This window comes from Marmota flaviventris, chromosome 12, assembly GCF_047511675.1.
Source record: "Marmota flaviventris isolate mMarFla1 chromosome 12, mMarFla1.hap1, whole genome shotgun sequence".
Taxonomy (NCBI): domain Eukaryota; kingdom Metazoa; phylum Chordata; class Mammalia; order Rodentia; family Sciuridae; genus Marmota; species Marmota flaviventris.
This window is the reverse complement of record NC_092509.1, coordinates 104066975-104203979: the sequence shown is the minus strand read 5'-3', so window position 1 is coordinate 104203979 and position 137005 is coordinate 104066975. Positions and strand designations below refer to the sequence as shown.

The following is a 137005-nucleotide window of genomic DNA, read 5'->3' as shown; positions in this document are numbered from 1 at the left end:
GAAAAATCAACAAGCAAGATAAAATTATCAAAGAAATAATATCTTTTTCTCCAAAAACCTGAAAACCCAGACTAAAAATGGCTCACTGAGCACTCAACACAATGAATCAAAAAGCCTCAAAGATGAGCATGATGGAGTTCTTTTTAGAATATTAAGTTTAGGTGGCCTGTTGCAAATACCAGTCAAAATCTCATGTATATAAATATGAGCCCAGAGCTAATATTATGTGAAGAAGTGAAGGTTAGAAATATAAATTTGTAGTCATTTATATCGAAAAATATCTGAAGTCAAAATACTGAATAAAATAAAGTATGGAGGCAGAAACGGGGAAAGGAATAGAAAAACAGAGGTCAAAAAGTGGAGAGATTGGGGCTCCAAGAAGAGACAGGAAGGAGGAGAAACAGGTTGGGGAGGAGATGGGAGATGACCAGGTAACTAAGATGTCCCAAGAGACCAGAAAGACAGACCCTGGGGAAGGTAGTGAGGCCACTGTGTCACAGGCCACCAGGATGAAGACAAAGGGTCACAGTGGCCCCCATTACCCACAGCTCTACTTTCTAGGCTTCAATAATCCACAGGCAAATACAACCTGAAAATATTAGATGAAAAACTCCAGAAATAAATAATTCATAAATTTTAAAGAAATTTTATTAAAATATTGTTATATTTGTCCTATTTGGGTTTGTATTATTGTTAATTTCTTCTTGTGCCTAATTGATAAATAATTTATCACAGGTGTGCACATATAGGAAAAACAAGTATACAGTTGGCCCTCTGTGTCCACATGTTCACATCCATGGCTCCAAGTAACTGTGGATCAAAAATACCTAGAAAAATATTGCCTCTCTCCTGATGTGTCCAGGTGTTTTTCCTTATCATCCTTCTTTACACAATACAAGAACTATTTCCACAGCATTTGCCCTGCATTGACTAAGATGGTTGAAAGCATACAGGAGGTTGCATGGGTTATATGCAAAACTATTCCATTTTACTCTGAGAGACGAGCATCCACCGATTTCAATACCTGTAAGGGACTGGTGGGGGCATTTTGGAAACAGTCCCAAGGATACGGAGGGACAACTGCATACAAAGTTAGGTATTATCATGGTTTGAAGCACCCAGGGAACAACTTAGACCAAATGCCCCCAGGATAGGGGCAAGGGGTGCGGCACAGGAGAGAACTTGTGGTTGGACCCCGTGAGATGGAAAGCACTGCCTTGGTAAGAACACACACCTTCCAGAAGCATCAGTTTAACTCAAAGATTAGAGTCGGAGTCGGGTGGGGTGGAGATGCAAGATATTCATCATTGCAGTACTGTTTTGGCACTTAAAAAAAAAAAAGATGGATATTCTTCAGAGCAGAATACAGTATTTATATTGATTTTTTATCAGGAGACTTCAAAGAAATTGAGCCTGTCTTGGGCTCTATTTCCATATGCTCCTCCACTCCCAACCCACACGGAAATGCTTCACTCAGTGCCCAGAGCTGCCCAGACTTTGATGATAATTCGTTAACAGTTCTAGAGCCAGGGTATAGCTCAATGGTAAAGTGCGTGCTTTGCAAGCATGAGGCCCTGGGTTCCATCCCCAGCAAAGCACACACACACACACACACACTTAACTGTTCTGTAGGAAAGCACCAGGAGCCCCACTCAAAACATATGAACATTAGCAAACAGCTCCCCCTGCTGACCCAGTGTCTAAAGAAGCTTTGGAAAATGGATTGACGGACAAGCCAGGACACCTCTGTTGAAGCCTCCTGGAACACTCCCTGGTTCAGCTCACAAGGTTCATCCTGCATTCCCTGGGTTCAATCCCCAGTAACGGGGAGAAAAAAAGTTCATCCCAGTAACCTCCTGTCGCTGTACTAAGGCCCTGCTAAGGGTCTGAGAAAATGATCCACTCTATCTTCCTGAGGAGTCCGCTACAACGTGAGGGAGATAAGTACCTGCCAACTCAAAAGAGGCAGAATCAGTAAATGAACTCACGACGGAATCACTTAAGGCACGATGACTTCAGAGAGGGCCATGTAGTCTGGCTTTTCCTACAGAAAACAAACCATAAAGCTTCTTTTGGGCTGGGTGCAGTAGAGCGCACCTGTAATTCCAGCAGCTCAGGATCACAAGTTCAAAGCCAGCCTCAGCAACTTAGCAAAGCCCGATTCAACTTAGTGAGACCCTGTCTCAAAATAAAATAAAATAAAAAGGGCTGGGGATGTGCTCCATGGTTAAACATCCCTGGGTTCAATCCCTGGTACAAAAAAAAAAAAGACTCTTTTGGGAGTCTTGTCCTTCACATACCAAGACTGGAAAACAGCCCTGACCACCTGCTAACCAGAGACTGAGCATTGCCATGAGCCTGGATGAACGACCCACTGGAATAACCCTCATCTCCACTGGCTTCCGCGCCCCACCCACACCTCTCCAGTAACATCCCGGAACTTCCTACCCTAGTTCAGAGGTCCCTCTGTCCAACAATTTCTTCACAGATTTATTCTTCATCTAAAAAGTATAAAATCTGTGGCTCAGTGGTGGAGCCCTTACCTAGCATGTGAGAGGCACTGGGTTAGATTCTCAGCACCACTTATAAGTTCTATGAACAACTAAAAAAGTGTATTAAAAAAATTTTAAAATACAGAAGCATGGTTTGGTAATTTCTTCAGCCTTGACTCTCTTGTAAAGATTCCTATGTTTGTGTAAATTAATAAAACTTCTGTGCTTCTTTCTTGTTAATCAGCTCTTATATTAATTTGGCTCCTGAAGTCACCCAGAGATCCCATATAAGAAACAAGGGGGCCCAGGCATGGGCAGCACCTGTAATCCCAGTGAGTTGGAGACCGAGGCAGGAGCATACCATGTTCCAGGCCAGCCTTGGAAACTTAGGGAGACCGTGTTTCAAAACAAAAAATAAAAAGGGCCGGGGATGTAGCTCAGTGGTAAAAGTGCTGCTAGCATGTATGAGGCCCTGAGTTCCATCCCCAAGTACCACACAAAAAGAAAGGAAGGGAGAACGGAGAGTAGAGGAGAAAGGGGAGTGAAGGGAATCTCTCCACCCCCTACAAATTCTGCATGTCATTAAATGGGTGTGCTTCCGTTTCTCAACAGAGGACACGGCAGTGCCAGACAAAGATCAGTGGTTATTTCAGATACTACCTCAAAGGACCAAGGACACCTGACTGGGCGGAAAAATGACAGTAGGGCTTCTCCCCAACCTGACCCACACTCCTGCTTTTTATGTTTTATATGTTGATACACCTACTTATATTTTATAGGAGAAAATAATACTCTGCTGAAGGTCTGTAAGCTGCTCAGTTCTACCAACCCTAATAGAAAGGGATTCTACACACAAATCTGAACTCAGTCATCCAGGAGATGCCCAGCAGATGGCTGGATATTCAAGTCTGCAGCTCTTGAGAGACAGGGGTTCTCATGAAGAGAGCACCAGGTGGTGTGGAACACGGTGTTGCTACAATCAGCTCACAACAGCAGTGTGTCCTATGATGTTGTTCTGTGCATTAACTGAAGGCACAAGTCTCTAAAAGCAATTCCAGGAAGGACCAAAATAGCCCAGGGCAAGCAAGATGCCCCTGATGTTCTGAAAGGACTGTACATCCTTTAGAAATCTCCCCTGAACATTATTCTTCTAGAGTGAGCTTTTGGTAAGAGTTCAGCTCCCCACAGGTATGTGGTCAATCAAGGGAACATCTCTCGGCACTCTGACACTCAGTCCTGCCCTCATGGACAGAAACATTTGGACAATTATGAGAACCCAAACTTCTGTCCCATATAGCTGGCTTGCAGTAACTTTAGCCTGGAAGATTCTCTGAACTTACGTTATAGTTGCTTCAACTGGTGAAAAGAAAATGGAAAAAAAAAACCCAAAAATATACAAATGAGGTGTTTTAATTTTGAATGTAGCAGTGTACTTTGCGGGGGAACCCTTTTATATCTTCGAATTGTAGCATGTAGTAATCCTAGGTGATCAAATGAATCAACCTGCTCTTTACTTTGTATAAACCAACACAATGTCCGAAGATACCTACTGAAAATGGACCCGTGAAGCAGGCATATCCCTTCTCTCACAGAGTTTGTACTCAAGTGGAAAGAGGGAAATCACACAAATCTAAACACGTAAACTAAATATGTAGGTACAGATGTGCGGAATGCCTTGAAGGAGGGAGACAGGGACAGAGTGGCCTAATTTAAGCCAGGAGGAGTGTGGCAAGGAAGAGCTCAATGAGAAGGAGAAGTTCAACCCAAGACACTAAGGGCTGCTAACAGCCACTGGATAGAGAGTGGAGGACAGGATACTCCAGGCAGGAGGGAAGCAGGTCCTGAAGTGAAGGGAGACATCACCCTGCTGGGGGGCAAGGACACCGGCAGGAGAGGAGTCCAGAGAGAGAGGCCAGAGAAGCAAAACACAGCAAGGTCGCACGACCGTGTCAGACGTCATCCAGAGCAGGCTTTGCACTCAGACAGGTAACATGGTCTGACTCCTGTTTCTAAAGCACTCCAGGGGACTTCTGAACACCCCATTGCAGGACAAATGACCTGCCTTACTATTCACCCACTTCAAGCACAATACAGTTTGATGCATTTCAGTAAACTTACACAGTTATCAGCCACCACCACAGTCACCCAAAAAAGTCCCCTTGGGGCCATTTCCACTCCTGCTCCCATGCCTGGCCCAAGGCAACCGTAATTGATGTCTATCTCTATATACTATGGTTCTCGTGCTAGAGGCTTGGCCCCCAGTACAGGGGTGTTGAGGGGGCGTCTCGTGGAAGGCTGTTGGGTCATGGAGGCACTGCCCTCGCAGATGGATTAATGCTGTCTCTCAGGAGTAGACCAGGTCTGGTAGGAGTGGCTTAGTTCCCAAGAGAAGGATGCTGTAGAATGAGGTGGCCTTCCTGGTCTCTTGGTTCCTATCAGCATAGGATCTCTCCTCTTCACCGTCCTGCCACTGGGGTGCAATCTGCCCTGAGGCCCTCATCAGAGCCAAGCAGAGGTCAGTGTCATGCTCTTAAACCTCTATAACAGCGAGCTAACAAAACAAAACAAACCTCATTCTTCATAAAGTAGCTAGCCTCATGCATTTTGATATAGCAATAGAAAACTAATGAAAGCATTACAGGGGCTGGGGATGTGGCTCAAGCCGTAGCGTGCTCTCCTGGCACGCGTGCGGCCCGGGTTCAATCCTCAGCACCACATACAAACAAAGATGTTGTGTCCGCCGAGAACTAAAAAATAAATATTAAAATTCTCTCTCTTTAAAAAAAAAAAAAGTATTAAAAAAAAAGAAAGAAAGCATTACAGTTTTGCCCTTTAGAAAGGGAGATTTCTTATAGGTGGAGTCATACACTGCGTAGACTTCTGTGTATGGCTTGTCTGATATTCCACAATGTTCTTGAGGATCATCAGTGTTATTGTATGTACCAGTAGTTTATTTTATTTTTATTACTGAGTAGCAGCATCCCACGCTATGTACATAATACATGCTGTTTATCCTTTCCAAATGATGGACATCTGGACTGTTTCCAGAGGCGGGCTATATGGATAAGGCTATTATGAACATTGTTATGGTTGCTACAAACATTGTTAATAATTTGGATCTAGAAATGTCCCCCCAAAATCTCATGTTTTGAAAGCAGATTCCCCAGAACAGAGAGGTTCAGAGATGGGGCTGTTAAGCAGTGACAAAAGCTGTGACCTTATCGGGAGATTGATCCATTTGATGGGTTAATAATTTGAATGGACTACTGGGGTGGTAACCACAGAAGGTGGGGCCTGGCTGGAGGAAGGCAGTCACTGGGAGCAGGCCCTTGAAGACCACACCTTGTCCATGGCCTGCATCTCTTCCCTGCCTCTCCTTGCCCACTTCCTCTTCTCCCTCCATGGAACTGGCGCGAGCTGAGCAGCTCTCCTCTGCCACACCCTCTGCCCTGATGTTCTCTCTCACCTCAGCCCAGAGCCACGGATTCGGCCAACCATTCGGGAAAACAGTACGGAGATTCCTTCAAAGACTAAAAATGTAACTGGCATATGTTCAGAAATGCCACTGCTAGGTTCATTGTGGCACTATGCACATTAGCTAAGAAATGGAAATAACCTAAATGTGCATCAGCTGATGAATGGATAAAGAAAATGGTGAACATGTACAGAATGGAATACCATTTTGGCCATAAAGAAGAATAAAGTGCTATCCTTTGTGGCAATGTGGATGGAACTGGAGGTCACTATGCTAAGTGCAATGAGCCAGACACAGAAAGACTAGTGCTCTATGTTCTCACTCATTTGGGGAAACCAGAATGTCAATATCATAGAAGAACATGATGGAGACTTGGTCCCCAGTGTGGGGTGTCAGAGTGGTGGCACCAGAAACTAGCACAGGAGGGAGAGGGGAGGGAATGCAAACACATAAGGGACACCCAAACAGAATCAGCTGGGAAGAATCAATTCTGGTTTTCCAAGGCACAGTGGGGCAGCTACCATTCACAGCAATCTATGATGGATTTCAAAATAACCAGAGGAGTACAAAGGTTCTCAACACATGGAAATTCTTAATATTTGAGGACATGGAAGTATTTAATACCCTGATCTGACCACTACACATTATATATGCATATCAGATTACTGTTATAACAATGTAAAATTATTATGTCTGATAAAAAAATAAATTAAAATTTTGCAAGTTATAAAGCTACTGTCCTTTATAGGCAAAATAGGTTCAGTGAAGGTGGAGAAATGACAGGTTTCAGACATATTTTGAAGAGCTAATCTATAGGACTTGGTAATGAACTGGACACACGATGTGAAGAAGGTGTCAAAGATATGCCTGGAAAAAAGAAAGCAAGCAAGCTAGCTCTGCCTGGTTTCCTGGTGCAAGAACAGGCTGGACATATGCATCAGCCTAACAGGAGGGAGACAGGGGAGACTCAGACTGGAGGTCGGGAAAATCAAAAGTTGAGTTTAAGGTAGCTGGGCACCGTAGTGCACACCTGTAATCCCAGCAGCTCAGGAGGCCGAGGCAGGAGGATCGAGAGTTCAAAACCAGCCACAGCAACTTGGTGAGGCCCTAAGCAACTTAGTGTGAACTTGTCTCCAAATAAAATATTAAAAAGGGATGGGGGGCTGGGGATGTGGCTCAAGCGGTAGCGCGCTCGCCTGGCATGCGTGCGGCCCGGGTTCGATCCTCAGCACCACATACAAACAAAGATGTTGTGTCCACCGAGAACTAAAAAATAAATATTAAAAAAAAATTCTCTCTCTCTCTTTCTCTCTCACTCACTCTCTCTTTAAAAAAAAAAAAAAAAAAAAAAGGATGGGGATGTGGCTCAGTGGTGAAGTGCCTCTGGGTTCAATCCCTGGTACCAAAAAAAGTTGAGTTTAAGAACAGAAAGGCAGGAACCAAGCATAATGGCACACACCTGTAATCCCAGGAATTGGGGAGGCCAGCCTAAGCAACTTAGGAAATGAAGTCAGAATGTTGAAAAGTCATCTGCAAAATCTCATAAAAAAAAAAGAAAAGTCATCTGCAGTCCCACCCCATGGCTCTACTTCCCAGTTGGACAGTTTGAGATTAGTAATAACGGGAGCTCTTTGTGCTTCATGAACATGAGCCTTCGCCGGTCATATGTGGTGCACCCTTTTTCTCCCAGGACACCACCTCTGGTCTTACTCTGTTTACGGTACTTTTCACCAGGAAAACATGGGAAGCTTTATGACAGCGCACCTATTCACCTGTTTCTTTGTGGCTTCCAAGTTTGGTATTTTGCTTGTTGCTTCCCCTCCCAACAATCACTAAGGTAAGCTTCTGTTTTGGAGTAGCACATTGGAGGATGGATTTTTAGGCTTCAGCCTCCAAACTATTTAAAATTTATATAATGCATATTATGAGATAGGAATGAGCTTTCTTCTTTTTTTAATAACTGATTTTCTCAGTAGAATTTATTGAATACCTCACTGCATATTCAGGTTGATTTTAAATGCCACCTTTAATATATTAACTTTCCAAAAATAGAAACACCAGTGTGATGGATTTTCTAAAGTTGATCTAAGACATTCTTTTTTTTTTTTTTTCAGTAAGGATAAAAAATACAGTAAGACACTACAGTAATTAGTTCCTGGGAATAAAATCATGGTATCAGCATCTGTGTGCTTATCTTTCCAGCAAGGGGTCAGGAGCCCAGCTCAGAGAGATATGATGTCAAACCATTAGGAAACGGCTGCTTTAAAATGAGGGTGGATTACATCGCATCAGACTCTACTTTCAACTAAAGGAAATCTCGATGGACTCAGATTTGCACGATGATATTGGGGCCCAGGTTTACATTAGCCTCAGCAGCTCTGGGGCTGTGTGAGGCCAAACAGGTAGGTCCAGAACAGACCCTGACCACAGAGGTAAATGCCAAGGAAAGATCAATAAAAGCTGCACGTTCATGTTGTTTCTGAGAGATCTCTTCACAGCGACACGGGAGCCAGACCATGGTCAGTGGTGGAGGAGCAGCCAGCCGACCTCTCCTGCTCATCCTGAAGACTGCCTACCCCAGAGACCTCAACTGGAAGTGTCCATCAGGCAACACGCCAGCAGCACTTTAGGTCTAATGCCTCGTGATCAGGGTCTCAGGTCTGTAAGGAATGGAAAATCGACCTTAAAACATGGAAGAAACCCCTGTACGTCCCACCAGCAAGTGGTGCCAATCAGAAACCAAAATTACTCCAAGCCTTGAGTGTCCCAGAGGCAGGGCATTTCCATGAGACCCTTCACTGAAGCCATGCTACATGAGAGAGGGGCCTCAGACTCAGGCAGAAAAAGGCTTGGGGTCGGTTTCCTTATTTGTTTTTTCCTGTTGCAACATATCTAGTAAAAGAAGAGCTAGGAGTGAGATTAGTTAGTTCTTCTAGGGCTCTCATTCAAACCTGAGAAATTTACTAGAAACATTCCATTCAAAATCCATGATATTAAAATAGCTACCAATTATTGAGCCGCTTTTTGTGTATATCCATCAGCATCCTAAACGTTACCTTGTTCTCGCCAACATTTACAACAACCCTATTAAAAAGTACACCTGTCCACCTTTTGCAGATGAGAAAACCCAGGCCTCAAAGTTAGATGACTTAAAACTCATGTACAACATGGCCACGAGTCAGATCTATGTCCAGCTGACTCAGGGCTCCTGCTCTGAGCTGCTGTGCCATCCAGCCCAGAGCAGGGGAAGGGCAGGAGTGCTGAAGGAACAAGGCAGGCTAGCTCAGCTCAGCGGGCAGTGGCAGAGTGCAGCAAGGAACCCACCATAAATAAGAGCTGATGCAGAGTCCTCTAGAGAGAAATGACGAACCCAGGTATATGAATCTTCCTACAGCTGTGGTGCTTGCTTTAACAAGTCAATTCTTAGTAATTGGATGATTTTTTAGCTTGTTTTCCCCCTCTTATACAACAATAGGCCAGCTCGTTAAAACAGTCTAAGTTGACAACAATTTGGTCAAAATTTTCACCCTCCCACCACAAATGCCTCAATTTAGTTTAAACCATAATTGGAAAATAGATCTTTTTCTTCCCATATTAGAGTGAACACAGAATAAACGTTAGTTTATGTTGGTCCAGACTAGGTTGTTTATTTGAAGCATGCGTTCTTATGTAAACGTGTGTGGCTTGGTGTGTGGTCATGTAAGCAGCAGACACAAGCTGTAGGCGGTAACCAGATCAGCTGAAGCAAGCTTGTCAGTTACAAGGGTCGGTGCAGGAACAACACTCAAGAGTGTACCTGAGACATCTGTCTATGTCTGTATACGCTAGCAGCTGCAGTGGGTAGAAAAAGAAATATTTTGTGAAGGAGAATGGTTTTCAAAACACAAAATGAAATCCAGGACTGTCTATTAGATAAAAATGCAAAGAGGGCGGAGGAAATAAAGCAAAATGTCAAGGCAGATCAGCTTCCATAAAGTAGCTGAGCAATTCCAGGACAAGGCCCTGAGCCGTCAGGATGTAAGTAAATCCCCTATGTAAAGGCAAAGCCCACGAGTACCAGGAGAACGTCTCTGTGCCCTGCTGAGTAGCCCAAACTTGACAAAGAGAAGGAGGTTTGGACGCATACCCCCAAACTGAATCTAGTTACAAGTGATTTCATTAATCCATTGCTTTTCTAAACGAGCCAAATATTCAATTCAAACTATCAAGTCATATCCATTAGTGTCCGAACTCAAACTCTGCTTCCCATCTATAAAAAGTTATATTGAATGATATCTTGGACCAGTCTTGCTCAAAAACTGTATGTCCCTGTAAGTATGAGACTGTAGGAAGAATTGGCACAATAGCAATTACTGAGAGGGGAAATGTCCAAGAAGAATTATTTTACCATAGACTCAGAAGCAAGAACAGGTGGACAGATGTAAGAGTAGACCTAAATCAAAGGCAGTAACAGGTTAAGGGCACTTTGCATTTCCCAGTCCACATGCAGAACACCAGATTCTGTTCTAAGAAACATCCTAACAGTGCTACTGACAAAGGAGAGCGTAACCAGGAAGGGTGGCGAGGATGGTGAGGCGTCAGGATGGCACTGCCACCAGGAGGAGCCTGAAAGGCAGAGAAGGTTCACGGGGACCTCCTAGTGGGGTGCTCCTCCCGCATCCACATGGCTAGAAACTGCCGACGGTCCAAACCACCAAAAGAGGATACAAATGAATGGGTTATCCTTGTTCTCTTAGGAAATCAAGGATGACTTTAGCTTAATCTGTCATGCATGCCATGTACACTTAAGAGGAAAGCATAATTTTAAGGAGAAAGTTTTTATAGCATGCCTGGACTGCAAGGATAGCTCGACATTCACAAATCAATATACGTGGCCCATCACAGCAACCGAATGGGAGATAAAAACCAGTCTGAGCATCTCAATAGCTGCAGGAAACCCGTGGCAGAGTTAAGCATCCTTTGATGACATGAACTTTCAACAAATTAAGAAGACGTGCACCTCTACCCAGTAAAGGCCTCAGCTTTGCTGAGGTCCCTCTGGGACCAGCAAAAGAGAGGAGGTGCTGGACTCTTTCCCTTCACCTCTGAAACAGGATGAGAACAGAGCTGGTTACAAGAAAACTTAAGCAGCCTTTCACCAGCCTGCAGAGTGATCATTTTAAAATGTAACTCTTTAAACTCTCCTGCTTAAAATTCTTCAGTGCCTTCCCATTTTACCCAATACCCTCCTCCATCAACATTTTGGGATAAGTGCAGATCGTTTTTTGGTATTTTGGGGGGTTTTCTTCTTTCTGGCACTGGGGTTTGACTCCAGGGGTGCTCTACCATTAAGCAAGAATCCCAGCCATTTTTTATTTGAGACAAGAACTCGCTGAGTTGCCCAAACTGGCCTTAAACTTGAGATCCTCCTGCCTTAGTCTTCTAGGTAGCTGGGATGACAGGCGTGTGCCACCATGCTCAGCTAGGAACTGGAGTCTTCCTAAGACGTCGGCTGACAGGGAGAACACTCACCAAGTTACAACCTGGGTCTCCTCATTCTTTCCCCTCAAAACCTTCCCATTCCCTCCTCCAAGCTTGTTGGCATCACCCGAGGAACTCAATCCTGCAGGACAGGGCCTCCCCAGCCCCTCTCCGTTCCCACCTGAGAAGCCGAAACCTGGGTGCCCTTCACCAACCGCAGCCCACCTGGGGCAAACACAAGGAATCGACAGCCCCAGGTGGGAACACATCCCCAGAGATCCATGGCTTGGGCTGCAATCTTTATTGACCACTTGAAGCTGCTCATACACGGAGCCTCAGCTTCTTGTAAAATGGTACAGAAGCACGACATGAGGGCTCTTTTGATAATTAAATGTGATGCCTAGCACACGATGAAGTGCTAAATAAATGCCAGCAGTTATTAGTATTAAAATCATAATTCTAGAAGCTAGCGTATCGCCTCTCTTCCCTCCCACATGCAGGAAAATGAAGCACAGATATCAAGTAAGTGATAAAATCCAAGTCAGAAACAAACAGAACAATAACCCTAGTTTCTTCTGTTCTCCTAACTGTGATTGTGTAATAGCGATTGTAGACTCAGTCGGAGATTGTTTCCACCACCCCCTCCCACCCCCTGCCTCCCTCCCACACTCTGGAACTTCCCACCTAGTCCAGGCCCCTCCTTCTCTCCTGGAGGAAAGGGGAGTCTTTAGTGGTAGGGGTGTCTCCAGCATCTGAGACCTCAAGCATGTCCTGCAGCTTCCCAGTCACTACAAATGGCCTGCAATGGAGTCTCTAAATGCTACCTCATCACTCACCCAGCCCCAGATGGCTTCTGTTCTTTCCCAACCCCTCCACTGTCACTGGCTGTGTGTATTGCTGCGGGCACCTGGTGGTAAGCTTGCTACCCCCAGCCCTACCCTCTCTCTCTCTCTCTCTCTCTCTCTCTCTCTCTCTCTCTCTCTCTGTGTGTGTGTGTGTGTGTGTTGTGGGGGGTAACTGCAATTCTTAACCACTGAGCCACATCCCCAGCCCTTTTTGCATTTTATTTAGAGACAGGGTCACACTGAGTTGCTTAGGGCCTTGCTAAATTGCTGAAGCTAGCCTCAAATTTGTGATCCTCCTACCTCAGCCTCCCAAGTCACTGGAATTACAAGTGGTTGCACCACACCCAGCAGCCCCACCCCTTTTTAAGGCAGAGACAGAGCTGTTTCCCAGGATCCTTCAGAGGCTCTCCAGCAGTTCCAGGCTGTCCTCTGCAGATCAGTTCCAGGCATGCCCATCCCATCCCCACAGACACTAAAACCTGGGGATGCTTGTCCCTCATATAAAATGGCATAGTACTTGCAGATAACCCATGTACATTCTCATATGTGTCTTAAATACTCTCCACAAGACTTCTACCTCTGCAACGTAAATAAATGCTTCATATGTAGTTGCCACAATATTGTTCAGAGATAATGACAAAAATATCTATACGTGTTGAGTGCAGGCACAATTTAAAAAAAAAAAAAAAACATTTCTGATCCAGTGTCACTTGTGAAGTCCCCTGATGCAGATGGCTGACTGTATATATTTTTTGCTCATATGAAGCTCCTGACACAGAATTACAGAATTCCCAAATCCCTTATAATTTCCTGAGTGATTAGGAAATGGAGTATATTTTATTATAAAATTTGGTTGTTGTACAGGGCTCCTAAAAGCCCTTGGAATTTCCAAAACTGGGAAAAGACACCTAGGAATGTCTCTGTCATTTTTAAGGAGCCCTCTGCACCACATCTGAGTTTATGCTAATGAGGTAACTTAAGGCCCCTTAGCCTCAAGATGGGGCTGTCACCTGAAAACACAAGTGACTGAGGGTAGAGGTCTGAACTTTCCACTCATCTCCAGGAAAGGGGGCCACACTAGAGAGCAAATGCAGGAGCCACCCTGGGGGGCTCTGGGAGGAGGCGAGCCTAGGAGGCAGGTCACCCCACCCTCTCTTCATCTGTATCTTCTACAACAATGTGAGAAACACGCATCTGCCCAAACCCAAAGGCCCGACCGAGAGACTGAGGACAGCAAACAGGAGGCTTTACTGACAAGCTGAGCAGGCACACCTGGGCTGTGTTATCAGCATTTTATCCCCTGGAGTGCAAGGTCCCTCCCCTCCTCACTGGCTGAGTGAGACCCTGGGTGCACAAGGTCACCGAGGTTGCACTGCCTCCTTTGGGTTATTGAAAGAACTTACCTTTAACTGTCCCACCCCCCTGGGTCCTCTGGGGGCCCGGAAGGCCCTTCTGGGTCGAATGCATGTTGGCACCTCTGTTGCTCAGGCCCCTTCCCCTCACCTCCTGTCAAGGGGCTGTTAACACGCAGGTGTTAGCTGCTGGCAACCATTAGTTCTATTTCCTCTTCTGCTGATTTTCTCACATCCTGAGTAATTTTACATTTAGGGATGAATATTGTGCTCTGAAAATGAATCACTGTACTTTCTATTTCTCACAACAACCTTTACAGTAAGTCAGAAAATACAGATTAAGTCCTTCCCTGAGTTCTGTGAACTGCTCTGGCACATCAAGCAAACCAGAGAGGGTTCTGGGAACCCCGACCTTCGGCCGTCCTGTCAGAATCGGGGAGCAGGCACACCTGGGGCTACAACCTGGGACTTGAATTGGCATCTGAAGCCCTTAACCTGTGGGATCTGACACTATCTCAGGTGGAAAGTGTCAAAGGTGAATTGAATTATTGGTGTAAAAACAAAAGAGAAATTACAATGAAAGTCACACTAAAAGAGCTTTCAAAACAGAGCCAAAGGCTGTGAAGGGGACAGGACTCACACGCCACCCTGGCTGCTGCTAGGAACCTGAGCTTTCGTCACCTCCACCTCTGATCCCAGAAACCACTGGACAATATGTAAGGGTCCGGCGAACGTCGGAGGAAGAGACCACCAAGAGACTGGCTCATGCAACAGCAAAAGGGGTTTATTGAGGATCCAATCCAGCGCGCTGGGGCTCCGTGCTCACTCAAGAAGGGAGAGCAGCTCAGAGCCCCGAGCAGGGCTTGAGCAGTGTTTAAGTACACTTTTTGGGGAGGGCGGGGGCTTTGCATACATCAGAGCAAATCATCATGAGGCGCGGGAAAATTGAACAACAACTCCTAAACATGATTAGTTCATTCATTGGCGGGAACAGGTCAGGCTGGAGTGACAGGTCATTTCTAAACGGGGTACACATTCAAACTGATTGGTTTTAGGGCCTAAAGGACTACATGACCAGTTACACAGAGTCCCTAGTTATTGGACAACCAGGGAGTCAGTGGGAATATTTACTGGGCAATATTTACTGGGAAAATCAAACAACAATTCTTAAACACGATTAGTACATTCATTGGCGGGAACAGGTTGGGCGGGAGTGATAGGTCACTCCTAAGGGGGGGATACATTCAAACTGATTGGTTTGGGCCCTGAATGCCTACGTGCCAGGCTGCACAGGGTCCTAGGTTATTTATCTACTGGACAGTCCCGGCAATTGTTTTAACAGCTACAGGAATTTCAGGTTTTGGGGTGTAGCATAGGAACTTAACAATACCTGGTCCTTTACATTTTAACTCAGGCTTTGCAGCTTAGAAACTTTACGATACCCGGTCTTTTACACTTTAACTTCAATTTCTTTTACTCTTACAAATACATTGTGCCCATGCCGAGAGGTTGCTGGACATTTCCATTCTGCATACCTTCCTTTTCCTCACCTTTGCCCATCACATGGCCCCTGTTCCAGCTGAACATCCAACAGCCCAGCTGCGCTTCCGCTCTCCCAGCCGCCTTTGGAGCACTGATTGACAGCTAGCTGAACCTGTGGCTTCCCGGTGCAACTCCTCAGGCCCCAGGGACAGCCCTTTTCCACGTTTGGATTGATGGACACAGGACACCTAGCTGGCCTGTGCTGGGAACCACTTGGTGTGTGTGTGGGGGATACCTACACGGCAGTCACGAAAGTGTGTGTTGAGAGAGACAGAAGTAGTTGTTTTTCTTTCTTTAAATCCAAAGAATCCATCTCTCCCCCTCTTCCTGAGGCCCAGAAAGCCCACGCTGAGTCTCTGTGGCACCCCGTCCCCAGCTGCGTCCCTCCCTCAGCTCATCTCCAGGTTCCTGGGCGATGCGCTCCCACACAGCATCACCAGCTTGGACAGTGTCCACTTTATGTTTTGCCTAAAGCCCTTACTGCCCCCCACTGCTACTTATTTTTAAAATGGACATGTTTATTTCTGTTTCTCTCCCTGCTCCTCCCTAATCTCAGGGAGAACAGGATCACCTTTCTTCCCCCAGCTAGGTGGCTGATCTGTCCTTGAGTACACAACTACCACAGGAAGGAAGTAATCCAGACTTTAGGGAGGGTACCCCCGGATGTCAGAAATGACTTCCTCCCAATTAACAAGTGAATTTCAACTGCCACAGAGAACACCTGGAATGTGGCCTTTGAATCACTCTTTAAAAGCCCCCTGTTCCTGCTGAGGGGCGGAATCCCAGCCTCTGGGGTGGGGGGGGGAGTCCCCTGTGCTTCTCCTTTGTTGGCAAAGCAATAAACCTTCTTTTTCCTTTTTCTCAGAACCATGTTCTCCCTCATTATTGGATCGGCATTGGGGACAAGGACTGAGCTCTCCTTGGGGGCTCAAGCTAAAACTGTAGTCGTCACAGCCTTCACTGGTCCAGCTCCTCAACACGGAGCCCCTTTCCTCCAGGAGTTTAGTCACCGTGGTGATTTTGTAAAAATCAGTCAGTTTACCTAAGACTGGAGGGACCACCTCACCCAGGGTAGTTCTCCTCCATCTGGTGTCTCCACCCTCTTGCCTCCAGCTCCAGGACTCTCTCAATCTGCTCCCCTACCCTGCCCCTGTGCATCCCTAACTCACAGAATACGACCTCAACCCCTAGTCATAACTGGGACCCAGCTCTGGCCAAGACCAGAGGGTTCCCAGGCAGCCTCCCGGAGGTGGTGGCCCACCTCCCCAGGACACCCAAGGTGGGTGGTGAGGTTGAGATTTTCCTCCTCCCTATTCCTTGCACACCATTTCTCTCCTGAGGTATCACCGCTCTTTCGAGAGCTCTCCTGAACCTGGCACCTGCTGGCTTTACACGCTCGCATTAAGGAAATACATCAAGGAAACTGGCATCATCTCTGTCACCTTCCACGTCCCTGTGAAACACCCTCCTAACTGTAATTTCTAGTCTCTTGAAGCCCCCACTTCAATGAAGACTATTTCCACTTCGTTCAGCTGTCCCTTCTCATGACCACACCTAGAACTCGTCATCCTATAGGAATTGTTCCACTGACTGACTTTCAGTATAACTCCTCTTCCGAATGATAACTCTGGTCTTTCAAGCACCCACTGGTCTTTCAAGCGCCCTCTGTCTCCTAGCAGACAGTCCTTCTACTTCTTTGAGTTTTTGTTTGTTTGTTTATTTTTAGTACCAGGATTGAACCCAGGGGAAATTAACCACTGAGCCACACCCCCAGCCCTTTTTTTTTAAGAGAGAGAGAGAGAGAGAGAATTTTTAATATATTTTTTTTCGGCGGACACAATATCTTTGTTTGTATGTGGTGCTGAGGATCGAACCTGGACCACATGCAGGCTAGGCGAGCACGCTACCGTTTGAGCCACATCCCCAGCCCCCCAGCCCTTTTTTAATACACATTTTATTTAGAGACAGGGTCTCACTGAGTTGCTGAGGACCTCCCTAAAGTGCTAAGGCTGGTTTTGAATCCCGATCCTCCTGCCTCAGACTCCTGAGCCACTGGGATTACAGGCATATGCCACCAAGCCCGGTCCTTCTATTTCTTGATTCTTTCATTTCTCCCAACCTTCTCTGGAACTTTTCTCCTTCTAAACCCAGGATACTCTTACGTGTTTAATCTTATGCACAATTTCTTCATGAACAACCTCATTTCCAGGGCACACTGAAAGGATAGAAGAAATCGAAATTGAAATGTAAAGAACCAGGTTTTGTAAAGTTTCCAAGCTGCACTCAGAACCTGAAATTCCTATGGCAGTTAAGACAATTCCCGGAACTGCCCATTAGATGTGTGTTGAAATCTTCCCTGACCACCTAGTTACTTAACAACCCCTTCCCAGAAACCGTGCAGCTCAGCACGTATACATCTCAGGGCTTCAACCAATCAGTTTGAATGTATACCCCTCCTTAGGACTGACCTATCACCCCCGCCCGACCTGTTCCCGCCAATGAATGTGCTAATCATGTTTTAGAGTTGTTATTTGATTTTCCCACGGTATATGATGATTTGCTAAGGGAGGCTGTGATGTATGTAAAGTCCCTGCCCTCTCTAAAGAATGTATATAAACTCTGCTCAAGTTGTTCTCGGGGCTCTTTGTTCTTTGCTCCTCTGAAGTGAGCTCTGAGCCCCAGCATGCTGGACCCCCAATAAACCCTTTGCTGTTGCATGAGACAGTCTCTTGGTGGTTTTTTCCTCCGACGTTCGCCCGACCTTTTCAACACCTATCTTTACATTCTAGATCAGTTCTACAATTATCTTCTCTCTTCTTACACTGGAACTATAATCGAAATGGATAAAATGATACACACGAAAATGGCACCACTAAAAATCAACAACTGAGCCTTCTACAATGTCTCTTATTCCCTCTTAAATATTATTCTAAACCTCAGCCAAATCTGTCAATTCCCTATCCCCCTTACTTCTACAAAACTAGGTGATCATTATCAAATTCCCACCAAACAGCACTCCAACACCTTTACCTAGATTCAATCTGATCCTCTCCAACCGTCCTCCAATTTCAGAGGGCAAGACATCCCTCATCCCTAACTGCATTCACTACTGCCACCCACACAGTGTGGCCTCCAGCCCTCTCTCTTAGACTACCAACCTTTCCACATCGTTGGTTCTGTTACCTAAGCCTTTTTCTGTTACGGACCAGTTAGAAGTTACTTTGGGTTCGGTAACCATGCTATCTCTGTCACAGTTGTTCAGCTCTGCTGTCACAGCACAAAAGCAGCTACAGATGACACATAACGAGTGTGGCTCTGTTCCAACAAGACTTCATTTGTAGACAGCGAGACCTGAATTTTAAATTTCAAAACACTTTCATTTTTAAAAAAATCATTTAAAAATGTAAAAATCATTCTTAACTCACAAGTGACAAAAACAGGCAGCAGGCTGTATTGCTACCCTCTGCCTTCACTCATCGTGATGGTTCCCAGAGGCTGGGTCTGTTATGGGGCAGACTGCTCAGAAAACATATCAAGTCCATTTTGTCCAAATTGGAGAGTTTTTATTTAGCCGCCGATGACTGCTTCCTGCAAGACCCATAACTGTCTCTGCAAGGAATAGTCCCGAGCCTGAGCATTTCAGGGTATTTAAAGGCAAAAACTGCAAAAACGGCATCCAGGTTGGCATGGCAGCAAGCAAAAGGGGTACAGAGGCTGAATTGAGCCGTTAGCAAAACAATGCAATGGGTACATTGTATTTTCCACAGGACTTTCCATAATCATAAGCAGAAGGGAAGCGAGTCAAAATGACCCTAGTTGAGTACAAGTTAAAGAACGATTATTAACATCTAGACAATCAATCTCTCTTTTTTTTTTTTTAGAATTTTTTTTTTTAAGAGAGAGAGAGAATTTTATTATTTATTTTTTAGTTTTCGGCGGACACAACATCTTTATTTGTATGTGGTGCTGAGGATCGAACCCGGGCCTTTGCACACACGCCAGGCCAGCGTGCTACGGCTTGAGCCACATCTCCAGCCCCGACAATCAATCTCTGACAGGATACATTGTCTGAGAAAAAATGGGCACCAAAGAGAGAACAATTTTACACTGTATAAGAACTGCCATTTTGAGTCACCAAACATGCTGTGCTAAGCAACTGTTGATGGGCACAGAGGTGGGGTGCTCCCATGGGAGAAGCATTTTTATAGGACGTGGAGTCTCAGGGTAAAATGGAGTCTGTTTGGTCACTGCACATATAGTCTGGCCCGTAACAGGCCCAGCAGCAGCTGCCTATAGGAATGTATTAAAAAGGAGAATTTTTCTGACCCACTCCAGACCTGCAGAATCAGGGCAACCAGTCCAGAAGCCAGTGTAGAGCAGGACCTCCAGGTTATTCCAATACACATTCAAGTTTGTGAACTAATGTCCTATGAAGAAGTTCAAGTCCCCCCCCAAAATAGATAAAAATTCCTGACTTTGCATCTCAGACTTTTTCTCTCTTCATCCAGTATTTCTGAAATTATCAATCCTTGGGGCTGGGGCTGGGGCTCAGCGGTAGCGTGCTTGCCTAGCACGTGCGAGGCCCCGGGCTCGAACCTCAGCACCGCATAAAAATAAATAAATAAAACAAAGGTATTGTGTCCAACTACAACTAAAAAATAAATATTAAAAAAAAAAAGAAATTATCATGGGCTGGGGATGTGGCTCGAGCGGTAGCGTGCTCGCCTGGCATGCGTGCGGCCCGGGTTCGATCCTCAGCACCACATACAAACAAAGATGTTGTGTCCGCCGAATACTAAAAAATAAATACTAATAAATATTTTAAAGAAAAAAAGAAATTATCAATCCTTGCTATTTCCATTTTCTCACCACGATTTATCACATTTATAAATTTCTGCACCACCAAGGAGTGTGGCGATTCTACTTTCCATAGAGGGGGGAGGAGCCAAGGGTTCCAACTCCACTTCCCAGTGGTAATGGTCCACTGGAGATCAGGAACAGGATCTTGCTCCCCGGTGTTGAAGAACACACACCCGAGGAAGCAAGTTTTAGAAAGTGGTAGAGACAGACTCCTCTGGAGAGGAGGGGCCCATGGGAGGGGGTGTGGTCTGCTTTCTTATAGACCACAGGATCCCCCTCCCTAATCACTCTCTTCTCTTTCCTGAGTAGGAGCAGGAGCAGGGAGGTTAACTGTTAGCAACCCACAGTGTCCAGGAGCAGGATGGTGGAGGTGACCCTTAGCAACCCATGGTTCTCTCTTTGCCAACCAGGCACCACTGTCTGGACCCATTACTCATCACCTACACTGACTGCCTGACCTTTGCCCCTGCCTGTTTGCTAAGCACAGTGACATATCCTGCCCAGGCGGAGCTGCAGGCGAATTGCTTTTTGGTAAAGAAAGTATGTGGGGGTCAGCACAGTGCATCCATTTATAGAAGGATTCTCTTAACCTCGTGTCCCACCATCCTCATCTATCTGTCCCCAACACTGGGAGGACATGCCTGCCTCCCTTCACTTTCTCTTCATCTCTGGAGATGACAGTGATCTGAAGGGCAAGCCTGGAAGGAAATGGAGCCTGTTCTGCTCCCAGGGTAAGCTGGGGCCCACACAGCACCTTGGTGCAAAGTGTGGTGACTGGAGGGCACCCCATGGAATAGAACAACCCAATCCTGCAAGTGGACAGACCGAGGGCACAGTCCACAGGCATCATTCTGAGCCCTGTTGGTTCAGCTCTGAATGGGTTCACTCCTTTGGTCTCCAAGTTATTACAATCCATTAATTCCTAAAGTCATTGAGCCCCTCAGCCTCAATGAAACCAGAAAATCTCTTTGATAGAAAATGTAAATGGTCACAGGTGGGCCCTGTACGTCCCAAGGCTGCCAGGACAACTGCCCCCAATTTTTCCATTTGCTGACCAACACTGCAAATTTTGTGGGGCATGTTGTCTTGAAATATAAGCATTTAAGTAGTTTAAATTGCGCAGTCTGGCTGGGCACAAAATAACCGAGCCGCCACACCGCCTTGTAGGTTCAAACAGCAACCTTTATTCCCGAACTCTCACCGGCAGTCTACACACACTTCCCGGGAACACACTCCCTCCACCCGGCGCACCGAGAACTCAACGGGAACTCCAAAGTAGCAGGCAGCAGGATCCGCCCTAATTCCAGCAGGATCCACCCTAATCCTGGGGCCGCCCTATTCCCAGCAGGATCCACCCTAATCCCAGAGCCGCCCTAATCCCCGGAGCAGGGTCATCTTTCAACCATTCCCTTTGGCAAAAATGCCAGGTGTCATCTGACTAAACTGTGGCTCTCAACATTAAATATCCATTTTTCCTGTCCTTTAAGATCAGAAATGCAAGAGCTAATGCAGATAGTAATCATGCTACTTTGCTTTTGGAAAAAACGACTGAAAATACAAAGTAGCACTAAGAATGTGCCAAGTCTGAGCTACATTTAAAGTACTGGTGAAATGTCAGAGGAAGTCAGAGAACCAGAGATGTCACATATACCTGTGAGGAATACGCAGCATGTGGATAAGGAGGAAAAGGAATTCCAAGTGAGGGAACAGCATGAGAAAATGGCGGAGTTCAGAAATATTGAGAGTCGGCCAGGTGGGGGTAAGGCCAAGTCCTGCTCTGTGTCCTATTAAGCCCCCGCAGGCTGAGGCAGTTTTCTTCATCCCTTTATCTTTGATGCCTCTAGAACATACAGTGCTCTGAACATAGAAGCAGATTTTCAAATATCTGTTCCACGAAAACGCAAACTATGAAATTACCTTTACTCATGCTTAGTTGAATCCCGGGGCCCACATGACTGTGAGGAGTCCAGCAGATGGAAGCCTTGCTAGTCAGCCAGGGGATTTGCATGTGAGTCTTCATGCATTCCTTGAGGAGTTCATTAGACGATTCAGATTCTGTTCTCCCAATGCTCCTGTACAGAGACAGAGCAAACACAAACTTACTTGCCCCCAAGAGTCTACTTTTTCTACAAAGATATCCTTTCACTTGGACCTCCCTCTCTCCTTACTGTCCTGATGATGGAAATGCTTGTTGCAATCTCAAAAGGAATGAGATATATAAATATAATGGTGGAAGCAAAAATAAATAATAAAAACAATTTTTCTGCAAAATGAAATGGCAATACCTGGAAAACACATGTGAACTGACCAAAAATTACTAGAGTGAAAATGAACTTAACAAAGTTGCTTTCCTAAATACAAGTCAGAATGAATTGAGAATGTATAAAAACAAACAAACAAAACTTACTTACTCCCAACAACTTCTGTAAAGAAAAAAGAATCATAAAAATAGAGTATGTTCACTTCAGAAAATTTGGGACATACTCCAAAATTATAATATTTTAATAAAGACTTTAAACCCTTGTAATCTCACTGACTAATGATATAACGGTATAGCAACAATATTTTCTCATGTACCAAAGAATCAATGAAGGCATGATTTTAATGTGACTTTCTATTAATACACACCTCTGTCTACTTTCCACACTTAAACATTCTTCTATTATTGCACATGTAGACAGTTTCCAAATATTCAATTCACATTTGTAAATACAACTTTATGCACATCTCTAATAATTTCCATACTCAAGGATCCTAAATATAGTCTGACCTATTAAAGACCCTATTCAAGACATAAAAGAAAGCCAGAAAAGATGGACATACCATGTTCATGTGAAACTGCTTAACAGTAAAAATCTATAGGTTGCCGATGAAGAAAGGACACATTATCCAGTGAATGTTTAGGAAAACTGGTGCCTGGAGAAAACCCTGCTCCGGCTCATAAACTGCAAACCATGGTGGATCGCCTACTTCAATCTGTAAGGCAGGGACAAGGGAATCTGGGGACAAGGAAGCCTGGAAGCACACTTTGTGGCCATGGAATACAGGAGCAGTGTGGACTGTCTGAAGAGCACACCATGGCGGGGAGGACTGTGGCTTTAGACATCGGGCACAGGACTGGCCAAGGAGGATGCCGCGGATGGCAGACAGGTGACAGCTGAGAGAAGATATTTATCACCTCCAAAGCTCCGGAATTATTCCACAGAAAATACAGACAATTTCTTTATATCAATAAGTGAAAGGCGATAAATTAACAGAAAACTAAAGGAAGGATGAAATGACCAATCATAGAAGAATCTGAATGTCTCTCTAATCTAAGGAAAAATGCTTAAGCTCCCCAGTAATCAAAAAGCGTAAGTTAAAGTGACAGTGAAATACCACTTCACAAACATCTGAAGGTTCAACAATATCAAGAATTGGTAAGGGCCTGGGGTTGTGGCTCAGTAGCCAAGCACTTGCCTAGCCCATGTGAGGCACTGGGTTAAATCCTAAGCACCACATACAAAAAATAAGCAAATAATATAAAGGTATGCTGTCCAACTACAACTACAAAAAAAAAAAATTAAAAAAAAAGAACTGGTAGGGGCCAGGCACAGTGGTGCACACCTGTAATCCCAGCTGCTTGGGAGGCTGAGGCAGGAGGATTGCTAGTTCAAAACCAGCCTCAGCAACTTAGCAAGGCCATAAGCAACTCTGAAAGACCCTGTCTCTAAATAAAATATAAAAAAGGGCTTGGGGTATGGCTCAGCTGCTAAGAACCCCTGGGTTCAATTATCAGTACCAAAAAGAAAAAGATACAAAAAAAGAATTGGTAGGGATCTTGGGGAAAAGGTGCTCTCAAATACTGCTCATCTAAAACTGAGGTGAGGAAGCCCCCAGGACAGCAAACCCCCATGGCCAGCCCCCTTCACGCGGACTCCACATCCATGGCTGGCCCAACGACGACCCAAAAATATTTTAAAAGAATCATCTTACAGGCTTTTTGTTACCGTCATTATCCCCTAAACAACATATACACGTACATGTGTAGGTCTATATATGCACACACTTAACAACATTTATATAGCATTTACATTATATTAGGTGTTGTAAGTAATCCGGAGATCATTTAGAATATATGGGAGGATGTGTAGGTGACATGCAAATACTGTGACATTTATCTCAGGGACATGAGCATCTGTGGACTTTGGTATCCACAGAGGGTCTTGGAACCAGCTTCCCACAGATAACAAGGGACAGCTATATTTACACAACTAAATATGTCCCAGCAATCCCACTCACTCCTAGGAATGAACCCTAGAGAAGCTTGCATGCAAGTCATTACAGGAATACGAATGAGGGTGTGTGCTTAAGCATTGTTTGCAGTAGCAGGGAGTTGGAAGCAGCTTAGGGGGCTCATGATCAAGGATATAACTTTGTCTCATGTGACAGATGAATTTGGTGGAAAATCAGGCAACAGTCAAAATTAATGAACCTACACATCCAGCTATATGGTTAGTTCTTGAAGACTTAATGTCAAAAGAAAATATATATATATATATATATATATATATATATATGAAACAAAATGTATAGCACAGTACCAATGTAAACTAAGTTGGGTGGGGTTGTAGCTCAGGGTAGAGCACTTGCCTGGCACACGTGAAGCACTGGGTTCAATCCCTAGCACCACATAAAAAAACCAAATAAGCAAAATAAAGGTATTGTGTCCATCTATAACCAAATATATATATTTTAAAAATAAAATACCCTAAGCAGCAGTTCTCAAGGATTCAGGTAGATGCCAAAGAGGGAGATAGAAGAAAGGAGAATTGGGATCAGGAATGAAGAGAAAGGGGGAAGAGGACCCTGTACCCATCTGTGATAACAGAATGTGATTGTGTGATTCTTTCAATTGCTTAGGGGGGAAACTGTGAACTATCTTTGATTTCTTTGTGGTCTATCACACCCCACACTGAATCCATTAGCAAATCCCTCTTATACAAGATCTGTATCCAGTCATTTCTACTCTTTCCTCTCGGGACCACTCTGGGCTTTGTCACTGTTACTGCTGGCCTGGTATTCCAGTCTTTGCCTTTTCACCTGCTCACCTTTGGTCCACTGTCAACGCAGCAACCAGGATGATCCTATGAAACCTAGGTCAGATTGCATCCAGTTCTGCTTAAGATCCTCTGACTTCCTGCCTCATCCAATGAAAGCCAAGGCCTGATGGTCCACAAGGTCATGTGAGTGGGACAATCCTCCCTCCATGCCTCTCTAGCCTCCTCTCCCTACGCTCTCCCCTGCCACCTCCTCATGGCACGGTGCCCACCTACTATCCTGGAACACACCGAGCACACCCTTGATCAGGGGTGTTTGCAGGTGTCTTCCCTTCTGTCTGGAATGTTCTTTCCCTAGAGTTCCAAATAGCATGTTCCCTTACTTCTCGCAGATCTTTATTCAAAAGCTTTAATAAGACCTTCCCTGTGTACTGCTTAAAATTATAATCCTCAAGTAGCAAAACATCTGAACAAGATGAGAAAAAGATCTCAATGCACATCATGCCAAAGAAGTACAGATGGTGAATATGTGTGAAGATGTGGAATGTCATCAGGGCATTGCAATTAAAATGAGACCCCACTATATGCCCTCAGAATGGCTAAAATAAAAATCAAATTAATTTCCATTTTCTTGACCACACCAAATGCTGGAAAGGACACCGGACAAGAGGAACTTTCGTTTATTGCTGGGAGAAGTGCAAAATGGCTCTGCCCCTTTGGAAGACAGTTTGGCAGGTAACTCCAAAACTAAACACACAGAGACCATATGACCCAGCAATGGCTGCTGGTCATTCACACAAATGAGTTGAAGATTTATGTCTACACTAAAACCTACATATGAACGTTTACAGCGACTTTATTCATAACTGCCAAAAACTTGGAAGCAACCAAGATGTCTCTCAATAGGTAAGCGGATAAACAAACTGAGGTCCGTTTGTATAATATGGTAGTATTCAGTGATCAAAAGGAACAAACTATCAAGCCATAAAATGCCATGGAGGAAACTTTAATGCATATTTCCAAATTAAGGAAACCAGTCTGACAGGCTACATCTGAATGATCCAGCTGTATGACACTCTAGAAAAGGCAAAAGTAGAGAAATAGAAAAAAAAGAGAGAGAGAGAGATTGATGGTGGTCAATGGTTAAAAGGAAGGGAGAGGTGACTAGGTAGAGAAAGGGGTTTCAAAGCAGTGAGACTATTCATAGGATATTACAATAGTGGATAATTAACATCATGCATACGGCCAAATCCATAGAACTGTACAACAGGAGAGTGAAGCCAAATGCAAATGGAGGCTTTAGTTAATAATTATGTATCATCATTTATTCACCAATTCCAACAAATGATCCCACTAATTCTAGATATTAATAATATGGACATGGTGTTTGGGGGAGAGAACTACTGCCGCAGTCTGGCTGGGCACAAAATCACGAGCCACCACACAGCTTGTAGATTCAAACAGCAACTCTTTATTCCCGAACTCACACCAGCCGTCTACAATCACGTTCTGGGGAAATCCATGTTCTCTGCCCAAATCCACCCCCACTGGGCTTCTGTCTCCCAAAAAATACTGTCTGAATCCCCTGAGAACTCAAGGGGAACTCAGGCAGCAGGATACGCCCTATTCCTAGCAGGAATAACCTTAAACCTGGAACCACCCTAAACCCGGATTATCCTAAACCGGGAACACCCTAAACCCGGATCCGCCCTGGTCCTTGAGCAAGGTCACCTTAGATGCAATGTCACTGCAAAATGTCCTATTTCCACGAGTCCTTCCACTAAGCAACATGGGGTACGCTGGCAAGGAAATTGTCATACCTACTTGGCTAATGGCTCCCAGCAAACTACCAGAACTCTGTACTTCCTATTTAGAAGTTAAACTTCTCTAAAAAACTCGGTTGATTTTATTTTATTTTTTTTAACTTTTTTGATTTTAAAAAAACTGCCCACTCTCTACACAAATTTTCCCTGTGTCCCTGTGCTACTTGACTTATGTAGCATTTACCATCTAACATGTTTTTTACTGGCTTATTTTGTTACTATCTGGTCTGATACACTACCTCACCCCACTCACCCACCCAAACACAGAGTTAAGTTCCCCTAGAGTAGGAAATTTTTTTTAACATTTTATTTTTATATAATTTAAACTTACAGAAAATTTACAAGACTAGATCAAGGAATTGCTACATATTCTTTGTCTATATTCATCAGTTGTTTTTATTATACCTTTGATCCCATTTGATTTAACTTTCTCCCTCTTTCTCTCTTCTTTCTTCCTCCATGTTTCATGTGTATCTGTCTCTCTATCTGTATACATATGTTCTCTCTATATATCGTATATTTATTATATGTATTATATACATTATGTATGTATATAAGTATAACATGTAACTATCCAAATCTGGAAATACAATGCTTATGTATACTAACATCTATTTAATAATCCATATCAAATATCACCTAATGTGTCTTTTATGGCTTTTTTTTTTTTTTTCCTAATCAGGACCCAATCCTGGATCATGTGCTGTGTTTCAGTAGTAGGAATCTTTAACCTCCTTTAATCTGGAATAGGCCCTCAACCTTTTTTGTTTTCTTCCACCTTGAGTTCTGTAGCTGCCCATAGATTTGGGTTTGTCTGATCATCCCTTATAATTGGACTCAGATCACGCATTCTTGGCAGGACACTGCAGAAGTTGTATGTCCTCCATGTGTCACGTGGAGAGGTAGATGATCCTGGTTTGCTCCAGTGTTAGTGAGGTTATCCTGGAGATTTTGACTAAAGGCACTCAGCAGGTTCCTCAAAAAAGAGAATATCATAGGTTTTGTTGACTGTTTTACGTTTTGAAAACCAAGGACTATGTGGCACATAGGCACTCCAGAAGAATGTGTTGAAAGAATGACTAAGTTCCTTCAACTTTCTGGAGTTGAGAAGATGAAGAGGAAGAAGAGGATGGGGGAAGTAGTTAAGATTGTGGAGACAAGCACAGTGTACACATTTCAGGCTCATGGATACTACCAGGTTACTTAATTCACTGATAATCTCTTCAATGCTCTGAGATTTCTAGGCTCACTGTACTCCTGTCTATTTCATTAAGAGAAACATCCTCCAATGTTTCTCTTAATGAAATAGACTTTGCCTCCCAACAGTAACTCTTTTTAAGATGGTCCCTGTTCTTAAAAGTTTTTTCGACTATTTCAGGAGAAGGTATCCTAAATAATACATTAGAGAAGCCTCTAATTCACAGATTTTTCACTTTCATCATAGTAAGCTTTAGTGGCAAATTCTTAGGTAAAGAGAATCTACTGCGTATCTCAATATTAATAGTCTTGGGTAACTATAAAACAAGGTGTAAAAAAGAAAACATGGCCACACAGCACAAGCAATGTGCTAAGAGAACAGAAAGACTTAAAAACTTAAAAACATCACCCTGAAACCACTTCATGTGATCAGAAAGTAAAAGTGAATTTCGATCGGTTCAGTACCCGACAACGCTTAGCAATAAATGAGAAGGAAAAATGTTGTGAACCATCTGATTTTAAATCACATTTTAAAAGCAAGGTCGAAACTGAAAATCTTAAGCTTCATTCTGAACTCTCTGTATGATTAATAGTTAGATTCTGACCTATATAAACAAGGATGTTTTTCCCCTCCTTTCAACTTTTTAAATTTCATTGAGAGATTTAAATACTGTAAGCTGGCAGCAGCTTTCTCCACCATGGGAAAGAAAGACAGCCTTCATGAGCAGGCACACGAGGAGGTGAGTGAGAACGGGCTCTTTTTTAAACACGCACTTTCAGGCTCACTGCTGCAGTCCAGAAGGGACACAGAATCCATGTGCACTTCTTTCCACACACACCTCTTTTTTTTCCCCTTTAGCAGTGAGGGGGGGTTGAACCCGGGGCCTGAAGTATGCAAGGCACTGAGCTGCATCCCCAGCCTCATTGGGATTTTATTATATAAACAGACGACGACGTACCTGACAGCATTCGACGACTGTTACATGTTTTGCTCTTATTTATAATTTATAATAATGAGATTAGGAAGGAGAAGATCAGGGAAAAGAAAATCAGGGAAGAAGAGATCATGGAGGAGAAGGTCAGGAAAAAGAAGGTTGGAAAAAGAAAAAAACATGTGAGTTCCAAAGCGACGAGGGATGTAGTTGAAGCATCAAGTGAACACCTGTTACAGCTGCTAGAACAAATGACCACAAACTGTGGCTTAAAACAACACAGACTGACTCTCTTACGGAGACCAGAAAGCCTGAGTCAGTTTCACTGGTATGAAATCAAGGCCGGGGTACAGCTCCCTCTGAGGCTCCAGGGGACAATCCGTCAATCTGTGGCCCTGTCTCCCTCCTCCCCTGAGTTTCTGGCTTGGGGTCCCCTTCTTTGCCTCCAAAGCCAAAACTGCAGCCTCTTGCTTCACTCCTCACATCGCTGCCTTCTCTACTGTCAAATCTTCCTTTACAATCACATCTGTGATTCCATTTGGGGCCCACCTGACAGACTGGGCTAAGCTGCCGTGCCTAGGAGGATAGAGTTTGTTAAATGCACTTTTTGTATGCATGGCGCTGGGATTGAACCCCTGGAGCCTTGCTCATGCTAGGCTTGCACTCGACCACTGAGCTACATCCTCAGCCCCTAAACTCACTTTTTTGGGGGGTACTGGGGATGGAACTGAGGCACACTCACCCACTGAGCCACATCCCCAGCCCTATTTTGTATTTTATTTAGAGACAGGGTCTCACTGGGTTGCTTAGTGCCTTGCTTTTGCTAAGGCTGGCTTTGAATTCACCATCCTCCTTCTCAGCCTCCCCAGCCACTGGGATTATAGGTGTGCACCACCACGTCTGGCCTAAACTCACTTTTTTTAAAAAATGTGGTGCTGAGGATTGAACTCAGTACCTTACATGTGATAGGCAAGCACTCTACCACTGAGCTGCAACCCCAGCCCCCTAAACTCACTTTTGATTTAAGATGTCTTCAACATAATGGGTTCATTTGGATGTAATGCCAATGTAAATTAAGGAACCTCTGTATCACATTATATGGCAAAGGGGTTTTTGCATGTGTGCTTAGGGGTCTCGACTTGAGGAAATTAGCATGGGTTATTTATGAATTATTTTATAGGGTAATGCAATCCTTTTTGTCTAACATAAAAAACTAGTTAATTTTTTAAATTGTGTAAATTTTGGATCTAAGTTCCCATTTTGTCAATGTTTCTTCATGCCCCTTCAAATAAATTAATGTTTGAATGATAAAAAGTTTTTTTAAAAGGGAGTAAGGGAATTGGGGGTGTGGCTCAGTGGTAAAGCACTTGCCTAGCCTAGCATGTGCAAGGCCCTGGGTTCAATTCCCAGCACTGCCAAAAAAAAAATAATAATAATGTATAAGCTTGCAAGCCACACACACACACACACACACACACACACACACACTTACTTTTAAAATTTTCCATTGATATGGTCAAAAGAAGAATCCATTTAAGTTTATACGTCATTTAGGAGAAATATCATCTGAGAATGGATATAGTTCATACTGGATGATATCTGGCCTGAACGAGTGAGTTCATTTCAACCAACACTCTTTGATTTCTACTATTCAATTTTCTATGCTTCTCCTCTCTAAAGCTGAATCCTTTTTAAAAATTCTAGGCAGCACTGTCTTTTCTGGGGTTGATCCTTCTTTTAGTGAATATTTAGGGAATAAAACCTTCCCATATCTTGTCATCAGAATCACCCAATGAAAGGAACACATCCATGCTCTCTGCCAGCTCAGACAGAGCCAGAGGGAGCCATGTTTCACACCTGGAGGGGGCTGTCGATCCCAGAACAGCCCCGTGGTTTCCACTGAATGGGGCAGATAATGAAGGACCTCTCACTTCCAGGAATCTTCCTTAGTACATTTTCCCGAACAATAAATAAAATCAACTCCTGGCTTCCCTGTCAGATGCAAGCACCGCCCGATGGTTCCAGCACACCATCTTGATGCACCAGCAGCCCACTGGAAGCACACCACACCCTCCTCGTGTTCTCACCTCCCACTCCCTTCTGAGGGATGAAACACTAAAGAAAGTGAACAAGTGGGTAAGCCAATTTAAGAAATTGTGGGTGAAGTCTGAAACCTGTGTGGGGATACAAAATCTCCCAAGCTTCCAGACCACAAGCCCATGGAATAGTTTGCTCTCACATGAACAGGCCTGGCCCGGAGGACTTCTGCTCATCAGTTTACACTTAACTATATCGTCAACTGTACCATCAGTTCTCCTTCCCCATGCGTACTCGCATATCTCAGTTTTTAGGAAAGAGGTGGACATTACTTTGCAAAGTAATTGAATTCCAGGAAGATTTGCTTGTAAATTATATTTTTATAGATAAGAGCATAGCTGAAATAAACCATTAACCCTAACAATCTACAAAAATCTTACATAGAATTTAAACAATCACCAATAAGTACTGTCATCTCTTGCTACCCTTGGGGGATTGGTTCCAGGACACCACCACCCCCGCCCCCCCCACCCCCCCGCAAGGAATACCACAATCTGCAGATGGTCAAGTCCCTTATATAAAATGGTGCCATCTTCCCATATAACCCACGCATATCCTCCCATATACTTTAAATCAACACCAAACTTTTTACGATATTCAGCATTTTGCAAATGCTGTATAAATAGCCATTATAGAGTTTTGTTTAAGGAACAATGAAAATTTTAAAATTCTGTATGTGTGCCATACTAATGCAATTTTTTTCTCCCAATATTTTCAATTCCAAATTGGCTGAACCCATGGTTGCAGAAACTATAGGTATGGAGAGGCAACAGTGTTTAAACAGGTCTAGCTGGTGCTTTGTAATCTGCTCTCTGAAAATACATCTATATTTGTCTACTTCTTTATTATCTATTTCTGACACCAGAATGAAAGCTCACACCTCAGGGACACATCTGTCTTTTCCTCTGCTTTATACACTGTCTAGAACATAATAGCAGCTCAATAAATGTTAGTGAATGAATAAAAATGCACCATCAAGTGTCTGTACATTTTTTTCTCCCTCCATAAAGCCACCTGGGAATATCTCTCATCATAAAATCTTGTGCTGCTTTTCCCTGACTCACTATACTATTGTTTTAAGGCGATTAAGCAGCAGTTCACTAGCAAATTGCCTGAAAGATAATCCCAGGACTCTAGTTTGCTTATGTCATCAAACTTATTCCTTGGAGTTCTCACATTATTCCCTTGATACAAATCTAAAACATTCACCAGAAATGAGTTTGGACTAACTGATGACTCTTGGAAGTTTTTACGTTAGTTACAATGTTACCCAGAACCAATAGCTACTCTGACATGGAATGAGTTTCCCTCACTTGTGCATCAGCAGGTGCACAGAAGCGCTGAGCCAAGCTTGTCATTCTTGACAGCAGAGCCCAAGAGGGATTGTCCTAAGATACGGTTGGCCTGGAAAGGGAATTAGACAATCTTAGCCTATGGCTTTCATCCTCCGTCTGCCTGCACAGTGGTTCACAGGAGCAGGAGCAGCTCTGACAGATGAGGGCTCACAGAACTGGCGTTTATGTACCTAACCTGCTTATAAGCACGACACTTCTTCCTGTCATCAATGATTCTCCTGCCCCCAATCTAGGAAGTGATTTCTAGACTTACTGGATTATGAGAATCATCTAATTATTTTTAAATGCAGCTTCAAAAGAACTTACTGAAATGATCACAGCAGCGTAAAAATACATGCTGAACCTCCTGAAAATCATGCAATGCAATAAGGAATACAACAATGAAACACAAAAACAGCTGGTTTGCACACCAATGCTCACAGCAGCATGATCCACAATACCCCCCAAAATGGGAACAACTCAAGTAGCCAGAAACACACAAACGGATACACAAAATGTGGCTTGTATATATAATGGAAGCTTATTCAGCCTTAAAAAGAAAGGCCATTCTGATACAGGCAACAGCATGGATAAACTTTAAAGGCATTTTACTAAATGACATTATCATTTTTTGTCCATACAAACCTCGCCTCTTGGTTATTCCCTTTTCATCTTTATATTCTCTCCCATTCTATTTAACTCCTACTATACACACTCATGTTTAATGATATTTTTTGTTGGGATGTGTTCTTATGAAAGGTGCATCTATTTTTAATTAAATGGTAGAGTGTCACATATTCCTTTCTTTTTTTACTAGACATTTACGGTCTTAAAATGTATCTATAGGCTGCAAGTATATGTAATCTGCTATTGCAAGTACTAGATAGTAGCAAAGAGTGTGCATCCACCACATCCTGCCACTCACTCAAACAAGCATCCAGTGATGAACACAGTCGATACAGGTCCTCATCACTATGTCAAAAAAAAAGCAAACATTCCTTTCTGTGTCCTTAGATTAAATACATAGTGCCAGGTTGTTCTCCAAAGTGGCTGCAGCAGTCCACACTCTCACCAGCGATACAGTCCTATTCCCAAGGAGCATGACTGAAGAAGCATGGAACTGGAAGAAGACTGTTGAGGTCACTGAGTCCAGTCTGCTCATTTTCAAACAAGGAAACTGAAGACCAGGGGCTGGGGGTGTAGCTCAGTAGGAAGGCACTTGCCTGGCATGCATAAGACCCAGGATTCCATCCTCAGCACTGCAAAATAATAATAATAATAAAAAAATCTTAGGAAAGTGACTTGCTCATAGGAAGCAGATCTTGGGCTCCCTTTGCAGCAGCAGCAACCTCACCACATGCTAAGCACACATTCAACAAAGTGTGCTAAATTTATGTTTGAACAAAGAACAAGGGGGTATTATCACTAGGTACATTCTAGATGTGCATCTGCAACAGGCATTGTGCACCGAGTATTTGCTCCCACCACATTCACATGTGATGGTATTGGGAGGTGGACTGCCAGGAGGTGGTTAGGTTTACATGAGGTCACGGGGGCCTCCCTGATTCTATTAGTGCCTTATAAGAAGAGATGTGACGCGTCTCTCTGTCTCTGTCTCTCTCCAAGCTGGGGAAGAAGCTCTCGCCAGGAACTGAATTGGCCGGCACCCTGATCTTGTGCTTCTGGCCTCCAGAACTGTGAGAAGCAACTGTCTGTGGTTTCAGCCCCACTTCAGTATTGTATTTTAGCAGGCAGAGCCAACCAAGACAGAAGGTTCATCCAAAGAAAGATTTCTAAAAGTGGGTGAAGCAAAAATATGGTGTAGAGTGTGTCATGGAGAAAAACCTTTTAAAAACATTTTGCTGTGAAAATTTTTAAAAATTCATGAAATGAGAAAATTCAATGAATCCCATGTACCCACGGCCAACTCTAAATAATTACCAACATTCTGCCATCTTATTACTGTGTTTCCCCTCATTTTTTTCCTTTTGCTTTGGTTTGATTTGATAGAATATCTTAAAAGTGAAATCAAGACATTATATCATTTTGCCTATAAATATTTCCACAAGTAGCTGTAAGAGATGGAGCCTTTTTAAACATTAACAACAGTAACTTCATTGATGCCCATAAGATTAACCACAAGCCTTTAAGTACCCCAATGACTAGCCAGGAGAAATGACTTCATGAGAATAGACACTAATGGATCAAGTTCTCAAGTGACCATCTTTCAAAAAGGCTAACAATTAAAAAGAAAAGAATTTCAAAACTGAAAAATGCAATCTCATTTTTATTGGTATTTCTCTGCAAATACAAATCTGGGTGCTCGAATTCCAGAAAAGGATAAAAATAGGCTATGAATCAAAACTGTTGATCATAGCCTGTTATTTTTAGTTATCTGTTTCTTCCTGATATTTTAACTCAGCATCGGTTTAATAATTTTTTTCAGAGAAAAATGTTTCATATCAGTCATGAAAAAAAAAATTGACAGGATAAATTTAAAACTAAGGGGGCGGGGGCATCAGAACCTGAATCCATGCCTTTCCATGAGATGCTTAATCACCCATAAAGTCCTGTGTTAACAGCCTATCCTATGACTCAGTCATCTGCCACAGTACAGAGCACCCTCAAAAAACAAACCTCACACCTATAAATGCAAAAGTTGCAAAGCATAATTGACAGTTGAGCAACAGGTCACAGTACCCTCCGTACTAAAAGCAGACACTAACAACAGAAATTTGAGAAAACTTTAGCTTGTAAAACATTTAGTTTTAGAATGTGCTTTGAATCAAAGTAAAGTACCAATGTTTTTATTTCCACTGAATGTTTAGAAAGACTCTTCTATATACAACAGATACTCAATAATATTTGCTGATTGGATTTAATGTTCGAACCAACATTTTCCAACATAGCAACCATTAAATTCCTAATTACACAAAATGCAATGAATACTTATTATCACACATCTCCAAATTGTGTGAGAGGGGACACCCACTGTTCCTATTCCACCACCATTCCCAGTTTCCATGGAAGCCAGAGGACTGCCCACAGGATAGGTGACAACAGAGCCACTCTGCACAGGAAGGTACCTATCAACACTTTCTATTTGCACATCAGTAAAGGAATGATAGTTCTGGATGAACAGTATGCTTGATAAATTATCTACCAGGCAAATTTTTTTTTTTTGAGTACCAGGGATTGAGATCAAGGGCACTTAACCACTGAGCCACATACCCAGCCCTATTTGTATTTTATTTAAAGACAGGGTCTCACTGAGTTGCTTAGAACCTCGCTTTTGCTGAGGCTGGCTTTGAACTCACAATCCTTCTGCCTCAGGCTCAGGAGCCACTGGGATTACAGGCGTGCACCACCACACCCAGCTTCTGCCAAGCAATTATATTTCACCCTTTCCTGGCCTGGAATTCCGCAGGCCCAAGTAGTTTTGTAAGGGTAAAAGAAATTGAAGTTAAAGCGTAAAAGTTAAAGGGTAAAAGACCGGGTGTTGTAAAGTTTCTAAGCTGCAAGGTCTGAGTTAAAATGTAAAGGATTAGGTATTGTTAGGTTTCTATGCTACCTGCAAAACCTGAAATTTCTGTAGCTGTTAAGACAATGCTTGGAACTGCCCAGTAAATATTTCCCCTGACTATTTGGTTGTTTAATAAGGGCTCTGTGTGGTCGCACGTAGGCATTGCAGGGCCTGAACCAATCAGTTTAAATGTAACCCCCTCCTTAGGAATGACCTATCACTCCAGCCTGACCTGTTCCCGCCAATGAATGAACTAATCATGTTTAGGAGTTGTTGTTCAATTTTCCCGCGCCTCATGATGATTTGTTCTGATGTATACAAAGCCCTCCGCCCTCCCCAAAAAGTGTACTTAAGCAGTGCTCAGCCCCTGCTCGGGGCTCTGGGCTGCTTTCCCTTCTTGAGTGGGCATGGAGCCCCAGCATGCTGGTTCAATAAATCCCCCTTCTGCCAATTGCATGAGTGGTCACTTGGTGGTCTCTTTCTCCGACGTTTCGCGGGACCCTTACAGTTTATGCTATCCTGTCTGTGTCTGATCACACACCAGCTTGTATACAAGCACATTCCATCAGCACACTAATTTTTCTACCAGCCCAACTTCATTCCCAAAGCATCAGCATGCATAAAGCATCACTCGGCCCTCTCCACAGAGCCTTACGCTGCATTTTGCAAGCAGATGACATGGGCAAATAAATTCATATTATCCACAGGCAAAAATCAAACAAATAAGAGATTGACTCAGCTTTCCCTATGTCACTTTTGTGAACAGGGACAGTACCTTTGGAATGTTTGCACATCGGAATCTCATGAACAATGGTTTGAAAAGACAAGATCTAAGGACCACCCCACACCCTTATCAGAAATTCTGGAGGGTGGGGTCAATGAACCCATTTTTTCTTTTTTCCCAGAGACACACAAGACAGTTTATTTATCAGAGCTGACAAATAAAGGCACATCCCTCCATAGTGGAGAGAGGCAGAAACCATCATCTTAACAGTTCCTCAGATGCCATTTCTTTCAGCAAGGTAGAGGATCCCTGCCGGGCAGACTAGGAACAGCTCTCTAGGTAGAGAGATTCTACGTGTATGTTTGATCATTCATATAACAAATGAGGCAAAACTGGAAACTACAACTCAATCAACCCAGACCCTGCCCCAGGTCTGTGGATCTATGTAGCTTCTAAGCAGCACGAACCTCATGTCATCTAGGCAGGGTGGATCCTGGCTCCACTCCACCCCTGAGCAGCCAGGAATGACCCCACTCTGCCGAGAAATGGTGATTAAAAGAACTTCGCCTTGTTTATCCCTTGACTTGTAAAGAGACTGAAATCATAGCCCTAGCCCCACAGAAATGTTTCCTGGCACTAATACACTGTTAAAATAATTAATCAGAAGGCCATTAGCTGAGAAAGCTCCAGCACCTTGAGTTCCTGCATAAGCAAGCTGAAGCCCAATTCAACATAAATAGGAAAATGAAATTAAGCTCAGAAAATGAAACTTAAGCTCAGTTGATTGGAAGACACTGACTCTAGCTAGAGACTTTGCCAAGCAACCTCTTCCATGTTAATGGAACATTTTCTTGGTTTTGCTTGCTCGAATGGCTTATGGAAGTTTTCCCCTGGTGCACCTCTGTGGAGCGCGGGGCCGACTGCAGTCTGGTGCCGCCTGACTCACGAATCACTGAATGCTCAAATAAACTTGTTAAAATTTTAATGTGCCTGTTTATCTTTTAACAGTAGTAACTAAAGTAAAAATAGACCTACCAGATGATTCAGCTGTCCTACTTCTAGGTGTATGACCAAAGCAAACGAAAGCAGCACATCAGACTCCTGCACTTCCGTGGTTGCCGAGGCACTGTTCACGTTGGCCAAGATGTGCAATTGACCTAGGCGCCCCCGACACAATGTAATGTCGTTCAGCCATAAGAAAGAAATCCTGCAAAAAAATTAAAAATATATTTTAAAAAAGAATGAAATCCTGTCCTTTGCAGCAAAAAGGATGGACCTAGAAGACACTGTGTTAAGTAAACCGAGCCAGAAACAGAAAGGTAAATACTGCATGTTCTCTCTCATGTGGAAGCAAAAGAAAGTTGAGTGGAACAGAGACTAGTGGCCACCAGAAGCTGGGAAGGGTTCTGGGGCATGAAAGGAGGTCAGATGATGGGTACCAAGACACAGTTAGAAGGAACAAGTAGTGGGGTTCTGAAGGCAAACAGATTGAGGTAGGAACTCAGGGGTACAAGGAGGGCAAGGAGTCTCAAGAGAGAAGTGCCCACAAGCCATGAGAATACAGAACAAAGGTGAGCAACCAGCCATGTCCTTGCATCTTGCCTACAGCTTGTCAGTTGGCTGAAGAAACAAGAGAGCCATAAGATGACCACAAGGCATCTGGAGAAAACACTGCCACAGGGTCTGGTGACGACTTTGGTGACAGGGAAATGCCCTAGCCTCATTACAACAGTAAGACTCAGCCCTGGGTGGAGACTGAAGGCGTCGATGGGCACGCAACCTAGGAAGCAGCCCGATCCACACAGACAGGGCATGGGCAGGTGCAAGGAAAACGGCGCGGAATTGCGTAACGCCGCCCGCCTCACTCCAGCACAGCCCCCTGCTGCTGCTCCCTGTATGGGCGTCCAGCCCCAGACCAAGGTGAGGCGACCCACTTCCTCTCAAGATCACCTGCACTCCATTCTCAAGTGTGTGCTGTTCCTTTATTAAGAAATCTCCTGCTTTGCCCCTAGTGCCTAATGCATCTTAGATTCCTTTCTGTAACATGGACAAGAACCTGGAAGGTCACAGTAGAGGCCTCCTCCGCGGTTGGAGAGCTGCTTGGACCCCCACGCGGTGACAAGATGATTGTAGTTCACAACAACTGATTAGGTATTTTACGAATGACCTAGAAGAAAAGAGCTCAGAGGCTGCAAATAAACAACCAAGAGAGGGAAATGAGCATTCCACTAATTGACCGGTACGTGCTGTATCCACGTGTTGAAATATCACACTGAGCAACCTTCAGATGTGCAATTGATACTTGTTAATAAAAAGTGTTCTAATTAAAACAATAGTCACTACTTATTTGACTACTACATACTTTGTTATAGGCAGAGTAAAGGATTAAAAATGATAACAAGGTTTGATATACTTTACATTCAATGACAGAAAAACAAAAAGATGTACCCTATCCTGTGCTAGGAATTTGGTCCAAATCACTTCATCACTCTTCAAAGCAATTCTGTAAGGAGGAAATGAAGAAAAGGAGGCTCAGAAGTGAAAGCCACTAAAGGTGGCAGAATTTGGATTCGAGCTTTCTTTCTGACTTGGGAATCCCAACTATTGCCACTAACCTACTCTGCAGGTGCAGTGGAGGTTACTGTCCCTCCATTCAGCATCCACTCAAGGAGTATGTGACACACACTGGCCATGCCCCAGGTGCTCGCACAGACAGAGAGCACACACGGTCTCCGTCTTCACACAGCTTCGGCTTTCACTGGGAAGTCAGAAACCCAATAGTGAGAGCAACGAGCACGCTGGAGGAGAGCCGCAGGACGTTACAGATGGAAGCCGGTCACCAGCAACTCACTTGGGCCTGTCAAGGAGGAAATTCCCTGAATACTTGTTAAAGATGGTGAGGCAGGCCATGGGGATAGGTACGGGGACCCTTGCAATGTCAAACAGCATGGGGGAGAGAGACTAGACTCCATTCAGATGCCCAACAGGGAAAAGTGCAGACTCCTAACCAAGGATCAAGGGCGGGCGGGCAGCAGATGGAAACTGACTGAGAGGAAACATCAAGGAAAGGGGGATTTCTGCTGAACCACCTTGATAGGACCCCTGAGCTGCTGAAGGCAGGCCACGGGGACAAGATATGGTGGTCATATATCCAAGGGGGAGGGGCTTTGCTAAACTGAGAGGGATTCTTGCTCAAATTGATTTTACAAGGCAGAGAGGGAAGCCCAAGGTCAAGTCTATTCAAGCAGTGGACGCAGAACTTGACCAAAGTTTTGGTGAAAGAAAACAGTCAGCTAAGTCTAAGGATTCAGGGGGTAGTTGTATTGTAAAGCCAGCATCCTTCAACATAAGGATTGCCATACCAATTATAGATTTTATGGGGGTTAAGAGATATGGCGTATAGAAAGCACAGAACAAAGAAAAAGCAAGCAGTCGATAAACATTAACTATCAATTATTAAAATATTAATATTAAAGAAGTATTAAATGAAAATAGGCCAATCAAATATCAGTCCTGAAGAAAATTCAAGGTGGAAAAGAGCAAGCGAGGCAAAGCCAAGAGCACAGCAAAGGCTCAGAGGCCGCAGACAAGGCCTCACATGATTTGGTTTTAGGGTTCACCCACACCCAGGCTGGCAGACACTCCAGGCCTTTGAGCAAAAATCCCTGTCATTATTTAGAGGTAACTGAAATACATTTAAGGCAAGAAAGAACCTTTCTGGGTTTGAATTTTAAGATTATCCTAAGGGAGGGTAGAGAGAATTTCCGTTTTTACTTCGTGTTTGTGTGTGTGTGTGTGTGTGTGTGTGTGAGAGAGAGAGAGAGAGAGAGAGAGAGAGAGCACAGCTTCTATAATTTGAAAATAATACACTTACTGATGGATATTATCATTTTCATTGTGTTAGTTTCACAGTTGTACACATGTGTCAAAATCTATCAACTCTATCTATCAACTCAAAATCTATCAACTCAAAATCTATCAACAAGTTGTACACTTTAAACATATGCAGCCTATGGAACATCAAATATACCTCAATAAGTCCATTAAACATGATAAAATTATAAGAAGAAAGTCACTTTGATAGAGATAAAGGTAAAGACAGGAAGACAATCAAGCAGCCACCCAAACAGTTAACTTGAATGACAGACCTTGGTGACCTGGAGTAAAACGGTGGCAACTGGAATGGAAACAAGGACTTGAGAAGCTACGGGATCCGGAGGCTGCTCAGGGAGCGCGGAGCCAGGGTTTTCCAGATTGCTGTCTGGAGTCACCTGGGTAGAGGACAGCACTGCAGGCTGAGTTCCCCGTGGGACAGAGGGAACTTCACAGTGCTCTGAGGTCCAAGGGGAGAGAGGGAAGCAGTGTGACACAGAAGCGGGTATGGGATGCTGTCCCAGGAAGGTCTCGGCCCACCCCACGTGGAGCTCTGAAACCCTTCAGAATGCTCCTCAGAGGGGTGAGAGCCCGGCAGCCTCACTCCCACACAGATCAGTCTCTGTTCAGAGCATGCCTCTGGGGGCAGCCGTGACCTTGGGCAGCTGTCTTTGGCTGAGGCTGTCTCCAGAGGTGCCCCAGCTGAGGGCCATTCCTAGTAACATCAGCCACTCCTTCACAGAGGGACAGCTACCTGGGCAGCACAGCAGTGTCCCACCCCTGAGACAGGAACACTGATTCTCAGGTTGCATGGTTCAGGTTCTAAAGGTGCCAGGCAGGCTCTGTGCTAGTGTGCTAGTGTCTGAGACCTACGGAGGTGCTTCAGAAACCTGACGTCGCAAGAATAACTCTTCAATTTCTTAAAATGGTAGAGAGGAGGTTTCTGCAGATATAAAAAAGGACATGAGGAAGACGGCCCTGCTTTCTGCTGTCCACCCTGATGGCAGCAATCCACCTTACCAGTCCTCTCACTACCAGCAGAGCCTGTGACCAGAGCGGTGCTGGTGTCAGCAAACATTCTCCTCACTGCACAGGAATAAGCACCCCACCCAGGAGCCCGATGTCTCCTGCCGCTCACCCAGCGCCAATGCCCCAGGCCAGGCTTGGTTAATACCTGCTGGGAAAAAGCCCACCAAGGAACAGTACAACCCAAGCTGCATTTCCTGTGTGATAGCAACAGAACTCACAAATTCTACCCAGCCTACATGAAGCCCACTTTCAGTCTACCCAAAGGCTCCTCTCACCCTCGGCATTAAATACAGACTCAGTAGCAGACTTTTTGGAGTCTGGTTTCTGATTACTTTGATATTTTGCTTTTTATCCCTTTCTCCCTCTTCTCTCTCACTCTCTAAGTCGCTTTGGCTTTCTGGGGGTCTTACACAGGATGCTTCCTCTGTTGGAAATTCTTCACCCCCCTGTATGTGAAAAGCAACTGTCTTCCTTCCCCCAGTGCTGCCCTCCCACGCCCTGCGGTACCTGCACGTCCACGCCCACATGTGTGTACCTAATGCCTATTAAATTATTACCGTTCCTCTCCCTGACCACCGTCCCCCCATGAAGGTCTGGGTTAGGGGCTTTCCTTTGAGCTTAGTTGATAAGTTTTCAACTTGTGATGGTTAATTTTATATAACCACCTGGATGGGCTATGGCCTCCAGATATTTGATCAAACATCATTCGGGATGGGCGTAGTGGCGCACATCTATGATCCCAAAGGCTCCAGAGGCTGAGGCAGGAGGATCATAAATTCAAGGCCAGCCCCAGCAACTTAGCCCGCCCCTAAGCAACTTAGCAAGACTCTGTCACAAAACAAAAAATAAAAAGGGCTGGGGATGTGGCTTGGCACAATGTTTAAGCACTCCTGAGTTCGATCCCTGGTGCCAAAAACCAAAAATTTATTCTGGAACGTGTTTTTTTTTTTTTTTTTTTTTAAATCAGGGATTGAACCCAGGAGTGCTAAACCACTGAGCTACATCCCAGCCCTTTGTACTTTTTATTTTGAGACCGGGTCTTGCTAATGTGCTTAGGGCACATTAAATTGCTGAGCCTGGCTTTGAACTTTGAATCCTCCTGCCCCAGCCTCCCAAACTGCTGTGGTTATAGGAGTGTGTCACCATGCCCAGTCCAGTCTGATCTTAACAGAAAAAAAAGACTGAATTTTCCTAAAAAGAAATTCTCTGGCCTAGTGTCCTTTAGACTTTAACTATAACATTGGTCCTTCTGTGGATCTTCAGCCTGCTGGCCTACCTGCAAATTTTGGACGTGTCAGCCACCATAAACCACATGAGCCAATTCCTTAAACCCAATCCCTCCCACCCCCCCACCCCCCCCACCCACCCCCACCCCCACCAACACACACCTCCTATTGGTTTGTTTCTCTGGAGAACACTAATGCATCACTTTTATTCATAATTGCTTGTCATTGTGTACCTCACCCGCTCTCATCCCATTGACGACAAACTCCTTAGCAAAACTATTCAGCCTATCCCACTCATTTTTATGTCTTCTTTAGGCTGACACAGTCCTGGTACATCAAAGCTTCTAAATAAATAATTGTTGAAAGAAATAGTAATTTAAGTACATTACGTTAAATTTCCCATAGTAAATATAAAACCAATGCCTCATATTAAAAATAAAACCAATAAAGAATTTATGACATACGACATTTACAAATAGTAAACATGTAGTTCAAAGAATTGATTAAGAATCCAGGGGCAGTGGCACATGCCTATAATCCCAGCAGCTTGGGAGGCTGAGGAAAGAGGATCACAAGTTCAAGGCCAGCCTCAGTCCTAAGCAACTCAGCAAGACGCTGTCTCTATATAAAATATAAAAAAGGGCTGGGAATGTGGTTCAGTGCCCCTGGGTTCAATCCTCAGTTCAAAAAAAAAAAAAAAAAAGAAAGAAAGAAAAAAAAGAATGGATTAAGAATTTCCATTCTGGGCTGGGGTTGTGACTCAGCGGTAGAGTGCTCGCCTAGAACATTCGAGGCCCTGGGTTCAATCCTCAATGCCACATAAAAATAAATAAATAAAATAAAGGTATTGTGTCAACTACAACTAAAAAAATAAAAGAAAAAGAAAAAGAATTTCCATTCTTTCTTGCCCCCGTACCAGCTCCCCTCCCCACCCACCTGTGCATACACGATGATGCTACATCGTGTACAGAGAAATGAAAAGTTGTGCTGCAATTGTGTACAATGAATCAAAATGCATTCTGCTGTCATGAATACCTAATTAAAATAAATACAGTTTTTTTAAAAAAGAATTTCTATTCATTTTCTGTGATCTACTTTTAAAAGGTGATACTTCTGTCATTAGTCACTTCTGCAAATTAATAACATTCTTTGCAAAATCACTTGGAAGATTGAAGCAGTCTTTAAGCCAAACTGTCCCCAAGTGACTTAAGGAAAGGTCTCCTAATATAAGATGACCACAGTTGGCTGTGATTTGTTAGCAAGGCTGTTCATCCTAGTAACCCTCAGTTAGTACCAAGGGCTGGCCCAGAAGCCCACTGCTAGAGACAGGCAAGGGACTGCTGTTCATCAAGGACACTGTTCTCCTCCATTCCCATTCCCGGGGAAAGGCTCACCATTTCACAAGTTTGGATGCTGAGAAAAAATCATTATCATAATCTTTGAGTCCAGATTTTTCTTTAGTCCACTGACCTTAGATAAAGATCAAAATGTCAAACAAGTACTTAGAACTTAGATTTGTAAGGCCCCATGCAAACTTAAAGTCTTTCTCATCCCCTCATTTCACAACACTGATGAAGTTGGATAGATAAATTATTAATACGTTGCTGAACTGTTGGTTCAATTTGAATTTTAAGTGACTGAATTCACTCTTCAAATCAGTAACGTAATCACTTCCGTGTTTTTACTGTATGAAAAGCTAGACCAACTTACTCGTGATTCTTTAATTATTTCAAGCAACAATATTTTTTGAAGTAACTTGTTTTGGTGCTGACCTTTTAACAAAGAATAGTATTTATTCGTGTTTGTTTGTTTATTTATTTTTGAAGTACTGGGGGTTGAACCCAGGGATGTTCTCTACCCTTAGCTGCATCTCAAGCAAGTCCCCTCTTTTGGGGGAGACAGAGTTTCACTAAGTTGCCAAGTGTTTTAGTCAACTTTTTTTGCTGCTGTGACTCAAAAGACCTGACAAGAACAATTTTAGGGGAGAAAAAGTTTATTGGGGGCTCACGGTTTCAGAGGTTTCAGTCCATAGGCAGCCTGGCTCCATTCCGTGGGACTTCAGGTGAGGCTGACCACCATGGGCGCAAGAGCGTGGCAGAGGGGAGTGGCTGACATGATAATCAGGAAGCAGAAAGAGAGGTCTCCCTTTGCCAGATACAAAATATATCCCCCCCAAGGCGCACCCCGAGTGCCCTACCTCCTCCAGCCACACCCACCTGCCTTCAGTCACCACCAGGCTAATCCCACCAGGGGACTGATTAACTCACTGATTGGGTTAAGGCTCTCACAACCCAATCATTTCTCCTCTAAACCTTCTTGAATTGTCTCACACATGAGCTTTTGGGGGACACCTCACATCCGAACCATAACACCAAGGCTGTCCTCGAACTTATGATCCTCCTGAACTTATGATCCTCTTGCCTCAGACTCTAGAGTCACTAGGATTAGAGGTGTGCACCACTATGCCCAGCTGCTCAGGTATATTCTTTTTGTACTTTTTAAAAATACACACACACACACATACATATATATATATATATATATATATATATATAGTTGCAGTTGGACACAATACCTTTATTATTTATTTATTTATTTTTATGTGGTGCTGAGGATTGAACCCAATGCCTCACAGGTGCTAGGTGAGTACTCTCCTGCTGAGCCACACCCCAGCCCTCTTTTTGTACTTTTTAAAAAAATATTTTATTTTACTTTATTTTATGTTTTGGTACCAGGGATTGAACCCACAGGTGCTTAACCACTGAGCCACATCTCCAGCCTTTTTTTAATTTATTTCTTTATTTTTTTCATTTTTTCAAATTTTAATTTGTCATATATGACAGCAAAATGCATTACAATTCATATTGTACATATAGACCATAATTCCAAAAGCACTAAACAGATTTAACGCAATTCCAATCAATATCCCAATGACATTCCTCATACAAATAGACAAAGCAATCATGAAATTCATCTGGAAAAATAAGAGACACCGAATGACAAAAGCAATCCTTAGCAAGAAGAGTGAAGTAGGTGGCATCACAATACCAGACCTTAAACTATACAACAGAGCAATAGTGACAAAAGCATGGTATTGGCAACAAAATAGACTGTAGGCCAATGGTACAGAATAGAGGACCCAGAGACTAACCCACATAATTACAGATATCTTATATTAGACAAAGGTACCAAAAACGTACATTGGAGAAAAGACAGCCTCTTCAACAAATGGTGCTGGGAAAACTGGAAACCCATACGCAACAAAATGAAACTAAACCCCTATCTCTCACCATGCACAAAACTCAACTCAAAGTGGATCAAGGACCTAGGAATTAAACCAGAGACCCTGCATCTATCAGAAGAAAAAGTAGGCCCAAATCTCCATCTTTTTGTACTTCTTAAACAAGCACATCAAAATTGTGTTCGGTCACTGAGACATTGGTTTGTATCAATGTCCCCCAGTGACCTGTATGTTAAAGGCTTAGTCCCCAGCTTGGTTCTATTGAGGATGGAACCTTTAAAATGTGGGGCTTAGTGGGAGACCTTTCAGTCCTGGGAATGTGTCCTGGAAGGGGATGTGAGGACCCCACATTCTTGCTCTTCTTTCTCACTTCTGGTCAGAAGTGAGGTCTTTCTTGGCCCCGAGCTGGTACCACGACAGACTATCTCACCTCAATTCCAAATCAACAGGTCAACTGACTTGTACCTGAAACCTCCCAAACTATGAGCCAATATAAAGCTGTCCTCTTTTTAAATTGATTATCTCAAGTGTTTTGTTATGGTAACAGGATCTGACTCACGGATTTCACCCTCACAGATCATGAGTCATAGGACTCTATGGGTAGAGAAAGAGCATCAGTCACTGAAGCGCCATGTCCTAGGGCAAGCAAGGAAGCTGCCCCCACCCTGAGACAGAGACCCAGACTGTTTTCCAGGACGACTCAGAGACTGGAGAGTGGATGAAGGCCTCAACTTCACGCGAAGCTGGCTTCGATTCAAACCCAGCTCCAGTGCTGATCAGAGCTATGAGCTCCAGGCAAGTCACTTCAGTTCTACTTGGCTTAACTTGATCAATACGGCAATCCCGGGACTGGGGATGTGGCTCAAGCGGTAGCGCGCTCGCCTGGCATGCGGCATGCGTGCGGCCCCGGTTCGATCCTCAGCACCACATACAAACAAAGATGTTGTGTCCTCCGAAAACTAAAAAAAAAAAATTAAAAAAATGTGAATCACCAGCTGCTGTGCAAAATATGTCAAAATGTTCGCAGAGCGCTGACCCCAGCAAGCACCGGATAACTGGCAGCTGGGCTGGTGGCGCTACTGCTGGTGGCTCAGGGCTACAGCATTTGCAGAGCACGTGGGAGGCCCTGGTGTGATCCCAGAACCACAAATTTAAAAAAAAAAGAAAAAAGGCGGGGGGCAGCCATAACAAGGTAGAAGGAGCTAACACAGAACCTACGGCAGAGGGAGCAACAGTGTGTCCCACGGTGGCCCTGGGGCTCCTCAAGCCTAAGTTCTCACCCTGTGCAGCCTGACTTACCCCTGGGATGAACAGGGCCTTCTCAGCTCTCAGAGGGGGTCCCTTCCCTTCACTGGTCTCCGGCAAGAGCATTTTCTCAGGCAGACAGCAGACACAAAAGGAGATTCTAACTTGAGAGAAGCCTGAGCCCGGGATCACGTCTCCACCTCCCTGGGCACCACAGGGTGCCCAACTGTCCTGTTTTGCTCCAGACAGAGAAGTTTCCTGGGTCAGGGCACCTTCAGTGCAAACCAGGACAGACCCACGAAAAACCAGAATGGTTGGTCACTGCGCTGGCATATTCTCAAGGTTGAGCAGGTGGCATGGTCACATGTGACCTAACAGATGGCACTATTTTAAGTGACTGAAACTTTCCAATTAAAAGTTTCACATAGGTAGTACTGAATACTGAAATTAGGAATTTTACTGCAATTAACCTGGGCTGATAAATACTTGAGGGAGGGGGGGTTGTTTGTTTGTTTGTTTGTTTGTTTTGCAGTCCTGGGTTTTGAACCCAGGGGTGCTTTACAACTGAGCCATACCCCCAGCACTTCATTTTATTTGAAGATAGCATCTTGCTAAGTTGCTCACTAACAGACACCCTCTTGACTGGCCTCAAACTTGTGATCCTCCTGCCTCAGCCTCCCAAGTCACTGGCATTACAGGCGTGCACCACCATGCCTGAGAGAATCTTTTCCTTCATTCTTTCAGTTACTGTTCCTTTTCTCTCTTCTTTCTACCCATACACTGTGCTGTATGAAGTTAACAGTATCCTATGCCACAGAGTTCTGTACTAATTCCCATGTGAAGCAATTATCTTACTGAGATCTCAGCAACTCAAAGAAATATCTCTGAAAAACTGTTTAATTAACCCCAGCAGAAAAAAGAATGGAGAATACAAAGAAATAAACAAACCAAAAAAAAAAAAAAAAACATGAAGTAGGCATGGACTGTGGATTACTTTTAACACATAAAAATTTCTCTTCCACTAGACATTATTCAAAATACAGGCAGATTGCAATTTCAGAAGTAGGTAAGGAGCACTGTACTCATATCCATCAGCATCATCTCCCATTTCTATTTTCTGTTCTTAAAAAGAAAGAAAGAAGTTCTCATTCCCTTACCTACAGTTACCAACTGACCACTTTCCTCATAATCTTTTTCTGCTCTACCATTTGCTGGAAGGACACCTCTCCTTTTGGGACCTTTCCCTCCTGATCTCCTACCATTATTCACTTCCTGACTCAGGAACTAGACTCACAGCCTAAGGCAAAGCTGTAAACCAACAAAGTGTTTCTCCATCTCCTCCCTCCCTGCCTCCTTCAGCTCCCGGTGACTAAATATTCCAGGTAATGTTCTAGCTCACTAACAGACACCCTCTTGACTCAGGACCCAGAGGTCCCAAAACTTAGCTTCTCTGAGATAAGAAAATTCCTAGAAAATTTGGGTAACAGTAAATCACAGCTAATTTGGAATATATTAACTTATGACATGAATAAGAGATGAATGATTTTTAGCCCGAATGTATCTTTTATTCAATTACTAAAAGAGTTTGCTGAGGGCTGGGGATGTGGCTCAAGCGGTAGCGCGCTCGCCTGGCATGCATGCGGCCCAGGTTATCCTCAGCACCACATACAAAGATGATGTGTCCGCTGAAAACTAAAAAAAAAAATAAAAATATTAAAAAAAAAAATTCTCTCTTAAAAAAAAAAGAGTTTGCTGAGCCAGTTAATAATAAACTAGTGGGGCTGGGGATGTGGCTCAAGTGGTAGCGCGCTCGCCTGGCATGCGTTCAATCCTCAGCACCACATACAAACAAAGATGTTGTGTCCACCAAATAAATAAATAATTAAATATTTTTAAAAAATAATAATAATAAACTAGTAAATAAAAATATTTATCCTACTTTATATGTAGTGTAAAATTATATATATAGCATATATATTGCAATCTATTTAACTTCTTACAGGTTGGCAAAAGGTAGTGTTTTGAAGCAATGAAAACATTGTTCTTCATTTGCAGGTTCACAACATCTGTTGACATTTATAAAATTAGGTTACATTTTCATGCTGCATTTGGGCATTATGGATTTCATTATCTCAGTCTTATCATGCTTCGGTTTTACTAAATAATATTTGCTGGGCCATTGGTAAAAAGAAACCAAAATTGTCACACATACATAAACATTTAAGAAACATTGTTACTAATAAGGATAATCCTTCTTGATTCTTTTTAACCTACTGTCCCATAAATCTTCAGTGCCTACAGGTTTATGCAATCAATCCCAATGAGAAAGACAGAAAGTTAATAAAACCATTAGCAAATAAAGCCAGACAATTGCAATCTCAATATCTCTCTCTGTCTCTCTGTCTCTCTCTCTCTCTCACACGCACAGGTCATACTGTTTGTAGAATCAATTTGTTTTCAGTAAGAAACTAATTTGCCTGATTTCACACTACCAGTTGATCGTGTTACCCTAAAATTATCATTTAAAAAGCTGTATTGGAAATTAGATGACTTTTTAATTTAATCTGTTATACACTTTCATTGACAAATTTATCTACACTGACTGGGTGTTAGCAGTAGTACAAATAACCCAAAACAAAGTACTTTTTAAAAAAATATTGTTTGGAGCCAGGTGTGGTGGTGCATGTCTATAATCCTAGCAGCTGGGTAGGCTGAGGCAGGAGGACTGCAAGTTCAAAGCCCTAAGCCACTCAGTGAGACCCCATCTCTAAATAAAAAACAAAAAGGGCCAGGAATGTGACTCAGTGATAAAGTACACCTGGGTTCAATCCCTGGTACCAAAAAAAAAAAAAGTATTGTTTGGCTTTTGACATTGTACCAATTCATGGAAATTGCTGTTACATTTTTTGGTCAAGAAGTTGGAAATAAAAGGAACAAGACTGCTTTCTGAGAGTTAAATTTTAAGATTATATATGATGGGTAAGGACAGAAATAAGCAAAACCACCTTTAAAACACAAGCTTGTCTGACTTAACTTCAACTTGATTTTTATTGAAAGAATAGTGCTAAGAGGTAGCTATGGAAACAGAGGAAGGAACATACAGGGCTCTTCAGGGCTGGCAGCCAGTCAGGTGCTGATGAGGAGGGAAGGAGCCTAAGTGAAGAGCACAGCATGACGTCCCTAGTATATTGGAGATCAATGTAGGAAATTGCAACCACTGGAAATTGAGTACACATTTCTACCTTCGGGACAAAAATCATCCTGCTTTAGAAATAGATGAATCAAAAAATAGATGAATCAAGGAAAGTCTATTCATACAACTCCAGTTGTTCTGAATCTACGCTCATCAAGCGCCTTCCGATGTTTCATTTCCTGAGCATGTTTGGCTGTACAGAAAATGCACTGGCTTTGCAATTGTGAGGACTCAGCTATATAAATTATAGCTCTTGAAAATTAAGAAATTAATATTCTGTTTGTATATCTCATTATTTTGGCTAATGTAAGCTCAGTTGATTGTTGGAGGTGTTCTATATTGTTCAAGAAAGACATCTTAAGACCAGGATATTCTAGACCACATCCCAGAAGACTGTGGGAAATTCACATATAATGCTTGTGGATACTGCTGGGGACAGCCAGCAGGCTTTCTCCTGCTGACACCAATCAGCCCAGCTTTTCCATTTCAAATGATCACTAAGGGGGAGGAGGGGGAGGAGTTCAATGCTAACACTTGCTTAACTATTTTCTAGCAAGGCCCTGGGTTTGATCCCCAGCACCAGAAAAAAAAAATCATCAATATCAATTTTTACCTATTATTTTCTTTATTCTAACTATAATTAGATTGCTGTAGTGATATTCCCATGAAAGTACACCAGCCATTGGTGTGGAAGTCGGAAGATGGCTCAAAGCAGAACAGGTGACAAGAAGTCCTTGGACTTAAAATATATCAAAGACAGTTCAGTTTACAAATTGGACAATACTACCCATCCACCATAGATTCACTACATTTTTTTTTTTCTTTGAGGTGGTGGGGGCGGTTTGCTGAGATTGAACCCAGGGCCTCAAGCATGCCAGGGAAGTGCCCTGCCACTAAACAGGCTTTACGTTTTTGAAGGGATGGGAGGTCTGGTGAACTTAAGTGTTACTGTTCCCCTTTCACCATCAGTTACTCTTTTATAATGTACTGAACACAGTAATAAGCCCTTTATATGCATTTTTTAATTCTTAAAAATCACTGAGGGAAGTGCTCTTATCCTCAATTTGCAAGTGAGGAAATGAAATTTGAGGAATTAAAAGGAACTTCACAATTTTTTTTGAGAGAATTTTTTAAATGTTTATTATTTATTTTTTAGTTTTCGGTGGACACAACATCTTTATTTTATTTGTATGTGGTGCTGAGGATCCAACCCAGTGCCCTGCGCATGCCAGGCGAGCGCGTCACCGCTGGAGCCACATCCCCATCCCGGAATTTCACAATTTTATAGCACTGCAAAATTGTAAAGTGAAGTAGCTAAATAAGACAGCACTGTTAGCACTGTAAACTGTGCCCCCCCCCAACTCCAGATGCGGTATTGTCATCATTACAGTCACTTCCAGGTGCCCTCATCTCCCCACCTTGCACTCGCCTGGCAAAACCCAGCACGGTGAGCACTACTGTCCATCTTCTCTGTAGCTCGCTGAACCCAAGAGCTGAACGTCGTCAGAGAAATCGTGTAGATAGACCGAAGGGCTTATTTTACGTCCATAATCACAACGCGCTCCCGGGAGAGAGCTCCTTGTCTTCCTCACACTAAGGTGGCTTTTCCCACTCTCTGAAAACTCCCTGCACACCATGCCCTCTCTGCTTGCTCCCTACCTCACGGGGAACATTCTGCCACAGTGCTGGTTGGACCAATTTACATACCTATCCACAAGACACCACAGGCATCATTTCACTGAGGCATGCCAATTTGTAACTGTAGTCAACTCAAGGTTTCTGGAATCCTCCCAGGTTACAGATACAGCCTGCAAAGATGACTACACTTGCAGGAACTCCCTCCATCCAGAAGGAGGCACCGTTGCACTCCATCAGCGTCGGGCCGCCACGGAGGCGTCACGTGATCTGCGCCGGAGGGCGGTCTTGCGAGTTGCCGTCCGTACGTAGCGTCATGACGTAGCACGTAGGGGCTGGCTAGCCGCCATCTTGCTTCTTTTTCTCGCTCACTCTCTCCCTCTCGGGAAGGAGCGAAAGTGCTTTGGCGGTTTGTCCGTCCGCAGTCTCTGCTTTCGCAGCCCGGCGGCCTTTCCAGCCACCCCCCCCAACCCCAAGTCCCCCTCCCCTTCCCTTGATCAGAGCTCGGCGGCCGCTCGAACTGTGCTAACCTGACACTCACCCTGGCGGGTAAGGAAAGCGAGGGCGGCGGGGCCGCGATCAAAGAGGGCCCGGTCGGGAAGGGCCGGCGTGGGGCGGCCTGGGGCGTGGGAGCGCATCCAGACCGGGCCGCGGGGGGCGGGCGCCCGCTTTCACCTCGGTGGCCATCGCCTCCGCGTCCGGGGAGGTCGGCCTGCTCGCGGAGCGGGAAACCGGAGCCAGACCCGCCCCACGCGGTCCGCTGCGGGAGCGCTGCCGGCCGCGCTTCGCTCCCCTCCCCGGCCCGGGCCCTGCGGGAGTGCGCACGCCGCGATGAGCGCAGGGGGTCTGCGGCCCGCCGAGTGGAGGCCGCGTCCCCTCGCGGCGCGAGGGCTGCCCCAGGCCCGCACCGTGCCTTGGTGTGCGCGGACGGTAGGCTTTGCAGAGGGCGGTGGGGAGAGCCCTGGTTCAGGACCGGATTCGGCGAGAGGCTCTTCGGGGACTCGGCTGCAGCCCGACTTCCGCTAGGGACGGGCCGCCCCGCTCCTTGGGAGGGTTCGGGCTGCTCTTGCTCGAGGTAGGCCGCTCCATCCCCCTAATTTGCGAGGTGGATCCCACTCGGCTGCTTCCTGTCTTGAGATAGCACCGATACTACACTATTGTTGTTGGGGTAAAGGCGCCACTTAGGATCGGAGAAAAGAGCGTGCGGGCTAAGGAGGACTTCGGTGGGTTGGTTTCCTTTGCACAAGAGGAGCCTGTCCAGTTACTTTTAAGGGACGTATATTTATTTTAACTTAAGATCTTTTGAGCGTCTGAAATATCTACTGTTCCCAGGCTTCTGAAGCTACCCGGATTTCCGCATTGGCCGGTCTTCAGCCTGGGTTCTTAGATTCATACCTCTACTGGGTACTTGGGAATTGTACCGGAGGCTGCCCTGCTGTAGGATTTTCATTTGGAATGCACCAGAATAATCGGAGGATTCTTGATTAAGTGCTTGATAGCTTGCTCCTGCAAATAAAAAGGATAAGGTGATATTAAGCGCCTACCAAATCTCAAATCCAACATTTTTTTAAAAAGTAGATTTAACCTCCTATGTTGGTAATTAAGATGCTGCTGTGAGTGGAGCCATTTTTAGGTGTGTGTCATAGATGCACTGCAGCATCTTTTCTGGCTCGCCCCAAATGCACTGATACCCTAAGAAATCAGGAGTAGGTTGAATTTGAGTTGTATTTTTTAAATGTGGTAAAATAGTAACTCCTATTTTTATAACGGAATTTTTGGAGTACAGGCTTTATGTTTTTGAGGGGATGGGAAGTCTGATGAACTTAAGTATTACTGTTCCCCCTTCACCATCAGTTGCCCTTTTACAATCTACTGAACCGGGTAATAAGCCTTTTATATGTATTTTTTAATTCTTAAAAATCATTGAGGGAGGTGCTTTTATCCTCAATTTGCAGGTGAAGAAATGAAAGGAATTTCACAAAGGTCATTTAGCAGTAACTGGTGGTACTGTGTATAATCTCAAGCCCATACTGTAAACCCAAAGGGAATGCTGTAGGCACCAAATGCCTCCTTGTTCCTTGTAAAATTGTAATCTGAAATAGCTAAATAAGACAGCACTGTTAGCTGGTAGTTTTTCTTTAGCTGACTTCAGTATATGAACATTGTTGCATGTGAAGGTTACTGTTGCAAGGTGTTAAAAATGGGTTATATCTACTTTGTGGGTGGTAGAAGCCAACTTTTAGGTGTTCTTTACTTTTTTAAAGGCCTGTCCAGTGTGTAGAGATGATTTTTGCTCTACATTATCACATATAATTTTATGTGATATTTTTTGGTAGAAAAATACCCTCATCAATAAAATGGGAATGATGATAATAGTACTGCTCAAAGACTTTGAATTTTTTAAAAACATTTGTTTTAGTTGTTGATGGACCTTTATTTTATTCATTTATTTATATGTGGTGCTGAGAATTGAATCCAGTGCCTCACACATATGAGGCAAGTTCTCTACCAGTGAGCCACAACACTAGCCCTTTCTGTTGAGTAAAGAGATTTATTACTAAGTAATACTGGAGGGAGAAGGGTAGAATATTGGTAAAATATTCTCTTCCAAGCAGAATGGCATGTATCTTTCTTTGGTACGTAAATGTTTTTTCTTTCTTTCCTTTTCTTTACATTTACATACTGAATTTTATTTCTTCATGCTCTACAGTAAATATCCCTAGGGTACTGGGTATCTTGCTCAAAATGAAATTTTGTGAAATTTTTTTGCTTCATTCCAGTCCCCTATCTCTTTACCCACCTCCTTACTGGTAAAATGCCTTTGAAGATTTTATAATATCCCTGAGTGCCTCCCCCAAGCACAGTTTCAGCTTGTAAGTCAGCTAACTTGTGTTTTTATCCCGTTTAAGTCATACTGTGATAAACAAGGGTTGGTGATTGATAAAATTGGTGAATTAATTACATAAATTTGTAGAGAACTTGTGTTCTTAAAGTAAAGGAGATCCAAAAGTTTTGTCGATTATGACTAACATACTTTCATTTCTGTAATACAAGGCTTGTCATCTTATGAATAGGGTAAGAATGAAAATTTTATCTCAGTCTAAATTGTTACTTAGAAGTCTGAGTTAATGTTAGTTTTCTGAGTCATAGCATTTAAAATTCCTCAGTAATACCAGTCAGAACATCTTTGTGGATCAAATTTTCTATAGAAAATAAATTTTTCTATTGTTTTCTCCCTAGAACAGTTAAATATAAACCTCTTTTCAGTTATAGTTCTAATCCTTATTTTGCTGCAAATTAAAGTAATGCCAGTCATGTTTTGGGGCCACTGTCTCCCTTTAAAGGAGGATGAGATATAACATTTGTGGAGCAAGTCTAGTACAAAAAAAACCAAAAAACTGCTGGATATTATGTAGCATGCTACTAGTAATTTTTCTGTTTACCCTCTGTGTTCCCATATTAGTCTGTTTTCCTTTAGTGAATTATTTCCACGTCCTCATCACCTTGTGTGATGATTGGTGTCTATAGAGCTTGGTATACATTATTGAGTGATTGAGGGTTGGAAACACCAAAGAATAGATCCATAACTAAGGTTAACTGATGAATGTCTTGCTACAGCAAAGGAAATATTCTATCAATTTTCCCCTCTTTATCCATTGGAAGAATAATGTCACATATCCTTCAAAGAGTTTGTTTATATAATATGCTTTGCAAGATTCATTTGCAGCAGATTTCCTTAATTTATAGTTTTGTTCAGCAAAATTAAGGATCCTTTTAGTTTTGTAAGGCCCAGTGAATCAGAGGAAGGACTTTTGTTTCCCACTGCCTTGGTGTCCACAAACTTAAGGAGTAATATGAAAAGATGTCTTGGGGTTAGGGATATAAGTCAGGGGTAGAGTGCTTATCTAGCCTGTGTGAGGGCTTGTATTCAATCCTCAGCACTGCAAAAAAGAAAAGTCGTAATCTTGAGTTAATACCAAAATATGAAAACAAAGGTGAGTCCAGAGATAAAGAAAAATTGGTGCAGAAACTCCATATACAGAAAGCTATCTATAGTAAGGATCAAGTACCTAGTTGATTACAAGAGAAGGCATGATGACTAAGAAGAGCAAGAATAATTCTAATTTTTAATATTTGTTGAGCACTTAACTGTACCAAGCACTGAGCTAAGACTACTTTAGGGGAGTATTTTTTCTAATCCATACTACAAGAAGCCTAGGAGGTAGGTCATTTTATCTCTGGTGTACTACTAGAAAACTGAGATTTAAAGGGGTTTAAGTAATTTCGATTGTTCATGGTTACTTTGCTAGTAAATGGTAAAAGTGGGATTTTGAATCAGTGACCCAGAGCTTAGCTACATGAATTTTGCCAGGTGTGTTGGCACAAATCCTGTAATCACAGCAACTTGGAAGGCTGAGGAAGGAGGATCACAAGTTCAAGGCCAACCTCAGCAATTTAGCAAGGCCCTAAGCAACTTAGAGATCCTGTCTCTAAAATAAAAAATAAAAAGGGATGGAGATGTAGCTCAGTGGTAAAGTTCCCCTGGGTTCAATCCCCAATACCAATAAAATAAACTATTTGTGTTTCCCAGTGGCCACTATTTTTCAAAATTAAGTTATTCACATTGTTTTACGTTCTCTTCAAATCATCTGTTACTTAATATTTTTAATTGTTTTCTATCTTTTAATTAAGTGAATTTAAAACAAAATTTACATAATTGTTTGGTGTTACTTTTTTTTCTAATCCTCTATCGTGTTTTAAAATAAATGTATAATCTTAAATACTCCAATTGGGCCACATAAGATAACCTACTATACCACCAGTCTTTTGCATTGTCCTCTTTGGGACATGACTGCTGTAAGAAATTTTGAATACTATGAAGGATCAGGCAATAGTTTGAGTTAATAAAGGTTAGAAGTGATGAAAGTCTGGAATGGAATGGATTCATCAAACAGAAAATGGTAGCATTTACAGAAATAGGATATAAATTCAAGTCTTAACTACATACTTGGAATAACCATTTTCATGATTAACTGCAAAGGAGTAGGTTTCTTTAGGTAAAGAAATGTAATAGGATGTCTAGGATAATCTATGATGAGAAGAACAAAAATTAATATGTGAAGAAGGAAGTCACTATAGAAATTGATTGTGAAGAGAATGCGCGAAATAAGAATCTTTGAAACCAAATGTAGCAGAGTTCAGGAAAATATATAAGAAGTGGCCTTTGGATTTTGTTGAGATTCTTGATAACCCTAAAAGAATTTTAGGTCAAGTAACGAGGATGAAAGGTTAAGGCGCAGGGCAGAGGTTAAGTCGGGAGGCTTGATCTTGTGTTGAATACTCAAAATTAACTCTGGACCAGAAGTTTTAAAACTTAGGTTTAGTCCTTTTTGTCAGTTTGTAACAGCTGTTGACTTTGGGGCAAGTTTCTTGGTGTCTGAGTTTTAGGTATGTTCATCTGTGAAATAAGGGTAATACCCGTTTGGCCTATCTCAGGAGCATTGAACCACATTAAATATGTTTCTCTATATCTTTTAGATTTAATCTTGTTTGCTATCATGTGATATCAAGATAGTAGTCTTGACTATATTTAAAGAAAAAGAGAACCATGACAAAAGGGGAAAATTGAAGTTGGAAGGTCCCTCCAAACCTTGAGTCTACATAAAGGAGGTGAATGCCTGTGTGATTGAAGTGTGGTTATCTATAGAAGTTAATAATTGATCTTCTTTACTGTGTCTTTACCGGTTGAGGATCTGAAAGTACAGCCTGCCCTATATGGTTGTATAGTTTGTGTACTACACAAAGGTACAGGATGAAGGAGGCAACAAGAACTGAAAACTCAGCACATGTTCCGCTTGAAAAGGCCTGTGCTCTGACTTAGACTTTCCTCTCCTCCAAGATATCAGCTCTTTACCCAAAAGAATAATCATATTTTCCCAAAAAAATATATTTTTCTATTTTCACAGAGGTTCTTTGGAGGCAAGTGGATGCCCTGAAAGGATCGTTAGGGAAACAAATTAAGGACATATTTAGAATAGCATCAGAAACAATTGGAAGATATCTTCCAATTATAGATAAGAATCTTCTGGCAATTTAGAGGCAGGGAAAGCGGTTTTGTGATGAGGAACTATGGAACATGGATGGAAGAAGCCTCAATTCCTTGCATGTGCTGATTGGGTTTCTGACCAAAAAGAAAAAAATATATGTTTTGGGTGTAGTTATATTTATGAAAAACTTGATTATGAAAATGAAAGTTGAAAGTGACAGAAAGAAGATAGGTTTCTAATAATAAAACCAACATTTCATTGATAGAAGAATAGTCAGTGACTTGGGGAAAGGGATTCTAAATTTAAACTTAAAATTCTAGCCCTTAAAGGTAATTCTTTAGTTACGTGAAAGATTTAGAATAATTCATAATTCTTGATGAATACTTATTGTTCCATCATAACATCCAATTTATGCCTTGTTTTTTATTTGTAATATGGTAGTTTTGAAAATATTAATTACCATTTAATAAGTTATTATGTGGTGTACACTATCCTAAGAGGTTTATTACACATGCCTTGTTAATTAAATCTTAAAATTATATTAGAGTGGGAATTATAGCCTGCAGGTGAGGAAATACAAATTTGTTGAGATTAAGTAATTTGCCTGTGGTAACCTAGCTACTTAATGTCAGAGCTGGGTTTAAACACAGTTCTACAAAAAGTAGTTGTATAGTATGAACAATTAAAAATATTTTAGGTTGTCAACAAGGGTGCCCCGGCAGTCACCTCAAGTAAATGGTAGGCATAACAGCTTTACTTTTCTATAACAGTTATTTTTCCATACAGAAGATTGGTAGCAGCATTACTTTTTACCCCCCTCTCTAGCACTGAGAACTCAGGGCTTCATTCATGCTAGGCAGGCACTTGATCACTGAGCTACATCCCCAGCTCAGCCTTCTACCGTTCTGATTAGAATGCTAACAGATTTATTTATATTATGCTTAGTTTTTTAAGAAATGACTTTTTTTTAATGTTTTGTTGTAATGCTATTTGTAGTAGAGGCATTCAACATATGGTGGTATTCTTAGCTTCACTATTATAGCAACAAATGTAATCTTAAAACCATTTGATGTTCCCTATGCAAAAATTGGTAAATGTTTGAGATGACAGATATGCCAATAACTCTGGTCTGATTGTTAACACATTGTATATATTAATTGAAATATTATACTGTACTTCATAAATATATGTAGTTATTATGTGTTAATTAAAAATAAAATGTTTCTTAAAATCCTTTTGATGTCACTACATACTTTAGAATTTGTAATTGTTGTAACAGATGAAAGTGGCCTTAGAAGTTGGCCAATTCAGCTTCTTAAGAATTAGGAGAGAAGCCGGTTATGGTGGCACACGCGTATAATCCCAGTGGCTCTGGAGGCTGAGAAAGGAGGATCGTGAAATCAAAGCCAGCCTCAGCAACAGTAAGGCACTAAACAACTCAGACCCTGTCTCTAAATAAAATACAAAATAGGGAAGGGGATGTGGCTCAGTGGTTTAAGTGCCCCTGACTGTTGGGTACTTCCCCTGTAAACCTCTCCCCCACCCCCAGTTATTTCAAGAGAGAGAAACAAGCAAATAAACTGAAGGTTGAGACCAGTGCTCAGCCACTGAGATAACATCCCCAGCCTGAGTTATCTTTCTAACAGGGGCTACCTTGCTTTTGTTTGGATGCAACTCATGGTCACGTCAGTATAGTCAGTCCTTATCACAAAGCATATATATTCTAAAGCCTTCCAAATTTGTGAATTCATAAATAGTAGCATCCACACTTCTTCATTTTCTCTTATTTTTCATCATTTCTTTTCAGAGCCCACCCCAGTACTGGGGGGTGCTCTACCACTAAGCTACATTTCCAGCCCTTTTGATTTTTCTTGTTTTCAGACAGGGTCTGAGTTGCCAGGCTGGCCTCAAATTTATAGTCCTGCTTCAACCTCCCAAGTGGCTGGGATTATAGGCATGTGCCACCCTGCCTGGCTTCTCTCCTAATTCTTAAGTAGGAAGCTGAGTTTTTGTTTGTTTGTTTGTTTTTTGTTTTAAACAAAGAAACTTCTGTAGTTCTTATCTCTTCACAGTATTTATTGTGTCCCCAAATGAGAAAACAACAACCCTAGGGCAAAGGGGCCTGGCAATACAAGTAGGGAGAAATATCTGTTTCCTAGAAGAACCCTTCTAGAAGCATACCACATGGCATTGGATGCAAATTTTGTTCTTCAGCAAAATTACAAATCATTTCACAGTTCTTTGGGTTGCCTGGCAAATTGTAAAAGTGGAGAACACTATGAGTTTTCTTTTAAGATGATTTGTTTTCATTTATGGGTAACTGAACAGTTAATAAAGTTTTTTCTTTATATTCAGCCTTACTTTGTTGATGCTTATCTTAATGAAGCCTGGAACAGAGTGTGGTACTCTAAAACATAATGTGATAAATACAAAATGCAGAGGAACTGTCCTAATTCTAGATCCATGGTTTTCATTTCTATGAAAGTGGCAGTTTTTATAAAGTAATGCTGTTATACTACTAACTGTAACAGAGCTAGAACCTTTTCATATGAACAGGCTGAGTCTGTATTCTGTATTTATGAAATTCCGTTTTTTGATCTTTCTATTTTTTTGTTGAATTGGTTTGGAGACAGTCTCTTGCTGTGGTGTCAGCTGGTCTTGAACTCCTAAGCTCAAGCAGTCCTCCCACAGCAGCCACCTCCTCAATAGCAGGGACTGCAGGCACCATCCACCACAAGCTTTAAATTCAGTCCAGTGGCTTTTGTGCTGCCCACCACGCTCCTCTCCTAAGATGTGCTGCTGCTGACCATTGGTCAGATTCTTGATGGTACAGTCTTGGGAATATTGTATATCCCTGCTTCTACCAGACTTTGAGTGCGCCTTGTTTTCCTAGTTGGCTGTCTTTCCCATTCTCCCAACCTCATTTTTCTAATCTGTATCTCTGCTCAGTGGATGAGGACAACACATCTCTCATTAATCTTTTCCCAGCAGGGCCTGGAATATGGTAGACCCCACATAAATATTTTGAATGAGTGAATGGAGGAATAAACATTTTGAGTTTGAGATTCTGTCAAGAAAGTTAAGTGATGTTCAATAATCACATGTGTTCTTAAGTTACAGGGCATATAACAATTTAAAAAGGACATTTACCCATCACCTGCTTTTTTCACTTTCTTGTGTAGTCTTTATTAACATTCTTGTATATCTTAGATATTTTTGAAATGCCATCGAGAATAGATTTGTATTTTCCTTGTTTTTTTTTTTTTTTAACTCATTCCCTTTTTTATTTGGTTTTGAAACTAGCCTTTTCATTTCAAGTCATTGTTCCTGAAAATACCTGTTATTTTTCCTTGCTTTCCTTTAACCGAAGCAGTGTCTTCTTGCTGAGATGTAGCTCAACAGTAGAGCAATCTGTCTAACACCCATGAGAGCCCTAGGTCAATCCCCAGCACCCCCCCCCCCTTTCCCAACAAAGAAAGTAAAGTGTGCCTTTTGTTTAGATTTAGATATCTCAGAGTCACAGTCCTTTCTGATCAGCAGTATCTACTACCAATGATTTGTGATATGTTCTAGATCTTTTCATACTTGGCATGTTTTTTTGTTTTCCAACTTAACATACATGTTGTTTTAAAAATCGTATTGTACTATCCTTTTTTATCTTTCTGTACAAATCTCCTGTTGTCTTTATATCTATCTCAGATTAAACATGGCCAAAATGACCCTTGGCCTCCTATAGTCCATTCTTCACATTGTTGCCAGAGTGATTTCTTTTTAAATAAAAAACAAGCCTCTCTCTAGAATTCAGTTGTTTCACATTGCTTCAAAGATAAAATTCATAATTCTTTGGTATTGCCTTCTTTGAACTTTTTCTTACTAACTTCTTCATTAGCTTTTTTGTTTTTGAGCATGCCTAACCAATCCAGGGGTTCAGCACTTGCCCACACCCCCCCACCCCCCCGCCCCATACTCAGGGAACTGGGCTCCATCCCCAGCCCTATTTTGCATTTCATTTAGAGTTAAGATCTCACTGAGATGCTTGGTGCCTTGCTTTTGCTGACAGGAATTTGCAATCCTCCTGCCTCAGCCCCCAAGCTGCCGGGATTACAGACCTGTGCCTCTGCACCTGGTGGGGGCCTTTATAAATTTACTTTTTCTTCATCTTTAAAGCTGTCTTCTTCCCTCTTTGAATCTATATCAGAAACCTTTAGTGATCAACTAATGTAAATCAGTTCTATCATACTTTTTCGCATCTAAAAAAAATCTTACTTATTTAAAGTCACTATGTTAGAAGTTAGTACTAAATCAAGGCACATTCTTGTATTTCCAGTTCATAAAAGTATACATAAGAGTAGGTCCCCTCTTATCCACTGGGATTCACTCCTAAGACCCCAACCGACACAGGAAATCTTGGATAGTACCAAACCTGTAATTTTAATAATGGTTTTTCTGTTTTATGCACTGTGGCTATAATTTGCAGTTCAGGGTACCATAGCAAAATTAGCACGAGTTTCCTTATTCTTTACAATTTCATGGTTCTTAAGAAGAGTAGTTCTGAATATAGAACTTTAGGGATCTCCCCATGTGTTTTTGTTTTCCCACTTAAACAGCTACTAAGTGACTAATGAGTCCGTGTGACATTGTGGATCTGCTGGACAAAGGATGATTTTTAGAAGTCCTGGGCAATACAGAGCAAGATGGCTTGATTTCATCACACTATTCAGAATGGCACACAGTTGAATACTTACAAATTGCTTACTTCTTTACTTTACCATTTAATATTTAAGAACACAGATGACTACAGGTAACAAACCACACAAAGTGAAACCACAGATGGTTTGGGGGCTCATAGTGAGTGTTCAGTAAACATGTTTCAAATGTGAATCATTTAATGGCTGGCTTACGTTATAAATTTTTATCACATACCATATTGCAAAGATTGCACACATCCCAGTTCTGTGTATTTCGCACACATATGCTGGTATTAGATAAATTCTTAAGACTTTTTTCTTTTAAATTATATCATTGGATTCTCTTTCCTATGTTTGGGAGATTTTTGCATTAGTAGAAATTGGTTTCTGTATTTTGTGTGCATGTGTATGTCTGTTGTTTCTGTGTCCATATTAGACTGGCCTGAATTGATGTCAGTTTCCTTTGGTCCAGGTCTTGCAAATTTTTTTCTGCAAAGAATGAGATAGTAGTCTGTTTAAGCTTTCCACATACAGTCTCTGTCATAATTCTTATTAAAAGCAATTTTTTAAAAATATAAAAACTATTCTTAGTTCATAGATCATACAAATCAGACCACAGGTCAGATTTGGCCATAGGCTTTAGTTTGTTACGCTCAGATTATTAGTTCATTGTAAGAAGCATGGGAATTGTCTGTTAATGATATTGGAATTCCTGTTAAACAGCTTGGGCCAAACATTTTTTGTAGGTGGGCATCTTTTTTAACAGCTTTTATTTTCTTCCATTGTTTTTACCTGTTTATTTTGAGTCAAATTTGATTTTATATATATATATATATATATATATATATATATATATATATATATTTTTTTTTTTTTTTTTTTTTGCGTGTTTGTGTGTGCTGGGGATTGAACCCAGGGCCTTGTGCATGTGAGGCAAGCATTCTACCAACTAAGCTATATCCCCAGCCCTATATTTTAGAAAACTTTATTTCTCAAGCCTTTTCTTAACATTGTCTGTTCTATAATCTGTTTAGTTCTTAGTTTTAATTCTTAAAAATAGAGCCTTTTGGCTAGTGTGTGTGCTCGTTTTTTTAATCCCCCCCCCATGATTTTTTTATTGGTGCATTATAGTTGAACATAATAGTGGGATTTATACATATCTGTACTCTTATTTTCTTTCATGCTGGGAACTGACTGAACCCAGGGCCATGTGGTTGGTAAAGCACATGCTGGTAAACCACTGATTTATATGCCCAGCTAGTTTATTTCCTACCCCAAACACACTAAAGAACTAGCTCTTGAGTTTATCGGTTTTGTTGCTTTGTTGTATAATTTATTAATTTTTTCATGTAGGTTTTGTTTGTTTGTTGGGTTTTATTTGGTACCAGGGATTGAACCCAAGGGTGCTTAACTGCTGAGCTACATCTCCAACACTTTTTTATATATTACTTTGAGACAATTTCTCACTAAATTGATTAGAGCCTCACTAAGTTATTGCTAAGGCTGGATTTGAACTCGCAACCCTCCTGCTTCAGTCTCCTGAGCTGCTGGGATTATCGGTGTGTACCACCATGCCGGGCTAATTTATTAATTTCTGACTTTTCCTTCCTGCTTTTGTTGGCAATTTTTTGACTTGTTAAATTATGGTAATGCAAAGCTTTAAGCAGTATTTTCCTCTGAAGAATATGATTGTATACTTTCTGTTTTGATATGAAGCATTTTCTATATTAGATGGTCTTGCAGTTTTGGTTTTGAATTCATCTTTTATTAAAAGGATTTAATTTTAAATGGATTTATCTTCTACATTTATGGTTTTGTATAGTGATTGACTTCATAACCACAAGAATTTTTTTCTTATTATCAATTCATAAAACAAAACATTTATTGATTCCTTACTTACTGTGTTCTAGATTTTTTTTTCCCTTTCTCAATCTTGACTCTATTGTTGTGTTATTTTTCGTTATTCCTTGTCAAGGGGCTGCTGGTTTCTCTCTTTTCATGTCTTGCTAGCCTTTCCCTTCCTGCCATTACCCAGCTTCCCTTGCAATCTCCTAAACCCTTATACTAAATTTGTGTTTCTCTAATATGCTGTTTTTAACCTAAATTTTTAGTCCTTTGATCATCTTTTTCTCTGCCTCAGTTTTTTTCTAACAGATTTGAATAGTGAGGCTTTGTTAGCAAAGAATATAGGACTTCTTGATCTTTTTTTTTAATGGCCACAATATCTTTATCTATTTTATTTATTTTTCTGTGGTGCTGAGGATCGAACCCAGTGCCTCATATGCGCGAGGCAAGCACTCTACCTCTGAGCTATAACCCCAGCCCCTCTTAATCTGTTTTTTAACAAACAATTTTTGTTTCGATATACTTGCACTACAGTACAGTATATATAGGAGAGGGTGTCCGAGCTTCTTTCATGCGACATAATCATTTTGAGATTTACACATATTGTTATGCTGTATCAGTACTGCATTTTTTTGTTTGTTTATGGTCTGCCATAATTTGGTTGTCTAGTCTTTTGAAACTGCCAAAATTGTTCTGCAGAGTGATTGTGCAGTGCCATTATTCATTCGTGTCAGAATGTGTGAGAGTTCCAGTTCTTCTACATCTTCAGCAGTACCTGGTAGAATTATTCTGTAATTTTAACCATTCTGTTGGATGTGTAGAAGTATTATATCTTGGTTTCAGTTTCCCAAACAGAAATCATGTTGAAAGTCATCATCTGCTTATTTGCCATTTATGTGTTTCTGGTGAAGTATCTGTTAAAATCATGTCCATTTTTTAAAATTGGTTTTTGTCCCTCTCTCCCACCCCTCTGAATTCTGACAATTTTGTATATATTCTAAATAAAAGTTCTGGGGATTAGCTCAGCAGTAGAGTTCTTGAATAGGTAGCATGCACAAGATCCTGGTCTGGATCCCCAGCACCACCCAAAAAAAAGTCCTTTATCAGAAGTATATTTGAAGTTTTTGTCCCCAAATGTAGCTTGTCCATTTGTTCTCAGTAGCGTCTTTAAAAAAAAAAAAAGTCTCAGGCTGGCCTAGCATGCATGGGGTAGACATTGTATTTATAGACATTATTCTGTTCCATGTGCTCGCCTAGCATGCATGGGGCACTGGGTTCGATCCTCAGCACCACATAAAAATGAAATAAAGATATTGTGTGTCCAGCTACAACTAAAAAATAAATATTAAAAAAACAGTCCTTTTTGTAAGCTTTTATGGATTGTTTTGAAGCTGTATCTTGGAACCCCGTATACAACCCAGGGTCACAAAATTTTCCTCTTATGTTTTCTCTGTAAGTTTTACAGTTTTAGGTTTTACTTTTTTTTTTTTTTGTACTAGGGATTGAACCCAGGGTGCTTAACCACTGAGCCACATCCCCAGAGGTAGGGTCTCACTGAGTTGCTTAGGGCCTTGCCAAGTTACTAGGCTGGGATTTGAACTTGGGATTCTCCTGCCTCAGCCTCCCTAACTGCTGGGCATGCACCACAGGGCCCAGCTAGGTTTTACATTTTGTCTAGAGTACATTGAGTTTTGTATAGTGTTAGGTATTCACAGTTTTTTATATTATATATGCTGAGTTGCTCTGTTAATGTTTGTTGTGAAATATCCACTAAATTTTATTTGTCAAAAATCAAGTATTTGTATTTATAGACATTATTCTGTTCCATTGATCTATTTGTCTTATTTTTACATTAGTGCCACTGTCTTTCCTGCTTTTGAGTCTTGGAATCTGGAGTCTTCAATTTTTATTCTTCTTTTCATTTGGCTAGTCTAGGTTTTATCCGTTTCTTCATGGCTTTTATAATCAGTTTGACAAACTCTGCCTTCCTAAAAAAAAAGTTTTACTTTGATGTTTGGTATTACTTTGAGTCTTATAGATCTATTTGATAAGAATTAACAGCTTAATTTCATGTCCTGTGACTTATGAACAGAGTGGTATGCATCCGTTTATCTAGGCTTTCTTAAATGTTTTGTGGTTTTAATATCTAGGGTTTTTACCCTTTCTTTGGATAAACCTCTAACTATTTTTATTTCCCTTAAAAATGGTACTTGGGGCTAGGGTTATGGCTCAGCTGTAGAGCGCTCGCCTCGCATGTGCAAGGTCCTGGGTTCGATCCTCAGCGCCACATATAAATAAATATTGTGTTCAACTACAACTACAAAAAAAAAATTTAAAAAAAATGGTACTGTCTAGGTTCAATTTGATTGTTTGTTGCTCCTATGTACAAATAACGGTGATTTTTTTTTTTTTTAATTCATGTTGTGTGCAGTTTTGCTAAACTTCCTCCAGTACCTTTTTTCTGGGTTTTATTATATTTTTTGCATACGTGATTGTATTATCAAAAAATTCACTTTTACTTCATCCTTTCCAATCTGGATTCTTTTTCTAGACTTATTCTACCAGGTAGAAGTTTTTTAGGTATTGAACAGAAGTTATGAGAGTGGATATCCTTCCCTTATTCCTAATCTTTGAGAGGACATAGCAGTTAAGTACTCAGTCCTTAAATGAATGAGTTCCCCTCTATTTCCACTTTACTAAGAGGAATGTCATGAATGGGCATTGGCTTTTGTCAGATGCTTTTTATGCATTTGTTGAGATAATATAGTATTTCTATTTTAGTTTACTATACTGATTTTACGAATTGGTTTTTGAACCAACTTTGCATTTCTGAGATAGAGATGTAAAAAAAATTGTTTTAGATCTTTTATGTTACCTGTTTCGTTCTATTTCTGGTACTAACACCATTCCAGTGCTGTCAGTTCTTTTGTAGACCCAAATTTTAACCCAGTGTTGTTTTTGCTTCTGTATGAGGGACTTCTTCTAACATTTCTATAGTACAGACCTGCTAGTTACATCTAACAAAGTGTTTTGTCTTCATTTTTAAATGATATTTTTGCTACATAGAGGATCCTAGGGGTTTTTGTTTTTCAGTACTTGAAGCATATCGCTCTCTTCTTCCTGTTTATGTCATTTCTAACCTGGCTTCTGCTGTTATTATGTGTGTTTTTCTACGCATAAAGTACCTTTTTCTTTTGTTGGCTTTTTATCATTTATTTTAAATGTTGTGGCTTTTTAATTTGATTTTTATGCTTGGGTTTTGTTGAATCTTTGGAATCTGGGTTTATAGTTTTCATCCGATTTGTAATATTTTTGGCTATTTTTTTCAGTCTGAGCCCAGTATTAATTACACATGCATTAGGCTGGATGGAGTTGCTGAGGCTCATGCATACTGTTTTTTTTATTTGCTGGTTGGGTTTTTTGTTTGTTTTTTAAGGTTCTTCTGTCTTTTATTTTGAATAGTTTTATGATGGCTTTAACTTCAGACTTTCCTTCTATAGTATCTAAAATGCTGCTAAACCTATCTAGTGTATCTTTCATTTCTAAAAGTTTCGGTGTTTTGTATCTTTCGTGTCTCTGTATTCCATCTTTATTGTAGTTTTTGGACATTAGATGCGATTATAAAATAATTAACCTTGTTCACTAATTCTAACATCTACAGTAATACTGTTTTAATTTCAGTTGATTGATTTTTCTCTTTACTGTGTTATTTCAATTTGTTCTCAGACAAATTGAAATAAATTGGTCTTTTTAAGTGTTGCTTTAAGATTGTTAGATAAGATCACAGCACTTTTTTACCTTAGGGTGGTTTTTAGCCACTATTGAAGCACTGAGTATTCTATACAATGCCTAATGAATCATCTGTCTCCCCCCACCCACCCCCTTGTGGGATTTGAACCCAGGGCTTTTGCACATGCTAGGCAACCGCTATATCCACAGCCCTTTTAATTAATTTATTTCTTTATTTTACTTATTTATTTTTTGAGGCAGTCTTGCAAAATTGCTTAGGCTGGTCAAAAACTTGCTCTTAAAGTTTTTGGGATTGTAAGTGTGTGCCACTGTGCCCAGCTTCAAAATGTGTTTTCAGTCTCACTTGTGAGAATAGGCAGTATTTCCGGCTCTTTTTGAGCTCCAGGCACTGTTCTCTGGTCTTACCCTGTGGTTCATTCCTGGCTTTAGGGTAGTTTCCTCACATGGACAGGTGAGGTGATTTTTTTCCTGCAGATCTGTAGCATTTTCCCTTTGTGTAGTTCTCTTCTTTCCTGTAGTATATCCTAGCTACTTGTTCTCCTGAATGCTCAGCTCTGTGCTAGGGTATGGGAATTCTTCATACATAAGTTCAGACAGCTCAGTTCCCAAATATCTGGAATACCTGTCCTCTTTGCCTAATATAATCTGTTGTTATATGCATATGCATTAACTCATTTGTACCACGAGTCCAGTTTTTTAGTTTCAGAAAAGAAGGTAAATCTAGTTCCCATTGCTTAATCTTGGTTTTGAGATAAGACTTCACCAAGTTGCTGAAGCTGGCTTGAACTCAAGATTCTCCTGCCTCAGTCTCCCGAGCTGCTGGGATTACGGGCATTCACTGCTGCGCCCACTGCCTATTTTTCTTGATCGTTGCTTCTTAGGAAATTCTTAGGCAGCCATGTTTCTTTGATTTATTTTGGGTCTCCAAACAAATTAAACTTTTAAAGATCGTAAATTATACAAAATGAAGCTGTCTTGATGAAGGTGCCTTTTCTGAATTAGTTGAATTCTTCGATATTTTGGCTTTTTTAAGCAGTCTGCATTTTTAACATGTCACTGGCATTTATTTCTCTGACACATACGTTGCTTGAAGTTTCAGGGTATCTGCCTGACTTTTCAGAAGCAAGACAACAGAAAGCACGTGGGCTAAGTTAAACGTTAGGTTTAAAATGAAGGCCTCATGATTAACGGGCAAGCCATTTGAGTGCAGTTGCCCTTTCTTACTCATCCAGTCCTATTCTTTATGGCTACAGATTTTCTGCTGTTAGGAATGCATATTCTTTTAGCAGTAGATGCTGTACGTCATAGTTTCTCTTGGATTGAACTATCTTTTTTTTTTTTTTTTAAGAGAGAGAGAGAGAATTTTTTTTAATATATATTTTTTAGTTTTCGGCGGACACAACATCTTTGTTTGTATGTGGTGCTGAGGATTGAACCCGGGCCGCACGCATGCCAGGCAAGCGCGCTACCGCTTGAGCCACATCCCCAGCCCCGGATTGAACTATCTTGATTGCATTTACATTGCAGTCATGTACATATTTGTGATTTACCTATTTTTCTGGCATACTAGGTACTATAAAACATAAAGACTCAAACTTCTGCAAGCATCAATTTTCTCTCTTCTAGTGCTCTGAGTAGCTGAATATTTTTCTACCCTTCTTAGCTCAGACAGGATACCCACTGTGATTTTGTTTACCTTTTATTTGTGAAAGAACATATACTGAAGAGTATATATTGAGACAGTTTATTCACAGTGGAAGGAAGACTTCTTTTAGAATGTTGAACTGTAAAGAGCTATGTACCTCTTCATTTTCAGGAACAATTGTGTGCTGGGGTTTCATATTTGGAAATTACTTATAATTTATAGAGAAGTTTTTTGTTTTGTTTTTTAAGTTGTTTTTACCCTATTATATTTAAGATACACAACATGCTGCCTTGATAAACATAATGAAATGACTATTAAAACTAAGTAAATTAACCTGCTCAGCACCTCCATAGTTACCTTTATTTGTGTTAGGAATACCTAAAAGCTACTCTTAGCAAATTTTCATATATAATGCTCTGCTATTAACTGAAATCCTCAGGTTGTTCACTGGATCTTTAGACTTGTTCGTCCTACATAACTGCAAGGCAATACCTTTTGACCTACTTCTAATTTCCTCTTCCTCACCCCTTGCAATCACCATTCTTCTCTTTCCTTGTATCTGAGCTCTCCCCAAACCCCCAAGTTTCCACACACACACACACACACACACACACACACACACACACACGAACACTGGATTGTGTTTGTAGTATTCACCTGTGTCTGGCTTATTTCATTTAGCATGTCTTTCAGATTCATCCTTGTTGTTACAAATGGCAATGTCTCCTTTATCACCTTTTTTTTGGTCTGGGGATTGAACCTAGTGCCTTGTGCATGCTAGGAAAGCACTCTGCCACTGAGCTACAGTCCTAGCCCAGTGTCTGCTTTCTTAAGGCTGAAAAATATTCTCTGTGTATGTGTTTGTACCTGTCCATATATATCTCATTTCTTTATGCATCATCAACACTTTAGCATTTGATTGTTTCCCCACTTAGCTATTGCAAATATGCTACAGTGAATATGGGAACATTATCTTTACGAGGTGATAATTCATTTTCTTTAGGTGTATATACCCACAAGAGGGATTACAAGGTCATATGTTAGTGTTTATTGTTTATTTTTTGAGGACTCTCATACTGTTATTCATAGTACCCTACTGATTTACATTTCCACCAACAGTGGACAATGGTTGCCTTTTCTTCACATCCTTAAAAATGACCTTGCCATCCTGACACGTGTGGTTTTGATTTGTTTTCTCTGGTGATTTGTAAAGTTGAATACCTCTTCAACTACCTGTTGGCATTATTCTATGTTCGTCAGAAAGATGTTTATTCAGGTTCTTTGACTGTTTTTAAAACTGGTAGTGTGGGATTCCCCATTGTTTTGTTGTGTTCTGTGAGTTCTGTATATTTTGATTATTAACTCCTTAATATTTTCTCCCAAGCTGTGCCAAAAGAATTTTAGTTTGATTCAGTCCCCTTTATTTTTACTTTTGTTGTCTAAGTCTTTGATGTGATATCCAAAACCACGGTCTCTATCAAGGAGCACTTCCCCTATGTTTTCTTCTAAAAGTATGGTTTCACATTGCATCTAGCTCTTAAATCCATTTTGAGTTGGGTTTCGTGTATTGTGTTATTAGAGTCCATTTTCATCCTTTTCTAGCACCATTTATAGACTGTCTTTCCCCAGGGTTTCTTGGCCCTGTCAAATTAGTTGGACATATGTATTTGGATTTTTTTGGGGGCCATTTTGGTTTATGGTTTCATTGTGTATCTGTGCCAGAACCATACTGTTGGATTACCACAGCTTTGTAATGTAATTTGAAATCAAGAGTATGAAGCCTTGATCTTTTTCTTTTCTTTCTCAAGATGGCTTTGAGCCAGATGTGTATACACACACACACACACACAAACTTGTAGTCCCAGCTACTTGGGAGCTTGAGGCAGCCCAACAACTGGGCAACATTGTGAGACCCAGTCTTTAAAAAGAGAGAGAGAGAGAGATTTGTCTATTTGGCATCTTCTGTGGCTCTGTGCTTATTTTAGATTTTTTTTTTCTATTTGTGATAAAAATGCCACTAGAATTTTAATAGGAATTACATTCAATCAATAAATCACTTTGGCTGTTATGGACATTTTAACAGTATTCTTCCAGTGTGTGAGCATGGAGTATCTCTATTTTTGTCTTTGATTTCTTTGATCAGTGTTTCATAATTTTCAGTGTCTAGATCTTTTGTGTCCTTGGTTAAATTTATTCCCGAGTATTTTATTCTTTTTGATCCTATGGTTACTATATTGTCTTGGTGGTTTCTTTTCATAGATCATTTTTGGTATACAGAAATGCACCTGATTTTGTGTCCTGCTCCTCACCAAATTCATTTATTCATTTTTTGTGAAGTCTTTAGGATTTTCTACATATAGGATTATGTCATTTGCAAATGGATAATTTTACTTCTTCCTTTCTGATTTGAATGGCTTATTTCTTTTTCTTTCCTTACTTATATAGCTAGTACTTCAATACTCTCTCAAATAGAAGTGGGGAGAATGGGCATTTCTGTTCTTGCACCCGATCTTAAAAAGAAAGTATTTTTCATTGATTTCGATGTTAGCTCTAGAATTTATATAGATGACCTTTATTGATGAGGAAACTTTCTTCCATTTCGTCCTTTTTTTTTGTTGAGAATTTTTATTATGAAAGTGTCCTAAACTTTATCAAATGCTTCTGCATTTATTGAGATGATCGGGTGTTTTTTTGTTTTTATGTTGATGTGGTATATAACATTAATTGGTTTGCATTTGTTCGATAAACCTTGAATCCCTGAGATAAATTACATTGGATCATGGCATTCAGTATTGATGTGTTGAATTCAGCTTGTTGTTATTTTATTGAGGATATTCATATCTGTGTTCATCAGAGATACTGACATGTAGCTTTCTTATGTGGCTTTGGTATCAACATGGTGCTGTTCTCATGAGTTTGAAAGTATACACTATACTTCTGTTTTGTGGTGTTTCAGAAGGATTTGCATTAATTGTTTTTGTTTTTTATTAGGGAAATTAAAATTCACTTTATGATTCCTTTCAAACACTGACTTTCTGCTGGCTAGAATGAAATCAGATATTTTATAACCCTTTTGGTTAAATTGTGATGCTGCATTCTTTTCCTCAGTTGTGAAATTGAATGTTTTTATACATTTGCCTACTTTTATTTCTCTGGTAAATAGTCTCTTCATAGCCTTACCGTTAGTCTTCTTCAATTTGTTGAGTTTAGACCGTATATAAGGTACTAAAAATATATATGTATATATATATATTTTTTTTCAAACATAAGAGATTTTCTTTGTTGCTTCTCAATTTTTTAACCACCACATCCCTCTTCCCTCTTAAGCAGAATGTTGGTAGGTTTGTTTCTTAAAACCTTGATATGAAATAGTTGCCTGTGTTCTGATATAAGTTGTAACTATACTCAAAACAAAGAAATAAGCAATGGGGTACATTCTTTAGGCCCATAGAGTGTTGCACTGCATGTATTAATTTGAGATGATCAGTTAGTAACTGAAAAGCCATAGTAGTAGAAGACATTTCTTTCAGAGAAGAACTTAGATGAGAAGAAAATTGAAAGATAGAGAATCCAAAGGTAAGGCTTGACTTTAATTGGAAGGGAGGTTGTGGATGGGAAGATGCAATGATTCTAAAACTACTTAGAATCAAAAATAACAATTGATGCTCAGCCTCCTCCTCCCATATTGGTATATTTTAAGTCCCCAGGTGATATTAATGTGTAGTGAGTGTTTAGAATATTTCTATTTACAGTAAGCCTTAAACTTTTTTCTTGGAATTAATTTGGAGAATTTGTTAAGACACGCGGCTGGGACCGTAGAATTTCATTTCTAACAAGTTTCCAGAAGATGTGAGAACCACCGTAATAATAGGTGAAAGAAGGAAAGGATGGATGTAGATGCAAGTAGGCTTGTATATTGGCTTCTGGGAAGTTTAGGGAGTTTCTTTCTTATCATGTCTCTTTCTCATAGAGGTACAGGAAGACTCTTCCAAAGTGCTGCTTGAGTAGGTATTACAAGAGGTGCAGGATTTAAAGGTTCTTAGATGTTAACCATCAGATGGGGGACCAAAGCACAAATTGACTTTTTCTTGGTAAATCAGTTCCTTTCTTTTGCCTGATAAAATATCTCCTTGAATCTTAATTTTGCCATAAAGTGTGAATATTTACTATTCCTCTTTTGTATGTTTTTCTACATGATAATAAATTGTGTATTAGTGTAAATCTTTTGGTAGCTAATGAATCCGTTGCATTCTAGCTCAAGGGAGGTAATTTATTATAAATGTGTATGTGCAAAGCTATGCTATCTTTTACACTTGTGCTTCTATTCTCAATGTTTTTAGCTCTGGTGCAGTTAGCTAACTTTTGCCCTGTTTCTGCCCTAACACCTCCAGAAAAATCTCTCAGATAGATGTGTGTTCCTACCCACTTAAATTGAAGGGGAATAGTATGAAAGAGAACTGTGTCCCTTTCTCCTGTTTATTAATAGACTAGATTCGGGTCAGGATGTGTCTTGCACATTTAGGGGAATGATGATGTCTTTCTAGTGTATTCGAGTCCCCTACATGTAGGATAATGATGCCAGTCATTTCAAAGCTCTTAGGTTGAATAATGTATCAATTAAATAAATAATCTTCATAGATTCATTATATTTGAACTGTTCTTCTCAGCATGAATTATAATAGCCATCATTCTCTGTGATGCTGTTAAGCTATTATAAACCATAAATAATATTATTTGCCAAGTTCATCGTAGTTTATTGTGATTAATTTTGTCACATATTGGCTATTGGAATTTGGTATCAAAGAGGTCTGTGAAATTGTCATTGGTGTGATTTACTGAAAATTAATATCTTCGTTTTATCAGTTTTTTAAAAATTTTTCAATTAACATTTGAATTTGTAAATGCTTTTAGTCAACTAATTCTAAAATTTTCCTCCTTATGTTTCATTCTTATGTCCATTTTAAAGACTGATTTTAAAGGGTGTGGCAGGAGGTTTTGGACTAGATGTGTTTCCACCGAAATGTCGGAGAAGTCAGGCCAGAGCACAAAAGCAAAGGATGGGAAAAAGTATGCAACACTCAGTTTATTTAATACTTACAAGGGAAAATCACTGGAAACTCAGAAAACTACAGGTGAGTAGTTCTTATGGTCTTGCTTTGTTATTGTAGATGACATGTCCAAACTCCTGCTGTTAGAAGCTGGGACTGGCCTGATGGTTCAGTCTCTTTTACACTGGCCTTTTTTGTATGCACACATGTTTAGGAGATATGAATTAAATATCTGACAAAAGAAATTTTGTACCTTTAGTAGCCTTTTAAAATGTTTTTCCTCTTTGTTGTCAGGAAAATATGTAGAGCAATTTGATTTCAAAGGGAATTTATAGTCTGTGAAGTTAATAGGCATAGAGCTGTATATTAGATCATGCATTTATTAAGTATTAAGTAGAGAAAGTCTATTTTTCTTGTTTTATTTTTAATTTTTTTTTATTCCTTGAACCCAGTGTATACAGTGAAAATTGTACCATTTATGGTATATTAGCAGTGTTGTTGGACATATAGTCAACATGTTCTGTAATATTCCAAGTTGTTTAGTTTGGAATAGACTCCCTGAAAAAATTCCAAGTCTAGCATTATCAACAGGTTTACTGTTCTTTGCTTTGCTTTGTTTTGTTTTTTTCATAGCATATTGGGTTGCATTTATTAGAATTGTGTTTTGGTTGTGAATTTGTGTTTTGTTTGAAATCGGAAACTCACTATTGCCAGGCTGGCCTCGAACTCCTGGGCTCAAGTGGTCTTCCTGTTTCAGCCTCCTAAGTAGCTGGTATTTAGGGATGTTTCACTGTATAGAGGTATAGGCTGCATTATTAGAATTTTTAAACTTTCTGTTGAATGACTTGATTGTTTAATGTTTCTACATTTAATTATATGTTGCAAGAATGAATGGAATCATTGAAAGATTGAATTAATTCTTGTTTTCTGTATCGTTTGAATAAAGCAGGTGATAAAATAGATGTTCTAAGAAAATTGATGTTATTGATCTTTTAGTTGCAGCTCGACATGGGTTACAAAGTCTTGGAAAAGTTGGTATTTCACGGCGCATGCCCCCACCTGCTAACCTTCCAAGTCTCAAAGCGGAAAACAAAGGCAATGATCCTAATGTGAATATTGTGCCTAAAGATGGCACAGGATGGGCATCAAAACAAGAACAGCATGAAGAAGAAAAGTGAGTCAATATTTGTTAAAGAAATGAAACAGTTCCCCTTTCTTTGTAGAGAAGTTATATTTGAGTACTTGCTATGTGCCAAGCAGTATGCTTCCCGTTCTGCATATTTCATGCCCTTTTTGATTGATTTTCCTTACCAGTGAGGCTAGTAGTAGTATTTATTTATATTTGTCAGGGTAGAAGAAATGCTAGAATTGCTAATCACAACTTTGATTATGTCATAGCCTATATCAAGCTTCCTTCTCTTCCTCCTCTCCCTCCCTTAAGCAAATCAGTCTCTTTCTAGTGAACAAGAAGTGGTTGTTACCTAAATTCTATTCTAAAGATTTCTGTCTGCTTGGTTGCTCCGGGATTGAAACTTTGCCTGGTATGTCATTGGCTCTCAGTATTGGATGAACAAAGAATTGGCAAGACAGCTGGGATAGAATTAGAAGTGTCTTTATTAATCATCACTCATTCAACGAATAATTAATCTTCTGTCAGACTTTCAGTTAACTGGCCAAGATGAATAGTAGTAATTTTGAAAGTTGGATGAGCGTTTCAGTACTCAGTGAGGTTTTTTGCCTATATCTATTATCAAATTTTTATGCTCCTGTGTAAGGAGTTTTAAATAGTAAATTTGATCATTCAAGTACAAGATTGAGTGGACTTCTGGTCTGTGATTATTAGCTGTAGTAGAATTATTGTATACTAACAGGTCAGTTACAGGTCTAGTTGTACCAGAAATGCATTGTCATTTATTAATCCTTTTATTAAACTCTTCATTTTTAAGCATTACTACCTTATAAGGATTGAATAATAAAACTGTACACCCTTTTAAAAACCTTTTACTCGTGGAAATGGATAGGACAGGTTGCTGTTACCTGTTTGAAATTACAGTAATGAGTGCAGTGATGGACCTGTGGACTGCCAGATGGAGAGCTTTCCTAGTCTTAGCCCCCTGCTTACTGCACCAGTCCAGACTGTATGTATGCAGATACCTACATTTATAAAGGTTCACTCCTGGGCTGGGGCTCGGGCTCAGTGGTAGAGCATTTGCCTCACATGTGTGAGACACTGGGTTTGATTGTCAGCACCACATAGAAATAAGTAAATAAAATAAAGGTCCATCAACAAATAAAAATTATGTTTTAAAAATAAAATAAATGTTCAGTAATTTTAGTGGTGATGGGGTGCTAGGGATTGAATGCAGGGCACTTTGCAACTGAGTACATCCCCAGCCCTTTTAACTTTATCTTGAGACAGGGTCTTGTTAAGTTGCTGAGGCTGCAAGTCCTCTTGCCTCAGCCTCCAAAGTTGCTGGGATTACAGGTGTGTACCACCTTACCCAGCTAATAAGTGGGTTTTGTTGTTGTTGTTTTGTTTTTAAAAAACAAAACAAGCAATGATGTCATACCATTAGGTTATTCAAAGGTAGAAATGAATGGGTACAAAAACAGCTTAATTCACTTAAAGGGGTGTTGTAGAGGGAGACATTTATGGGAGATGCATCTGTAAGTGAATATGTAACCAAATTAATTTCTGTACAGATTTGCCTTACATGTAAGTGATTTTATTTAAATATGCAATATCTGAAATAATGGATTCATATTTTTTTTAAGAGCACCAGAAGTATCACCAGCACAGCCAAAACCTGGGGTCGCAGCTCCCCCAGAAGTAGCACCTGCTCCCAAATCATGGGCCAGTAACAAGCAAGGTGGGCAAGGAGATGGTAAGTGCACATTAGCTGGGAAATCTGGTTAGGTTTAATAGTTACTGAGCAGCCATGCAGGAGATAAGGAGCAGACTGATTTGGTAGGATGGGAAGCTTTGTCAAAGAATATATTTAGATCCCTAGAAAGGATCTCTTAAAATCTCTTGGGCTACTTAAATTTCAATGTCAACAGCCATTTGTGATCTAATGATAGTGTAAAGCCTCCCTTTTTAAGTACTATCCATTGCTTCGTGTTTTTTATCTTTACCCCCATGTGCCCAAAGCTATACCTTCCACTTTTAACACATAAATGTATCCAGATGTTGTGTAGACTGTTAGAAACCATATTCATTTCGATCCCTGCCCACCAACTTCTCTGTTTCAATCATGCTGTTGTGATTTCCTGCATAGACAACAGCTAGAGGGTAGCCATAAAGCACAGTAGCTATGATACTCCGGTGCCCCTAAGGAATCATGAAATCCCTAGCAGAATTTAATTTTTCCATTTGCACTTCATGGAATAGTTGATTCAGACCCTCAGGAACTAATAAAATTAACTCTTTTAATTTATAGAATCATAAAAATAGACAAGTAGATAGATAGATGGTTGAACAGTGAGGTGCAGTTAGTTTATTAGGGGTAAAATTAAATAAAGGCAGTAAAGTAAATGAAGACATTTTAGTCTTACTTTGGTATTTGGCAGTGCATATTCATAAAAGTTTATTTGAGTGATACAGCTTAAACTAGTTCTTAAAAGTTTCTAGGAAAGGATTTTGGCTTGTTTTTGGAAGTAAAAGAACCCACAATAAAAGAGAAACAGAATTGAATTTTTTCCTCACTTGCTTCTCTTCTCAAATGAATCTTTTCGGAAATATCTGGCAGGTTTGTTTCTTAGGTTGTTATCTCCTCATGGCTGTTCATTAACTTTTCGAAGGATTTGAGTTAAATTTTAGAAGACTTATGGATATGAACAGTGACAAAATGTGGAATGATTTATTAGAAAGATGCAAAAAAGAACCCTGTCCTCGGAGGGTTGATTGAATGATCTTTGTAAAAGTTATCTTTCTTCCCCCACCCCTCAAACCCGTAGGAATCCAGGTGAATAGTCAGTTTCAGCAGGAATTTCCCAGCCTGCAGGCAGCTGGGGATCAGGAAAAAAAAGAAAAAGAAGCAAATGATGACAACTACGGACCTGGACCCAGTTTAAGACCACCAAGTAAGAGAATTTTCTGTTTAATAAAATTACAGAATGAGATTATAACTGTGCAGTGGTCTTGAATATTTATGGCTTGCCTAGTTTGAAAAGACAGACCAGTGCTGCATTCACTTGTTACTCAAACATGACTTTTGTAATAACTATATCACTGTAACTTGACAACATGTTAGAAATGTATAATCAAAATTTACACTTTGGCAAGGTGCTTCGGTGACTACTTTGTACACTCATCTTTGGTCTTCTTGACAGTAGTAAAAGTTTTTGAACAGCCTTCCCCAGTATACACTTGTTTATTTGTGAATTATATCTATTTATTACTGTCTTTAATATTCAGTGATTTCTTGCTTTCTGAACTCAAACCAAGGAAACTAAAAACAAAAATATAAGTGTAATTCTTACATTTATATTTCTTTCCGCTTGTTTTTTTGCCAAATCTGAATATTATCTTTTATTTGTTAAATCTTCATAATGTGGCCAGTGAGTTCATAATAGGACTCCACTGTTTTGTTTTTTCAGTTGAATTTTCACCCATTATCTATTTCTGAATAACAAATTTGGCAATGTTTGTTTAGTTTGTTGTCTTAACAACTAAACTGGGTGTATGATTTTCTACAGTATCTGAGGGTCAGGAATCCAAAATAGGATATAGCCAAGGTCGCAGTGAGCTAAGCTGACAGCTGACACAATTTTAACTGGAGAAAGACAAATATGTCCCATAACTGAAAAAAAGCCTACAATCTTTTATAACCTAATCTGGAAAGGCTATGCTATCACTTCTGCCGTCATCTACAGGTTGTATAGGCCAGCCCTGGTGAACTGCATGGTGTGACTTCACAGAGAGCTGAATTCCAGGAGGTAGAGACCGTTTAGGCCATCTTGAGGCAGGCCACTACACCAGGTTTCCTGGCAAAACAATGTAGCAGTTTCATTTGGTTAATTTCTTTAGTTTACCAGATAATCTCACTAAATCTGCTGTCAGGACAGATGTCACTAGCAATGACTGACTGAAAACAAATGAGAGCATCATTGTTAACCTTCCCTCAATAAAATTCACCTATCTTGTCCTGAAACATATCCATCTGTCACAGCCACCAAATGCAAGCAATTATTTTAATGTCTTTGTCAAATGCTGATCAATTCTTAGAGAGAATTCTAATATCCACCCCCCAACCCTCCACACACACACACTCAAAAACTCACTCCCATATTGGCTTGTGAGGGCAACCTCTGAGCAGCATATCTGTTTGGAAGCCACTGCTCTAGAATACCCAAAACACCTTGAGAGCATTGGTGGTGTCCATATTAAACCTTCCCTGTTCCTTTATGGTACTTACTTGCTTATATTTTCTTTGAAATATGTCTGGATTGGTTTTGTTGTTCCATTTTCAGACTTTTTTTTTTCCCTTACCCCTTTGTTTCTGTCTGTTCATACCAGATGTTGCTTGCTGGAGAGATGGTGGAAAGTCTGCTGGCTCACCCTCTTCATCTGATCAGGATGAGAAACTTCTTGGCCAGGATGAAGGCACAGCTGTGACATCAGAACAAAATGACATCCTCAAAGTGGTGGAAAAGAGGATAGCTTGTGGCCCTCCACAGGCTAAGCTGAATGGACAGCAGCCTGCCCTTGCTTCCCAATGTAGAGCTATGATGCCTCCTTATGTGAGTATTGCTAAATAAGCAAGCGCCCAAGAAAGGGTTTTTTTTGATTCGGGATCCAAAGAGAATTGGAATGAGGAAAAGATTTAAATCTTTGTTTTTGAGCATTTTCTTTGATTATAAATATAGGAAAGAAATCATAAGGATATCAGCTCTGTTTATCATTTATAGGTATCATGTATCTATTCTTATTACGTTACAGTCAACATGACTTAAAAATAGTTATTAGACCACTGGCAGATCACAATAAGTATATACATACCATATATTAAATTCTTTTTAAAATATTAAAATAGAATTTTAGTATAATTGTTCTTTGTATTACTATGTATTTTAGGCTACAGATTTGAAATACTTCTCTGAGAAGAGATCCATTGGATATAGCAAATTGCCCAAGGCACAAAAAAGGTTAATACCTACATTAGCTGGGAAGGATGGCACATTCTTGTAATCCTAGGCAGAGGAAGGAGCCAGCCAAGTTCAGAGCCAGCCAGGCAAGACCCTGTGTCAAAAAATAAAAAGGACTAGGAATAACTCATTGGTAGATCACACCTGGATTCAATCCCCAGTAAAGACTTACAGGGGGAATGCACAGTGCCATTATTAACATTTAAAAAGAAAACTAATTCCTTATGATTCTGAAATATGATCATGTCATTATCCCAGTTTCTTTGACTGTAATTGTGATCCTTGCAACATCCTTTTCTTGAGAATGGTTCATGTTTCTCTTGTTATCTGTGGGTACCTCTCGTTTTCAAAGTTTATCTGTTTAAATTGTTATCCTTGGGAGTTTATGAGAGTCTGGATTTTGTTGTTTCTACCTATATGTGCATGTTTCATAAGTACTTCTGACCTTGTTGTTTCCTGTACACTAATAATTAGCTCCGGTGCCCTCGCTCTTTTGTTTGCTTTCAGTCTGCCGTGAAGTTTTACAATAATTTACATCTTTCTAGGTAACTACATTTACATTTTTCAGAAGCTGAATTACTCATAAAAGAGAAATTTAGTACTAAGTTTGTAGTTTTAACTTCTAAGTATTCAAGTTCTAAATATCCATCATATTTTCTATTTCTTTTTTCTATTTTTAACCATTATTTAATTAATTATTATTTAGAATTATAGAGAAATTATTTAATGAAATTACTTATTAAATATTTTATGGGGTCTGGGGATATAGCCCAGTGATAGAGCGCGTGCTTTTTATGTACAAGGTTCTGATTCAGTCCCTAGTTCTAGAACTAAGACGTTTGGGAGTATGATAAGTATTTTTTAATATATATTTTAATTGTTAATGGACCTTTTTTTATTTATTCTATATGGTGCTGAGGATTGAATCCAGTGCCTCACACATGCAAGTGCTCTACCACCAAGCCACAACCCCAGCTCTGATAAGAATCTTATGCTGACCTGTCGTTGAAAAATGATTCATAGCCAACTGTTTGTTTCCTAATAGTGTTCTGAACTATTGTGCTACCAAAGTATTCTGAACTTCCAGGCATGGATAATAAGTTGCAGCAGAGAAGGAAAGGGGCATCTAAGTGGGTTTCATTCCCATTCAATGATTTTATTTGAATAGTGTTCTACTAAGTATCAAAAATGAAACATTTTAAAACCACTACTATCGATTGAGAATGTAAAGAGTACCATATTAATTTTGTGGCAAATTCTTGAATTTTAAGCATTTCGGGTCACATGATCAGAAAGCGTATTTAATGTAACTTTACCTATGAACATTTTGGTTACTAACTTCATTAGAGATGTGTGATGGAACTAAAAATTCTCCAGAGTATTCCCCAAACAGAAGACTTCCACAATTAAGTTTTGGCTGCTATTTAATTAATTTTACTCCTTTCCTATCTAGGAGAAATTACCTCTTTAAGTAGCATGATCAAATAAATGTAGCCTTTCTTCAAGTGCAAGGTAGTTTTCTCCTCTCTCTCTCTCTTTCTTTTTTTTTTTTTTTTTTAAGAAAAACTAATCTTCTGTTTCAGGATACAAATTAACTGTTTAAGGAAATACAATAATATGTACCTAATCTGAGTTGGATATAAGCAAGTAGTAAATGACCAAGCATTCCTTCAAACTGTTCCCTTCCAAATCATGGGCTAAACCCCTTAGTGTTAGTGCCTTCATAATCTATCTTTTATTGTCTAAAGTTTAGCTTCTCAGTCTAGTTCCCAAAGAGTGCATACTCTTGAACTGTTTGAGCCTTGATTTGTAATTATCACCTGTGCAGTACTTGATTTAGTGTCCATTTTCTGCCAGCCACATGGCACACGCCTGTAATCCTGCTGGCCTGGGCAAAAGTGAGGCGCTAAGCAACTCAGTGAGACCCTCTCCCTAAATAAAATACAAAATAGGGCTGGGGATGTGACTCAGTGGTGGAGTGCCCTTGAGTTCAATCCCCAGTACCCAGTACAAACAAAAAAAGAATCCATTTTCTGTCACTTATCCATAGAAAATCTCCAAGTAGCTAGCTCCCTATTACCCTTAATTCTTTGAGATATGGATTACCCCTGACTGTAATATGAATTGAGATTCAGATTCATCAGTGACTGTACCTCTCACCGTATTTCTGTTTTTGAGAGAAAGTTCACATTATTTCCCATTCAAGTATTCTCACTTGGATAAGACTGCAGGTTTCTGGTGTATACATGTGTTTAATGTTGTCTTTTAAATTTTTCATGTCATTGCACAATCATTTTTTTCCTTTAATTTTATTACTAGGATACTGAAGTTACTCAGAATGTGCTCTAGTGACTGTGTTTATAAAGACTTGGTAGACGCAATAATTTACCCAATGGCTTGTTAGGGAGGGCAGGTGATACTGTATATCAGAGATAAATTGAATTAGTAATAATACTGCTTATTTTAACCATTCATTCTGTAAGTTATACTTTCAGGCCTAGTCAGTAATTTTTTTTTTGTTGTTTGTTTGTTTTTTAATTTAACTAAGGTTGCTTAATTCAGTGGTTTTGTTTTCTTCTCAGATGTTTCAGCAGTATCCAAGGATGGCATATCCTCCTCTTCATGGTCCCATGAGGTTCCCACCTTCTTTATCTGAAACAAACAAGTAAGGCTATTAAACAAAGTTTACAAGGAATATGTGTGTGTGGTTTGTGTGTGTTTTTTCCTATAAAGATTTTTTTGAATTTTGAAACAATTGTGATGTTTTTTTTTCTCCTGTTCCCAAAGTACAAATTGCCACTAAAACACAATTGACTTGCTCTTATAAAATACTTTATTCTTTAAAATTTTGATTGAGCTGAGTGTGGCACTGAGTGCATGCCTATAACCCCTGCAACTCAGGGAAGCTAAGACAGGACATTTGCAAGATAAGGTCCTGTCTCAAAACAAAAATGAAAAAGGGCTGGAGATGTGGTTCAGTGGTTAAGAGCCCCTGGGTTCAGTACCTAGTGCAACTCCCCGCTTTAATTGATATAAAATTCTGGTAATAGGAAAGCATGGTCCTAAAATTGATAATACTTTTTTCTCTCCTTTTTCTTTTCATGATGTAAATCACTCTCCATTTCTGTTTCCTTTTCGCTGAATGATACTTGAACATCCTTTTGAGTGATGGTTTTTCTATGTTACATATTTTGAAATTTGTTTTCATCATATTTTAGTATATTTGTTTTATTTTAAATATTTAAGAATGTTTAAGAACCATTTTAGCTATCATGTAAGAATTGTGTGTTTAAATACATTCCTGTGTTGATGGATCACTGTTAATTTCTTCATACTCACATCATTGCCAAATATTTTATATGTCTTTTTAAAAAATAATAATAAATTAATTTTATTTATTTATTTTTATGTGGTGCTGAGGATCGAACCCACTGCCTCACAAGTGCCAGGCAAGCACTCTACCACTGAGCCACAATCCTAACCCCCATTTTGTATGTCTTGATGTTGAAAGCATGTTTAATTGAAATGACCTAAATGCAATCTTTTCACATTCTGCCAATTTAGTATCATTAAAACTTTCATCTTTTCCTTTTGTAACATCCTTTTCTCTAGAGGCCTTCGGGGAAGAGGTCCTCCTCCATCATGGGCCTCTGAGCCTGAGCGCCCATCCATCCTCAGTGCATCTGAACTGAAGGAGCTTGATAAATTTGATAACCTCGATGCTGAAGCTGATGAAGGTTGGGCAGGTAAGAGGCAAAATTGCTTGAACACTTTAACTTTTTATATGCTTTTAAAGCATTCTTTCTGAGTTTTCCTTAATCTGACAGGTGCTCAGATGGAAGTAGATTATACCGAACAGTTGAATTTCAGTGATGATGATGAGCAAGGAAGTAGTAGTCCTAAAGAGAATAGCAGGTAAGTTGTTGGTGTATCTTTTACTACTACTAATATGAGTTTGTTGAAAGAATATTGGCTATTTATGAGTAGAGGTCTCATTCATAGACATTTGTTTTTTGTCTATAGAATTTCTTCATTGTCCTTCAAGGAGTTTTACTGAATTAGGGTGATTAATGAGTCAAAATAACACAGTGCAGCTAATCAAGGAGTTAAGGTTTGATATTTCTCAAGGAATAACATTTAAAATAAAGGGATGTTTAGATGCTTAACATCTAATGGGAATTATTTTGAGAGTATTAGTATGTACCATTTTAAAATGTTGCTTGCTTGACCCACTCTGTGTTTACAAAAATGGAAAACATTCTTTTGGTTACTACAGCAGTTTCAAGTCCTTGATTTTTTTAATCTTGGCAAGCATGAGGGTCTTCGGAGTAGGAGCTTTCATATCTTCTAAAATAAAGGGGCATCAGAGTCAGGAATGTATGAGTAATATAAGTTTTTAACACATAGGAATTTGCATGCAATTTTTGGTATAGTTTCTCAGCCATAGCATTGTGATACACTATAGTTTCATTATCATTTATGAGATGCCTGTGATTTGAAATATTGAAGATATTATAGCTTGGTTCATCTTTTTTCATTTAATTAGAATACAGTTACATAGTATTTCCAGAAATACTTAGTTGAGTTCAGATAAGCATTTTAGGATTGAGGAGATTCAAAATGATGGGTTTATATTCCTTTTTGTCCGGTCCAAGTGTCCATATTTGCAACTACTGTGTTGAACTTTGTGCTTCATGATCATAAATCTGGACAGCCACAGTCCCCAGCCCACAAAGTGTATATTTATCTCCTTTTTTGGTATGTTGCCCATCCTGAAACTGTTCAGAAGTCATTTTTTTAACATACTGAAAATATATTTACTTATGGTAAAATCTATCCACTTTATTATTTCCTCTGCATTCTGACTCTTCAGTGAGGATCAAGGTTCCAAAACCTCTGAAAGCACTGAAAACCGAAAAGAAGCAGATGAAGTTTGCAACACTAAATCATCGTCTCAGACATCTGCTCAGCCACCAGTAGCAAAAGGTCCCTATGGGAAAGGACCTCCATTTAATCAGGTTTGTTGGGCTCCACGGGTCTTTGCCAGTACTGATACTTGGTGGATTAATTTTATAGAGTTGGAAGGGAACTGTATTTTTTAAAGTAGCCCTAAACCCCATCGTAGTTTTTACTGCATATTAACAGGTATTATCAGTATAGTAGCTAAAATTATCATACAAAAACTGACATTTTGCCTTTTTTTTCCCCTTTGCAATTGGTCAGTCATGTCAAAATGGAGAGATAGTGCTGTTTTTCCAAAGTAAAGACAACATTTTGAAGCGATTTATCATTTACTGAAAACTATAAATCTTAGCCCCATGTATGAAATACAGCACCATCTTTTTAGGGAATCACAAATAGTATGGAAAGCTAAGAAACCTGAGTCATTTTGAATATTGTAAAGGAAGAAATGTATATGGGCAACAGATACACTTGCTCTCACTTTTGAGATGGTAAAGGGTAGCTAGAGCTGCATTATATACCCTGGGAGAACAGGGTACGTACCTTCAGAGCATCCACTTAACTCTTAACTAAGGAATCATAATATAGTCAACATATATTTGTTGGACTCATACAAAACACGGAAGAACGTGTTCCTTCTGGGAACTCAAAAGAGATGGCTCATAGCCTCTTTTTGGAAAAAAGAAGCCAAATACTTATGAACCACTCATTAGGGCTAGGGATGTAGCTCAGTGGTAGAGCTCTTAACCTAGCATGAACTAGTTTCATCCCCAGAATCTCAAAAACAACAACAAAGGAACCACTTATGAAGTCTTACATGTAATAAAAGGGAGTTTGGAATTTATTTTAAAGGCATTTTAGTGAGCCATCAATGAATAAATTAATTTCCCTGAAAATAAATGATTTTTCAAATAATTTTTTTCATGTGCTGTTGGATTTAGTTTGCATGACTTTATTGAGGACGTTTGCATATCTGTTTACCAGGGATAGTGTTGTGGTTTTTTTGTTTTTTGTTTTAGTTCTTGTTAGATGTACACGATAATAGTGTATTTTGATTAGTTAGATGTATATGGAATATAACCCATTCCAATTAGGATCCCATTCTTGTAGCTGTACATAATGTGGAGTTGTACAGGTTATGTATTCATATATGACCCAAATGAAAGTTATGTCTAGTTTATTCTGTTGTCTTTCCTTTTCCCAACCCTGCTCCCTTCCCTTCATTCCCCTTTATCTAATCCAGTGATTTTAAATTCTTCCCCTTCCTACTCTGCCTTGTTATGGGTTAGCATCCATATATCACAACATTTGGCGTTTGGTTTTTGGGGACTGGCTTATTTCGCTTAGCATGATAGCCTCCAGTTCCATCTATTTACCGGCAAATGACATAATTTCATTTTTCTTTATGGCTGAGTAATATTCCATTGTGTATATGTACCACATTTGCTTTCTCCATTCATCTGTTGAAGGGCACTTAGGTTGGTTCTATAGCTTGACTGTTGTGAATTTTCAATTTTTTTTTTTTTTTAAGAGAGAGAGAATTTTAGTATTTATTTTTTTTTAGTTTTCGGCGGATACAACATCTTTGTGATGCTGAGGATCGAACCCAGGCCACATACTTACCAGGCAAGCGTGCTACTGCTTGAGCCACATCCCCAGCCCCAATTTTTCAAATTTTTATTCATTCATTCATTAGTATTGGGGATTGAACCCATGGGTGCTTTAACACTGAGATACATCCCGGGCCTTTTATTTTTTTGTTTTAAGAAAACATCTCTTTAGGTTGTTTAGAGTCCTGGTAAGTTGCTGAGCCTGTCCTGGAATTTGTGATCCTTTTGCCTCAGCCACCAAAGTTATTTGGGAATTATTGGCATACACCACTGAGCCCAGCTCAAATAATATTTTAGTAGATATGTTGAATTCATTGGCATGATGGAGAATGATAATTTCTTCACAGAAGACTTAAGGGAAGTTTGCCATTAGGAAAAAAAAAAAAAAACCTATGAAAAGAACTGTGTTTATATAAATAAAATTTAATAGTTAGAGGTATACCTCTCCCTATCCAGGTGAGAATTACTTCACTAAAATTCTGTACTTTCAAAGTGCATTTGAGATCTAGTCTTATTAAACTCTAGAGCAATTCTACAGAAAGTAATATTATGGTGAGTGATGGATGTACTTTTATTAACAAGAGAAAAGGACAAATGGGCTTCTTACCTGATTACTTTTTAGTAATTCTTTCTTTGTAATAGGAACGTGGACCATCTTCACATCTGCCACCACCTCCAAAATTGCTTGCACAACAGGTAAGTTTTAAGTACATTCAAGCGCCCCATATACTCTACCTTTCTTCTTATTGCCCTTGCTAAAAAGTTAAAGACAATCCTTTAACTTTTTCCCTGGATTCCAATCTGTGTCATTTCCTAATGTTCTTGTGACATGACTTCGGTCCTTGCCCTTCCATCCCTCCATAGTGTCTACCCTGCTTCTTTGTTCTTCCTCATAGCAGAATTCTTTTAATGAGTTATGTACACATTTTTGCTACTCATTTATTAACCCTCTCCAGGTAACCTTCGATCTTCCACTATACCTTTGAAATTATTACTGCCAAAGTCAGTGACAACTTTGATCTTGACAAATCCAGTTATCTTGTCTTCATTGTATTGTAACAGCATTGTTGATGTAATTTATTTCTCCAGACTTAAAACATTTCTTTTAAAAACTTGGTCCGTGACTCACAATATTTTGTGTGATTCATCATTTGCTCAGGCTGAAACCTGGAAGTACTCTTAGCTTTTCCTTCTTTATTATTCATCATTCAGCTTTGGCTATCAACAAATTCTATCACCTCTACCTTCAAAATGTATTCATATACTGACTACTTGCTACTACTCATCTGAACCATTGACATAGGGTTTTTTGTTTGCTTGTGGTACTGGGAAGTGAATTAAGGCGCACTTTACCGATGAGCCACGTCCCCAGCCCTTTTCTTTAGAGAAGGGTCTCACTGAATTGTTTTTGCCTGTGCTGGCTTTTGCTGAGGCTGGCTTTGAACTAGCTATCTCCCTGCATCGGCCTCCCAAGCCCCTGGGATTATAGGTGTGCCTCGCCACACTAACCTGAAATAGGTTCTTAACAGATCTTGCTTTCCTCTTAGGCTGCCTGCTCACCTGCTACTCAAAACACAAATTCTATCTATATCAATCATTCCTTGCTCTGATCTTTACCATTATCTTTCAGTGCCTGTCTACTTTTCATCTGCTATTCTCCATGGCTCATCACAGAAACTTTATTTTTATTGTTTTTTATTCCAGCCTCAAGACTTTTTACCTTGTCTTTCTTGTAACTTGAAGCTCTTTTCCTGGGATCATATTATGATCATAGTTACCACCACAGGTCTTCCCTGGCTGCCCTACTATGATATCTGCATCTACCATTTCTGCCAGCCCCCGTCCTCTTAACTACTGAAAACTCACTATATATAACATTTCTCTATACATAGAAGCCAAAATTAAAACACATGGAAGAAACTGTTGAAGAAACTTTCTGAACTTGAGTCTAAACGATTTCTTGAATAAGACCCAAAAGTCATGAATTGTAAAAGGAAGAGAAATTGGTCAATTGGACTTTGAAAAATATCTTCTAAAAATGCAAAGATAAATTAGGAATCTAGAAAGATTCCTAGTACATCTGACAGAGCACTTACACTGGTCTATATATAAATAAAACCTTACAGCTTAATAAGAAGACAAATAGCCCACCAAATTGATTTCGAACGTTCTCTTCGTAAAAGAAAATACAGGAATGGCCAGTAAACACATGGAAAGTCAGTGGGGAATTTCAGAGTCAAACTACGTGAGATTTGCTACACACCTATGCTTGCCAAATATGGCAAGGATGTGGAGCAGCTGGCACTCTTACACATTGCAGGTGAATCTGTAAAACTTTATAACCACTTTGTAGAACACTTTTGCACTTACTTGTAAAATGTAGCATTTGCATATGACATGTGAGTTTTACTCCTAGCTATTTATTCAAAAGAAATAATATTTACACAAGACTCGTGCATGAATATTCATAGTCTTTTAATCATAGTTAAAAATCTGGAAGCAGTCCACATGTCCTCCATAGATGAAATGATGTACCTGTACTGGAGTGCTATTTATCAATGAAATGGAGCAAACCGCTACTACACCAGATAACCTCAGAACCATTATTCTGAGCAAAACAAGTGACACACAAAAGATACTATACCTTCATCCATTTATATGAAATTATAGGATAGGCAAAACTACTCAAGGTTAGGGTTAAGGGTTCTTGGCATCACAGGAAGGGGGGATAAAGTAGTAATTAAAAATGTCTCAGTCACACATGTAATTACACATTTGTCCAAACTCGTCAAACCACACTAAAGTATGTGTATCACATTTTATACAAATTATACTTCAGTGAAATCTGCATTAATTTTTTTTCTTTGTGGTTCAGCCTATTTTGTGCCTTTTTCATCCTGCTTGTTTTTGCATAGTTGTTGGCAGTCATTTTAAACTTCATCACTGTTGTTTTGTAACACAGTAATGAAGATGAAGACATTGAAACTTGAATCTCTTAGTGATCCTCTCTCTCTCCACTTTGGATTCTAAGTATCCTTCTCTGGTCTTTCAGCGTGAGATATAATCGTCTCTACCCAGGCTGATTCTCGGAATTTCTTCTCCTTTTGGGTGTCATTGGCAGCACTGTCTCCCTCTACACTGTTTGTCGTCTTTATTTTGTTATTTGGCCCTTTGGTTCTTTCCTGTTATCCTTTAATCTTAACATGTTTCAAACGCGCCATTTTGGATATTTTGGAACTTTGGCATTTCTTCTCTTGACAGGTGCTGCTAAAGGACTCACTCTACATTCTTTTTTCCCCTACATTTAGATATTGAGATTCAGTGTTGTGCTTTTAATTTCACTCAAATACCAAGTGAACAGTAATGTCTGGCACAATAAAGAGGTATACCGCCAATATTGAATGGCCTATTTAATTATTCTTGTCTTAATTGAGCAAGTTATAAAGATTAATGCTTTTTTTCCCTGTTATTTTCATGGGGTATTCCCCCCTACTTCCCCATCCCTCTGGTGCCCAGTGTTGGTCAGAAATAGAGTTCTCACACTCTGATAATGTTTCAGCATCCTCCACCTCCAGATCGACAGGCAGTTCCTGGAAGACCAAGCCCTTTCCCCCCCAAGCAGCAAGTCCCTGATGAGGATGAAATATGGAAGCAAAGGCGAAGACAACAGTCTGAAATCTCTGCAGCAGTAGAAAGAGCGCGTAAGCGGCGTGAAGAGGAAGAGCGAAGAATGGAGGAACAGCGGAAGGCAGCCTGTGCAGAGAAGTTGAAACGCCTGGATGAGAAGCTTGGCATTGTGGAGAAACAGCCGTCTCCAGAGGAAATCAGGGAAAGAGAGAGAGAGAAAGAACGGGAGCGGGAGAAAGAACTTGAAAAAGAACAAGAACAAGAGCGGGAGAAGGAAAGGGATCAAGAGAAGGAGAGGCAGCAGGAGAAGGAGAAGGAGCTGGAGAAGGAGCTGGAGAAACAGAGAGAAATGGAGAAGGAAAGAAAGCAGGAAAAAGAGAGAGAATTAGAACGACAGAGGGAAAAGGAAAAAGAACTACAACAGATAAAAGAACAGGAAAGAGAATGCGAGTCGAAGAAAGAAAGGGAGAAAGTGGAGGAAAAAACAGAGCCCACAGAACCTGTTTTAGAGCCTGTGGCAGAAAAACAAGAAAGTGAGAACAGCTGTGACAAAGGTATGAGAGGTTTATCCCTTCTGTAAACTTGACCAAGTTTCATAGTAGTTATACAAGGTGGGTACTCATGTGTTTGTAACGTAAAAAAAATCAAAATAAAAGTGATTGTTTTATGATAGCATTTGCAGGACAGAATATAGCCTAGAGTTAGGTTTTCATCTCAAAGTATTTCTTAAAGTTACTACACAAACCTCAGTTCTATTGTGTCTGCAGATATTGATTGGCTTCATGACCATATACACTGATTTCCCCCCCCTAGTTTTTCTCCAAGACATTTATCTAAACAAAATGTCATTTGCTCATTTACATTTATACTTTTGAAGCTAAACTGTAGTAGACCTTAATGGGAATGTTGTATTGTCATAATTACATGACTGTAGACTTTTTGATTCTTTTCTAAACTGGTCTGTAGACTAGTTAATTCAAATATAGTGTAAAACCTAAAGTTTATTTCTAATGAACAGCTCAAATTCAGATAGAAATAGTTTTATTTCATTAGGTATTCTGATGTGGAACAACTATAACTTTTTAAAACCACAAATTTTCTTTCTTTTCTCGTAGACACTGTTTCTTAAACTAATAAGGTTTTTTGTTTGTTTGTTTTTGTTTTGTTTTGACATATCAAAAGACTAAGAAGGGTAGAGCCTGTAGCTCAGTGGTAGAGTGCTTGCCTAGCATGCAAAAGGCCCTGGGTTCCATCCCTAGCACTGAAAAGACAAAACAGAGAACTGAAAATAATATTTTATTTCTCTCTCTCTCTCTCTTTTAGTGAGATAAGGCCACATTGATTATTTTTTCTGTTTTGAGACTGTATTATTGATACTAGTCTTCTATTACATATCAAAAGCACTTAAGATTGCTCACAACACCAAAAAATGCAAAATAAGTTTTCTCACATCAGTATTGAATAGTATTATCATATGCTAATATCGATCAAGTGCAATCAGTACTTTGTGTTAGAGATAATACTAAGAGATAACCTTAGGAAATCTGACTAATAAAAATGTAAATTAGAAACAAGGAAATACATGTTTTAGTTCTAGTGCTGCCACTGAATACATGTTGACTCTGGTTAGTTAATTTAACATTTATTTATGTATATATATCACTCACTTTCTTTCTAATAATCTGTATTTTTGGTACTTTATTTTTAGCTAGGTTTTATCAGTAAGAGGTACCCATTTAATAAGTAACTTGCCTATGTGACTCTTCTCTAAAACTTTATTTTTTCTTTCACAAGACTCTTAATGTTTAATGTAGTACAGACAAGAAATATGTTTTGTGAGTCTTTACAGCATGCTTTTACATTAGTAAACTAAATTTCCTTTTAAAATTTATTTCTATTCATCTGAGAATTTTTTAACAAACACCATTTTATAATTTTGACAGATAACATAATCAAGAATGAACATGACTGATTTTTCCTTGTGATGAAAACTTTTTGTGTATGCGGGTGACTCTCCCTTTAGTATAACACACTTGACAGACACCTTTTATTTGCAGAATGATATATGTTTGAATGTCCTCATATTTAAACTCTAGTGGTTTTCTTTATATAGATAATAGTCACTTGGTCTTATAAGTAAATAAACTAATGTCTTTTCATGTATGTATAGGCCATTTGTTTCTTATACAAGTCCTAGTGAGTAGGGGTATTAAGTGTTGTATTGAAGTACAATGAAAATAGGGGAATAGAATTTTAAGTGTCTTATCACAAATCAAATAGAGATTTTTGTGTGATGAAGCATTTGAGTCTGTGATCTCTCCTAAGCTTCCAGCCAGGTGTGGTGGCATACACCTGTAATCCTAAGAACTTGGGTGGCCCAGGCATTAGGATCTCAAGTTCGAGGCCAACATCAGCAACTTATTGAGACCTTGACTTAATAAATAAAATAGGCTGGGGATGTAACTCAGTGGTATAGTGCTTCTGGGTTCATTTCTCAGTACCCAAAAAAAGAACCCAGCTTTATGGAAATCTAAGGTTTTAGACAATCTGTTACCTTGTTTATGGTATGGTTTTATACTATTAAAATGCGAAACAGTGTTTTGCAGTATTGAAGAAGTTTTCCTTCCCCGTTTAAATTTACAGTCTCAAATCTAAAAATTTGATTTTATAATCTCAAATCTAATAATGTTATTACGTTATGGAAGTTGTGCTTAAAAACATCTTTGACTTTCTTTTTGGGCAGAGGAGGAGCCAGTTTTCACTAGACAAGACAGCAATCGTAGTGAAAAGGAGACCACACAAGTGCTCCATGAAGCAGAACCAGAATCAGGATCTCAACCTCGACCTGCTGTATTATCTGGCTATTTCAAGCAATTTCAAAAATCATTACCACCACGATTCCAGCGGCAGCAGGTAATGGTAAAACCATTTCATTATGTTTGTGTGATCAAAGATTTTTGTTCAGTGGACTGAGAAATTAATTTGACATAAAGCTTAAAATACTTACAGCACAAAAAAGGGGGATGGAATTCAGTGACACTCTACCACTGAGCTACATTCTCAAGCCCATCCACCTACTTTTTTTTTTTTTAAAAGACAGTCTCCCCCAGTTTCCCAGGCCGAGTTAAAACTTGTGATCCTCCTGCCTCTACTTCACAGTTTGCTAGGATTATAGGTGTGCACCACTATGCCTAGCAAAATTGTTTTTTCTTTCTTTCTTTTTGTTTTTTAATTTTAAGTTGTAGATGGACACAGTACCTTTATAATTGTATTTGGTGCTGTGAGTCAAACCCAGTGCCTCACAGGTGTACAGCAACTGCACGACCACTGAGCTACAGTACCCAGTCCCTATTTCTTCTTTTTTTTTTATTATTTTTTTTATTTTTTATTTTTTCCTATTTCTTCTTAATGAGGGTTTATTGATGGGAGTTTGACCTTGACCTGTGTCATTCCATTATATACTCGGCCTCATTTGCAGATGCTCCAAGAAATGGATTATACAGTAGAATGAGTGAATGATTAGTTGCTTAAGTCAAGTGTAGTGCAAAATCACTTGTTTTTTTTTCTTGCCAACTCACATGGTTAAGTGTTTCTTCCCTCAAAGATTTAAAAGCAAGCCTTATTTTCTGATAGAGTTGACTATAGCATTGATCATGTGGAGCCACAGCCTCAACCTGTGGGACCTTGATTTTTCAGGAACAGATGAAACAACAGCAATGGCAGCAGCAGCAACAACAAGGTGTACTTGCACAAACTGTTCCTTCACAACCGTCCAGCAGTACTGTCCCTCCTCCACCACACAGGCCTCTTTACCAGCCCATGCAGCCTCACCCTCAACATTTGGCTTCTATGGGTTTTGATCCACGGTGGCTCATGATGCAGTCCTACATGGATCCTCGAATGATGTCAGGAAGACCTACTATGGAAATTCCACCCATTCATCCTGGTAACATTTTCTTATGGCTCATTTGCAATTTTCCAGAGCTGAAGTTGTTTTGGTGTGTTTCCCCGCCCCCCTTTTTATTTTAGTCTTTGTTCCTTGAGAGTTGTATCCTAGTACTAGTCAACACTCTACATTGTAATCATGAAATTGTAGCTTTCTTTCAGCACAGAGTAGCTAAATACCAGGCACTTGTATCAAGACCAAAATAGCAGGTTTTTTCCTCTTTTGTGAATATCATTTAAATTTTTGGAGATGGAAAGTATTTACTCCTATTAATATCTATTATCGGTTATGTTGTTTGTATTCTTTCAAGTACTTCAACATTTGAATTTTGTCTGTAGGATACATAAACCAGCATTTTAATTTTCTGCACAATTTGCCACCCTAACACTTGACTTTACTTATAGATTTACCAAAAACCAAATAAATTGGCAGTCTTTTCTGCAGCCCATTATAATAAGTCCAGATAATCCATTATCAGAATGTATTGTGGAAAATTTGGGGATGATAAAATAACCAGGACCTCATCTTGATATTAAAGTTTAAGCAGCAATATATTAAAGTAGGTTAATGGAAGTTGCCATAGGAAATGTTTTTCTCAGAAATTTGTCACTGTTGGTGTGATTCTCATGATTTTTGTGTTAATGTGCTTTGAATCAGTGTTTGATGCCTGTTTTTTATAGGTATAATACTCTTTTGCTTTAAAATATGCTGCTGTTGGGGGTTTTGCTCCCTTAAATTTTAATGAAATCTGTTTCAACAACAATAATGAAATATCATTTACAGAACAGCTTTTATACAGTTTCCATCAAATTTTTTTGAATTACAGTAATATAGTTTTTTTTAATTTCTATTTTTTTAGAAAAATATATAAGTGTAGAGAATGCCAAATGATAATTAGTAGTCTATTTTGATTTTGTTTCTTGCACTTCTCTAATTGAAATTTTATCTTTTTCTAAACCTTTGTTACAGGAATGATTCCCCCTAAACCATTAATGAGAAGAGACCAGATGGAAGGGTCACCAAACAGTTCTGAGTCATTCGAGCACATAGCTCGATCTGCAAGAGATCATACTATTTCCCTTCCCGAGCCTCGTGTGATGTGGGGGTCTGATCCCTATCCTCACGCAGAGCTTCAGCAGGCAGCTACTCCCAAGGCAGCTGAAGAATCTGAGGGTATTAGGTAATAAATTGTTAAAATTATTAATAGACCAGATGGAGTGACATGATAGAAAATTGTTCAGTGTCTTGAAGATCATAAATATTTCCTTTTATAGCATGCTTCATTTCATTTTTGGACACAATTTCTTTTTAATGGCATCTCTGTATGGAGAATGGCATTTTTTAAACTTGTTCTGGAAACTTAATTCGATGCTGAAACTTAAACATTACATATTAAAATTAGCAAATATTTATTGACAGGTGTAGAGAAATTTAAAGGTATCTCCCATGCTTATGTCATCTGGCTAAAGTATTAAAGTAATTCTTCTAGTGAGAAATTGTAGACATTTGATTATCAGTATCTTGGAAAATTTCATCTTTTAAAATTTAAAATTTCATCTTTAAAATTTTTATCTTGGAAAAGACCAAGCTAAGGAGAAATACTAATTTGTGAGGATTCTTTAAAGGGGCAGGCAATTGGTGGACCCTCTAACAATCTTAACAACATAGTTAGAACTTCCACTCTTTTATGGGTCATATTTTTATGATAATGGTTTCTAATTATAATTCTAACCTGTGGACTCACTCTGTTCTTTCATTGTAAGTAGAAATTATTAATCTTGATGCAATTGACACCAACATTGTCTAAACATTTGTTTTCCTTAGTTTTTATTATAGTTTTTAAAAGCCCCACATAACATTAGATCCACCTACTTAAAATTTTTAAGTGTACAGTATAGTACTAGCCAGGTGTAGCGGCACATGCCTCTCTAATCCCAGCTACTCAGGAAGCTGAGGCCCGAAGATTTGAAATTAGAGTTCAGCCTGGGCACCTTAGCAGGATGCTATGTCAGTATTTTAAAAGGTTACTTGTAGCTCAATGATAGAGCACTTGCCTAGCATATGTGAAGTCCTGGGTTCAATTCCCAGTAGTGGGTAGTAGGCCCACGATATTGTTACCTGTAAGCACAATCTTCTGCAGCAGAGCCTCAGTACTACTTCATTTTGTGTAACTGAAACTTTAATATTGAAGCATCCATTTCTTCCCATTTCTCCACTACCTTCAGCCCCTGGAAGCCACCATTCTGCTTTCTGACTTGATGAATCTGATTTCTTTAGATACCTCCTATAAGCAGAATCGTGGTATTTTTCCGAATGGCTCAAAGATTTATCCATGTTGTAGTTTATGGCTGTATTTCCCTTTTTATTTATGAATAACATTCCACTGTATGTCTGTACTACATTTTTTTAATCCATTCAGCTATGGATAGACATTTAAACTGTATCCCTGTCTTGGCTCTTGGGGATATGGATACATTGATTTTTTTTTTTTAATGGATTGTTCAGTTTGTTTATTTATATGTGGTGCCGAGGATTAAACCCAGGGCCTCACACATGCCAGGCAAGCACTCTACCACTGAGCCACAACCCCAGCCTGCACTGATCTTTTGGAGATTTTCTTATAATTCAGGTCCATAGTTGGTATTTTTAAATTGGGTTATTTTTGTCATGCCATGTACATGTGGGAAAGATTGCTTTGTTGGTTACGCCTTTTAACTTTTATCATTATAGGCCTGAAAATGCATTGGAGCAGGAACAGATTACCACTGCTTATCCTGTAGAACACAGTCAGTTGGAAACTCATCCAGAAGCAGACTTTGTCAGAGAATCGAGTGAGACAGATGTACAGAAGTTTTTAAGCAGATCTGTGGAAGACATTAGACCTCACCATGCTGATAAAAATAATCAGTCTGCTTGTTTTGAAGGACCTGATCCAAAGACCTTATCCACTCCTCCAGAAGAGCGAATTTCAGCTCTAGAAAGTCAGCCTTCACGGAAAAGAAGTGTTTCCCATGGATCTAATCATGCTCAAAAATCAGAAGAGCAAAGAAGTGAGCCATCTGGGAGCATTCCTAAAGTAACAAGTAGATGCATTGATTCGAAAGATCTAGCAGAAAGGCCAGAGGAGAAACCAAGAAAAGATGGCTTTCTACGTTCTTCTGAAGGACCAAAACCTGAAAAGGTTTATAAATCCAAATCAGAAACTCGTTGGGGCCCAAGACCAAGCTCCAACAGAAGGGAAGAAGGTAATGACAGACCTGTGAGAAGATCAGGTCCCATTAAAAAACCTGTACTTAGAGATATGAAAGAGGAACGGGAACAAAGGAAAGAGAAAGAAGGAGAAAAGATCGAAAAGGTCATTGAGAAAGTTGTAAAACCTGAAAAGACGGAAAAGAAAGACCTTCTTCCTCCCCCACCACCATCTCCTGCACCAATTCAGACCCAGTCGGTTCCACCACCAGTGCAGCCAGAACCAGAGAAACTTCCTTCCACAGAAACTTCAGCTGTGACTCACAAGCCATCTCAAGATACTGAGAAGCCTGTGGAAACTGTAAGTAGTGTTCAGGTGGAGCCTGCAGTTAAAGTTGTAAACCAGCAAACTGTTGCAACACCAACAGTCAAAGAAGAAAAACAGCCTGAGAAAGTCATCAGCAAAGATGTTGGTATAGAGAGACCTCGACCAGATTCAAGACCAGCAGTGAAAAAAGAGTCAACTTTACCCCCCAGGACATACTGGAAAGAAGCTAGAGATAGAGACTGGTTTCCAGATCAAGGATACAGAGGCCGAGGCAGAGGTGAATATTACTCCAGGGGTCGAAGTTACAGAGGCTCTTATGGGGGGCGTGGCAGGGGTGGAAGAGGTCACACTCGTGATTATCCTCAGTATAGAGACAACAAGCCAAGAACAGAGCACGTGCCTTCAGGCCCTCCGAGACAACGAGAAGAAAGTGAGACACGAAGTGAGAGTTCTGACTTTGAAGTTGTCCCCAAAAGAAGACGACAGCGGGGTTCAGAGACTGACACAGACAGTGAAGTTCATGAAAGTGCAAGTGACAAGGATAGTTTAAGCAAAGGCAAACTTCCCAAGAGAGAGGAACGGTCTGAAAACAAAAAACCCATAAAGCCCCAGTCTTCTTTCAAGCCTGAAAACCATGTCCGAATAGATAACCGGCCACTTGAAAAGCCTTATGTTAGGGATGATGATAAGTCGAAACCAGGCTTCCTTCCTAAAGGAGAACCTACAAGACGAGGCAGAGGAGGGACTTTTAGACGAGGTGGAAGGGATCCTGGAGGCCGTCCATCGCATCCTTCTACCTTACGAAGACCGGCTTATCGGGACAATCAGTGGAACCCAAGGCAGACAGAAGCTCCTAAACCAGAAGACGGAGAGCCACCAAGAAGACATGAGCAGTTCATTCCTATACCAGCAGATAAACGGCCTCCAAAATTTGAACGGAAATTTGACCCAGCCAGAGAGAGGCCCCGGAGGCAGCGTCCTACCCGACCACCAAGGCAAGATAAGCCGCCTCGGTTTAGAAGGCTAAGAGAGAGGGAGGCTGCTTCAAAAACAAATGAGGTGCCAGTGCCCACAAATGGCACCATTAATAATCTGGCCCAAGAACCAGCCAGTACTGCTGGGGATATTCCTGGGAATAAGACACCAGATTTATCTAACCAGAACTCTTCAGATCAGGCAAATGAAGAGTGGGAAACAGCTTCTGAAAGCAGTGATTTCAATGAGAGGCGGGAGAGGGATGAAAAAAAAAATGCTGACTTGAATGCACAAGCAGTTGTAAAGACTGGTGAGAATACCTTGCCTCCAAAGAGGGAGATAGCAAAAAGAAGCTTCTCCAGTCAGAGGCCTGGCGTGGATCGCCAGAATAGACGTGGCAACAGTGGCCCACCCAAATCAGGAAGGAATTTCTCAGGTCCAAGGAATGAAAGAAGAAGTGGCCCACCATCAAAAAGTGGAAAGAGAGGGTGAGTACTTTGGTATAGATATGACTAAGAGAAGCTGACAGTAGAATACTTGGTTGAATGATGCAAGGAGCCAGTCTAGAATAGAAGACGAAGACATTGTACTCCCCGTAATGGAGCTTGAGGAACAGGGTAATGCCTCTTAGAAGGCGTCACATGCTAAGTCCTCTTAGGAATGTGTAGCTTTAGAAAATTATACACCCAGGGAAGGACATATGCAGCATCTTCATTTGTTAAGTCATCTTTTTTTTTTCCTCGTATATTTATTTTTTGGTGAGGTCATATGTACAGGTCTTGAATGTCATAGAAATACATTGTATAGTTTTAACAAATATGTTAAGTCATCTTAATGCTGATGAGTAGCCTCCTTTGTTAGTTTGTACTTGCAAAACTGGTGCTGCACAGGTGTCCTCTGAGACTTATTATGTAACTATATACTCTTGTCACCATACACCAGTTTCTCAAGAATCATATTGAAACTTAAGGATAATTATATTCCCCTCTGAATTTGCAGAACTATTTGATCCAGTCAGAGAGAGACCCAGAAAACAAAACTCTGCCCAACCACCAAGGCCACCTATAACATAAATGCCGTTGAAACAGTCCTTTAAATAATTATAATATATTAGTGTTGATTTTAGTGTCAGCATTATAAAGTAGCAATTAAGGTTCAGAGTGCCTGGGTTCAAACCAAGGCTCTGTACTTCATAGTGGCTTCCTTACCAGTAAAATGGAGAAAAAGTAATTGTGTTCAATGTGTGATAATTACTGAGATAATATTTGTAATGCACTTGACATACCATTGTGTTGTAATCCACCATTATTATGGTGTTCCCCTTTGTTAGACCAAGTTTCCAGAATTGGAGCCTGAGTTGATAAGAATTTATTTGGCAATATTGCATTAATCTGAATTCCTTATTTTTACACTTAACATTTCAGGTTACTATTCTCATCAGGGGAAATGCTTTTGCTTTTCAGATCATTTAGAAAAGATTCCAGGGAAATTATGTAGCCAGTTTTGTTTCCTGAGTGCCTGCTTAACTCATAATGTGAATATACCTTTTTAAGGCCAAGAGGTCAGAATAAAAAAAAATGCAGAACCAAATAATTCCGCAACTGCAACTGAAGTATTTCAAGTAATGTGATTCATGGGAAATCTTGATCTGATTTTTGTGCCTTGTAGAAGCAACAACTTTGAAACTGCAGAAATAGCAATAACTGATTATAGGTAAAACAAATGTTTTACTAGAGTCCTATTTGGAAGAAATGAATTCATTCTTAAGTGTTTGAGGTCATGTCAGGCACTTGGTAAGCTGTCATTTTGAGTAATACTTCAGGCTATTATGAAATTGAATTAATAAGACCATTTTCTATTGTCTTATTTTCTCTTGGAAATTAAAAAAGAAACCTGTACATTGTTAAGAAAGCCAAACTAATAATACATTTGGCTTGTGAAGTGAACTATTTTCATGTTAAAGATGTTCTTTAATATGTTTACATTGATATATAAATCTGATTAAAATTTATATGTATATCGTGCGTTGTGTAAACAGACTACTCCTTAAACTTTCACTTTTATGAGAATCCCACATTGGAAGAGAATCTGTTGTGAATACTTTGATCTAAATAACAGGAATTTTCTGCTGTAAATAATGCTTGCTAAGTAGCTCATTTATACTAGGATAGGCATGAGCACAGTAAAAGCCTTCTGGGGATAATTAGAATTCTAGAATTAATTGCTGGGGGAAAACTTTAGTCTGCCTTGATTGGGAGGCTCAGTTTGGGTGAATTGCCACTCAAAAGTCATGAAGACTTATTGGATTAGATTTAAATGAGTCTTCTATCCCAGTGCTGTTGTATCTTAAACTTGATAAACTGTCAATAAGATTATTTATTCTTCTGTTGGGGGTTATGAAGGTAGTAATATTTCAGATTATTTTTTATAGGCCATTTGATGATCAGTCAGCAGGCATAGCTGGTGTTGACCCTGTCAGTGGAGGCTCTGCACACCACCAGGAGGGAGCACCTAACGGTACAGGACAAAAGAATTCCAAGGATTCTGCTGGGAAAAAACGAGAGGATGCAAAACCAGGTCCTAAGAAGCCCAAAGAGAAAGTAGATGCTCTGTCACAGTTTGATCTCAACAATTATGCAAGTATGTTCTGGACTTGTTTCATTTTGTTTGTTACATTTAAGTCGATGCTATAAAGAAGTCATCAGAGAAGGAAAGAAACATTTATGGTAGAGATAAGAGGCTGATTGTGAAATAGTGATTTAAAATAAAATAACACCAACTTTTAGCCTAACTTTAAATGCTTGGTACAAATTTTCTTAAAGATAATCCATCATGGTTTTACTGTTGTTCCTAATAAAGGAGACAGTTGGTTAATACACCTCAGCTTGCCAAACAGTTACAAAGTGTTAAGCTTGCTTAGATGTGTGCAAGTTCTATTTCTTTAAAAAACAAATAAAAGGGAAAAATGTTAATGAGTAATAACCTTGGCAAAGTTGTTTTCAGACCGGAGAAGTCTGGAATAAGTAATACTACAAAGATGGCATTTCTGTGGAGAAATGCTTTAGTAGATCTGTGAAGTGGTGAGTGGCCATTGTGGGGGATGACATAGCAAAAGAATTAGGATGAGGACCTTAATAAGAACTCTCTGAGTAGAATGATTTAAAATGTGAAAAAAAGTCGGGGTTATTTATCCATATAAAATCCCAGTTGGGGCCCAGGTCTTGGACCTTATTTCTAGACCATGAGTATTAACATATACTCCCCAGACCATCGACATCATCTGGAAATTTATGGGAAATGCAAATTCTTGTCTACCTTAAACCTACTAAATCAGAAGTCTGAGAGTGGGTGATAGCAGTCATTTTTTCAGATTATTCCAGTGCATGGTAAAGTTTGAGAACTACGGTTCTAGATTACCATTTTAGAATCTGTATGGAAAAGTAAACTGATCTTCATTTTATGTTTAAGGATTTCTAGTTAGATCATTTAGAGTAATGATTCTCAACATGAATGATTTTGCACCTCAGGGGATATTTGTCAGTCTCTGGAGTTGTGAACAACTATTAAAAATATCAGAAAGTATGCGCAAATGTACATAAAGGCCAAAATAACTTTTCAGAAGGTCTAAAGAAGCTTAAGAAAGTTAAAATAGTAAGTTATGGCATAGCTGTGAGGAGAGGCTTCTTTCTCACACACACTGTAATTTATAGTCATCTCCCTTACCACTGGGGATATGTTCCAACACCCCCTGTAGATGTCTGAAATTGTAGAGAAAATTTAATGTATAAATTAGTAACAGGCTACCAAGTGACTGACTAATGGGCAGATAGCATGGGTGTACTGGACAAAGGAATGATTTATGCCCAGGTAGGATGGCACAAGATTCCATCACACTATTCAGAACAGCATAATCTTGACTTTTCCATTTAATATTTGTGGACTGTAGGTAACTGAAAACCTAGAGAGTAAAACTGTAGGTTTGTGAGGACAGGACCACTGTATGTGAAAAGTGAGGTGAATTTAGAATCATGAGGCCTCCTCACCTTGCTTGCACTGACATCCTTTAAAACAATTGACAAAGACCTTTCATTGAAATGAGCCCATGCTCCTTTTTTTTTTTTTTGGTGGTGGTGGTGCTGGGGATTGAATCCAGGGCCATGTACATATGAGGTAAGCAGTCTGCCAACTGAGCTATGTCCCCACATGCTCCATTTTTACATTTATTAATTTCTTAAGTAAAAATGTCTTGGATAATTCAAATGAGTTGGGTTCTTTTCTTTCAAAATCAAGTTCTTATCAGAAAAACAGTGACAATCATTTTCTAAAGAGTAAAAACCAGTCTCAGTATTCCTTTTTCATTTTCCTTACATAAATGCCAGTTTTGGTCTCTTAAAAGAATTATCTGTGGATTGCCTGTGAACGCGTTCTTGAACATGTAGTTATAACTAAAAATCACATCACCTGAACTAATTTAATTTTATTTGAAATGCCATTTAATAGATTTAGATTTCTTGTACTCTTTAAAAAAAAATTTTTTAATGGCCTAAATAATGATTACTTGGACAATAAGTTGAAAATACATGAGATCATCAACTAGGTGATTTTGATGTTTGTATGTACATTTCTGCTGCCTTATGTTCACATGGAACATTCATGTTAATTTTATTTGTTTTAACAACCACATATTATAGATAAGGTATCTGTGTGAAATAGGGGCATTAAGAGTCCAAAGACCAGCTATGCCAGTCACCTTACCTTCAATAGATAATAGATCAGCTAGGTGTTCAGAGCTTCCTTCATCCTTTGAAAAAGGAAAGTAATAGCACTAACCACCTTTTAAAGAGTGGGGAAATGCAAATGAGGTAAACTACTGTTATTTTTTTAAAAAAAACTGCACACCTGAGGTCGAGAGGTAGGAGTTGTTAAGTCATAGGATAATTATGATTTTTTTTAAGTCATTAGTGTTTATATGGCTTACAGAGAACAAAAATACATGTCATTCAAAGAGTGCAGTTTGAGGATTTTTATATTTAACCTTTCTTATGAAATCTTTTCAAATTTTACTAATGAAGGGCCATTTACTAGGATGGGGAATAGATTATCCTGTAAATTAAAAAAGCCAAATCTCTAGCTTTTCTTTTTTCTTTCTCTACTGCCCTGCCCTTTGTTTTCATTACATCTCTTTTCACAACTACAGGTGTTGTTATAATTGATGATCATCCTGAAGTAACAGTAGTTGAAGACCCCCAGTCAAATTTGAATGATGATGGTTTTACTGAAGTGGTATCCAAAAAACAACAAAAACGTTTACAGGACGAGGAACGCCGGAAGAAGGAAGAACAAGTCATACAGGTTGAAAACTCCCTTCAGTTTCTCACTGTTTAAATTATTGTCTAAAGTATGTTAGCAAATCAAAGTTTCTATCTACTGGTAAAGTCAATTCTAAGTGTTGAGTGATTTCATCTTTACAACTTTCAACTCTCTTAACCAGAATTTAGGTAAATTTTACAATATAATCATTGTATACTTAAATTCAACAGTGTATTTTATGTTAGCATTAGTCATGTGATTTCCTTCGTGATAGTTTTAAGTGATCATGGAAATCTAATGAACACAAATGCCTTGATCCAACAAACTATAGACTCTTGGCCTAGAAAAGTTACTATTATAAATGCATAGGATGAAACAAGATAAATTATTGAGTTTAATTGAACCAACAACCCTTGGAGTCAGATATTTTCAGTAGTCATTTATTCTGTTGATTGAAGGCAAAGTAGTGTGTGTGCCGTCTGTGGCCAACCACACTCCCAAAATCAATGTTTTTGTGACAAACACACTAGTTGAATGAAGTAGGTAAGTAGCCTTTCATCAGCTCAGGTCAGGTTTTGCTGCCAAATAGGCTTAATTTCAGAACTATGAAAAAAAAATTGTGGACCTATGTATCAAAAGTGTATGATGTTTGGCTTTTTTTCTGTGTATTTTCATGGCTTTTTATCATTTAAGTTCTCATTAGTAGCCTTGACATGCTTGCTCTGTGAGTACCTCTTTGGTGTAAAGTAAAAGACCTGAGTTATCAGTAGTTTATTTTGTTAGAAATTGAATGCATGAGCAGGGCACTGTGGTGCACACCAGTAATCCAAGTGACTGAAGAGGAGGATAGGGGAGGGTCCGATTTCAGCCTCCTCAGCAGCTTAGCAAAACCCTGTCTCAAAGAAGGGATTGGAATACAACTCAGTGGTGGGTTCAATTCCCAGTACCATAAAAAAAAAGACAGTGTATGTGCGAACTATTACTTTCAGCTGCGTTTTAACAAAACAATTCCCATCATTTTTCTAAAGGTCTGGAACAAAAAGAATGCAAATGATAAAGGAAGAAGTCAAACTTCTAAGCTTCCTCCAAGATTTGCCAAAAAACAGGCTACAGGGACCCAGCAGACCCTGTCTCCATCCTCAGCTCCGACCTCGACCTCAGCTCCAGTTCTAACGCCACCCCCAGTTCCAGTTCCAGCCTCAGCTGCAACTCTAGTTCTCGCACCGCCCACAGCTCTAGTTCCTGTCTCCACCCCAGCTCCAGTTCTGGCCTCAGCTTCAGCTCCAGTTCTGACCCCAGGTTCAGCCCCAGTTCCAGCCTCCACTTCCACTGCAGTCACAGCTGCTGCTTCTTCCGCTTCAACCTCAGCCCCCACTTCAGCCCCCATCCTTGCCTCAGTGTCATCCCCAGCGTCTGTCCCCATTCTGGCCTCTGCTTCAATTCCCATCCTTGCTTCAGCCCTAGCACCAGCTTCAGTTCCAGCTCCAGCCCCAGCTGTCACAGCCCCAACTGGACCAGCTGTCTCCACTCCAACTGCCTCAGTCTCATCCCCAGCAGCCCCAGTCGCACTTGTCCCAGCCTCAGCTGCAACTCCAAGCCCAGCTCCAGCCCCTGCTGCTCCAGCCCAGACTCAGGCACAGACCCACAAACCAGTGCAGAATCCACTCCAGACTTCAACACAGCCGTCAAAACAGCCACCGCCTTCCATTAGGCTACCTTCAGCTCAGACACCCAATGGCCCAGATTACATAGCCACAGGGAAATCCATCCAGACTCCACAGTCACATGGCACTCTCACAGCTGAATTATGGGATAACAAGGTGTCCTCCCCAGCTGTACTGAATGACATCTCTAAGAAATGTAAGTCGCCAACAGAGACATGAGGGGTGTGATATGGCACAGGAATACAGAAGTTGGTTTTTCATTTTATTTATAAAATTAAGTTTTGTCTGATCTCACTCTTCATAGTAGAAAGCAGTAATAGTAGTTCTTAGCTTTTTTTCTTAAAAGTCCTTATTTCTAAAATAAGCATGATTAACAACTATAGTGTAACTTATGGACATAAGTTTGTGTTGGTTAAAAAAAAAAACTGAGGGGGGATTTTGGGGGGGGCAGGTAAGAATGTGTGACATGAGAAGCCATTGTTTTATTGTCTGGTTATCATTATGAGAAAGTTTAATGGACTAGAAATTATTAACTTATGCATTTTAATTATGACATTCCCTTTGTCTTCTTTTTAGTGGGTCCCATTAGTCCGCCACAGCCACCTGCAGTCAGTGCATGGAATAAGCCCTTAACATCATTTGGATCAGCTACTTCATCAGAGGTAGGTATGGGCTTATTGGCGCTGGTAGAGTTAGTGTGACTTTTTTTTTTTAATTATTATTCAAATATTTAGTATGCCTAAGAATCACCAAGAAACCTATTAAAACAGATTGCTGAGTCCATGTCTATAGTTTCTGGTCCTTTAGGTCTGGGTTGAGACCTGAGTATGTTTCTAATAAATTCCCAAGTGATGTTTAATGCTACCAGACTTCTACATTTATAAGCTCCGTCTCACCCCTAAACGTATAAAGATAAAGCATTTGTTTTCATTCTAGTCTCAAAAAAAGACTTTGTGTGACAAAACATATAAGTGCAATTACTGTTTTCTGGATTTTGTACCATGTTTCTAGCTTACAAGTTATTGTTTCAGCCATAATTTATCAAGCATGAGCATTATTGGAAAATGACTTTTTTGGGTTTGGGTTTGTTTTGATACCAGGGATTGAACCCAGGGGTTCTTAACCACTGAGCTGCGTTCCTTGACCTTTTTATTTTATTTTTTGAAACAGGGTCTTGCTAAATTGCTGAGGCTGAACATGCAATCCTCCTGCCTCAGCTCACAAATCACTGGGATTACAGGCATATACCAGTGCACCCATCTAGGTCATTGCTGCTGCATTCATTAAATAAACTAATGTTCATTTAAGCACTTGATATTTTGCTGTTCTAACTGTAAACTTTCAAAACTGGGACTAAAGACACTCTCCTTATAGGGTTTTCATTGTAGTGTAAGGGACAATCAAAATAAATGACATAGTTTTTTCCTTTTGTGGTGCTCAAGATCAGATACAGTATGCTTCATGGTGATAAGTGCTAAGGATAAAAGCATATTATGGAAAGTACCTAAGGAATTTCCAAAGAAATATGGTGACAATATACTTAGATCAGAATATTTGTGTATTTGTTGTGAGATGGGGACTCACCATGTTACAGAGGCTGCCTCAAACTTGCAATTTTCCCACCTCAGCCTCTAGAGTAGTTGCTATAGTTGAACTTCTGTCCCTAATTTCATTTGGACTTTGTTTCTTTTTCTATGAATAAACTAAGTTATTGTAACCAAGTCCCGTGCTATCCAGCCCTCCTTCCAAAAGTTGCTGTGCCTCAGCCTCACTGTCCTATTTTGTTCTTGATCTGTACACTAGAAGTTGACTTTTTATGGGTCACTTTCTTTGTCTGCCTTTCTAGGTGGCTAATTCATTCACCCTATTTTGGTTTCTGAATGTCCCTTACATCACTTTTTAGTTTTTTCTTTATTTTTACTTTTTAGAATGCCAGTTAACCTGCTTAGCACCGCCTCCCCCCCCCCCAAAAAAAAAAAATGTGTTCCAGTATATTAGCTTTCCAGGTGCTGAATTGATCTCTTCTTGGGTGTATGCCACTTTACCAGTCACACAATACTTCAACATTTTTTTAAAATATCTATTTTTTAATTATAAGTGGACACAATATCTTTTTTTATTTTTACGTGGTGCTGAGGATTAAACCTAGTGCTCCACACATGCTTGGCGCACACTCCATCTCTGAACCACAACCTCAGCCCTTTGACTTTATTTTTAAGATTTTATTTTCAACCAGGCATGGTGGCGCATGCCTGTAGTCCCAGTGGCTCGGGAGGCTGAGGCAGAAGTTCAAAGCCAGCTTCAGCAAAAGCAAGGCACTAAGCAACTCAGTTGAGACCCTGTCTCTAAAATACAAAATAGGGTCAAGTGCCCCTGAGTTCAATCTCCGGAACAAAAAAACTTATATATATTTTATTTTCAAAGTAGACTTTCCAAGAAGTCAGTGACACTGGTATTACTTTCTTTCTCTCTCATTTGTTCATTCATCTGTTTTAGAGTGTCCGTGTTTTTTACTTTTACATTTGTTTCAAATGATGAAACCATTTGAGGATTTAATTTGCCCATGATCATAGCTTTAACATGTTAAACTTAAGTGTCTTCCTAGGTTTCATCTTATCTGTTGTTTTCTAATGCAAATCATTACGAGCACTTAAGGAAAAGTTCTCCTAAAGTGTAATCGTGGTCAGTTGCAATTAAAGTGTAGATTCTTTAAATCTCCTACTGTACTTTTTAAAAATGTGATAATACATAAATTATTCAGTCAAATGAATTCTTGTTTGATTTGATAACAAGTTTTAAATACTCAAAACTAGGGAACAAAGAATGGTCAAGACAGTGGCGTTGAAATGGGAATTGATACAATTCAGTTTGGTGCTCCAGCTTCAAATGGGACTGAAAATGAAGTTGTTCCTGTGCTTTCGGACAAATCTACGGACAAAATACCTGAACCGAAAGAACAACGGCAGAAACAGCCACGGGCAGGACCCATCAAAGCCCAAAAGGTACATATAATTCATAATCCTGGCGTCGTTTTAAAAAATCACCGCTGACATTTATAGAGAGCAACAGCTTTAAAGTTGAATTTAGTTTTTTAGTGAATGTCTTTCATTGTCATATAGTTTTGTCGTAACCATTGACTTTAGCTTCCAGATTTGAGTCCAGTGGAAAACAAAGAACATAAACCTGGTCCCATTGGAAAAGAACGTTCATTAAAAAATAGAAAAGTAAAAGATGCCCAACAGGTGGAGCCAGAAGGACAAGAGAAGCCAAGTCCTGCAACTGTCCGAAGCACAGATCCTGCCACCGTAAAGGAACCCAAAGCAGTCTCAGAAATGTCTGCAGAAATAGGAACGATGATCTCAGTATCGTCTGCAGAATATGGCACTAATGCAAAGGTAAGCAGCCTGCAGTGGTTGCCCACTTGGTCCATGTACAAACCCTGTCTAAAACCAAGAACAGGGGCACAGTACTCTTGTTTGCTTTTGTAGCGCTGGGTATTTAACTTTTTTTTTGCTGAGGTTTAGAATTCTATACTTTTTTTCTACAGAGGAGACTTTATTTCATGGTATATATTTGATGTTAAGGAAATCTTTTAGAGTAAATTATATTGCTTTTTGTGCAAATTGACTCTTAATTCTGAACTGTTTGAGTAATTTAGAGTGAAAAATCTACACAGCATTGGAATACCTTTCCTTGGGTTTGTAAGCTTTTCAAAAATAGTTCTAATAGAGTTATCCTGGAATCTTATCTTACCTACTGGTGAGATTCTAAAGTTAGAAAATTGGCAAACTTGTGGAGTACCCTAGTGTGTAGTCAGTTTTCTTTCACAGTTGAAGCAGATTACTATTTCTTTGTTAATTCTTAAACAATACAAAATAACAACTATAGACAGCATGTACATTGTATTAGGTATTATAAGTAATCTAGAGATTGATTTTTAAAGTACGCCAGAGAGTATGTATAGTTTATATGCAAATACTATTACATTCTGTATGAGAGAATCTTAAGCATACACAGATTTTGGCATCTGCAGTGAGTCAACAAGGACTCATTCTGCTGAATTCATATAAGTAAAAACTCCACCAGTGATCCAGGTCTACCATATTAAGAGAAGAGATTTGTGACATTAAACAAGGAATGTATCCTAAAATTTATTGTGAGAACTAATACTTTCATATTCACTTATCTGGCCTTTTATTTTGGAGAGAATATACAAACTAGTAGTTAATAGTAAGCTGTAAATTGAGTGTGGTAAACACATAAAACTTTCTTTTCATTGCCTACAGAAATAAATATTTGGAACTGTTGACCACCTCCTAATACTGTGGAGTGCATTTTTAGATATGTACAGGAGTTCATCAACAGTTGAAATCTTACTTTTATGAGTCCATGTTGTATCAGTGAATTAAGATTTTAGTGAGTTGAGTCTTAAGATCTGTTCTCCCTTCCTGCTTCTTCTGAAACAACTTTACAACTGTTAGGCCATCATTAGGAAGTAACCCTTTAATTAGTTTACAACATGACTTTTTCTATTACTCCTCCACAGGAGTCTGTAACAGACTATACTACACCTTCTTCCTCTCTGCCTAACACTGTGGCTACTAACAATGCAAAGATGGAGGATACTTTGGTTAATAATGTAAGTAATCAATATAGATGTGGCAAGTTTTAACACTCATCAAGGAGTTGATAGTAAATTTGTTTTTTTAGGCACACTGTAGTATAACTAGGAAAAATCTGCAAAGGCTTTTTGATTTGAAAGTCATCAGCTTTCCATTTAAATCCAAGGCTTGTAGTGCTTAGGATTGATTTCATAAGTACTAATCCTATTAACCTGATTTTAGTAAGAATTTTTGTTCTCATCTCTTACCGCATTATTCTGCAACATTGGCATTTTATTTGGTTGGTGATTTTGTTCATAAATGGAGCCTTTTTACCATTCATTGAAACCTTTTTTAAGATAAAAGACTAGAACTAAGGTGTTTTCAAAGAATTAAATATTTCTTTTTTAATTAAAAAAGTGTATCTGCATATATATAGTCTACCTTGCCAACATTCCTTTTGTCAAGGTTGAAGAATAAAGTATAAGCAGATATTTCAGGAAATTCTTTGAATGTTCTAATATTAAATGATGTTAGGTCATATTTTGAATCAAGCTCTGGTTTCCCAGAACAGTGATGTTATAATTCAAGATGGAGTTAGAGCCAGGTGCACTGGTGCACACCCATAATCATTTTGAATGTAAAATTCTTGATTTTTGTCTTCTGATATTTTCCCCCCTTGTCTGTTTTTCTCTGTAGCATCAAGTTTATGGAATTTTAGAAAAATGAGCTACAATAGGGATTACTTAACCCCAGTGATTTGTAAGATTAAGGCAGAAACTCACAAGTGAGGCCCTAATAAGCAAATTAGTGAAACCTTGTCTCAAAATAAAAAGGATTGGGAATTTGGCTCAGTGGTTAAGCCCCTCTGGGTTCAATTTCTAATACTTAGTCTGTTATTTTGCTCAGTTCACTGATAGATGAAAAATTGTAAGCTTAATAAAAATGTTAGATGACTTGCTGTGGTCACATGATATAATTTAGAAGAACTTTTTTTAAAAGCTTTTTTTATTTTTTTGGTCCTTGTTTCAGAGAGCAGGTGTGGTGAACATATGGTCATTTGCTTTCCTTTTAAATGTAGCCCCTCTGTACATCAAAGGCTATTTGACTAAAATTGTGATTGTTCTTTTCAGAAATCTCTCTTACAGAAAATATATAAAGGTTCCTCACAAGGGCTTTGACTATCATTTTGAATATAAAAATCTTGATTTTTGTCTTCTGGTATTTCTTGTCTTTCTCTCTTAACATTAGGTTTATGGAATTTTACAAAAGTGACCTACATTAGGGATCACTTATCCAAATTTATAGTCTGTTTGAAGGACTTCTGTGTAGCTGAGGAGGAACAATATGAGGAGTGAACAAAATTTCTTAAAGTGAAAACAGCTCTCTGGAAGCTGATAGTATAAATTGTCCAATTTGCCACTGTTAAAAAATTTTACTTCATACATCAGATCTTCCCTCCTTATCTTTCTGAGAGTGTTTTAGATATTTGTGTTTACTTGCTGTTTAATGAAGAACTTAGTAAAGAGAAAATTACTTCCTATCAGTTTAATCCTCATGTCACTGTTTAGATTATCAAATATTGACTGACTCCAGTCTCAGTAGAGTTTATTTATACTTTATTGGAGTGTCTTTTCTCATTTTTAAAAATAGGGTATTTCTAAAGTTTTAGTTTTCAAGAAAGTAAATGATGGTTTGGACAGTCCTCTGAAAATATAATTTTAAAAATATAAATGATAAGAAACAAGGTCTCCTATAGAAGTGAATATCTACATTTGACTGATAGCACTGTATGTTTGAAAACAGATCATTTTGGGTCATGGAGCTTGATAAAGGACCATTACTTCGAAATGGTTTCCCTGTTCTGCTTATTTGTGCTACATATGATAGTGATTTTGATCTTAATGTAGTATTGAAAACAAATGTCTGACATTTTTAGGGCCTTTAAAAAAATTTTTTTTTTTCTTTCCAGTAGTCTGGGATTCCATTTTATACATAGAACTTTCTTTTTTTAAAAAAAGAATATAGTTTAGCAAGTTGTGGTGGCACATACCTGTAATCCCAGCAGCTCAGGGGGCTGAGGCAGGATTGCAAGTTCAGAGGCAAGCCCTAAGCAACTCAGACCCTCTAAATGAAGTGTTTAAAAAGGGATGGAAATGTGGCTCAGTGGTTAAGCATCTCTGGATTCAATCCCTGGTTCAAAAAAAAAAAAAAAGAAGATAGCTTAGCCTTATTTCTCTTGATGAGGCTTAATACCATTTTTTTTACTATCTGCACTGATTATTTCTTGTTAGTATGACCCAATATTACAATCACTCAGTTTTTTACATATTTTGTTGGTTGTATGTGGGACACCAATACCTTTATTTATTTATTTTTATGTGGTGCTGAAGATCAAACTCAGTACCTCCACATGCTAGGCAAACAATCTGCCACTGAACTACAACCCCAGCGCCTACAATCACTGAATATTTCAATGTCCTACGGATGAAATGTCTTCATTAAATAATTCATGCTATGATGGATCTCCATTAGTCCACGTTACAGTGATTATCTTAAAACCCCTAACCATCCCAGCAAGTTTTAGCTAAACTACTAAATGAACCATCAAAAGTAAACATGCAATAGTATATAACATAATAAAGTTCCTAAGATCCAGAGACTTAGGGGAAAGGAGATATATGGGTAGCTTTTTTCTAACATCATTTGCCATAATCATTTTATTATTATAGCAAAACGGGTATATTGGATTAATGGTAATATTCCATACTTTGCCCAGATATTACTTGAATTTAGTTATTAGAAAGTTCACTCTTACAGAAAAGAGGTTAATTTTTTTATATTGTCATTGTCATGTTAAATAATTCTGGTTGAAATCTGTGGTTCCCCCATATGATAAAAGTTGTTTTTCTTAAAGCTTTGCTACATAATATGGACCTTGAGGCAGCAACATTAGCATTACCTGGGAGTAACCCTGAGTAGTTAAATCAGATTATTATTTTTAACAGCCTGGGTGACTTCTGTGCACTCTAAAAAATGTGAGAAGTGCTGCCTTTAAGCATAAATTTTATGTTTGGGGCACGCTTTTTTTCTCATGATCTGTGCATAAAGAGATTGTGGGGTTTTTTCCCCCTTTTTGAGAATTACCTAATTGCATGATCATTAATTACTATAAACAGTATAATTCTAAGTAATCAAAGATCCCTGTTGGCTCTAATGAAAAATAAATACCACATTTGGAGGGCGTTAGTCTATCGTAAATGGGGCTTTTATAGCAGACTTAGTTAGATTGTGATGTGTTGCCTACCTTTTCAGGTGCCCCTGCCCAACACTCTTCCCCTCTCTAAGAGGGAGACGATACAACAGAGCTCCAGCCTCACTTCAGTTCCTCCCACTACTTTCAGCCTCACCTTCAAGGTATGTATGACATCCATCTCTAAGGGTCCTTCATTATTGCATGCAAGGTGGCGTAAGTTAACAATGTTCTTTTGGGTATCTTTACTAGTTTTATTTCCTCCAAGGTGAGGAAACAGAGATGTGAAATTATTCCTTAAAACTTTATTAGCTTTTAACCCCAATTAGCAGTGATTTGATATTTTAAGTAAGGCTTGTTATAGTTGTGATTTTTGTATTTTGTGTGTGAAGTAAATGAATGCAATTTAGTGATAAAAATGTTTTATAGAAAAGAAGTTAATTAACATACATGTTCCTTGATAAACAGCATCAGGGAATTTTGATTTAAGTGGACAAAACAGATTTAGCACTTTGTAATGTTAAGAAACTTAGCCTTATTTTGATCTTATTTATAATTTTGAGCTATATTCCTTTTTTCTCAGCTGAGTTATTTGAGAATACTTTTAATCTGTTGTGCATTGTAGATTCATTAGTCATGCTAAAAAAAAAAGCATGGAATTATATGATTTTTTTTTCTTTTCAGTGCATTTATCTCAGTGTTGCTCTTTGTTCATAATCTGACGCAACTCCAGTAATTCACCTCTGTCAAAGCATATCTTCCTAATGTTTCACTGGTTGACAGTGAATCTCTTTGATGGTGTTTTATCATGTGGCCTGTATTCATTTCTAGACTGTCAGCTTGAGACCCCAGCCACCTGATCACTTGTCTCCCTTACCCTCTTAACTTCTTTATAAGAGGATTAATAAATATGTTTGAAGCTGTAAAATTTTAGAAAACAACCCTTGCTTTGTGCCATCCTGTTTGTACCCAGTTCTTACTATTTACTGCCAGTTCCTATTTAGCCTTTGCTGTTTCTTTTCACTTAAGTGACTGTCTCAATCTGTGTTCTTTACTTTGTCTAATAATTTATGATTTTTATCATTATGCTATTCAAGATCATAATCTAACTTAAATAAAAAAATAGTTCTTTATTTTTTTAAGCCAGTAGTTAATTTTTTAGGGTGCTGTTCAACTTGCCTTTCACTCACATTTTTACCATTCCAAGAAGAAATGATATGCATGTAGTTTAAATTAAATTGCATAAGGCATGAAGCCTTCTCTGTTTTTGTTGTTTCTGAAAATCTCTCTGAGCAATAGATGAAATAAAGAAAAATTCTATATAGATGTTGTTGAGAGTGTATGTCGTTAAATAATTGTACTTTTAGTTTCCTTGAAGTTCCAAAAATAGAAATTTCGAGTTTTCTTCCTGCTTAATAAATGAAATTAAGTCTACTATTTGTGGCCTATATATTATGCAGTTTGTTTGCTAAAATTTAATTCTGTTTCCTCAGCAAAACTGGTGTGTAAGTCATTGTACTCTCAAATTGCTTTTTTGTTAATCCTCCACACCATTTTAAAATACATTTTTGTATGTATTTAATTTTAAACTTAAATACATTTGAAAACAACAAAGTGACTATGAGAAAAAGACTCCCCCCATCCATATAAGCATCCTTCTTTCTGAATGTACAATGATAATTAGTTATTAAGATAAGGTAATAAGAGTACTGCATGTTTTAAAAGGGATGCAGGTGGGGACCCGTGGGGTTTAGTTATGTTTCTACAGTGAACTTGTTGATTCTTTCTTGTTCTTAAAATACATTAAAATTTTAGAAGTTGGAACTTCAAGGACTCACAAACTTCTCAACAAGTGTATTAAAAATGTTAAACTTCGAAATCTGTGTATCTGTTCTACTTATTAAAGTAGCCTCAAGATAATGTATTCAGAATCCTCTTGTTCAGGTAGCTGTTGAGTTCTGAAATTATGCCTGATCCTAATTGAGATGTGCTGTAAGTGCAAAACAAAATCCACACTGCATCTGAAATTTTAATATTGAAAAATATAGAATATGTCTCATTTTTTAAAACGTTTATTTTATTTATTTATTTATCATTTTTATGTGGTGCTGAGGCTTGAGCCCAGCGCCTCACATGTGCTAGGCAAAGCGCTTTACCACTGAGCCACAACCCCAGCCCCAATATGTCTCAATTTTATGTTGACAGCGGTTTCAATTATATTGTAGTTGAATGAAAATATATATTGGGTTGAATGAAAAATTATCAAAATTAATGTTACCTGTTTTTACTTTTTTAAATGTTTCTATCAGAAAATTTTCAGTTACATATGTGACTTTCATTTATATACTATCTTTTGCAAATTGTTGAACAATGCTGCTTTAAACAGATTGAACGAAGACTACAGTTAAATTCAGAACCACAAATGGAAATGGCTATAGCCAGTTCCTGACATGCTGAAAGAGGTCAGGGTGTGAAACAGGAAGTGTTTGTACTACGTCAAAGCCTAAAACCTGATGTATTTTGCCTTTTATGCCTTTCCTTTTGATAAGTACTTCTAAGGACCTTTGCAATCATAGGAAGAGCCTTAAATCATTCTACGTGGGCATCTTGGTTCCTTCTCTTATTCTTCACTGGCAGTGGAGCAAGGCTCATATCGTACAAGAGTTGACATGTTTCCCAAAGCCATCAACAAGTTCTCTGTAGAAAAGTAATAACTCCACCTCCCACCCCCTCAATTTGAGTAAAGGAGCAAAGATAACGGGCAAGTGAAAAATTAGAAATCCATAGATTTCCTCTGGTTTGTGTAGTTTTTGACATTACATACCAAATTTAATTATTGATTGTATGTATGATGTGTGTATGTGTATGTTAGTCAACTTTTCATCACTGTGACCAAAATACCTCACATAAACAACTTAAAGGAGGAAAGATTTATTTTTGAATCACATTTTCAGAGTTTTCAGTCCACAGTCACCTAGTTCTTGCTTTGGGCCTGGTGAGGCCAAACATCATGGCAGAAGAGCTTGGTGGAGCAAAGCTGTTCACTCATAGCAGCTGAGGAGCAGAGAAAGAAGAAGGGGCTAGAGAGAGATAGGATAGAGCCTCAAAGGACCCACTCCTTCAAGTAGATCTTATCTTCTACAGTATCACTAACTCCCAGTAACACCATCAAATTAGTAATCCACTGAGGAGGTCAGAGCCCTCAAGATCCAATTGCTTCCCCTAGCCCCACCTCTGAACTTGGCTGCATTAGGGACCAAGCCTTCAACACATGAATGTAGGGGGTGCTTCATATTTAAACCATAACATTGTGTATACTTTTTCTGTATTGTGTCTTTTGTTTATTTTTCCTTTTAACAAATGTCCTCCTTTTTGCAGATGGAGTCTGCGCGCAAGGCATGGGAGAATTCTCCAAACGTAAGGGAAAAGGGGTCTCCAGTAACTTCCACAGCGCCTCCAATTGCAAGTGGAGTTAGCAGTAGTGCCAGTGGGCCCAGCACTGCCAATTATAGTTCATTCTCAAGTGCGTCAGTGCCTCAGATTCCTGTCGCTTCAGTCACTCCTACAACGTCACTATCAGGTAGAACTTTTTGTACCTTTCCTTAAATACCTTTGTGTGAGCAGTGCTGGGGATGGAACTCAGGGCCTCAGGAATATTAGGCAAGTGCTCTATCACTGAGCTACATCCCCAGCTTAAATATCTTGAATTGTTTAACATTTTATAGTCTTTTGTTCACTGTCCCCCAAAAAGTATTGTGTATAAAAGATGTGAGACTGTGGGTGAGATAGTTATCAGCTCTTCTGTAAAACTTCTGGCTTCACTTAGCCCTTCCTCCTCTTTGCTCTCAGAATTTTAGTTTGGCAAACATTTATTGAAGAATAACTAGAACAGTTTTTGCTGGGCCCTTCTGTCCCCGGTGTACATCCCTACACACAAACACACAGAGTACAGGTACCAAAGAATAATTGAGAAAAAAATTTTTCTTCTAAATTTTTCTGAATTTTACCTTTTGATATTTTTTAACCTTTACATAGTTGTATTTACTAGTTTGATAAACTCAGAAGTAATTAAAAACCACATAGCTTTTAGATATTTTGCAATCTGTATCTAATTTAGAGGCCTAAGTTTAATTGGCCTAACTAAACCAAGTGGGGTAACTTAAATTTTCTGATGAAGATTTAGGTGTATAGAATTTCCAACCTCTGCTATTTGAGAGATGATTTATGGGTTCGGTACGGTTTTGTTTGGTTTTATGGTACTGGGGATTGATTTCAAGAGTCCTCTGCTACTGAGCTAAAATCTCCATCTCCTTTTATTGTTTACTTTGAGACAGGATCTCACTAGGTTTCCCTGACTGGCCTTGACTTGCAGTCCTCCTGCCTCAGCCTCCTGAGTGACTGGAATTACAGGCCTGCACCACCATGCCTGGCCCAAGTCCCTTATTTATAATGTAGTGTTTGCATATATATAGCCTACCTATATCTTTTGGTATGTTTTCAATCATCCCTAGATCACTTTTTAATGCCTAACAGTATAAACATATTGTATAGTTTTGGAAAAATAATAATGAAAACAGTGTGTATGTTCAATACAGATGCAAATTTTTTTTTCAGTGTTTTTAACCTGTGGTTGCTTGGATACTAACATGTTGAACCCATGGGTACAGAGGGCCTACTGTGCATAATGGGTATAAACATTAATCTTCTACTTTCTAGATGGTACTGTCAACAACAATGGCACTTTTAGATATACAATATTTTCCCCTGATTTTATCCCTCCCCCAAATACAGGAGCTGGTACATACACTACCTCTTCTTTGAGTACAAAATCTACCACCACATCGGACCCTCCTAATATTTGTAAAGTGAAACCCCAGCAGTTACAGACAAGCAGCCTGCCTTCTGCAAGTCATTTTTCACAGTTAAGCTGCATGCCTTCCCTTATTGCCCAGCAACAACAGAGTCCACAAGTTTATGTGTCTCAGTCTGCAGCAGGTAATATTTTACACTTTAATATAAAGAATTTAGAAAAAGAAAACTTTTTTTAAACTCCTGGTTTTTCTTTTCTTTTTTTTCCTTAACTATTTTTTGATGTGCTTTTTGCAAATATATCCCCCTATAGAGTTAAATCCTCTTTCTCCTTGATATATTATTATTGTATAATATTATTATAATTTTATTATATATTATTACCAATTGTTATAACAAATTGGTTCTACTAATTCAAAAATTATTTATGCATGTGTCACTGTTCCAATCAAATAACAAAACATTTAACAATAGGTGATAGTTTGGAAGAGGGGGGGAATTAAAAGTAGAAAGAAAATATTATATGATGGTGGTGGGTAGCTGGTCCTAATAAATCACAGTGTTCATCTGAAACATCTAAAAAATATTTAAACTCACCAACTCATCATGTTGTTTCTCACCTTTCATAGAAAATTAATAATTAGCATCTGTTAGTATCCAGTGTCTATAGAGATTCCAGGTATTGTTAATAATCCTGTAATATAAGTTGACATAATTCTTTTTTTGAAAAGTATCTTAGAAAATGCACACATACATACTCACTGTAGTAACAATTTCATGGCTAGGAATCTTTTAACTATACTTTGAGGGTGTTCATTTGTAGTGACAAATTTAAAACAACGTAGGTAGGTCTCCAGAATATACATTTCAGGAAAACAGCCAGTCACAATTTGGTATGGATGATACACAGAAATATGTTTAAGAGTCCATACCAAACTTTAAATTATTAAATATCCATTCTCTTTATATATTTTGCTAAATTCTAGAAGGTAGACTTATAATTGAAGTAGATTTGCTGGTTCAGTGGATAAATCTATATTCAATTTTTATGTGAAGTTTTACCAATAAATTTTAGCCATGAGAGTGTTTATTTTTCCATAACCTCATAAATATTAGATACACTATTTTTAATTTACTACCTTTACTACTACCTTTCTAGTAGAACTTTTTTAGGTTTTTTTTTTTTTTTTTTTGGTTAATTAGTTGGTTGGTTTGGGGTTTTGTTGGTTTTTGCTTTTGTTCTTGCTTTTTTGGGGTGCATTTATCTCTTTATATTTTCAGTTTTTCTATGACTTTTGAGAGGGCTCATTTAGAAACTGCTACAAAACTTAGGTTTTTTTTTTACTTACTACTTGGAAAATTTTGAAATTTAGACATTATTGCTGCTTTTTTTTTCCTGGTGGCCTGCAGCTCAGATCCCAGCTTTCTACATGGATACAAGTCATCTCTTCAATACCCAACATGCACGGCTAGCTCCACCATCCCTGGCCCAGCAGCAGGGCTTCCAGCCAGGTCTCTCTCAGGTAAATATCAAAGATTCCTTCTATCATGTATTATTTCTTGCCATTTTTATGGTTGTAGTAGTTAATCTTAGACTACAAGATAGACTCCCTAAAGTTATATCATATCCATTATTTCCTTGATAGGCTACTGGCAAAATTTTTAACTTTACAAAAGCTTGATAGTTACGATGTAGAAGAAGTGATTTGTCAGAAAGAAAATCTAGATGTTTACATTTGGTTTTGTTTTAAAAGGGAGCTGATGGGTACTATTAATCTTTTTTATTCTTTCTGTGTCTCAGATTATTTTTTCCAGTGTTTTGATTCGTGTGTATGATTTCATATACATTTAAATGAATGAGTGTTTGTTTTTCATTGCACTGCAGCCAGCTTCAGTTCAGCAAATTCCAATCCCTATTTATGCACCACTGCAAGGGCAACATCAAGCCCAGCTGAGTTTGGGGGCTGGTCCTGCTGTTTCCCAGGCTCAAGAATTATTCAGTTCTTCACTTCAGCCATATAGGTAATTGCTTTAAATGTCTTCATGTTAAAACTAATGATACTGCTGATTCTCCTTATTAGAATTCCTATTGTCTCTTCCTTCCTCCAAAAAGCTGGAATGACCATGAATACATTAAATGGTTAAACGTATTGATTATATGTCATAAACTTCAGTCTCTGGTCATTTCAATAGACTTGAAAGAAAGTCAAGCCTAAAAGCTTCTTAATGAAGTCAGTGACAATAACCTGTAACAATTAGAGTTCACAGATGCTAATGGAACCTGAAACTTAATGTGCCATGAGGCTGCTAACAACTATAAATCCAAGTGTTCTCTGTGTAAAGAGCTGAGGCGTAGCAGAAAATAATAGTATATTAGAGATGGAGAACAGGTAGAGTATAACAGAAGAGAGGGGATGGGATTTCAGACAAAGAATAGAAGCAGGGATGATAGTAGTGACAAGCTGACTGTGTACATGTGCAGAAGAGAGTATTCTGTAAAAATTCACTCACATGCAGTGTACCTTATCTTTACATTGAGGAAAATAATGCAAACTGATTTTTGTTGAACTTTGTTTATCTATGATAGCTATTTAGTCCTTAATATATGTTGACTACATTTAACTTAGTTCTCATAGTAAATTAAGTTATTCCCATTTGACATGAGGAAGTTAGGACTTCAAGAGGTGGTCGGGTTTTTTTGTTGTTTTGTTTTGTTTTTATCTGAGGTCACAGTGTAAATAAGAAGCCAAAACTGGATTTAACTCTGGGTGTCTTTGGTTTCCACTATAAGAGGATAAGGGATTGGTAGTAGCCAGATGGCAAGAGCAATGCTTGTCAGCTTAGCTACTTACTGTTCATATTCCTGGTGATGTCCCCGATCATCAGAAAGAAAAATAAATTACAATCAGGACATTTAGCTTAGGAGAATTAGAAAGTTGTGCATTTGCTTTTAGAAATTTGTTTTATAAAAGTAGTTCAGGCCAGGCACAGTCCCAGCAGTGTAATCCTAGTAGCTTGGGAGGCTGAGGCAGGAGGATTGTAAAATCAAAGCCAGCTTCAGCAACAAAGCAAGGCCCTAAGCAACTTATGAAGACCCTGTCATTAAATATTAATAGAAAGGGCTAGGGATGTGGCTCCCCCAAAAAAGGAAAAAATGAAACTTTACAGGGCTGGTGGTATGGCTCAGTGATAGAGCACTTGCCTGGCATGTGTGAGGCCCTGGCTTCAATCCTCAACACTGCAGGGAAATTAATTAATTAATTAGTTAATTAGAGCTTATTCTACACAAGCCAGTCTTTTTTTGCAGTGTTGGGGGGTCAAAGCTAGAGCCTTGTGCACGCTAGACAAGTCTTCTGAGCTACACCCCCAGACCCAAACCAGTCTTCTTTTAATTTATATTGTCTGCTTGAAACAATGTTGGAAGTTTGCAGCCACTCTCCAGCTCTGTTTGATCAGCTAGTGATGTCCACAAAGCCATGAGAAGTCAAGGAGCCATGCACTGACACTCTGTTTCAACAAATTATCTTCAAGGGTGTGCTTTTTAAGACCAGACCTGTTCAACTGAAACAAAATAGAAGACACATACATGTAATTATGGCTAGAGGCCATATTAGAAGACACAAGTTTAGATTTCGAAAGCAGATTTTTCTCTAAGCACTAGAGTACTTGGTCATTTGGGATAAAGTTAATTTGTAACACAACCTTATCCTCTTTACTTCTTACATAGATCTCAGCCAGCCTTTATGCAAAGCAGTCTATCCCAGCCATCTGTGGTGCTTTCTGGTACTGCTATCCACAACTTCCCAGCTGTCCAACACCAGGAACTTGCCAAGGCACAATCAGGTCTTGCCTTTCAACAAACTTCAAATACTCAGCCTATTCCTATATTGTATGAACACCAGCTGGGGCAGGCATCAGGACTGGGAGGTTCCCAACTGATAGATACACACCTTCTCCAGGTAAGGTGGGGTCCAGGATGGTGCACCATCGTGGTATTCCTATTTTTAAAATCCAGATTATTTTAAGGAAACTTTTTTTTTTTTTTTAAAGAATAAAAGTGTGATAGAAGACACAATGAAAAAGTAATGATTTCCCCTTTCCTTTACTAGTATCTGACTATTTTATCTTATAAAAATTTTTTCTAGGCTAGAGCAAATCTGACCCAGGCCTCAAATATTTATTCTGGACAAGTACAACAGCCTGGGCAAACAAATTTTTATAACACTGCCCAATCACCGAGTGCTCTCCAGCAGGTAAACTATGGCATGGTAAATTTCCTCAATTTTATTATTATTTTTATTGCTTTTGTTATTGTCTGGGAATTTATATAGAAATAAGATGGGAGGAGTGGTTTTTCAAACACCCCTCAGGTGTTCTGGGAGTTCCATTGAGTCCACTGATAGTGGAAGGTGCTTCATTCAATCCCATAATACCCTTCTCCTGACTCTTCCCCCCTCATTCCCCACTTTGATCATTTCTGGGTCCCCCCAACCCATACTGGTGATTGAACCCAAGGCCTCACACATGTATCACTGAACTATATTCACAGCCTGCCCCCATCCTCCTTTTTTTAATTGGACTAGGTTTCCGTGTATCCTTTATTTTAGCAAAGGATTCATAAGAATATACAGGGTTGGGGCTGGGGTTATGGCTCAGCAGTAGAGCCCTCACCTAGCACATATGAGGCCCTGGGTTCGATCCTCAGCACCACATAAAAATAAATAAAATAAAGGTATTGACAACTACAACTAAAAAATAAATTTTTTTTTAAAAAGAATATAAAAGTTTGAAAACCATTTTTCAGAAATATAAATGTGGTAGGTGGTTTGCCCATCAGTGTTAGAGATGAAGGGAGACTCTTAGGGACAGCGTGATGGGACACATTGGGTGGTGTAGTACAGAGTGAGAGTGTAAGTGCCCATTGCCTTTCTAATGAATGCAACAGTGTTCCTCAATGAAAAAATATGTGGGTTTTGTTTTGTTTTGTTTATGTCTCCTAATAACATCATTAATCATCTTTTTAAAAGTGGGTGGAAGTCTGGAGGAGAAGGGCAAGCCATTAATTATCTTATCATAACTCTTTTTGGTTCTTATTTTTAAGGAGCAACAGTTTATAAATATAATGTCATCTTATGGAGATTATAGTGTTTGAGAATTTAATCTTTTTTTTTTTTTCTCATTGAACCTTGTTTTGACCAGAACAGAAAACATTATACAAATATTTATTTGGGAACTCGTGACTACTTTCTTAAAATTGTAACATGTATTTTGTGGTTATTTGACATGTACTATGAACTTCAAAAATGGTCAGATTATTTCAGTTAGTTTATTCACTACACATGAACAAAACCACAGTTGAGCATCACATAGTAATGTTTCCATCAATGAGACACTACATGTAAAGATTGTATGACCTGCTTGGTGTGGTGGCAGGCGCTTGTATTCCCAGCTGCTTGGAAGACTGAAGTGAGGGTCAAACTTGAGACCACTGTGGGCACATTTCAAGACCTCATGTAAGAGAGAGCACAGTCCTGGCCATGTTAGTTTATAGAAGGATCATCTGTGATATGCTTGTGATGATGAAATTGCCCAAAAGCACATTTCCCAAAATGACTACATTTTGTTGATATACTTTTAATAAAAGAATGGGATAGTCACTAAGCAAAAATTTGTATGTGAAGTATATTTATAGACTAATGTATTTTATTTAAAGACTTACTCAAAAATATTTGAAGGGTGGTGTATCCTTAAAGGGATATGCATACCAAAGTTATAAGCAAATAACTGCAGTGACGTCTACATGCTTGCTTTCTAGGTGACAGTCCCTTTACCAGCATCCCAGCTTTCCTTGCCTAATTTTGGATCTACAGGGCAGCCTCTGATTGCTTTGCCTCAGACTCTTCAGCCCCCTTTACAGCACACAACTCCACAAGCTCAGGCTCAGAGTCTGAGCCGTCCTGCACAAGTAAGCCAACCTTTCAGAGGACTAATCCCTGCTGGGACACAGCACAGCATGATTGCAACCACAGGAAAAGTAAGTGAAGAGAAACTATGCATTTCTTAAAAAATTTAAGCCCTGTGTTCAGATGTATGCATTTATGTGGGGCTTTTTTATTGTTAGTTTTGGTTTCTTCAAGTATCAGTTTTTTACCACCCTGCAGAAAATCTCAAACTTCTGTATAATTCTGTTTAGCCTGTGAAATTTGAAGCCTAGTAATAAGATTTTTGTGCTTTCCTACGTGAAACCTCACATGTAGGACATTAAATAGCACTTGCCTTATGGAATTGAAGGAATGTTAAGTTTATTTATGTGTTTTCTCAGATGTCTGAAATGGAACTAAAAGCCTTTGGAAGTGGCATTGATATAAAACCTGGCACACCTCCAATTGGCGGTAGAAGCACTACACCAACATCTAGTCCTTTCCGGTAACATTCATATTTAAATTTGCTTATGAAGTTTCAAAGTAATTAATCAATCACCTTTTGTTTTTTGAATAATTATATGTTGACATCTTGATAATTTTATCTAAAATGTTAACGTGTATTTTAAGAAAACTGAACTGGGCACAGAGGCTCACACCTATAATCCCAGCTACCCAGAAGGCTGAGTCAGGAAAATCCCAAGTTCCAGGCCAGCCCATGCAACTAACTTAGCTGAGAGTCTATCTTAGAACAGTAGGGTGTATAACTCAGTGTTAGAATGCTTGCCTGTGTTGTGTAAGACCCTGGTCAATCCAGTACCGCACAAAGTAGAAAGAAAAGTCTTTTAATGCGGGGCAAATGTAGCTATTCTCCTTTTTCGCCTCTGCCCCTGGCTCCTAGCACAGTGTTTGGTCAATTTTCATCAACTACCAAGTATGATGAAAATACCAAGAAAAACGCCTTTAAAAATTGAGCAGCATTTACATGGCAGTACTGTACTGACCAGTGATGGCTTCTCTCCAAGGGCTACTTCAACAAGTCCAAACAGCCAGTCCAGCAAAATGAGCAGCATTGTCTATCAGAAGCAGTTCCAGTCAGCCCCTGCCACCGTGAGAATGACACAGCCATTTCCTACACAGTTTGCACCCCAGGTAGGCAGATATAAGTAAGAATGAGTATTATTTACTTGCATACAATTGTTAATCTGATTAAATATCTGATTTTATAATCTTACTGAATGTTAACCAATTTAAGAAGTACAGTTTTAAATGAAAAAGTTTGGTGTTTTTTTTTTAACAAAAAAATTTATGATATTTAAATATATTCTTCGCACTTTATAGCTAGACTCCAATAGTAATAGCTTACTTTTAAAGCAGACAATAGAAATATTCCAAGATTCCCCACACAGCTCTGATCATTTGAGTCCTATTCAATTTATCCTTTTTTGAAGAAGTTGACTTTTCAGCGAAGGTCCCAGTGCTTGAAGTTTTCTAGGTTCCAAGTGGGTTTTTTTCTTAATTATGCTTTTTTTTTCTTCTTTTAATGACTCTACGTGCAGTTGAAGTAAAATTTCTAAATAGATGTTTCCAGTAAATGTGAAAAAAAGTTGGTTTCCCTTTGCTAATCGTACATGGACTAAAAATTGATAACAACTCTCACAAACTAGAATTGGTTCCTGAGATTATCTTCAGATTAAGTTGGTGTAGGCTTATGCCTTTTCTGTGGGTGTACATTTTTTAAAGATATCTTAATGAATAGCCTTTCCACCCCCTCTGGAGTTTGCAGCTGAGGCGCTAGAATCAACTGACATGCCATAGCATGCTTTGCCTAATTTTTCTGTAAAATCCTCCAAGTATGACTTGTTTGTTCTTTGTCTTTGTTGATGAAACGGCACAATCCATAAGCTTCCTTTCACTGACAGGATGGGAACAGATTTATTCTGGGATAAGCCAACCTGGTCTAGTTGGCTTTTTTTTTTTTTTAACAGTTCAATGTTGTATGTTTTGTTTTTTCCACTCAGATTCTCTCTCAGCCTAACCTGGTCCCTCCATTGGTAAGAGCCCCACATACTAACACCTTCCCAGCGCCTGTTCAGAGGCCACCAATGGCACTGGCCAGTCAGATGCCTCCTCCGCTGACCACAGGCCTCATGAGCCATGCTCGTTTGCCACATGTAGCCAGGGGTCCTTGTGGATCACTATCTGGAGTCAGAGGTAATCAGGCCCAGGCTGCGTTGAAGGCTGAACAAGACATGAAGGTTAGTACAGTGTTAACAGCCAACAGAGCAAGACTTTGTCTCTGAACCATGTCTTAAAATGCCTCTGGACCATAACCACAGAGCCAGGCATTTGTTGCCTTAGAGACTTAACCACGCTACTTTTGTTCATCTCTCTCCCTCCCCTGCCCTATTTTTCCCTCCCACCCCAACCATTTTCCTTTTCTTTTTTTACTTTTGTTTTTGTTTTTTGACGGGTTTTTTGGTTTTTTGGGTTTTTTTTGGTTGGTTTTTTTTTATTGTTTTATAACTGTAGTCAAAAATCAATAACATTTTAAACTCTGGTCAGATGAACTGCTTATAAAACAAGTATTTGAGGGAGATCTGAGTTTGGATGCTATATTTTTGAAATAGCAAAAAAGTAATAGTGGGTTATTATTGCCTTCCCCATTTTCTTTCATTTTTTACTTTGTTTTTCTTCCCTCCCTTCCCTCCTCTCCCTCCTTCACCCCCAATCCAGCCTATTATATAATCATGGTTATGTAAAAACTCTGGAGTGGGTAAGACATGTTACCTATCTTGATTTTTCTTCCTTCGTGAATCATTCCAGTGTAGTCTTCTCAAACTGTCCTCACATCCTTTTTGCCTGTCCCTGGAGGTGGGCATGTTCTGCAATGGATTGTGCAGTTGTAGATGAAGAACTCAGAAAAGCACTTTGGGATCCTTCATGATGAAAGGCACAAGTAAACATGAAGTTTGCTAAAGCAGAGGCGTGCCTTTAGGAGTCTGTGTGGGGACAGCCTTTTGTAGCATGGCCCTTACCTGTCTGCCTGTCCAGCCAGAGGAAGTTTTCTGACCTTAGAGATATTAGTTATTTTGTTTGTTTTGTCTCTATGTCGATCAGACTGGAACAAAGACAAGCTTATTGCTTATAACCAGGGACATGTGCATAGTGATACTTTTACTCTGAATTAGAAACATGTTTGTGATGACCTTGTTAGAGAATAATTCAATTGGCTGACTGAAGTTTCTTCCAGTTTTGACATTCTTTGTGTTTCTGATGCTGAGTAATGAGATGTAAAGACTACCCTGCAGTAAAACTTGTTAAATATTATCTGCTTTTATTAGGCCGTGTGCCTAGGATTTTCAACTATTTCTACTAAAAATACCTCGCATACGTAAAAAGCTTTGGAGAATTTATGGCCTTGGTTTCCAGCTCCTGGCTCCTTGGCACTTAATTTCACACATTCTCTTGTCAGAAATGACAGTAGACCTTGATAACCTTAATGGGGTGGGAGAGTATACAGATTTCTTGGAAATTGCTTTAAATCTTTGACTAGTACAGATTACCTGTAGACCATAAAGAATTTTTTGTTAAATGCAAGAGGTATATAGTTTGAATTGTGTATGTTACAGAGGATAGTTTACAGGTTGACGTAAGTATGTTCTTTGGGGAACATAGTCAGTAAAACTAAGAAATTATTTTACCAGCTCAGAATGTGGTAGGAGCTATCAGAACTTAGTGATCAAGTGAAGTTGTAGTTACTAATTTCTGATGCTCTTCCCCTGCAGAAGAGAGCTGTGGGAAGAGGACTCAGCCACAAGACATTTGGTCCTAGGTGTTGGTAATGCCACAATATAAGTGCTTCCTTTTCATTTTATTGTAGACCACATATTGATAACTAGAAGTTTTAAGTGTTACATGTATGTTTTCAGACTTGCAAGCAGCCTCCCTAAATAAAATTTGATATCAATAAGCTGTTCCAGAAAAGATTCAGATCACTAGCAATATATGTTTTATTATTTATAAGAGGGCAGACTCTGAAAAGATGGTGGGAGGTGGTCTTGTTTCAGATGTTTAAAAAATCACATGAAATGTTTTCAAAGATAGGAAGAAGTCTGTGCACTAAAAACTGAAAGGTCAATGAGGTACCTTTGGCTTAGGCCAAACCAACGAGGGGAAAACTGTTTTGTGATTGGTAAAAGTATTTGAACTGAGATTGATTTGACAGGCTTTGGTGATGCTGCAGCATTTTCAATTATTGTTTCTCACTTTTTAAGGCAAAGCAGAGAGCAGAGGTTCTTCAGTCCACGCAGCGGTTCTTCTCTGAACAGCAACAGAGCAAACAGATAGGAGGCAAAACCCAGAAAGTGGACAGTGATTCAAGTAAACCTCCTGAAACACTGACCGACCCTCCTGGTGTCTGTCAGGAAAAAGTAGAAGAAAAGCCACCCCCTGCACCCACCATAGCCACCAAACCTGTTAGAACTGGACCAATCAAACCTCAAGCAATCAAAACCGAAGAAACAAAATCTTAAAGGCTGTGGTTTATTGCAGGGTATTGAGGGGAGGGGGGAGGGGAAACAGAATGAAGTCAGATAATGCCAGTAGCCGCCCGGTTAAAATGGTCTGTGACATTATTCTGTCTAGGGCTTGGAGATGCACAAGGACATAAGAGTGATTTGCTCTGACACCCAGCTGCTGTACCAGTTAAAACCAGGCTTTGGCAAGCTTGCACCTACTGTATAACATTTGCCCATCTGACGGCCGTGCATCTTCAGTCAGAATCTATATATTACTATGTGCACATATTCCTGAAGTGCATATAATTTAGACCTAAAAATCTTTATGGTTAGATGAAACACCAGAAATAGGAGGAAAATAACACCACAGAGGAATAGCTCAGCCTGAACAGTGTGGCGGACCCGGCCAGTAGATCACATGTGGTTTCTTTGCTCCCTTATGTTCGTTGGATATGGTTATGGTGTTTGTAGGCTTGGAGGTGAAGAGCTGAAGATAACTGGTGCTGGAGAGAGGAGCCTTATTTTTTATTATGGCAGCTTGCTATTTTTGTAATATGATGATTGAGTTGAACACAATCAAAGTACAGTCGTAACTGATCTCCCCTTCTTCCTGAATGAGTGAGCAGATGGTTCAGTATTGACATCAGCATCCTTGAGCATATCTAAATGAGCAGTGTTTGGCAACTGCCTCTGTTTGAAATGATGCTGTGTTTGGTTGTGGTCTGAAGCTTGGAGCGCTACTGGGTATCTCCTTTCTTCCATGGAGCGCTCACCATTCAAACATGACAGATTTGGTCAAATGCTAGTTAGGTTGAGTCTTGCTTGCCTCCACTTGGTCACCTTTGTATGGATCCAATGGCTGTTTTGTTTTGCTTTTTGTTCCCCCTCCCCCTTAACGGTTTTTAGCTGACGTTCATGAAGAGAGTGAGTACTTGGAACTGTGCCGCCAATGAAAGGAAATCCTAAGGAAGTACATTTCTTTACAGAGCTGTGTCACACCATCCTTTTGGCCCTCTGCTGGAAAAGTAAAATCAAGTCTCAAATAATTGCCTTTGTAATCGTACCCTCTAGTATTGTAGATGTAGGACAGTACTGTATCATACGCTGTGAATGTTAAACCTCTCGTACCTGCTTTATGATACGTGGTAGTGACCGTGCTTTATCAGAGCTGTTTTTAATGATGTTACTCTAGAATGTTTTCTTTTCAGATGATGATTGAGAAGCTAATAAAAAAAAAAATGGTGCCAGGTATCACAACAGTAACAGAACTTTGCTGTTTTCTCGGGTTTTGTTTTGTTTTTGTTTTTTTTACTTTCCCCCCTTTTTTAAATGGAGTGTGCTGGGTGTGTCTATGATTCTGTTCATATGACTGCAGAACCTGGAAACGCTGTTGCTGCTGCTGATGCAGAACATACTGCTATTATTGGTCTTTTTATATAAATATAAATATATATATATATATATACATATATAGATAATTTGAATTTTTGGAAACTTTAGCTGTGCTGTCAACTTTGGAAAAGCATCCCAGTTTACCGTGTTGAGTTGGCATTGTACAGAAATTAACAGCCATATTGGTCTAGAAATGTTAAACTTAATTTTTTTCCATTTGTACAGGGGTAACGCACTGTATTAAATATGTAAGGTCTTATCTACGTGGGTTTGATTACAGAAACTAATAAAGTATTCTCTAAATAATGAATCTTGGGTCTTCTGTTCCATTCCTAAAATCCTAAGCAAGGCCTGTCATGTACCAAAATATCAAACACGAGAACATTATGCTCAAGGAAGATTGTCATCCAGAGACTTGACTTTACCATTCAGTCAAAGTAACTGTTGTGGAGGGGAGTAGTCTTGGCTCCTATTTTTGTAGTGTTTACACTTTGAATTGGAAACAAGTTAGTCTGTCAAGGAGGAACCTTTAATGATGCAAAATATTAAATATAGAACAGAGTCGCTGCAGAGTGTGGTAGTGCACACCTGTAAGCCCAGCATCTCGGGGACTAAGGCAGGAGGATCACAAGTTCAAAGCCAGCCTAAGCAACTCAGTAAGACCATGGATGTTGCTTAGCGGTTAAGGCCCCTGGCTTAATTCCCAGTACCCCATCCCCCACCAAAAAAAATTAACATTCTTTTGGATGGATGTTGAAATACCAGAAGTAGATATGAGCATTTACATTTGTGATTCACATTTTTGTTAACACATTAGTAAACGTCATCTTCTGCTCAGAAGACTAGAACTTTCCTTTTCTCGTTTATTCAGTGTGTAGATTACTGAGAGGTTGTTAATCACTTATCCTAAAATTCCGTGTCCAGAGCACGTAGCTTCCAGACCCAGCTTCAGCAACATGAGTTGTTTGTTCCCTAATGCCATGCGTGCCCTCTTCTTGTGGAGTCCTTAAAATACTCAAGGGCCTTCACATAAGCCTCTTGGTCTCAGGTTTCTCTCAAAATATGCTCTAAATTAAAAGCTCTGGCTTATTGTATTTGACTGGGTGAAAATAGTATAGTGAATAAGGTTGGAAATACAAACTACCAAAGAGCTGTAGCCACCACTTGATGTTTGCCTCCGTAGTCCTAAACTTCAGGAACTAAAGGGTAACAAACTGTTTGTTTACAGGCCACGAGGCATATGCTTCTCAGATGTTGCTAGGGGGGTTTACTTGTTTCAGTACTAGGGATTAAACCAAGGGTACTTGACCACTGAGCCACATCCTTAGCCTTTTTTTTTTTTTTTTTTTGAGTCCATCTCACTAAGTTTCTGAGGCTGGCCTCACCTCAAATTTGTGATCCTCTTGCCTTGGCCTCCCAAGTTTCTGAGATTACAGGCGTTTGCTACCACACCCTGCTCATGAGTAATGTTTTCATGCTGCTGTGGCATGATTTTGCATTCCCTTGCAATCTTTTTTCTGTCCTGTGAATAAATATAAAGCATTCTTAATGTGTTTTAGATGAGCTCTAAGAAATACCTTTAGATGCCTAAGAGATTTCAACTGTAAAATGTCTATTTGAAATGAAATAGAAAAGAACAAGACAGTAATAATGTTACACTGGCCCACCTTAACCATTTACATTTTGCTTTTTTTTTTAAATTCTAATTAGGTGTATATGACAGCAGAATGCATTTTGATTCATTGACTACAATTGCTGCACAACTTTTCATGTCTCTGGTTGTACATGATGTAGCGTCACACCATATGTGCAGTCATACATGTACCTAGAGTAATGATGTCCATCTCATTCCACAATCTTTCCTGCCCCATGCCTCCTCCCTTCCCCAACTCCTCTTTTGCCGCAGTCTGGCTGGGCACACAATCACGAGCCACCACACAGCTTGTAGATTCAAACAGCAACTCTTTATTCCTGAACTCACACCAGCCGTCTACAATCATGTTCTGGGGAAATCCACGTTCTCTGCCCAAATTTACATCCACTGGGCTTCTATCTCCCAAAAAATACTATCTGAATCCCGTGAGAACTCAAGGGGAACTCAGGCAGCAGGATACGCCCTATTCCCAGCAGGAATAATCTTAAACCTTAAACCTGGAACCTAAACTGGGAACGCCCTAAACCCGATTATCTTAAACCGGGAACACCCTAATCCGCCCTGGTCCTTGAGCAAGGTCACCTACATTCAATGTCACTGCAACATGGGGTACGCTGGCAAGGAAATTGTCATACCTACTTGGCTAATGGCTCCCAGCACTCTTTGCCCAATCAAAGTTCCTCCATGCACCCACCCCACCCCATTATGGATCAGCATCCACTTATGAGAACATTTGCCCTTTGGTTTTGGGGGATTGGCTTACTTCACTTAGCATGATAGTCTCCAACTCCATCGATACCTGCAAATGCCATAATTTTATAAATTTATTCTAACTTGTTATATATATATATATGACAGCAGAATGCAATTTAATTCATACTACAAAAATAGTTCACAATTTTTCGTGTCTCTGGTTGTACACAAAGTAGAGTCACCATTCGTGTCTCCATACATGTACCTAGGGTAATGATATCCATCTTACCCCCCTGTCCCCTCCCTCCCCTTTGTCCTATCTAAAGTTCTTCCATTCATCCCATTCTCCCTCTGCCATCCCCATTATGAATCAACATCCTTATATCAGAGAAAACATTCAGCATTTGGTTTTTCAGGATTGGCTTACACAGTTTCTTTGTCCATTCATCTATTCATCTAGGTTGGTTTCACAGTTTAGCCATTGTGAATTGGACTGCTGTAAACATCGATGTTACTGTAGTATGCCGATTTTAAGTCCTTTGAGTATAGACTAAGTGGGATAGCTGGGTCAAATGGTGGTTCCATTTCAAGTTTTCTAAGGTATCTCCACACTGCTTTCCAGATTGGTTGCATCAATTTGTAGTCCCACCAGCAATGTTTATCTTTTTCCCCACATCCTTACCAACACTATTGGTGACTGGGACTGACCTGTGTCACTTGGATTCAAAAGTTGAAGCCCTCCGATGTTTCTGGACTGGTGGCTACTCAAAGTAGGAAATTGAAAAGTGTAGATACCCTAGTTGTTTGATTTTGGTGTACACTTATTTTCTTTTTTTTTTTTTTTTTAATATTTTTTAGTTTTCGGCGCACACAACATCTTTGTATGTGGTGCTGAGGATCGAACCTGGGCCGCACGCATGCCAGGCGAGCATGCTACCGCTTGAGCCACATCCCCAGCCCATTTTTCTAATCTAATCATGTGGGGCTGTGCCATTCCGTAGACTTCTGCTAACTGGAGTCTTCTACATACACATTTATGGTTGTAAATTTTGTCTGTAAAATGGCATGATTGATGAGAGCCATCTGAATAGAGAATACTCATGAGTTTTTATACCTTCCTTTGGTTTTCCAAGTTCTCCCTTACCTAATTTGACAGTGTCTCAAGAGTGTAAAGTAGAGAAACCACATCATCATAGACTTAACTGCCTAGTAGCCATGGGCATCAGTCAATATGTGTTAGCTAATAGTAGTTAAAACTTGGCTAAGAACCATTAATTTCCATATTCAAATGTAATTTTTTTTGGTTTGTTTTTTTTATTTCCCTTGACAGAAATAATATGCAATGGGAGAAGGAAGACAGCTTGAGCTAAGCTAAGCCCTCCCACCCCATTTATATTAATACTGCCTAACTTTTTTTTAATATATTTTTTTTTTAGTTGTAATTAGACGCAGTACCTTTATTCCACTTATTTTTATGTGGTGTTGAGGATCGAACCCAGGGTCTCGCATGTGCGAGGCGAGCGCTCTACCGCTGAGCCACAGCCCAGCCCACTTAACTTTTAAAATACGATCTGAATCTTCCAGAGGTCTCCAGGCAGTCCTGATTAAGCCCCATGTATCACCAGTTTTTGTTGTTGTTGTTGTTTTAATAAAAAGAGTCCCACAGCATTTATTTTCATCTGGTAATAACATAGGTCATCAAAACAATGTGAACTAATGCTTTAGAACTATATTCCAGGCAAAGACAGCTAAATTTAAAAAAAAAAAAAATTATTGCTTTCTCTGTAATTTCTCACTTCATTGATCATTTCTAGTTGGAGACACTTTGTAGCAGAGTAATATTATCTCCTTTTAGCATGATCCGACCCAGCTGTTTTCTTGACTTTGTTTTAGAATGACTCTCTTCTGCATCATCTAATACAAGGTCCATGTATTCATTGAAACCAATAATGCAGCTCTCTATCAGCATATTCACTTGTTCATAGAGCCACACCTGAATCCGGGATCTATTTTGCAAGTATCTGAAGATGAGATTCTGTGCCACAGCAGTTAAGGACGAAATCCATCAACAGCACAGGCTCTGCTCCCTGAAACTGAGGATCAACCCAACCCTCATCCCAACTTTGGTTTCTGAAGGCGAGCTCTGGTGCCTACTGCAAGAAGGGCCAAACTGGGCCTTCCGGGGGGGGGTGTCCACTTTTTTATATATATATAATTTTTAGACATTGATGAACCTTTATTTTATTCACTTATTTCACACATGCCAGGCAAGAGCTCTACAACTGAGCCACAACCTCAGCCCTCCAGTTTTTGATACTAGCTAATAAGTCCAGGAATTATACACAAATTGGGGTCTTAACTGGTTTTATGAGCCCAGTAGTTCCTCATCTGAACTGAAAAGAGTCCAAAATGCATTACTCTTTTTTTTTTTTTTTGGTATGGGGGATTGAACTCAGGGGCATTCAACCACTGAGCCATACCCCGAGCCCTATTTTGTATTTTACTCGGAGGCAGTATCTCACTTTTGCTGAGGGTAGCTTTGAACCCTCAATCCTGTCTCAACCTCCAGAGCTGCTGGGGTTACAGGCATGTGCCACTGCACCCATCCCAAAATGCATCACTCTTTAGTGAAGAATACAGTGAGGGAATTTCATTAAATAGAGCCTGTGGGCCCTGAGGGTAGTGTCAGTTCCAAGGACAGAACAAGAGGTACTCCAGCTCTCTGGAGTTAGATTTTCCAAGAAGCAAAATGTTCAGTTGTTCATTTCAGACACTTCTGTGTAGAATGGTATCTGGCTTGCTTTAGTCACTAGTTTTCAAATTGGAGATACACTATTCCATTTCACTTTAAAATTTTTGCTCGACTAAAGAATTCAGTGGCTTTAGAACAAATTGCTAATGTGAATAAAGCTAGTGGTTTTAGGGAGGCAGCCCTATTAGGGCCTTCGCTGAGCAAATGGGAAGAATGCTGCTGCCCCCAAAGTGTAGGTGCCCCGCTCGGATCTGCTGGTGATGCCTGCCAAAGGGCTTGCGCAAGCCTTGGATTTCTATAACCTGGGAATATAACTGGGTGTTGGGAAGTTTCCTGTGGCTCAGTTGCCACAGTGGAAAGCTTCAGGGCAAGACAGAATTACTACTGAACTGTCACTCACCCCCATCTCTACCCCCAGCATCAGGCACTGGGAGTGTTTGCCTTCTTTACAAATGTACATTGTAATGTAATTAGGAGGGCTGGAGCACGTGG

The 137005-nt window shown here is 39.6% G+C and overlaps 2 protein-coding genes across 12 annotated transcripts; one reads left to right on the top strand and one right to left on the bottom strand.

Moving 5' to 3' along the window:
* The first annotated feature begins 52459 nt into the window (after positions 1-52459).
* On the top strand, positions 52460-131308 carry Prrc2c (proline rich coiled-coil 2C). 11 transcript variants are annotated; one of them, XM_071600318.1, is made up of 36 exons: positions 52460-52686; positions 75079-75244; positions 76157-76334; positions 77936-78045; positions 79118-79243; positions 80679-80902; positions 83890-83972; positions 84920-85053; positions 85135-85222; positions 86181-86325; positions 88522-88575; positions 91439-92060; positions 94250-94419; positions 95203-95452; positions 96422-96632; positions 98183-100432; positions 102376-102584; positions 105142-105296; positions 106283-107114; positions 107495-107580; positions 109732-109920; positions 110062-110313; positions 111465-111557; positions 114835-114936; positions 118151-118352; positions 119564-119767; positions 120992-121104; positions 121467-121603; positions 123309-123540; positions 123727-123849; positions 125397-125615; positions 125904-126007; positions 126528-126654; positions 127524-127760; positions 129291-129343; positions 129780-129937. In XM_071600318.1, the coding sequence occupies exons 2-36, from the start codon at positions 75133-75135 to the stop codon at positions 129850-129852; spliced, it is 8499 nt and encodes a 2832-aa protein (XP_071456419.1). In that variant the 5' UTR covers positions 52460-52686; positions 75079-75132; the 3' UTR covers positions 129853-129937. The 11 variants fall into 11 exon arrangements, with proteins under 11 accessions (XP_071456419.1, XP_071456418.1, XP_071456417.1 ...); XM_071600317.1 differs by lacking the exon at positions 129291-129343 and having other exon boundaries at positions 76163-76334; positions 123727-123834; positions 129780-131308; XM_071600316.1 differs by lacking the exon at positions 129291-129343 and having other exon boundaries at positions 76163-76334; positions 129780-131308.
* Positions 131309-135407: 4099 nt separating this feature from the next.
* On the bottom strand, positions 135408-135823 carry LOC114092338 (small nuclear ribonucleoprotein E-like; the record flags this gene model as incomplete). The annotated part of the gene is made up of 1 exon (XM_027934898.2): positions 135408-135823. A coding segment is annotated over one exon (252 nt), but the record flags the coding sequence as incomplete, so codon positions are not given.
* Positions 135824-137005: the final 1182 nt, after the last annotated feature.

What these genes read in the sequence shown, in the direction of transcription:
- Prrc2c (XM_027934900.2), top strand. Translation starts at nt 75,133, where the DNA reads ATGTCGGAGAAGTCAGGCCAGAGCACAAAAGCAAAGGATGGGAAAAAG. An exon ending in GGAAACTCAGAAAACTACAG is followed by an intron (nt 75,245 to 76,156) that starts GTGAGTAGTTCT and finishes TTGATCTTTTAG; the next exon opens with TTGCAGCTCGACATGGGTTA. An exon ending in GACCCATCAAAGCCCAAAAG is followed by an intron (nt 109,921 to 110,061) that starts GTACATATAATT and finishes CATTGACTTTAG; the next exon opens with CTTCCAGATTTGAGTCCAGT.